Below are 138,443 nucleotides of genomic sequence, written 5' to 3' on the forward strand. Positions count from 1 at the left end.
TTCTACTCTTTTTTCTTTAGCATTTTTCTTACCCAAGTCGGTACATGTGGTTTATCTTTAAGGAACACCAGGGCTCCTTAAGGTCCAACCATTTTTAAATAAGACACACAATATTCACGTTTTCAGAGGCAAATGATAAAGACTAAATAGACAAAGGATACAGTCTTGGTGGTACCCCAGGTACAGTTACTGAATGTGTGATAATGATGTTTCACACATTACGTATACTGTATATGCAATTATAAACAGATTAAAATGAAATGGCATGTTTATGATGTTCATAAATAAATAAACATATATTCATTATCATTATTGACAAATTGTTGTGGTATAAGAGGAATAAAATCACTTTGGGATGTGCTGTTAAGGGTATAATAACTTAGAAAGTCTAGATAACTTGTGGCATCTTATACACACAAGACACACACCTGAAGCACAAACTTCTGGTCGATGTAGCGCTTGGCCGTGCTCGCCTGAAAGTCCGGGTTTTCTAAGAAACGCAGGAAAAACTCGTATACCAGCTGTGAGAAAATAAAGTGTGGTAAAAACAAACAATAAGTCACAAATACGGTCAGGAAGTGACATCATCAGCTTCTATGTAAATGCTTAATTTTTAATGCATGACAATTTAAAAATTCAAATCAAAAGAACAAACACTAAGTTTTATTTCCTCCTACATACAGAAAACCACTGCATCTTATCAAACTGCTGCTGGTGCTTCTAAGGCAATGCCTTGTTATGCAGAAATATAACTTTTGTGCAAGATGTATGACGTAAACAAAGTCCTTCCTCGCTGATGTAACATGGAGATTTGTTTACAGTGCTGCTGTACCTGAATGTGTGGCCACGAGGCCTCCAACGTGGGCTCGTCTTCTTCAGGGTCGAAATCAGGGTTATCACTCGGAGGCAGAGTTCTGAATATATTGATGCTGATCTGGGAAGAAGCCAGTTAAGCTTTGTTATTGACATTAATTCTCATTAATGTCAAGGAAATATTTCACAACTCAAGCTGTGAAGTAGTTAATACTGGAGAAACCATTTGAATCATACAGGTGTTTTGTACTCTTTGAATACTACAATGTTAGTAACGTATTAGCAATTTCTATACCTAAAAATACATCACCTTAGGACCATATCAGTTCTGAGTTGTGTTTATTAAATTATCGGGGTTTTTTTTAAACGAATTATTGGAAAACACTGATGAAAGAATGTGTGTGTGTGTGTGTGTGTGTGTGCACGTGTGTGTGTGTGCACGTGTGTGTGTACGCGTGTGTGTGTGTCTGGTGACTAACTGAAAGTTTAGACTTCAGAGTTTCTTCATTCATAAAGCCCTAATGTCATTACGGCCATGATGACCGACACTATGAATGAATCGAATCAGTATTAGAATCAAAGTCTGTTACTCATTTGGTTTTTCATGCTAAAGGAAGAAGGTTATCACCATGACAACTGTGGCATATTTTTAGCACCTGGAAATTATGTTCGGGCTACACCTGAGAGATCCATACATGCAACAGAGAACAAAAGCTGACACAAAACACAAAAACACAGCTCTGCCTACTGTATGTGTGTGTGTGTGTGCGTGTGTGTGAGAAAGGGTAGAATAAGACAAGACAGACAAATGCAGCAATAGAAAAAAAAAATCATACAGACTGGAATAGAAACTTTGGAAAATGAGGAGCCTGAGAGAGAGAGAGAGAGAGAGAGAGAGAGAGAGCGAGAGAGAGAGAGAGCGAGAGTAGGAGAGCAAGAGAGAGCGAGAGAGAGAGAGAGAGAGAGAAAGCAACAGGCAGATATCCAACTTAAAAGCAATGGTTTCCAATTCACTTTGCATAAACACGCATCTGCTTTTCCCATGACTTTGGTGGATATACATGTCAGATATCTTATTTTGGAATGAATGAATGAATGAATGAATGAATGAATAAATTAATTAATTTTGTGATTAACTTGAGATTAATTGGAATGGAGTTCACATACGCTTTACCCATCATTACTTTTACATTTTGTCCTTTAAAAGTACTAAATCTCAAATGTCTCTCCTTCTCTCATCCAGCCAATGTCTCCATGCTTCAGTTCCATGCAATCACTCGAATCGGAAAAATTTAGCATCCAGTCAAGTATCGAGTAGATACAAGCTCCATCTAATTTGAAACCATATGCTGATGCACGTTTCACTAATTTGCTAATATTACCTGTCTATATTCATGTTAGTCTGAGTTTTCTGCTAACAGCCGCTTAGACTAGCATTAAATCCAACAGCTAAAATAAAATGGCCAGACATGAAGTATAATTCTATCTATTAGTAAATACTTGAGTATACTGGACACAGGGGCGACTTTCTTATGGTGATTTAAGTGCACAAACTCATGGACTGGCATCTGAGCTATGCTAGCCAGACTGGACAGCTATACATGTTGGGAATTGACCTTCTGATATATGCTGAGCTGTAATAATTCCAAGGACAATGAAAATGCTTAGGAGTCACCACTCATCTCTCTGACGGAGGCTGACGGAGAGGTTTAACCTCCTGTAGAGCTCAGTACAGTACTTCACTCACCCGGGCCTACTCTTTAGATCATACACCTACTACTGTAGCACTGAGCTGTCTGTCGCAAGCGAGTCGAGGAAGAAGGTGCAAACCGTGTCTGTCAGTCTTTTGTTTTTCTTATTATTCCATTAATATGTGATTTGGACTGACTGCATTTTATGAAATGTCTCCATAAGGATTCTTTGCTCTTTTAACCTTAAACTCACCATTAGCTAAAAGGAGGAAAAAAAAGACTTCTAACTTCTCACAAATGGTGATAGAGGAAGGCTATCCATCCACCCACTAAGCACAGCCAGTAAAGCCAGCATTACTGAAATAAACCTAACGTTTCCGGACACGGCTAAGTTGGTGTTAATTGTCTTTGTTGTTAACATAATGAATAATCTTGCAAAATAGACCTATAGCTGTTGTTTACCTAAAGGCTGATACCTTCTGTTACTGAATGTGGCCAAGTGGTGTAACATAATTACCAGTAAAGCATTAGACTGAACTCTAAAACTAATCTTTCAATACAGTTCCGATATTTTACTTTGACAAGTTTAAGCCATGATTTTTTGTACGAAAGCCATGATGTACGAATTTGGCATAAAAAAAAAAAAAAACAAAACAATAAAAGCCTACAAACTATGAAATAGGAAATGTACAGTACATCTAAACACCTGAACTACTTTGAAAAATGCATGGAATATCAAGCAAGTCTATAAATACAGTCTATAATAAGGTGTGACTGATTAACTGCCATGGCAACAAAGGAGAAAAAAAAAACAGTACAGGAAACACAGGCTATATAAAAATGGTCATAGACGTAGTATGAAAACCGCACAGGATGTGAAAGTCAAGTAGTACTGAATGAAGGCTGATGGACTTGTGTGAACACGTCCTAAGACAAATGACACCCAGCTGACAGTTTTTCTGCATCAGTTCACAGCTTCCTGTTGTGAAACTCAGTGTATTTAAACCGAATAATTTTAAGTTTGGGCAACTGCTAGAATTCTGTTTAAAGTGAACTTAGTCGATTATAACGTTTACTCTTCAATAGTTTATCGCAACAACGTGAACGCACACATGGAAAAACATTTGTAGAAGACTATCCATTTGTGTCCCACACTATTAACTTTGTTAATGACTGATTTCCATCTCACTGTATAGCGTTAAACTTAGTACTATAAACTATAGTGTTAAATCCTGAAAACCATAACATAAGGGCAATATTTAATGGATTGTGTTGGAAGAATCTTGATTTTCACTTGTCGAAACTTGTTGCAATGTGTGTGTGCTTGTGTGTGTGTGTGTGTGTGTGTGTGTGTGGTGTTGGAAAAGTTCCAAGTAGTGGCAGCAGAACCAGGATTACATTACATGATCAGCTTGGATTCACAATTACAAGGATGTTTTTGCTCATCCCTGCCTTTTCTTCCATTTTATAAACAAACTAACAAACCAGCAATAGCAAGGAAACAACTGAAAACTACAACGTGAAAGCTAACAAGCGTGTGTGAACGTTTACAACTGAAAAATAACCAGCGTGCTGAAATAAACATGCAAGTGAACACTAATACAGTGGGCATAGAAAGCTATGATCCAGATGTGGATAAATGATTCAAAATGAAATGGATTGAAGCAAAACATTCAATGTGGCTCTAGATTTTAAATGAACCAGCTTGGCCTGAGGAGCAGATTCTTTGTTGTGGATCCAATCGCAAGTATTTATGTTAATTATTTAGCTAAAGGCAGCTCATCAGACCACAGACCAGCTGAAAGACTAGATAAGCTACTGTAGGTCAGAAAGACAGAAATTTTTCAAAGATCTATTGTTTACATTCTCTGGTGATGGCATAACTTAAATAAAGAACAAAATTTTCTTTAGCATATTAAACAAAGCTCAACCACCAAAACTTTCCAAGTAGATTGTTTTGTTTTTTCAATTTATTTGTTTTATTATTTGCCAAATGTTCAATATAACGCCCAAGTTTGTCAAATGTATATTAGACAATACGCCTCAATTAAACTGAGCTTTGAAAGTGACAGTAAATCTAAAGTCAAAAGGTTTACATAAGTTGCACACAGACACTTGTGTAATAGCTGTTGTATTTCCCAAGTCACTCCAGCTAAATCAACAGCCATAATCCTGTAATAACAGGCTGTTATGCAAATCCACTGCGACACAGAATTCAAATAATGCATGATTAATACATACCAAGACAAATGTTTGCAAATTAGGTGTGTTACACAGACATGAGCGCGTCTTAATATTGGAGCATAACATTAACCAAACAGACTTCATATTACGCTCAATAAACATGTGCACTCCACAATACACACTGGTTTTCCAGGCTCTTTACAAACCATGCTCTATAATGCCACAGATGAAAGAAAACCTCACATCTAAAAGCTCAGCATGTCTCTGATGCTGCAGTATGAATATGACTGCAAGCACTTCTCTCTGATCTCAGAGTGAAAAAAAAAAAAACGAACAACAGCAACTTCAATTTCGAATAAAGATGAGCTTTACGGTCCAAATCTATTATCTGTACTTTTTCTTTGGAATAGTCATAGTTTTTGAAGTCATTTATTGTACACTCATAATGCAGTTATTTAGAGAAAATATATTCTCAGTCCTATGAAAATCGATACTAAATTTGATATATACGAAAACCCCCCCAGAAAAACCCCTACACATAAGATAAAACTTTCCCAGTCTCCATAAAGCTACGTTCACACATGTATATCGGTTTTATTGCTGCAACTGCAATAAAATTGTTCCCACTGCTGGTTGCCATAGTAATAAAGTTTATTAGCGGGTTGCGCAGCTAGCATCGATGTTCTTGTTGCTAAAATAAACACTCTAAAGGGAGATGTGCTTTTTGGTATATAAAATTCTGAAGTGTATATGTGCATCAGATCATACGAGATGAAGGAGAAGCAGTGTGAGCTCTTTAACTGTCTTCATGCTTCATGCTCCTTTCTGGATGAGAGTGAATTTTAGTCATGGTGCGCTTCTAACTTGCATACTACTACAGTGCAACTTTTAAACATTAATACTGAAGCATGTGGCTTTCCCAAACAGAAAACGTTTCTGTTTGGCCGTCTTTTCAATTTAACACATAGGTGATTATTATAAGTTAAACTATCGGCAATAACTTAAATGCAAAGTAAACCCTTTTACGTAAATGTACACGAATTTCAGAATTTCTCATTGCTTTATTCATGTGCTTGAGGTGTCCCTGACTCCACATGTTTGTGTAAATCCACGTTAGATCCAACAGCGAATCCATCAGTGTTTTATCTAAATGCATGCTTAGATATGACAAATAAGACAGAAAAACCTTGTGTGCAAATGAGTTGTACATGGTCAATATCATACATTAAGTTTTTCCAAATTCTAAACCTTTCTGTTTACTTCAACATAAAAAAAGTGTCTTAATGTGGTCTTAGAGTTTTGTACTCCTCTGTATTATGTATACGTAACTAACATACAGTATATCACATCAGAATGAAGATATTTAATTAAATTGGTAAATAACAATACAATCTGAAAATAAAAGATCAAAAATATATAAAGATAATTAGTTAAAAAAATTAAAATGGCTAAACTAAGTCATATATTTATTAGATATTAATTCTGTCAGTGCATAACACTATTATTTACTATGACTTTAAACATTTTTTAAATCCAGCTATCTATTTTATCTATATTTTATTATAATTTTTCAATTCCTTTTTTACTATATTACCTTTGATTCTACATGTATATACCTTTTTTCTATATTTATAACTACTTTTTTTTTGTTTGTTTTTTTTTACTTCTACTACTTTACCTTTTCACACGAATTTCACACAAACTGCCTTCATGAAAAAAGTTGTGGAAAAAAAATGAATAATAGTCATAATAAAAACTTATTACTATACCACACATACTCAGTTGTTGTGTTCAGAAATTAGCTGATATTGTATGTGGATGTGGTCTCATTTGTGAAAACTACCGTATTGTCTGAGATACACAAGGCAATAGTTTTCTTAGAGAAAAAAAATCACTGCACATACAGCAATTTTAATCATAGTATGAGCAATAAGATCTACAAAAAAAAAAAAAAGAAAAAAGATGTGTGCTGACCATGTTAATGATGTCAGGGTAGGCGGAGTCCACCAGTATGCCCCTGCTGGTAGAAACATATTCTACCAGTTCGTTGAGAGTGGCCCTCTTCACCTCTTTACTTTTCAGATCAGTGACCGAGTCAAAGAAGTCAAAGAGCACACAGCACTGCTGAAGCTTCTGCACAAACAGCTCCTGCTGCTCTGTTGAAGGAGTATCTGAAATATGGAAACAATTCAATTAAATTTGGTAAACTTACGTCTCAAATGGAAAAAAAAAATGCTTTTTTCATGACATCTGACATCATCTATCACTACAGAAAACACTGGACATTACATTGTTTATCGATTATTTGTTTGTTATGCTGCTTGTGAACTATATGCAGTAAGTAGTACTTATTTTCTCTACCATTCAGCGTTATAATTAGCCCCGCCCCAAATGTGGATGTCTGTTATGCTTGAAATCACGTGTAAAAACATGTGAAATCAGAATTCAAGTGTAAAAAAAGTTTTAGAATCTTAATGATCAGCTCCTTAATGGAGGAACGAAATAGCACAAGAACACACTGACAAACAAAAAAAGAGAGAGAAAATATCATCAGAGAAAAAAAGAGAAAACATCATCTACTGTGCTCTCCGGATCACCATCCATGGTCACCATTAAAGAAAAGAAAAGAAAAAAAAAGTGCAATTATTCACAAAAACAAAATTAATCTCCCAAGGTTTTATTCTGTAGTACAATTTTTTATTACCAAAAAAACTCGAATTTAAGTGATCAGCACTCTTAGAATAAATACCTGTTGAAGTGTCTCTTGAACAAAATATCAGCTCCGAGTCATTTCCTCTAACGAAAAGTTCTAAACAAGGTTGGAGACACTTGCAGGAGAATTTTATCCAACCCTCCATGCAAAACATTTCAAGCACAAAACATGTTTTTGAGTTCACAGCCATTTCTGTGTTTATTATAGAGTAATATTTGTAAATAAAATTGAAGCATATATCAATTACCTCTTAATCTCCCAGCATAAGCAAGTCAAGTCAAGAAGTCAAGAAGCTTGTATTGTCATTTCAACTATATATAGCTGATGCAGTACACAGTGAAATTAGACAACATTTCTCTAGTATCACGATGCTACATAGAACAAACACAGAGCTAAGGACTTAAGTAAGTAGCCCTAGAGACATATAGTACATCTGTGCAACCTGGTGCAAACAGTGTAGGACAAAAAGACAGTGCAAACAAACAATACAAGACAATACACAAAAGCAGCGCAGACCAGAGTACATACTGTATATTCTATAGTACATGTGCATAAATACTGGTATGAACACTTGATATAGTAGCAGAAGCTATATGAGATACAGTAATGAGTTGTGCAAAACAGAACTCGATTGAAATGTGACTTCAGCTATCAAGAATAACTGATGCTAAGAACCATTGACCCCCCAGATGTCAAAAGAATGGACGAATATCATCACACAGACAAATATCCGTCAATTTATCCATTTTGTGTCCTGTTTATCCTACACAGGGTCACAGGAAGCAAAATAAATTGCAGGACACAATCACATACTTCCATTCACACACCACAGACAGACCGTTTGAAGATGCCGATCAACCTTCAACACATGTCTTTGTACTGCAGGAAGAAACAAGCAGCCAGAGGAGACTCAAAAGCAAAATGGAGAACATGCAAAAATGGTTTATATAAGTGAAAAGTAGCCGAGTAAACATTTCAGATACAAGTGTACAATATTAAGAAACAGTCTATAGTCTAAGAACATTTACGGCATTTGGCAGATGGTCTTATCCAGAACAAATGTCCAAGAGTCTTTATCAGTAAATACATACTGATTCGGTTCATTAAGTCATAGATTAAAAGTACCATCAGTCTAGAAACTATTTTGTAGAGGCAATATAGTAAGAAAACACAATTTCTACATTTCCTGTTTTTAATGAAAGGTATTAAGTGGAGGAGCTGTGTGTTGTGTTCAAGCTTAACATATTTTAATAATGCTTGCGCAATATAATGACTTGGTAGGTATAATACCAGAACAGGGATCTCTGCTGCTAAATATTTGTTCCTGTATTAGGCAAAATAAAGAGTCACAGTCATGGTTTGTTATGACTAAGGACCAGAACCTTTACATTTTAAAAGGTGGGTCACCAACAACGATCATCCGTCTAGAAGCCAGTCCACTTCCTCAGAGCAAGGAACTTCGGTACAGACAAAAATGGAGTGGTAAGGAAAGCTGGGGATAACTACTTAGTCAGATCAACCCTAGGGATCTATGGGGTGACAGATGTCACAGCCAGATCGCCCTAACATCCAAGCTGCAGGTTATAAAAATACGAGTCTGTCTGCAGAAACGCAACAAAATGCATTCGGTACTCTGAAAAAGTAAAGAGAGTATTTTCAAATTTCAAAGTATTTTACGAGTACAGTAGATTTACAAACTGTTGATCTAAAAATTGACGCACCTCTCATTTAAAAAGTTTTAGAAAAAAACTTAAGGACCCGAGAGCAATGGCTCGATCGGCCTCATGGTTAATCTGGCCTTGGTTTCAGAGTGATGTTTAACTGGGTCAGACTGATTGGGTTTAAGCCTGTGGACACTTTTCCATCACACTGATCAATATCATTATTCATAATCTGCTTCACTGCAGACAATAATCCAGCTTCAATCTATTTTTTTTAAAGCCAATTAACCCTCAAAATGGTGGTCAAGTCTCTTTTATAAGAAAATAATGCTTCAAAAACAACTAACAAGCAGAACAACAAAAATATGATTTAACTGCATTATTTTGTATTATAAACGATATATTTTTATTCTCTTGTAATGTATTTTAGTTTAATTAAAGGTTAAATTTCTCTATTTTTTTATAGAATAGTCAGTAATTTCATGCTCTGTTTTAAGCTATCTTTACATAAGGTGCCATTATTTATGGAGCTGACAGTCACATGTACCTTATTTGCCGTCAGTCAACATCTTAACCACATTTAATGAACATTACTTTTCTGATCCTGCCTCTTTAGATACAACATGCTAGCTGCAGCATTGTGGTGACCTCAAGCACTGTGCGATGTAGCATGAGCTTAATGAGTTCAACAAAATCAACAATATAAGTCTGTACACTGTGTGACCTGTTACACACACACCATCAATGAGAAACAGAGCCACAGGGATTAAAAAAAAGTGTTGGGTGTTAATTAATAATGAAACCCTGGCCTGACTTCAGACACACACACACAGACACACATACACACACAGACACTACACAAACCATCATATTCTGCTACACACAAAATACTGACACATATCTGATGTCAAACACACAATTATTTTAAAATAAATTGCAAAGAAAGAGTGAAAAATGAGTGGGCTTTGTGTCTGTCATTCACAGTGAAGGAGGCGGGGCCTCTTTGTGTCAGTTTCTCTGGCAGAGGCGTGGCCTCTGTGTCTGTGTTCCACTGAAGAAGGCATGGCCTCTGTGCCTGTGTTCCACTGAAGAAGGCGTGGCCTCTGTGTCTGTGTTCCACTGAAGAAGGCGTGGCCTCTGTGTCTGTGTTCCACTGAAGAAGGCGTGGCCTCTGTGCCTGTGTTCCACTGAAGAAGGCGTGGCCTCTGTGCCTGTGTTCCACTGAAGAAGGCGTGGCCTCTGTGTCTGTGTTCCACTGAAGAAGGCGTGGCCTCTGTGTCTGTGTTCCACTGAAGAAGGCGTGGCCTCTGTGTCTGTGTTCCACTGAAGAAGGCGTGGCCTCTGTGTCTGTGTTCCACTGAAGAAGGCGTGGCCTCTGTGTCTGTGTTCCACTGAAGAAGGCGTGGCCTCTGTGTCTGTGTTCCACTGAAGAAGGCGTGGCCTCTGTGTCTGTGTTCCACTGAAGAAGGCGTGGCCTCTGTGTCTGTGTTCCACTGAAGAAGGCGTGGCCTCTGTGTCTGTGTTCCACTGAAGAAGGCGTGGCCTCTGTGTCTGTGTTCCACTGAAGAAGGCGTGGCCTCTGTGTCTGTGTTCCACTGAAGAAGGCGTGGCCTCTGTGTCTGTGTTCCACTGAAGAAGGCGTGGCCTCTGTGTCTGTGTTCCACTGAAGAAGGCGTGGCCTCTGTGTCTGTGTTCCACTGAAGAAGGCGTGGCCTCTGTGTCTGTGTTCCACTGGGAGGTGTGGCCTCCGTTTGTTCCACTGAAGAAGGCGTGGCCTCTGTATGTTCCACTGAAGGAGTGTCAGTGAAGGAGGTGTGGCCTCCGTTTGTTCCACTGAAGAAGGCGTGGCCTCTGTATGTTCCACTGAAGGAGTGTCAGTGAAGGAGGTGTGGCCTCCGTTTGTTCCAGCCTATGAACGACTTATAAAGAGAATTTCTATAATTCCTGAAAAGGCTTTGGATACTCGATACTTTGGCTTTAAGAAATTTTAAAACATAAACTCTGCAGCTACATGGATAATGATGCATGCTATTGAAAAGAGTCCAAAGAAATGTTCAGCTATTGTCTCACATTTACTAGCGATGCTTGTTGCATCTGCACTGAGATCATTCTAGAATCTGCTAGAAAGTCAAATACTTTCAGAGGCACGGGTCATTTTTAATGACACGACAAACTACAGACATTACAGACGTTATTACTCACCACTAACCACATTTATACCAAAACTATTAGATTTTTAATCACAGGATTCTATGAATGTTTTTCCAGGAACTTTCACATAAGAGTCTATAAACAAAAGTGTGTATAGTGAGACGTGCGAATACGGAGAAAGGTTTATGCTTGGAAGTGCGTATAATTGGAAGTGTACATCAACGCAAACTCAAATACGCAGAATTGCATGGACATGGAAGTTTGCATATACAGACTTGTGTATACAAAAATTGCACATATACACTTAAATGTGCATAAACAGTGGAGTGTGTATACAAAGATTCATTGAAAAAATTCATACCTGCTTCTCTCCCAGTCACCTTTATTTAGACTGTTTGAAGCCCAACGAAAATCACCTAACCTCCTAATAAATTTGATTTCTTAATATATTTGACTTCTTAGTGCCTGAGCTGTTTGCACATGATGCGGTAGATGGAGTTCATCTGTATAACGTCACAGCAAGAAGTAAACACTTGTCTAAATTAAGGGCCCTTTGACATGAAAGCCAACTCGGTTTCTTTGATCATATCAAATGCACTCAATGATTCTCTCTCTCTCTTGCACGAGTGCGTGCACACACACACGCACACATACACACACACGGGGATCATCATTAGCACTTCAAATTTGTGGATGCCATGGTGACAGGGTGCACGTTGCGTTCTGTGAGACATGATGTCGGTATCTGTGTCACGTCTTTGAAGTAAACACACACCTTTCCACTATGCGAGGAAGCACACCTCTGAAAAACGACTCGAGTCAAGACCCAAGGTGTCATTAAAGAAAGAGAGAGAGAAAGATATTTCTCTAAAGTAGTGTTTACTGAACTTAAGCACTAAATCTGCCATCACCGAACAGTAGAATTATACTACAATAAGCAACCTCAGTCATTCATGTGCACTCTCAAACTACTTTAACACAGCGTTTGGATTTTAATTCATGAGAACATTTGGTATTTAAATGCATTTAAAAATCACTGAGCATATAGATTTATAGATTTATACAACAGACAAACTACTCCACTTACAAGAGCTGCACTCTTAAGTTGCCTCCCAAATCGCAGCAGTTTTCTTAATGAAACAAATCATATACACACCATCCAATTTATTAGGAACAGCTGAACACTTGCTCCAGTCAGGAAACCATGCAGAAGCATTGCAATGAAAAAAAAAATAATCATGTAGAGTATCTGATTTGCTGGTTTAAACACACACACACACACAACACAGAAGTTGGTGCGAAAAACAAAGAACACTGAGTGACAATTCTGTAGGTGGAACTGCCTTATTAATAAGGGGCTGGTAGAAAGACCAGGTAAATGCCCTCCGAAACGTTTTCGAGACGGATATAAATCCAATCGTTCAAACCACTTCAGGAGGTGGCCTAGGATGCATTTCAGATGAAATTGGACAGGTGTAAATGAATGTGGTTGTTCAAGCCACATACGTCAGCACTATTCACCTCCCAAACGGAAGTTATCTTTCACCCAGGTGTCTCGCTGGGTCTTAAAATGCACTGCTGCCTCCAGCGAAAATGCAGCAAACAGTAAATGCTGTTTTTTGTAGCATAACCGTCATAAGTTTTTTTGTCTTCTTTTTGATTGCATTCTGAAAACCGCATACACCAAAGCGTGTTCCATTTCAATTACCCCGGAAATGAGGTCAAATATATTTGCATTTTGGGCGGGAGTAGAAAGATTGGATTGATATCCGATTCGCCAAGACACATTTATGTGGCCTAATGTAAATGGAACAGTTTTAACAAATCAGATAGCTATCGGATCAGAGAAAACACATGAAGTGACCAGATGTAAAAAGGCCCTAAGACAGATCAGATTGGTTTGCGCTGCCAGGAAGGAAACGCTAACTAATATAATCTCTCTACAGCTATGAGTTTGCACTAAACATCAAACCTCAAAGAAGACAAGCTACAACAGCAGACGACCCACCGGCTTCCATTCTACAGGGTTTGATGTGGTGTGCGATATGAGATCCTTTTTTGCTTACCACAGTTATAAAGAGTGCTTAATTGAGTCAATATAGACTTCCTGTCAGATTAATGTCTCTGAATTGGTTTTATTTACAGTTTTTACCCAGAGCCATATTCTTGTCAGTGATCTCAAGTCAAGAAGTCAAGAAGCTTTTATTGTCGTTTCAACCATATGTAGCTGACGCAGTACACAGCGAAATGAGCAATTTCTCCAGGATCATGATGCTACAAACACAGAGCTAAGGACTTAAAGTAAGTTAGTCCCAGCTACATAAAGTGCATCTGTGCAACCCGGTGCAAACAGTGTAGGACAAAAAGGCTAAAAGACAACACACAAGACAATACACAAAAGCAGCACCGACCAGAGTACATACTGTATATTCTATAGTACAGAAATACTGGAATGAACACTTGATATAATAGCAGCAGTTATATGAGGTATCGTAATGAAATGAACTGTAGGTAATTTAATCATTAGCCATCAGAGATTTGTGATTATTCATCTCCAAGGCTTCATAAATCACTACACAGTACAAAGGGTAAAAAAAAAATTAACATAGACAGATGTGCTATTATGAGTTATTGTGAATTTAAAATAAAAAAAATAAGTAACATTGGGAAATTGTAGTGTTCGTAATAAAAAAAAAAAAAAATGTACTTAAGGCCATGAGTTTATTCAAAGTCTTTAAAGAGCCTTAGCTCCTCTAACGAAAACATTGGGGAAAGAAATGTTTGGATAGATTTATGTTCTGATCTGGTCTCCATCCGGACCATCGTGTTCGTCCTACTCTCTAAAATTTATGTATTATTTACTTGGGATTCTCTTTAGTAGAGCAAAATGCATTTTGTTGGATGTGCCACATTATTTACAGCTCATAATACACATAAGAAAAATAACTATAGAAATATTTGCATACTTGAAGTTTCTATTAGGACAGATGTGGTGAATATTTCAAGCGGGAGTCTCGAGTGCGAGTGTTTTTAAATCATGAATTTCTCTGCAGTAGTATTAAGGTCCAAGGACTTCATACTGGGAACATAAACTGTGATTTTTTGTTTTATTAACTTTAAGACTAAGGAAAAAAGATGAAGCAATGACTGTCAATTGGAGCTATAACATAAGTAATAACTGAAAATATCTTGATGTTGACTAAATATAATCTAGAAATATACTTATAATGGTCAAAGTCCTGTTGTATAAAACATGGCAGGATTCACAGAATTAGGAAAATGATCCATTTTGAGTCGTAACGGCCACATCGCACCATCACACGTCCCGTATTATTGTCCTAGAACAGAACAACTGGTTGTGTATTAGGCTTAACTTCAGCATATCCATTTTAGCTCTGAATAAGTTGGAACCAGATGGTAGAGATATCTTATTTAATGATTGACTCAAAAGCTACAGACCCAACCAAAGTCCACTATGCTTCCATGTTTTTGAAAAGTCACTCTCAGACATCATGTAACTTAGCTGTAGGATAAAATACATAAAAGGGATAAAAAGCAGGACATAAATAATAAGAGAACTCGGCTTAATAAGGTCACTTGGGAACATGTTCGATATAAAACTTTTATCGAGGCTTTGATACTGTCACATTGTACAAAATTACTACACTAGGGTTAAAGATTTTTTAAAATAACAACACTGTAGGACCTTTTAGTTTAAGGTACGAAGACGGTAACTTTATTCAAAACAACCGGAAAGAAGATTCAGATTCTTAAACGCTGCAGTCTGATTGGCTCTCGAGTGCCTGGATAAAAAAAAAAAAAGGATCATTTAACAATAACGGCACTTGGCAGACGCCCTTATCCAGAGCGACTTACATTTATCTCATTTATACAGCTGAGCGATTGAGGGTTAAAGGCCTTGCTCAAGGGCCCAACAGTGGCAGCTTGGTGGACCTGGGATTCAAACTCACACCCTTCTGATCAGTAGTCCAACTCCAACCATTTCCCTTGTTAGTCCATCATGTTATCCATCTCCAACAAAGATATTCTGTGTAGCAGTTGTGTACGTTAAATGATATGTTTGCTGATGGGTTACGGCAGTCGGTCACGAGGTTGGTCATGATCTTAAAGTGTGAGACTATGCACCCGAAGACATTCTGGCGTCACACAAGTAATTCTAGCTTGCTGGTTGGCTTTGGTTTTGTGGGTGGACATTCATTTTTCTCCTGACTAGACAAGGATTTACGTCACAGGGAATGTCATTCAAACAATGATGCTCCATTCCAGAAATTCCAGATCTTCATAGATGCCATTTATGTCTGGCTGATGCGCGGTTATTTTCATATCTGATAAACTCTGGTGACCTTTTTTTTAAAATGCAGAATGTTTTTAATGTCTCGTTTTAGTGTTTGTCGTGTTCTCGATGATCTCGACTGTAACTAACAGAACCCTGATACTGGTTCATCAGCTGACTAGACACATGCTTATCCAAATCTTTCACTGCAAATGCTTTTTGTTTCTGTAATTCCCTCTTCAAAAAGAAGTAAAAATGTCACATGAAGAGTGCGAGATGATCATACCCAGTCATAAAAAGCTGTGAACGTACACTGCCTAAAGCACTGGCTGTTCTAAAACACTTAATATTCATATTTCTACTTGCTTCCTCACAGCTTTCTTATGTTGATTCAAAATCTTCATGAAAACAGGTGGATGGAAACAACACCTCTGTTTCAGGAGGCGCATACACAGTCTGTGCTGAATTTATGACTAACTACATTACTACTGCGTACTTAATGACTAATAACGGTACAATAGAGCCATGGGGAAGGCCATTGTGATCACATCCCTTTCCAGCTTTCTCTCACACTTCACACGGTATAACTAACAGACATATTTAAGATAATGGAGATGTTAGATTCGGATTCTACCTACTGTTAATTTTTTTCTACTAAGTTTACATTTAGAAACAGTCTCATTTTCAACCTGAAAAACACTAGGCCTAATGCAGTTCATCTGAAATCCATGTTGGAATGATTGCGGTTGCCGGATGTAAGTAATGTCAGTAAGACCTAGTTCAATTCTGTGCACGTCATCAGAAGGTTATGGGTTATGAGTTCAAATCAGTGTTGCATCATTGCTGATACTGGTATCAGTATATCAGGTATAACGCTAATACTGTGATCATATAACTAGTCATAAAAGATTCGTGTGATATCGTGTTATAATGTGTGATTTATGTCGTCAAAGAACTGACAGCATCCGTTCAACAAATGTTAAAGGTCCGTCATAATATTTTAAACAATACTACTTGCGTCTTTGGATGACCAACGAATTAAAAAAATGTCACTATCGGACAGATAAATGCTGTTGTTCCATTTAATTACTTCCTGTCTAGATGTTACACAGAAGTGAGACAGCATTCTTACTGCCCCACTCATCTCCATAAGCGTTATTATTGCCCCTACTCATCAGAAATGTGAACTGAAACAAGCACTGACTTAGGCCCACTGGGGCATCAACTATGCTGCCCCGTGCTCAAGAAGGGAGCAGAGAACAGAGCAGTTCACAACAAAATGAGCCGTTTCTCCAGGATCACGATGCTACATAGAACAAACACAGAGCTAAGGACTTAAAGAAAGTTGGTCCCAGCTATATAAAGTGCATCTGTGCAACCCGGTGCAAACAGTGTAGGACAAAAAGACTACAAGACAACAATTATGCTGCCCCGTGCTCAAGAAGGTAGCAGAGAACAGAGCAGTTATTATAGGGTTGCCAGATTGGGCTATTTTCAACAAATATCATTTTATAACAAATAACTAGTGTTCTTTCCATTTTGTAGTATGAACTGTGTGAGACATGTTTTCACACTGAAAGTTCCAACAAGAAGAAGTGAACTTCAAGTACCTGGATGATGCATTTATTCAAATGAAAAAAAAAAAGAAACGTATAACGTTGGACACATCATGCACTCAACACAGCTTTTCTTAGTAAAAGAGAGGAGGGTCAACAGACAGATTTTTATTCTTCACCCAAATGGCCAAGACACCCCAGTGAAGACAAGATGCCTTACAAAAATCTTTTAAATTAGCCCACGTTGTGCAATTTATTTATTAACATTTAAAAAAAAATAATAAAATCACCATATTCTGCTAAAGCTGTTACTGTCGCATTGTTCATGTTTGGTGTCATTTGTGATGTGAGATAATGCTTTTTTTTCTTCTTTCAGCTGCTCCTTGCTCCTGGACGACACAGCGGATCATGTGGTCCGCATATTCGATTTGGCACGTTTTTTTACGCTGGATGCCATTCCTGATGAAACCCTCCCAATTTTATCTGGGCTTGGGCCCAGCGCTGAGAGTTAGCTCTTCGGTGGCTGGGTTAGCTCCCTTCCCAGGAATCAAACCCGGGCCACGGCAATGACAGCACGAGATCCTACCGCTGGACCACCAGGAGGACCATGAAACTAACCTTCTTAAATTCACAGACTAGATGGCAGAGTACTTAGTGCATAGTGTAAGTACATGATGTATATTACATAATTTGGGACAGCCCTTAAGTCTAAGATTTCTGCAAACCAAGCTGAAGTACATACAGTGTACCTGTGATGTAAGAACCACTTATATTATAATATATACTGCAAAAATGTATTTATCAGAGGGGGATTACGAAGTGGTTAATGTCCATAGATCAGCCTTGTTTCTCTTGCAAAGACCAAGGGAAAAAAATTAAACGTGTCTCCAGGCAGTTTTCTGTGCTGGAATAGTTTGGGCTGGTTTCAGGTCAGCCTCGAGTTACAGATTACAGTGAAAAGAAGCTGTTGCTGTTTCTTCAACTCATACAGAATCTCATCTGAGACATGTCCAGTATTATTATCAGCTAATACCAAAAAGCATAGTCATACTGTACTAGTTCATCCCTAAGAGTAAAGGAAAAAGTCATATTAAGAGTGAGAGACATATTACTGATTAGAATTACCATGTGATCCGTGACAACAGAGCTGTAGACATCCACTAACGTCCCATCAGAAAAGAACAGAAATACAGAACCAGATGAAAAATGAGCAAATTAGCAGCAGGATCACTAAACATGCCCAAAAATAATTCTATATAAACCTATTTCGTGTGTTTCATGGTCATTTCCTTTAAGCCTGGATTGCTAAGTTCTGTACTTTGGCTGGATTCTTCTTATTAACATTGGGTTAATAATTTCATATAACCGTAACGTGCTATAGTGATAAACTCTACAACTAGGGTTTGTATTGCTGATAGATGGAATATCTAAATGATATCAGAAACAAAGCCTTCAACTAAAGTTTAACCCTTAGGATTCTGTCCTATTACATTTGAACCTTTATTGCTAGATTTCTAACTGAACTTCAAAAGTAGCCATATGCTGCTCTTGTTGGTGCTGTTTGCCCTGAATATCCTATGATCTGTCAGTTAAATACACGCACTGATATTTTTAACAACATAAAAAAAATCTGATTCATATTCTAATCATTTTAGCCTTGGTTGTTATCACAGGTCATTCTTTTCACTGCAGATAAACATTAAATCTTTTTTCTTGACTCATGTAATAATGAACTCTGAACTCAGTCTCACTGAATAACTTAAGCAACAGCTTGTGTAAGAAAAAAAAGATATTTTTTATATTCCCCAGCAATGAAAGAAAATTTTGTTCTCACATTAAATTACACGCTATTACTCACAGAGGTGGACAACTGATGCATTCATTAGCTATCCCACCAGGCAAGCACAAAGTGTCCTAGTTCTGTGTATTGTATAGTGATCTTAGATAAATCTATTATATAAATTATTATTATTATTATTATTATTATTATAATACCATCCCCACCATTATGTTCTACCATCAGCCTCAAAGTGTTTCAACCTTTGTGCGTAGGGCAGCAAGAAGTGGGATTTGGAACAAGTACTAAGCTCTGTATGTACAGTATTGAGGTGTGTAGCACTAGTGTGAGGTGTACTGCATTTAAATACACCCACACACACACACACACACACACACAGACATACACACAAACACATATATACACAGATACAAACATACACACATACACACACAATAAAAAGTCAAAAGGAAGTAGAGTTTATTTCTTTGCTTGTTCTTTGAACAGACTTGGCAACTAAAAAAAAAAATGCCTGAAATCTGATAATGCTCATGTATGCAGTAGTGAGTGATAAAGGAACAGATGAGTATTCGTCACTTATCGAAAATCTGCAACAAGTGACAGATCAAACAGAGACTTTTTGTCAGCTTTCTGCAAAATACCCAGCGCATGCTGTGCACACATGCACCAAATCCAGACAAAGGACTTTTCATTTTCAATTTAATATTCTTTTATGAATGTTTTAAATGCATTCTTAATCTTTTAACATTTACTTCCACACACATTTAGAGAAGGTATATAATTTATACATAATTGATCTACTGGAATTCTACTACATGAGTCATGGTCAATTACTGTTTTTTTCTCTTTAGGACATTAATGCCAGAAGGTGCGAGTCACATGAGACCTCAGTAACAGTAAGGATACTAACAAAAAGTGGGTTCAGTATGAGGCACATGATGGTTCAGTGGGTAAGGCCTCAGGTTACTGATCAGAAGGTCGGGGGTTCAAGCCCACAAGCTGCTGAGACATCAACATTGGGTCCTTGAGCAAGGCCCTTAACCTCAACTGCTTCAGGGGCTCTCCATTATGGCCGACCCTGCCCTCTGACCCCAGGCTCATAATAACCTGGGATATGCGAAAACTTAAAGCATTTCACTGCATGTCTGTGTATGTGACAAATAAGATTTGAATTGTGAATTTTTTTTATCAGAGACGTTGCATTGATCATATTAGGATCATGCAAATTTTGAAAAATTGGCCAAATTTAAATAATTCTGGCACAGCAGGTAGTATTCCCATAATATATTCAGGGTCCACACTTTGTTTCTCTGTGTATCTCCTGTGACATCTCTAAATTACTCCCTAGTTGTGAATGTGTGTGTATTGTGTCCTGTAACGGATTGCTTTCCCGTTCACAGTATATCCCCACCTACGATCCTCTGCATGGAAGAGATGAATAAAAAAAACATCTGAACCTATATTTAAGAGTATAATGGAAATATAAATAATGTATCTGGTCATGATAATAAATATATTGCCTTGCATATTTTAAAATGAAAGAAATATATTAACAAAATACATTGTTTATAGTTCAATATGTTCTTAAATGTCGGTCTTGTATATGTCAGAGTGCAAAATATAAATTTATTTATTTATTTATCTATTTATTTATTTATTTGCAGTATTTATTTTTCAAAATGGCGGCGTGCGCTGCCATAGAAACAAACTATGAACTGAAGTTAACGCGATACAAAGCTTAAAAAGTTATGATTGGTCCGATCCCGCCTCATGAGCAAACGCGGCGAATTTATTGGTTGATTTGATGACCAATCATCCGCCGAGTATTCCTATAACTAGTTATTGGTGTAAGTAAGTAAACACACAGGCCTTCAGGCTACTATATGACTTTAGATATAAAATATTTCTTGAAGTCTTTTAAAATAACAGAATTCTCACTTTCATGTTTAGATCTTTTTTGGGGGTTTTTTAATTGACCCTGAATGAATAAATATTATACGATCGATATAAAAAAAACTGGTTATTTATTGTGAGATTTAGGCTAGTAGTAGTAGCAACAGTGGAAGCAAGTAAACAGTATAAACATGAGGTTTAACGCCCAACTCGGATGATCCTCTTACCGTGAACGTTAGCTCTGAGCTGCGGTAAAGCTGACAGCTCCCCGGAGGAGCTGTGGCTCCGAAAGCGTGACGAGCTGGGCGATTTCCTCTGCTTCTGCGCCTTCTTCACGGATCTCCGTGTAAACCCGTCCACTTTTTCGGTAGCAGAAACCGCCGACATTTTCTTTCAGGTCTTTTGTAGCTAATGCTATATAGCGCTAACCTAAAAATATGATGTAACCTAGCAACAACTGAGCTTTATTCCGACAGCCGTACATCGGAAATACCGTTGACAAGTTTTCACGGTGTCAACTGTCGTGAAAAGTTTTCCTACGACACGACAACACTTCATAAAGTAATCCACAAGTTTCCGAGCCGTTTAGTGTCCCGTGAACAAACAGTAAAAGTCGTTCGTATAATAAAAACACCCAGCTGTCGTGATGCCGGGTTTAGTCATAATTCCCCACACATCATTTTACACGCAGTTGGTCTAAATATTACAGATTGTTCCGCAGCCAGCACACGGATCACGTCAGAATCTATTAAAAAGCAGGCGGTACAGTCGATTCTATCGCATATCAGAGCCATGTAGTGCTGTTTAACCGAGAACTGACCTTTAAGCTGAATGTACAGGACGAAAACTGTACATTTTAACTGACCGCTACAGTCATTTTAGCCTACCGATAGAGTACTACGCTGCTTGTATATGATTGACAGTTCGTTCATCCAATTACATGCAAGGGTCAGAATACCATCGACCAATCAGAGTCTTAGTTGGTCGTGTTCCATTTCCCAAATGTTGGATGTAGAGTGAGACTCAAATCCTCTTACCTTATATGGAAGTATAGGGCACTTTTGTAGGGCTTAAGCAATGATTTGGGATACAACCACAAACAGATTCTTAGTTAGTTGCGTTTCATTCCCCAAATGTTGGATGTAGAGTGAGACTCAAAACCTCTTACCTTACATGGAAGTATAGGGCACTTTTGTAGGGCGCAGGCAATGATTTGGAATACAACCACAACCGTCTTTCTGTGAGACCTTTTTGGAGCTCCACTGAGATGAGGCTGAGATGAGGCTGTGAGGACCCTGAGACGTCTAGAGATGTTCCAGCTCCAGTTAGACTCTGCTATACTAAAGAGGAGATAACAACCAACTCCATGTGGTCTTTGAGGACAATATTCTCCTCATTAATAAGCATTTATCAGACTGTATATTTATAATCACACCCTCCAGTGTCACCCACTTGAGGATGAGGTTCCCCTTTGAGTCTGGTTCCTCTCAAGGTTTTTCCTCTTCCATTTAAGGGAGTTTTTCCTTCCCACAGTCACCTGAGTCACCTCAGACTTGCTCATTGGGGATAAATACAAACACATTTAAATATATCTAATATTAATCTTGAATTTTTTGTATTCTATTAATCTTTATATTATTCTTTACAATAACATTTTGTTCTGTGTTTATGTTCTGTAAGGCTGCTTTGAGACAACGTCAATTGTCAAAAAAATAAATTTGTATTGAACTGAATTGAATTGAGACGGTGCATCATATTTTGTATGTTTTTTTTAACTGTTATACACTTTTTAATTTAGTGTGACTGAACTTGTCAACATCACGTGCTGTGCATTGGGGATCAGTGATTAAAAGAGTACAGTTAAGTCAATAAATGATCCATAAAACAAATGTGGTTCATTCATACACAAATATGTATACACTTCTGCACATCACACGCCGGTCTGCACATCTAAAACAAAGAGCCACTATAGTTCACTGCCCGTAACTGAGGATACAATGCTTTGCTCACTGACCTGCATTTTTTCCCCATAAAGCCCTGAGGATAACAGACACTGACGTCCATCGTTCGGGACTGGTTTAACTTGTATTCCCTCTCTGAACAATTAATAAACACAGAACTACATTATACAGTGTAACTACAAGCTATAAACTGAAGTAATGAAAACGTTGTCTAGGCTGCATGTTTACTGTATGTATGCTTTAGCCGAACTTATACCAATTTGTAATTGTTTTATGGTAGACAAACTGCTGAAGCAATTACAGTCACATATGATAAGTTTACACTACACTGTTAAACATTTATTGCAAAATGTAATCATTTCTGGAGGCAGATTAAACTATATTCTTGTATTAAAATCTTGTAATAGCTTTATAACAGCTATTGGTTGCTATTTTACAAAAGTTTATAACAGCTATACAAGTAAATAATAATGATAAAACATAATCCATTGACACATGCATGATACACCTGAGCAGAAGATTTGGCTTTGCTGAGAATAGAACACACAACCTCATCCATAACCCGAAGTCTTAATCGTTTTGCCACAACAAATGATGTGCACCGGCTCCTGATTTTACTAGCAAATGAAGTTAAACTCAAGGTGAACACAAGAAGAATTATTACCGTTCTCACCAAGCAAAATGTTAGATATCCCAATATGCATTGTTTTTTTCTAATACCAAACCTGTTTATAGTACTATCTTGTAAAAAAATAATCATTTTTGTTATTCTGTAATCTGTGAAATGTATTGCTCATGAAGTCTCAGCATGTTGTGTATGCGGTTGTAGCACAATAATATCAGACTTACCATATGTTATTACTTTTTATTTACATTTATACTGGGCTTGTGTGGTATTAAAACTGCAATCACAATCACATCGTGGCTGTAGAAGACACTTATGCTCTGCTAAGGGATTATAACCTGTATGTTGTTATTGGTTTCAAGGTCAACAGGTACCCAAGAGCCAGAACATATGTCTGTCGCCCCCTGGTGGCATAAACCCAAAGTAGCACTCTCACAATCTTGCATTAGAAAGCTTTTACTTTAAATAAATAAATAAATAAATAAATAAATAAAGGTTGAGGAATATCTCCTATTAATTGACATCCTAATAGTCAGACTCCCTCACAGACTATCCAGGACACAGTGGTAAATAATAGCATACCTTCTCTGACCACACAATATCAACAGCAAGACTAGGAAGACTTTGCTGATTTACAGTCCAAAGTTCCCTGGTTACTGTATGGATAGAGATTTACATGTTCTTGTAATGATTGTTTGGGATTTGGTGAGTCTGTAGGTGTGAATACGTGGTGTTCTAAGGAGGACTAGTGTCAGACATATACAAACCAGTTTAGGAGAAATTCTTATACTGTATGTCTATCATAACTTACTACATTCTGTTTTCTACCAAAAAAAAACTTTTCACTACATCAAATATGTGTAACATATGTGACGAAACAGAAAGCTGAACCATACAGTGTGTACCCGCCTCACAGTCAATGTTCCTGTCATCCACTACGATCCTGTGCAGGATAAAATAATTACTGCACATGACCGACTAACTTTTGAGCAGCAGCAAAAAAGAAACAGACGCTTAATGAACACTGACACTACAAGAGATTCACTAGGACCACCCGTTTCAATAGGACTGACAGGCACAGGAGACACGTCTCGCTCATCGGAAACTCCTTTGATAATATACTGTTATGACCTCCAGTCTTTTGTTTTATTTCTGTGCTCCCCTTTGGTGTTTCTTGTACCTGTCATGTTTCAGAAAGGCGGTTCCGGAGTTAATAGGATTGGTTGTCATCTCTACCTGTTCCAGATAAAAGGACTACCTGGATCCCTGATTAGGCTGCTTTTGCTTTAGCTGCTTTGCTTTTTGCTCTTTGCTCTGAATTGTGGTTGCTGTGTTTGTATTGCATTGTGTATATGTATGTTATATTCTCTGTATGTTTGACCCATTTCAGTAATTTGTGATTGCCTCGTCATAGAAAGTTTGTGTTCCTAGTGTGTTGAGCCTGTGAGTTTTGTTTTGTCTTGGTTTATGTTTATTATTTCAACCGATTGATTTGTTTGTGCTTGACCCATGCCTGATATACGACTACGATTACGGACTCTTTTTTTTTTGACTTGTTAGCCAGCCGATCCTATTATACACCTTTGTCCAAAACATGGTGACAAGGTATGTAGGGGGAGCGATGCCAGTTATTTTGGAAACCTTTATTATATTGTTTTTGTGAGAGGGAGTTAGGTAAGAAGAAATGTATTTTATTTTATTTAATTTTTCGGTTTAGTAAGAGAGGTGTTTGTTAAAGATTGTTCTGTTTATTTTCGCCTTGTCCTCCCCTGAAGCCTAAAATCCTTGTCAACCCTTGAATAAATGATTGTGAATTATAACATCTCTGTATAAAGACATTCATTTACCCATTCTGTTGCAACTGACCCCTAGACGGTCGTAACAATACCAAAATAAACACCAGAAATAAAAGAGCTTGTGTGGAACAGACACACACAACGATCCATTTTATTACCATTTCCAAACAACTAGTTCCATGCTGTTCTGAAACAGTGAGATCAGTGAATCATGGAGACATGTATAAAGTTTTGGGGAGTTTTTTCGTTGCATTGCTGCAATTCAAGAAAGCTTCAAGTGGAAATATTTCACTGTCATGAAATATGAGTCTCAGTGGAAGAGTTCAGGCTTTTACCAAACAGAGGGCCTGCATTTAATCACCAGCTCAAACCAACACAGTATTCAACAGTTAGAAGAAGAAAAAAAAGACAAACTAAATTAAAAAAAATATATACACAATACAAAAAATGTCATGAACATAACTAATAACACACATCTCCACACACTTGCATTCAACACTCGATTGATGACAACTTTGCAAACAGATTTGACGAATGGTAAAGTTAAATGCACAATCTTTTATATAGATATAGAATTCTCAAATATAATATTTGTCCATCTGCATAAAAATAAAAAAAACATTTCCTCTAAAATCTGCCTTGATAAAAAGACAAAAGACGGAGGGTAAAATTCACACGTTATAACAGTGTGCTGGATAATTCTTTAAAAGAGTCTTTAAAAAAAAAGTGTAGTTTTTCAAGCCTTGGTCAGCTTTTCCCCAAAAAAAACAAACATACATGAAAATCAGTCCTGTGGTGTTTTCTGAAAATACGCAGAAATCTTTTTCATAGAAGCTGGAGAGGAAATTCTTTTCGTCTGTGGGGAGGACGCCTTCTTTGCAGATTGTGGAGAGCTCAGTCCCTAAGCAGGAAAAAGAGATACGACACGAGTTATACTCCAATTAATCTGATCAATAACAAAGGATATACAGATTGAGGGCCGGGAACATTGCTATTGGATGGAGTGAAGCAGACAGACAGAAGTACAGGCAAGACTGTATTCTCTGATATGATTTTCAGATGTGGAAAAATAAAAAAAACTTTCACATGTCCTTAAATAACCCATATACAGTGGCTTGATCTGAAAATTGAATGAAATGTGAACTTGACTTTGAACACAGTAACATGCAAAGCCATATTGCTTTTACACACTTTTCACTGCAGAAAGTCTTTCCAGCTCAAATCAGATATGCAAATAAATCAGCCTGGAGCTGTCTGAACACAACCAAAGCCAGAAAATTAGGGAAATTAGGGAAAACACAAAATATATGCAGAAAAGACTATCATATATTCAATCAGCAACCTCTATGGCATTTAAGGTCAGTGAGAAAGTGAAGCTGACACTGTGATGTTAAATGGTTATTATACATTATAAAACAAATTTATTGTGACTTACAGAGATGGACTGTGTTCTCGAGTCTTGTTTCTTTGCTGCATTAGGGCTTTTAGATAACGCAGCTCTGCTGTGAGATTGTTTTAGTTTTCGACTCATTGCAGAAAGCCAGTCAGGCTTCAGAGGTGAGCTGTTCTCCTTATCAGCCTGTGTAGATGAGCTGATCCTCTCTTCCTTCTGATCTGTTCCTTCTGCTGCTGATGAGCAGAAAGTGCTCGTAGACTCCCGAGTCCTCTTACAGACCGGATAGAGTTCGGACACTCCGTCGCTCTCATCTTCCCCCGCTGCTGTCTCGCTCGTGTCCAGGCGGCGTTTGGCACGTCTCTCAGAGCCGAGTGTGTTAATGACAGGAATGGAGAGCGGAGTTTTGGTCTGGGGTGGGCAGGGTGCATCAACCGGAGAGGAGGTGACAGATGGTGGAGGGAAGTCGGCACCACTGGGGGCACACGAGGCAGGCTGAGGGGACAACAGAGAATCATCGCTGCCTGACCTGCTGCACCGAACAGGGGTTACAACATCAGGTGGAAGGATGGAGCCTGGCGGAGACAAAAGGGAGGAGAATTCAAAAGGGATAGCATCCTGAATCCAGTAATAACAATGCATATTAGATTTGAGCAAAAAAATTCTGTCTGCTCGTTACTAAACACTGAACACTGAGACCAACAAAACAAGACAAGAGAATCCTAGCAGGCAGACACACAAAAACAATCAATCAGTTGTGGCAGTAAGTTACTTTGGACTGGTCAGTTTCAAATATGGGCGAGAGAGAGACCACCTAGAAAAAGGTTACTCAAATCGCATTTAACAAAATATTTTTTTAGTGTGTGTTTGGTATCAATTTAATTCGCATTTCAACACTAACAATGTGGTGGAATCCAAATTAACCGATAACATTTACAGTATACGGTTTTATAGGTTTCGACGTGTGCTTCGAAGATAACTTTCTCTCATTTAATACTATGGTTCAAAAAGGTGCATGGGGTATTAGAAGTGTATGAGAGTTAAAGCTAAAGAGGAAAAGAAAAAAAAAAAAAAGACCTTTCATCATCTGGTCTCATCTGATCCCTTTCTGATTTCTTCCATCTTATGCTAGACCACACAGGTCCATCCATGCTGTCAAAAGTTTCACTCATTATTCTTGTACTACATGCTCTGTAATAAATTTTATAATTACACTATGTCTAAAATACTCTGTGGTTCTTTTGGTAAAAAAGTTTGGGGCATTAACAGTGCATGATTGGTTGATTTGTAGGCTTACTGGAGACAGTTTAATATTGGAAAGTAAAAAAAAAAAATTATTAATTAATATATAAGCCTCGAACAGTGAATAATTTGCAGCCAATAATAATAATAATAATAATAATAATAATAATAATATTAATAATAACTAGCAATTTTACGTCGCAAATTTTCAAAATTGCACCAAATTTATATTAACAGCTTATTTTTAAAGATTTTTTTTTAGAAGTCAGAGTCTTCAAGGATACAGACGAAAGGTGAAACACAGGAAGAAACTGCATGGCAGACTAACCAGGGTAACATTATGCCTCATTGTGCTTCCCGCTATTAACAAAATAAAGGGTGGGACACAAAAAAATAAAAAAAAAGGGTAAATGAGTTGTAATTATTATTACTAGATTGTCGGGATGGTGTCTGGATTACGCGTCGTGCCCAGCCTACAAGGTTTAAATCTCCGGCTGATGATTCTCCATCTACGCTGCGGCTGAGCCTCCAGATCCGCACAGTGTTATCATCAGAACAGGTCGCAATCTGCATAGGGATGAAAATGTCAAACAGTTTACTAAGACCTTATAAACATCACTACGATAACAATAAATTAGATTAGAATAGTAATAATAGAGGAATAAGACAGGGAGGCCACGTGCTTATATAGACACTAAAAAAAACATAAGATGGAGACTTTCTTCCTATTCTAGTAAAAAGATATTACATATAGCAATGAACAAGAACATCCAGGTATAAACCTTTTAGTGTGTAAAAGTGGCAGCATTAGTGCTAAGTGGGCGGGGCATCCAGGGGTGTTTCTTATTGTGATGTCAAAACACCTACACAACTGTAAATCATTCTAGATTCATACTGTATATTGCTTGGATTTTGCCATTTTCATAAAAGACTTTAAAGGAATAAAGACTGCTTTTTTGGATTATTATAGCTTAGATAACTGTTATCTGCATCTGTGTACTCAAATCTTAAAATGTAGTGCTCCAATACACAACATGTGACGGTTGGTCATGGACTGTGTTCATTCTAGTATTACTGCCAGCAAGATTGTCTGAACATACAGTATTTACATACAGTATTTACACTGGTCGGTCGGCGCTGTTTCTGTTTACTGTCTTTTGTGTATTGTCTTTTTTGTAATTTGTGTATTATCTTGCAACTTTTTGTCTGCACTGTCTTGTCTTGCACTGTTTGCACCAGGTTGCACAGTTGCACTTTATGTGGCTAGGACTGCTTACTTAAGTCCTAGTCCTGTCTTTGTTTTATGTAGCACCTTGATCCTGGAGAAACGTTGTCTCATTTCACTGTGTACTGCAACAGCTATATATGGTTGAAATGACAATAAAAGCTTCTTGACTTGGTTGGTTTGTACTGGTCACTGACTCCTAGTCTGAGTTTTGCAAAGGCTAGTCACTGTTTTCCCCACAAAGGTCTTGAGAAAAAGCACACACACACACACAGACACACACACACACACACACACACACACACACACAGACAGACACAGACAGACACAGACAGACACAGACAGACACAGACACACAGACACACACAGACACACACAGACACACACAGACACACACAGACACACACAGACACACACAGACACACACCCCTATGTAAGAAAGCATACATTTGAAACCACAATTAAATTAGAGACCAAGATAAAGCAGCACACTTTATATAATAATTAGAAACACCAGGGAATGCTAATAGCTAATAGTAATAAAAATTCCCCAGCTCTACTATTTATAAGATCTTCCAAAAAATTGCTCACCTTTGTAAAATCAGATTGGCTCCAGGTGACTGATGTCACTTCCTGGCTGTGACCCTGAAGCATTACAGGAGCCCGAGACGGCTCAGAGATCTACGGAGAGAAGATTCGGATCACTTAAAAAAGCATTTAGAGAGCCACAAATCTAAAAATCACATGGAAACAAAGCTCAAGCTCGTCACCTTCCAGATATGAGCGTTGCCATCACTCGATCCACTGGCCAGGAACTGATCATCTGGACTCACGGAGGACTTCACGTAGAACGAAGAGTTACGGTGGCCACTGAACACAGCCACTGAAAGAACAGACAGAAGACTGTTCAAATATTTGTATACATTTTTATATTAAGATTTTATATGCAAACGCTCCTCATAATGCGTTGTCGCTTCTACCGTAACACAAAGGGACTCGTATGGCAGAAACGCCACAAACAGATTTTAAAACTGTGTGGAGTCGCCCAAGATATAAGTTTTACACGAGGAGACGTTTATTTAGTATTTTATAAGGAGCCTCGCGTTACCTCTTTGTGACAGTCAGTCCTAAAACTTACGCTTTCTGACACAGTACTGTCTTCATGAGAGAGGTAAAGGAAGACAGGCTGGTGATGGAACAGCTGTTAAAAAGCAAGCTATCATGGGAACTAACTAGTTTTGTAAACGTTTCACAACAGATAAAATGTTTATGTTACAAAAAAACAAATTGTTAATGTTCCATAATTAAAGGAACAGATTTTCCTATAACACACCCCTTATATCTTACATATCAAACCATAGCACTCTTGGCACTCCTTACCTGGGGTAGTTTTTAATCCACTGACATCCAGCATGTAAATGTTGTCATCTGTGCAGTTGCAGAAGAGTCTGGAGCTCGTCGAGTCTAACGTCAAGCCTGAATATCCTGGATATAAAGTGAACTGATTAAGCATTAAATGAAAACAAGCCAGGACAATTAAAAAAAAAAAGTAGATTATTGAATACACGTGAGAAACATTGTCGGAAATTAGACTGATTTTGTTGCAATATTGATAGAAAAGGCTATCTTTAATCTTTAATATTAAACTGTGGTATAAATTGTAAACATTTTCTTGGGTCCATCATACAGAAATAAGCCTTTCAATATTTATCCAGATAAAAGACCAAAAAGATCTTGATCTTATAGTCAAGCAAGTATATGTATATATTGAGTCTTGTGTGCTCTCCACTCATTAATCTGTAGTCAGAGTATCTGCTGAGCAAGCATGCGTGCGTTTATGTACCTAGTTTGCGTGTGGAGGATCCTGGGTACTGATAGATCTGGAGTGGTGTGGGGTTGTGCTGAAACGCCGTGTAACTCTTTCTCAAATCCCACATCTTAATTGTCCTGTAGAGAGACAAGGCATATGCTAATCATCTATCATACCATTACAGGATTTGGTTTCTTAAACCAGAGGAAGCGTCCCTAATTCAGCACATACCCATCTACGGCTCCTGAAGAGATGAGCGTGTTCTCGTCACGGAAAACAACCGCCGTCACTCCCCTCTGAGAGTCCTGCGCAGCAAGAGAGATGCGGGAATATTAAAGCATTATTTTGTTAATTAAGTTATTATTTGGTCTCTACTAAAAGTACATGCATTAAACACAGAATTTGGAGGTAAATTTACAAGATCTTTGTGTTTTAGGAAAAAAAAAGGATTTTACTGCTCTTGGTCCATAATTTAGCCAAATGAATGATTTCAATGCTCTTTAACTAAACTGAGAATAAATAAGTTTAATAACACTATTTTAACTGCTATAAAAGCACCATGTTGCTACAACTAATAACAGACATAAAATAGATTTGGTAGATCACATGACTAAATAAAGTCTGTCTCGGTGTGCTTTACGAAAAGCTTGACTCACCACAGAAGGAGCCATTCCTCTAGACACTGCTCGTTTTTTCTTTGTTTGAGGTGTGTTTCTGTCCATCTTCATATGAGCTCCGCTTATCTGCTTCATCTGCCGGTAAAAGCCATCTATGTAAAAAAAAAAAAAAAAGAAAAGAAAAAAGGCGGGGCATGGGGTAGGGCAGTCAAATGGGTCAGATACAGACAGGAAGAGGCAGATAGTGACAGATAAAAACAGTGAAGGACAGACAGAGATAGAGGGACAGACATGCAGATTTATAAGCTCATTAGCAGTCTTTATCCAAACATTCCCGATCTTACCTTTCTTACTACACCTCATGTCCCACAGCATGATGTTCCCATCCCTGCCTCCAGTGCAGAAAACAGCTGAGGGAACAAAATGTGGCTTTAAAATAAAACAATACCGACACTATGAAAGCTTTAATATTTCAGAAAAAAGCTTAGAGATAAAATTGTTTTTTTTTTATTTAATTTTATACCTTTCTCTTGTTTGGGAAAGGCCACACACTTCAGGCTGCACTGATGTCCTTTAAAACTTCCCAGCATCTCCCCAGAGATCACGTCCCACAACCGGGCTGTCTGATCCCCTGATGCAGTCACCTTCACACAAAAATATCACTTACTCTCACTGTGAATCAATTTAAAGTACCTAAAAGATCATATTGAGCGGCTAAAGAACTCACTAAGCTGTTTGCTCCAGGGACCCAGGCAATATCAAACACAGCGTTATCATGTGCCAGCCATTCTGTGGATGAGAAACAGCATCGCTTACGACTTGACTATGATGAAATTCACTCTGCATTTCGACACCATTTCCATTTTACTTTTTTTCTGCTTTTTTAATATTGTGTTCTTATTTGCTCAGAAGTGAGATTTGAGAACTGCAACATTTACAGGTGTGAACTAGAAGGAGAAGAATGAGCAGGAATTCCAATTTGAGCCATTTAAGCCCGGGGTCCAGGCTTTAATCAAATGCTTCATAACACAACATCCTACCCTTAATCAATACCCCAATAAGTGTGTGAAGAACGCTACATGAAACATGACCCATGGAGTCCCGGAGAATATGTTGAGAGTTTTAAAGATTGAGACCTTGAAGATTTAAAATAAACAAAATAAATAAATAAATAAATAAACAGATTATAATAAAATGTGCCACAACTGAACTGTACAGAATCCTGACTCGGATGAAGATTTACTCACCTTTCAGTACAGTGCTGCGTCTCTCGGTGTTATAAAGGCTCACAATCCCTTCCTCATTCGCTACAGCTAGCGTGCTGCCCTGTCCAGGAGCTACACACAGACACACATCAAATTTCAGACTATAACAGAAATCTTTGCACAAATAATGAAAAGGGCAGCAGTGAAGGAAAGTGTTTGGGAATGGTTGCAAATAGAAACATTTTTATTATTGGTTTGAACGATAAAAAAATCGTAAACATTTACTGCATTTAGTACCAAATACACCTTTATTATCATGCCTTTTTAAACAACAGCAGTCTAAAGCCTAGACACGGGAAAAAAACTTACTGAAGTGTCAAATAAAAAATAAAAAAAAAGAGATATTGTGATCAGTTATCACATTATTATGCTTTACAAAGCTGCATCAGATGTTATTAAACATATTTATTAAACACGTTACAGAAAATTTAATTACGTTACAGATGTACCTACTGGTGCTGGTACAGTTTACAGCCCATGTTCTGTGTATTTATTGTCCTGCATTAGTCTTACACTATTGTGTATTTGCACCTGTACCATCGTCCTGCAGAAATGACATCTCAATAAAAACTAGCTTGACTTGCACAAGATATTTTCCAAATCAGTCAATCGTCTGGTAGCGAACCATATGTTTGTTGCCTCCAAAGTATTTAAAAAAAAACATTACTTGTATGTACCAATTCACTAATAACAGATGAGTTTCACACTAATCTTGCATGTGCTTATATAATAATCTGGCAGAGGTTCACCTGTAGAGAACGTGCATCCAAAAGGAGGAACAGCAACGCCTGAGTCTCCATAAGATACGTGTTCTTCATGACGAGCACACTGAAAACACTCCAGCAGAGAGGACAATGGATAATCCCCATGCTTACCTACAACAGAAAGGAACACAAGGAGTTATTTCTCACAATAGGAAATGTTAAATAAATAGGGGCTTTGAAGCACTGAGGGGTCTCAGAAAGATTTAGCAGTCCACTGACATGCAGAATAAACCTGTTTGAACTATGTCTACTTTAGCAAATTAGGATTGTAGGCCAATGAATCACTTGAAGTGAATGAATCATTTCCCAATTTGCCATGGTTTTGCAGTGAGAGCTTTTCATTCATGCAAGTTCACCAAGATGATGCAGAAAAAAAAAAAGTGAGTGAGTGAGTGAAGTGACATACGTCTAAGTATGGTGACCCATACTCAGAATTCGTTCTCTGCATTTAACCCATCCAAAGTGCGCACACACACAGCAGTGAACACACACACACCGTGAACACACACCCGGAGAAGTGGGCAGCCATTTATCCTGCGGCGCTCCCCTTTAACTAATGCACCAGGTAATATTGTGAATTTTGAAAAATTAATACATTTCATTTATTTTCATTTTAAAACGCACGAAATGTATTCATTTTTCAAAATTCACAATATTACCTGGCACATTAGTTAAAGATTTTGGTGTTGCTTTATAGCAAAATATCACCAAGTTATGGAACAGGAAGCATCAATATCCTCTGTAATATTAATCAGATGGTGAATAATGAATTCTTTTCTGTCAGGAATAAAACACTGATTGTGTGCAGGGAAGTGTGGAATACATAATGATGGTGCACAGATCTAATTTTTCTGTATATTATTCTCAGTACTGATCCCCTCCTGGCACACAAGGGAACCCTTTACTGCTCTTGTTGCCAAGTTGTGCAAAAGAAATTCAATGCCAAAAATCAGGATTTGGACAGAAAACAGTGTGTTCCAAACAAACTGTTTGGAATTCTCATATCCTATCCTTCAGATTAAGAAATGATCCCTCCATGGGCGTTATCTCTGAACAACACAAGAAAAGCACAAGACAAATATCTTCAAATGACATTATATTTATATTTACAATTTAGTTTATATAATAATGTTACTCATAAGAATTTCTTGAATACTAAATAAATATTAGCGACTAACAGATCATAATGATAGATACATATACATATACACATTATGTATATATATATATATATATATATATATATATATATATATATATATACACACACACACACACACACACACACACTAATATATATATATATATATATATATATATATATATATATATATATATATATATATATATATATATATATAAATAAATAACCTGTCGCCGGTTACAGTTTTGATAATGCACTATAAAAGTTTAGGATAATCCCAGAACAAAACCAGAGTGTTGAGCGTTAGGTCCCTACCCATGATGTCCCACCATAACTTCTAGCCCTACATAGTGCACTAATATAGACAGGAGGTTCAGGATTCGTTCCCAAACTACCAGCATTGTGAAGAAAAAACATTAACACTATTAAAAACATTAAATCTGCTCACCGTAACTTCTCCTTACACCCACAGCTCGGTCCACAACAACACGGAACAGCATTCTGAACACCTAATCGGCTTGCTGCAGTGTCCTTAAACACTATAAAACTAAAGCACTGAAGTTCCCGCGAAACTGATGATCAACAGTGAGGAGACAAAAATCCCGCTAATATCACGTTACGCCTTCCCATTGGTGCAGAGCGCAAGACGCGCCTTTTGTTTAACGTCATATCCGGCGAAATGGCGGTTAAAGCAGAGTGAAGCTCAAGAATCGTTTGATTTCTCACCCGCAATGCGACATGTTCTCTATACCTTCCTGTGATTGGCTAGCGTTGTCCTCGTTTCTGTGATCTTATTGGCTTTCGAGCTCGTCCTCCACTCAGAGCTCTGCTTCTTTCGGACGCCATGTTATTTCGGAATAGCGGTGTGAATATTACGCTTAGCTGTAGTCTTTGTTTCAAATTAAATTGCTAACTGAAATTCTCCATCAAGGAGAAATAGTCTGTGTGAAGAAAATGTCACTTTCAACGGCGCGCTCCTTCTTATCGGAAGCCGGTTATGGGGAACAGGAGTTAGATGCTAATTCGGCTCTTATGGAGCTGGACAAAGGTCTGTCATTTTAATGATAACATAATTAGCATGCTAACAAAGTTATCCTATTTAACTAGGCGAAATAATAACTTTTGACGAATGCATTCGATGTAAGTCGCAGATACGTCTTGAAATATGAAAATAAATGCGTTGTATTGTATTATTCACTCATTGACGGTGCATTTCATGTCATTTGTTATAACCTGTAGATGTTTCGTATGGGCTAATATAAGTAGGCTAATATGAGTTAGCACTTAAGATGTGCTAAAAGAGCAGCCTTTTTCTTTTCTTTCTATGAAATGGGAGAAGAGGCAGTAGACATGAATTTGGAACAATTTGTGGAGGAGGTCTGGACCTGGATGACTAAATTGTTTACTGCAGTGCTTAATAGCAGAAAACCTTTTTTAGGTTATATGCCTAGGAGCTGTGATGGTGCCTTATTGAGAGCTGGACTTGTTTATTTGTTTGTTTGTTTGTTTGTTTTTAACAATTTCACTGCTGGAAATAATGTAGCGGGTCCATCTGTAGTGCCCAGTTCTCTATAACAGAGAGGTGATTCTGCTACCGCGTAATAATTTTGCTGTTCTGTCTCCAAATCAAGGCCTGAGATCATGCAAACTTGGTGAACAGTGTGAAGCTGTGGTCCTCTTTCCCAAACTCTTTCAGAAGTATCCGTTCCCCATACTCATCAACTCTGCCTTCCTGAAACTTGCTGATATTTTCAGACTTGGGTACGTACTCCTCCGGACACGACATGACATTTTACAAACGGTTGTTATACAGCATTGACGGATGTGTGGACAGTTTTGCTGGATGCTTAACTCTTTTTGGCTTGAAGAGAAATGTACTTTATTTGAAACTTTCCGCAGAAACAACTTCCTCCGGCTGTGTGTGTTGAAGGTGACCCAGCAGAGCGAGAAACACCTAGAGAAGATCCTGAATGTCGACGAGTTCGTTAAAAGAGTCTTTTCTGTTATCCACAGTAACGATCCAATAGCCAGAGCCATCACACTCAGGTACACACAGCATTCACATGGCAATGTGGCTGATTGTAAGATGAATGCAAACAAGGCTGTACTTGATGAAAGTGTTTATTATGTTGGCTTTGTAGAAGCTTTTCCTATTTAAGCTTAGACAAAAATGTATAAATAGTAACTCCTCCTAGGGCTTTCGAGCCACATGCACCAAATTCGGATATGTTGTAGACCCTGTTCTGAAGTTTGTTGCTATTACTTTTCTAAGCGATCCGAGTACTGGTACAAAATATGCAAAATCAAAAACTTTTTACAACATGGACGTGTGACATATCAAAACACTCAGCACAATGAGGGGAACTGCCTCACGTGTTTTCTGGTCACGTCACGTGATGTCACGTGAAAATAAAAAATTTGCACAACATGGACATGTGACATATCAAAACATTCAGCCCAATGTGGGGAACTTCAAGAGTATTCGGATGATGTCACATACTCGTCTCCACTTGCCTCCAAATGTTTTGGCACCCTAGCTTTCTGTCTACTTGCTTCCAAAAGTAACACTGACCCTTATATCCACCCGCCTCCAAAAAGCACCGGCCTTTGTTAATACTTGCATCGTCAAAGCCAACATCAAAGTTTGTTGAACAAATCTAGTTCATATTTGCCACAGAATGCTGGGCAGCCTGGCGTCTATCATCCCCGAAAGGAAAAACGCCCATCACAGCATTCGCCAGAGCCTTGACTCACACGACAACGTAGAAGTGGAGGCCGCAATCTTTGCAGCCGCCAGTTTCTCGTCCCATTCAAAGTAAGAGCCATAATCTACACACGCTTGTGTTAAAAGACGGGCATGCTAAAAAATATTTATCTACATTTGCCATTTTCTTTTTTTAAATTAAATATTATACTGTCATTAATTGTTGTAATTATTATTACAGACAATGAACAAGCCATAATATGTGACGAGATTTTTGTGTGGTGATTTGCCTCAATGGCAATTATGATTTGATTACAGGCTCTTATTTTGTTATTTCAGAGATTTTGCAGCAGGGATATGCAATAAGATCAGTGAGATGATTCAAGGTAACACTTATTCACTCTGTATATCTAGCACGGTATTTAAAAAATTTTGAAAAGCTTGTGTGTCATTAAACTGAACCATTTTGTGAATTTATTTTAAAACTATCCAAAACCTCAGTGTTTTATCTCAGAGCTCTTATTTACATCCATCTTGTGTGTGTGTGTGTGTTTTGGTCAGGCCTGGCCACTCCAGTGGAACTGAAGCTAAAGCTGATACCCATGCTCCAGTACATGCACCACGATGCAGCGTTGGCTTCCCGGAGCAGGGAGCTGCTGCAAGAGCTTGTATCTTCGTACCCCTCTACACCCATGGTGATCGTTACACTGCACACCTTCACGCAGCTTTCCCTCTGTGCTCTCATCCACATTCCCAAACAGGTGTGTTTAATCTACCTCTCTTACTTCACTCCAGACTAATACACAACTCTACATTGCTGAATTGGGAAACTGTTTTAGCTGAATTACAGACATGGTCTATAATGCCTGGTGCATTAATTCATCGTTGCTAAATTCTTAAATCTCATTGGGCAGAAGCTTTTGTGTTAATTTTCTTAACACGACAGAGGCAAACAAACCTTAGTAATATGCTATTTCTAATCTGCTGTTGTATCTATAGTAACATCTATAGTTTTATTCCTTATTAATTGTATTTATTTTTTTCACAGATTGATTTGCTTCTGCAGTATCTAAAAGAAGACCCAAGAAAAGCTGTGAAAAAACTCGCCATCCAGGACCTGAAACTCCTTGCTAAGAAAGCTCCTCACATGTGGAGCAGAAAGAACACACAGGTGAGATCATTCACACTTTCACTGAAGTGAGAATCGTAAAAGCTGAATTCTATTCGTTTTTACCTACACGTGCAGGTACGGCCAGATTGCCTTGTGGTGGTTTAAAATTAATTGGTTAACTTTTTGGAATGCTATTTTCTGCATAGTTCATTATTTTGCTGTGTGTGTGTGTGTAGACGTTGTGTGAGAGTGCCCTCAGTACCCCTTATGATGGTCTCAAACTCGGCATGGCCTCTGTCCTCTCTACACTCTCTGGAACCATTGCCATCAAGCAGTACTTCAGCACTACCTCAGGTTACACACACACACACACACACACACACACAAACACAAAACTTAGGCAGATGGTTACCACAAAGCTGATGGTCACTTTTTTTTTTTATTATTTTAAGACCATACAGTACATACAGGTCTGATTCTGACCTAAACTACAAACTTAAGTGCTTGTGCTTTGTTTACTATACTTAAGTAACCTTTTGGATAATGTATACTTTACTTTAGTATCATAGAAATATGAATACTCATAATGCTATTTATTTACATTTCCCAGAACCAAAATTTTACTCCTTAAATTTTTATTTAGACCTTCAAAGTGCTCATGTCAAAATCTCGAAGGTTTCATCTTCTGTCATCCAATCAGTGACTGTATGTTAAACAACGATAAAATTAGCGCAGATTTATATTTTAAAAAGTATCGCGACTGTCTTGTGCTGCAAAAAAGTAGCGTTGATCCTCGAGGATGAACATCTCTGGCCCTACCTCAGTAAGACTGTTTCATTATGCTGACATAAGCGATCATCGATAACTCCTATATAATGAGGTGCTCCCTTCACCTTCCCTTCACCATGAACTAATTTGAAAATCATATAGTGGTAGCATGACCAGGTTACATTTTTTTATGTCTGTTTTTTCTTAAAAGTGTATTAGGTAAGATTTAATTTTTTTTTTTAATGATTTTGTGTGAATAATTCTGCCCATGTCAATAAGGCTCCACCTCTAGGATATGTGATGGTATGTAAAATATCTATAAAATGACTTGTTCCGGGTTATTTATTTGTCCACCCTGATTACATGCTATTTAGAGCAACTTTTCAACTTTCCCTTTTTGTTAATTTTTTTTTTTTTTTTTATAACATCGATTATCTCCATTAACGTTTCTGGTCGGCTTCTTTTAGAATATGTTGAACACCCCTACAGTTGTGTCCATCAATGTAAGCACCTTTTCTTCAAAATTAACTGGATAATTCTGTTCTTTATTTTCAGGTGAATCCCCACAATCTCCTCACCTGACTGACATTGTCAAGCTGGCGCAGGATTGCTGTTACCATAGCAACCTGGCTGTAGCAGCCCACGGCATAACTGTGCTAGCTAACATTGCCATCTCTTGCCCTGAGAAAGGTAGCGCCCTAATACACAAAGCCCATGTTTATCACTGTAGCTGTCAAACTATACAGTTTATATAGGTTTTGTGGAACTCAGTCAGACGTACTGTACAGTTAGTATAGAAATTAAAATGACGCATGGAATAAGAATTCAGGTATGTGACAGACACAAATCGCTCAGATTAAATTGAAAGCTTTTTAGGTTGTTAAATGTGCAGTTACCCTGTGAAGTTCTGTGATTTCAAGAGGCTTTTGTATAACTTCTATATATTCAGATTTGAAGCTAACCCAGCTAATGTCTGGTACTTCTCTTGATTCATGTACTTAAATCTGCACATTGTAGTCTCATCCACTTTTTCTCTTTGTGTAGATGTTGTGCAGTTGGAGCAGGACACGGTGATGGGCATGGAGTCTTTACTGTTGCTGTGCAGTCAGGATGACCGTGCGTCTGCTCAGACCACGCTGAAAGTGAGTACAGCACTGCATCACGGTGTACACTGTGTGTCTTTAGTATTGCTAGAAAGTTTTTGTCTGTGGGCAAGTACCTTCTTTTCCTTAAATTTCATTTAAAATGTTTTATATAGCTCTCTTTATCCATCACAGATTTATATGTTGGTTTTTCTCTCTAAATACCAGGAAATGTCAGGCTTGTATTTTATGTGTACCCTCATTCATCACCCTCAGTTTAAAGTTACATTGAAATTGATGTTTAAAATTAAAGAGAAATTTCTCTTTCTCTCTCCTGTACTCTCTTATTATCTCTCTCGCTCTCTCTCTTGCTCTCTCTCTCTCTCCCTCCGTCATATTTTCTTATACGCTCTCTCTTGCCCACTCACACAAGACGGTGCTTGTGTGTCTGGTGAGGATGTTGAGGGCACGTCCTCTCCTCAGTCAGATGTGTGTTGAGTTCCTCTTGGCCCAGCTGCATCACTCCTGTGACTCGGCATGCATTGCTATCTGCCATGCTCTGGCCGCCATTGTTACTCAGCTGCCTGTGCTGGGGGAGAGCATGCTGGGAAATCTACTGGAGTTGTACAGCAGTGCCAGTCACAGAAGCTCTGACAAACAACAGGAACTTTTGGTTGGTCTTTACTCTGAAATAAATAAATTGCTCACAAAAAGTAATGTAATTAACTGTATTAAGCTGAGGAATATATGTTATACATTAAAAATAATTTTATGGGGGCTTCTGCTTTCTCGGTTTCTCAGGTGTGTTTGGCCACAGTGGTGTTTGTGGCAAGTCAGTCGTCTTTGAGCGCTGAGGTGGAAGCTGTGATTCGTCCACAGTTGGAAGCCTCAGCTAATGGCTGGACTGTCTACCGCATTGCACGTCAGGCCTCACGTATGGTGAGCAGCTCACTAAATTCTGATTGATTTTTTTTTAACACTGAGGCTTCAGTTCAGTAATTAATGCTTGGTTAAACGACTGGTAAAAAGACGATTGAAGTATGATGGACCACCTGTGCATGGTGACTGTTAGAACATTTGAGAACCACTCTGATGAACTACAGACTTACTCTGATATAACCCCTGTTTGCTCACAAAATGTTTTAATAAAAATTATTAGCAGACAGTATATTAAATTGACCAATTTTTTTGAAATCTTGGAAAAATCTCTAAAAAAACTGAAAAAATGAGCCGTTATGTCACTTTGTCAATAGAAATAAAACTGAAGGACGGTATTGGCCAAGTCTTTACTTTACACTGTTCACAAACTTTGAGGCACCTGATTATCTGCAATAAATGTACGTAATGTATAATAAAAAGGAATAAGTAGTAAGATCATTCTTTGACCCATGTTACAGGGCTGCCATGAATTCTCCGGCGAGCTGTACCAAAGTCTACGCACACGTGTTGCCTCTGAGCACTTCTACTTCTGGCTAAACGCACTGATGGAGTTCTCACAGGCCGAACACTGCCTGACCGGGCTGACCGACGGAGACTACAGCGGAGCCATCAGTGCCATCACCGATGCGCTCCAGTCATACCAAAAAGGCTTCACTTCTCTTACAGTCAGTGTAGATCAGTTCACACACATCTCAGAGTATCACCTTGAGGCCAAGCCCTCAATCCCTAGTGGATTAGAGAGTTATTGATGACTGGTATGCACCCATGTAATTCAGACCAATAGGCTGATAAAGTTTATAAACTTTTCATTAAAGATTATTCAGAGATTCGTTTTGAGTGGTCTCATGTTCTGCATTTCATTTGGAGACTTGCTGTTTCATTGCACAGCGTATGAATAGTAAAAACGCACTTGACCCTGTGTGTAAATGTGTATCCAGGCTGCAAGCACCCCCCTGAGTCCTCTGACGTTCCAGTGTGAGTTTGTGAAGCTGCGTATTGACACGCTTCAGGCTCTGGCCCAACTTATCTGCACCTGTAACAGCCTAAAGACGAGTCCTCCACCTGCCATCGCTGCCAGCATGGCTCTGTCCTCCGGGAGTGAACTGCAGCGCTGCGGACGCATTTCACAGCAGGTGCTGCACACACACAATTTCCACTCCTGATTTGTCTGATTTTTAGTTGCATACACCAGTCATATTTTTAACTTTTAAATTCATTAGATATGTCCTTTGCTTTTACACAGATGAAGCTCTCCATGGATGAATTCCGGAGTCTTGCCAGTCGCTACGCTGATTTGTACCAGTCCTCTTTCGATGCTGATTCAGCTACACTCAGAAATGTTGAGCTGTATCCTTTAGGCCAAAGACAGACTCTAAACCTTGCACAATTCCACTAGACTACAAACTGCTGTAGAAACGACAATATTTTATTGACCTCGTTTATTGTTCACTGACACCCAAATAAGGTTGGGTTCCCTTCTGGGTCCGGTTCCTTTCTTTCTTGTATCATCTCGGAGTTTTTCCTTCCAACGTCAACTATTAAGGAGAAATGTTAGAAGAAAAAATTTAAAGTTTAAAATGAAGTATTAATTATCACTGTTTCTTTACTTCTGTTACATTGGGACCAGTGTGTCTGCTAGTTTAAAATCCTTGCACTAGTTACGACAGATATAAGAGAACACGGCATGAACAAAGCTTCAGCAGTTTTCTTTTGAGTGTCACTACCGAACATCATGGCATTTAAAACAAACTGAGCAAGGTCTAACACAGCAATGCTTCCCTTAACCCATTTGTTAGGCAACAGCAAAGCTGCTTGCTTATTTCTTATGTGATCGAGGCTTTAATACTCGACCCTCACACTGCCAGGTAAGCGTGAACACGCACGCACTGATCTCTTTATTCCCATGTACCACGGGCTCGTAGGAATTTCTGTGACGCTACACCCCATCCAATATGAACATTTCTTAACTATTTAAAAGCTTTTAATAACTGAATGCTTTAGTATAAAATTACACGACACTGATAGAATGTATAATTGATGTGTTATTGGCATGAATTCAGTTGATGCGGTTAAGTCATCGTCTCTTTTCATCTGACTAAATTGGGACTAGTTTTCTAACCAGGAAAAACTAATTATTGCACTCAATTCCTGTCTGTAATGGGTAGGTTGATTCATATGAGTTTACAAAGTTTCAGATCTCGTTCCACGTCTGCGTTCTAAAATATTACACGTTTTATTTGGATTTTGAATAATGTTTTGTAATATTTTATTTCATTCTAAATAGTTTTAATGCTTGATATTTAATCTAACATGTTTAGGATTAAACAAATATCTTTATTACTTCTCACTGGGAAAGTATCATATATAATGAGACCAAATTGTCTTAATATTTCTGTTTCTTTCTGTTGGTTAGTAAAACTTGGAATGTATATACTGTTGTTTGTTTGGGTTTTTTTTTCTCTCCACATAATTCTACTGGATTATTTGTCCAAGTTTGCAGGACTTTGTCCCACCGAGTTCAGTTCAGGCAGAGAGCAAGTATGAGCGCCTGATGCAGTCTGTGTTCAGTCTTGTTCTGGAGGAAGTAGAGTCATTGAGCAGGAAGCATCCTCCTGTTTCTTATTTGGTAAAGTACAAAAGCAGCTGCTGGAGCGAATAACATAGAAACCTACTGTACATTTTCAGCTTTTTAATAATAATAATAATAATAGAATGATTGTTTAAAATGCTCAATTTTGATAGACTTTCTCCTGTTTCTCTTCAGCACACTGGCTGTCTGTGTGATGCTGTCATCGCTCTGCTCAAAGTCCCGCTGTCCTTCCAGAGATACTTCTTCCAAAAACTGCAGTCAACCAGTATCAAAGTGAGTCATTGCTCTGTTTATCCGTTAACACATGATAAACGAACACTTTCTTATTATCCACGATCCGTAATAATGCACCATGATCCAGATAGTTAGTTTCATATTGTTACTATAGCAGTAGCTACATTTATACAGCTTGGACCGTTGTTTATATAAGTTTAATATTGATTAATTAGCATTTTTATTATATATAAGATATGTGTTTTCTTCCTACCCAGTCTTTTAATTTCATTGCAATAATGCCAATTCCTGCATGTTTGCTGCAACACATTAGCCTGTAAGCAGATAAATTGGCAAATCTAGTCTATTAATATAAAGAGATCACGAGTGAGAAGGAAAACACATTTATTTTATTTCTTATAGGACAGTTACATTTACATTTACGGCATTTAGCAGACACCCTTATCCAGAGTGACTTACAACTGAGCAACTGAGAGTTAAGGGCCTTGCTCAGGGGCCCAGCAGTGGTAGCTCGGTGGACCTGGGGTCGAACCCATGACCTTCCGATCAGTAGGCCAACACCTTAACCACTGAGCTACCACATCCCCAGTTAATATGTAAGGCATAACAGAATGAACAAAACAAAAAGAAAATAAGGAAAAATCCCTGTTTAAAAGTTTGCTTACCTTAATATTGTGTATCTTCTTTAGTATCAATGATGGTATGCAGTCTTTTGTAATAATTGTGCATGAGGTCCTTAATTCTTTACGGTAGTATAGCTGTCCATTTTTCATGGCAAAATGGCAAGATCTCCCCAGAGGAGCTCAATGATACTGAGGTCAGGAGACCGATGTCCATTCCAGAACCTTCAGCTTTTTCTGCTGTAGCCATTGAAGGGTCAACCTTGCCTTGTGCTTTGAAACATTTAAGACTATTTCCTGCTGTAGAATGCAAATTGTCTACCAGTATTTTCTGATAACATGCTGCATTCATCCTGCCATCAGTTTTTACTAACCTCCCTGTGCCACTGGTGCTCACACAGCCCCAAAACATAAGAGATCCATCACCACGTTTTACAGTGGGGATGGTGTACGTTTTTCACCGTAGGCCTTGTCGACTCCTCTCCAAACATGGTTTATGGTTGTGACTATAAAGTTCAGTTTTGGTCTTATCACTCCACATGTCTCCAGAAGCTGTGAGGCTTGTCTAGGTGCTGTCTGGCATACCTAACGTGGGACTTTTTGTGGCATAGGCACAGTAATGGCTTTCTCCTGGCAATTCGACCATCAAGTACCTCCTTAGTGTGCTCCTTGAAACACCACCACTTTTTTCCAGAGCAGTCTGTATTTCTCTCTTAGGGCCTTTTTACATCTGGTCACTTCATGTGTTTTCTCTGATCCGATAGCTATCTGATTTGTTAAAACTGTTCCATTTACATTAGGCCACATAAATGCGTCTTGGCGAATCGGATATCAATCCGATCTTTCTACTCCCGCCCAAAATGCAAATATATTTTACCTCATTTCCGGGGTAATTGAAATGGAACACGCTTTGGTGTATGCGGTTTTCAGAATGCAATCAAAAAGAAGACGGAAAAACATTGTTACGATGGTTATGCTACAAAAAACTGCATTTACTGTTTGCTGCATTTTCGCTGGCGGCAGCAGTGCATTTTAAGGCCCAACGAGACACCTGGGTGAAGGATCACTTGCGCGTGACGTACTTCCGTTTGGGAGGAGTATAGCGCTGACGTATGTGGCTTGAACAACCACATTCATTTACACCTGTCCAGTTTCATCTGAAATGCGTCCCAGACCACTTCCTGAAGTGGTTTGAACGACCGGATTTATATCCGTCTCAAAAACGTTTCGGAGGGCATTTAGACCTGGTCTTTTTACGATCGGATAGCTATCTGATCACAGAAAACGGATGAAGTGACCAGGTGTAAAAAGCCCCTTAGTTGTTTGTGGGTTCTTCTTTGCATCCAGAACAGTTATTCTGGCAGTAGTCGGTGAAATCTTTCTTGATCTACCTGACCGTGGCTTAGTATCAACAGAACCTCTTATTTTCCACCTCTTTATCAGAGTTTGACTGGCATTTTCAAGTGTTAAGATCTTTTTACATCCTTTTCCTGCTTTATAAAGTTTAACTACATTATCCAGCCAAGTCAGCTCATCACCTCATGAGCTGAGAAACTCACTAACTATTTATACACAGAAACTTTCCTTTAATAGCCATTTAAACCTCTGTGTGTCAACCTGTGTGTTTATAATGTGGCCAAACATTCAAGGATATGTAAAATTTTGATCAGGGTTGTTTAAGTCATTTCAGTTATCATTAGGTTTTAAAAAGGAGTCTGTGTGATTGATAATGACTTCATAATGATTAATAATAACATGTGACTACTATCCTTAAATAAATGGCAATGTTTAACAATTTCTTTCAGGGTATGCAAACTTTTGAGCACAACTGTGTGTGTGTGTGTGTGTATATATAAAACATTTGACAGACGCCCTTATTCAGAGCGAAGTACAAAAGTGCTTTGAAATTTCTCCATCAATAAATATATCAACATTATAAGCTTATAAGAGTATTAAATATTTAAATTTTTGTTTTTTTTTAAATGTTTTAGCAGAGAGCATTGGACTGATCTACTGAATATTGCTAAATAAAAATTGTGGTGATTTGAGTATGTGAATATCAATGGCTTTTAGAACAAAAGAACGTTTCAAATGTTCAGTATTGCACTGTTGAATTGTTTGGAAATGCTCCTGAGCTGTTTCAGTGTACGTTGTGGTGGATAAATGATATTTATAAGAATTGTGTACAGCACCATCAGTTTGTTCTTGCTTGTTTGTTTGAATATAATATTATATAAGTACTCAGAACTTACACTCTTTCAACTAACATTTGTAACTCTGAGGTCGGAAAACGAATCTGACCTCTGACTAAGACAAGGCCGAGGAGAATCGTAGTTGTAAACTATTTCAGCGTCATGGATGTTCACAACATGAACAGCTCACAATCCAGTAGCTTTAAATGAGTTATACTGTATATACATGTATTTCCTGTTTGCTCCCACAGTTGGCTCTGTCTCCATCTCCTCGCACGCCCAATGAGCCAATCCCGGTGCAGAACACACAGCAGCTCACGTTAAAGGTTGAGGGAGTGATTCAGCACGGCTCCACGCCTGGCCTCTTCCGCAAAATCCACTCAGTCTGTCTGAACGCCAGCTCCACACTGCAGTCCAAACCTACTCCTGACTTCAAGGTGGGTTAAAGTCAATAATATATATGTGTGTATGTATGTGTATATATGTATATATGTGTGTGTGTGTGTGTGTGTGTGTGTGTATGTATGTATATATATGTATGTGTATATATATATATATATATATATATATATATATATATATATATATATATATATAATATACATATATATTTGCTTAGCTGCTTTCAGTCAGTTTGTACTTTTCTAAAAAGGGATAAAATGTTTTTTTAATAGTAAAAACATATCACAATATTTAGAATTTCTGTGAAAAATTATGATTATTTTTTATTTTTTTATTTTTATTTTTTTATGAAAGAATTCATGATGGTATTGCTATTGCATAGTTATATGGCCCAGTCCTAATACTGTCATAATTGTTCAATTAGATTCCTCTCGAGTCCAAGACCAATGAGATCGAGCAGCGGGTGGAGCCTCATAATGACTACTTCAGCACTCAGTTCCTGCTGAACTTTTCTGTGCCGGGGAACCACAGCGTGACGGTGGAGGCATGTGTGGTGGATGAGAGTGGGGTACAGTGGAAAACCGGGCCCAAGAGTACAGTGAGCATTAAATCAATGGAGGATCCGTTCTCACAACAGCTTCGCCATCAGCAGGCTGTAGCTCAGGGGGCTCAGCGCAACGTCACCGCCCGTTTTCAATAGCGTTTCAGATTCTACATGTAGTTGTGTGGACTGTACAGCTTTATACAGGAAGGAATAAACCAAAAAAGGGGAAGATCATCGAAGACGACGACATCACTCTGAAGTTGATAAGCTGTTTTAACTAGCGCATTAATATAAGAGTGTGATTTGTCTTGCAGACAGAGCTACTGTCAGAGCTGCTGTTCAACAAATACTAGGAGCAAAAATGTTAACGTTCAACTGTATCATTTGTACACGACCGACTTTTACACTTCCAGCTGCCAAGGAGGCGAAATGCATTTTTATAGAAAACTTTCTACCCATACAGATCAACCCCATCATCCTCTGTCAAAAATATGTTCGCCCTTTTATGGTGAAAAGGAAGAAGTAAGCAGTTCTCTTTCAGATGAGAACAGAGCTCAGTTACAGCCCTACAAAAGAAGCCCTGTTTCTTTTCAGAGGAACTGAAAGTAGAGAATTTCGGAGAATGAGTCAGAAATGTACTAAAATCATAAAAATTGTATGTTTGTTTCTTTTTATGGTGTTTGAAATCATTTGTATAAAATGAAGAAAATCTCATTTGAAATGTTGCTTCTTTGGTAAAGTCGTGTCAAATTTATACAAGAAATTAACTTATAACTTAAAATAATGAAGACGTTGAAGCAACATAGATTAAACACTCTGCCTTGAGATGTCTAACCCTTCAAGCTAAATCTGTAGCGCATGTAATGATTTCCTGATGTTTTTGCATCGCTACACGCCAAAGCATAATAGACACGAGGCTAATCAGGTTTGCTTATAATCAATTATGCAGTCAGAATCAATTTTCTCACGGGTATGAAAAAAGACCTCTGCTGCGTATTTGAAATATTATACCTGTCATAATGCAGTTCATTTAGTAAGCTGAGGGCTGAGGATGCGATCTGTACAATATGTTCTGTAGTATGTGTAGCAGCTGTGCTCATGCAGACTGCTACATGTACAGTGTATTTTCCTGCCAGCTGTTAGGTCACTGTGCTGCGTGTGTAGACGGCTAACGATCAGGTAATCATGCTTCTGGCATCTAGAAATCACTGTTCAACTTGTGAGAATGTAGGACATTGCTGTGTAGCCCCAGTTCATGCCTATTCCTTTAAAACACCTCAGCTGCCACTTTTTGTGTCTATTTCAAGCATAGCAACTGTTCTACAGTCTGCTCCATAAACATAAGGCTCAATACTGATGAGCACTGTGATGAAACTGCAGCGAGACTCGACTTGGATTCGGGCATCATACAATATGCGGCACAATGTGGATTTGGACAAAGCCACAGTCTGACTGTGACATCTCCAAAACACACACACTCCAGAATGTACACACATGACTGCTTTTAAGATGTTACAAGTCGCTAGTCATTCGAGGAAAAAAATCTTTGTTATTGTTATTTTAATGTATTTATCTGTTTATTTTGCTGTTTTATTTTAAAAGTGTTTATGGTACCGATATGCAAATTATTCCATGACTCTTTTTTCACCTATTATTTGCCAAACTACCTGTCACTTAAAAATGCCTGAATCTTTAATAAGCTGGTTTATGCAGTTTATTAGGTCAATGGGTGATTCTTTAATTAAATCACAGAGAAGCCATCATCACAGAGGCATCATCTGTTTGATCAGAATAAGCTAATTAAACAGATTTCAATAAGCCTGATGCCACACACACCCCCAACCCCCTCCCTGACAGCTTTTTATGCTAACGTGTTTACATTTAGAAAGTTTATCACCCAATGTTAACATTCTTTCAGGAGGCATGGCCTGGTGGACCCAGTAAAGGGGGTGTGACTTGTCTGTCCATCACTTTCAGTGACATTTCTTTCGAAGACTGATGTGATATTTAAAGCACACTGTGACATTTTCTATTTAAAATGTCCGAACAGGTGTTGGTGAATCAGAGCCACGGCATTTCAGTTTCACTTCATTTCAGTATTTTCTCTAAACCTACTGTGTTTATTACTTGAATATATAACCTTCCACAAATGTACACTAGAATACAGTAGATGGTTTTTTGCACAAATGCACATGTTCACTATCCATTGGTTAGTAATTCTACAACGTGACTTCTTATGACTAGTGTCTCCTTTTCCTCCTCTACTCTCCTCATGTATTATGCTATAATTAGGAGGCCAGGCACTGAAAGTGAGTAGACACCCTATTAGAATTGCTTCTTTTTTTTTTTAATTAAACTTTGATAACAATGGCATCCCATAGACAGCATCACATTTTTTTATTTTTTGTGTAATTTGCTATAGGAGTGATAGAGGAAAATCTTAGCTATAGTGTATATATGTGAATCAGAATCAGGTTTATTGGCTGTTTGTTGACACACATGAATTTGATTCCAGCTGTTTGTCTCTCAAAAGTACAGACATCAATAACACTATACTATACAGGACAAGACGACAAAAACTGTACAAGAAGATACAGACGATGTGATACGATATAGGCAGTACGAGTATTAAATATGAATACAGAATATGAACGATCAGTTATGTACATAAAGTGTGGGAAGTGCAAATAACAATATTGTACAATATTATGCTTTTTGTACAATATGCAGCAGCAGTAGTGTGTGTAATGTATACATATGATGTGATGACTGACAGCTGTGATAATGGAGTACTTATAGATATGAAGCAGGGAATATAATTATGGTGAGTTAATCAGGGTGATTGTCTGGGGAAAGAAACTGTTCTTGTGTCTTGTTTATATATATATATATATATATATATATATATATATATATATATATATATATATATGATATCAATAAGGCAACTTTTCACAGAATTTTACGACATAGCCACAGTTTTTGTCCACTTCTCCTGTGCATTTTTTTTCTTTCCTCCATCAAATTTGTATATCATCTTAGGAGCAGTCTGAATCAAGACGTTCCTTATACGTGTATCATTTTTTGGGGAAAATACCAGCTTTAAGGACAGCTTTGATCCCATGCACTATATATTATTATTGTTGTTGTTGTTGTTGTTTTCCTGCTGACTGATACATCAGTCAGTCATTTCTCAAATCCTTTCTGTGAATATTCGGATCTGTTAAAGCAACAAAATCACAAAATGTAAAAGCAATCAAGTCTGGACATCTCTATTTCTGATGTTTTCCTTAGTCGGCCTTGTGGAGGCGCTAGATTGATACGCGTTGCTTTGGCAACACGCATAATGCAAAAAGAAAACGAAGAAGAAAGCGGAGGAAGAAGCGCACGAAGAAGAAAAAGAAGACCGTTGCGTTTTTCGCTCGTCGCGCCTCCATCTGCAAAACTCTTCTTTTCCGTTCATTAACATCTTAATTATGAATTATTTAACCTGATTATTTACGAGAAACGTTAAGCCTTTTCCCCCCCTGGGAGCACATATAACGGAATTGTACCTTTTTATTATTATTATTATTATTATTATTATTATTATTATTATTTTCTTCGCTTGACCTCGTAGTTTTTTGGAGGGGATTTGACATCATCATCATCACCTGGAGGCCAGACCAGGAGATTCACTTTGGATGCATCACCCGATTAATCGATTCCTGGGTTGATTCGGTTCGATCGAATAACAGAATCAGATGCAGCGAGAACGGGCTCGCGCACACCGGCATGGTTGACATGGCAACGACTTATTCAGCGGCCCGGATTGTTTCGATGCATAAAAATCTAATCTAGAATAATCATCGTTAATCTCCATGTGACTTCGCACCAGTGTGTAGTTCAGCCCAGCTATCTTCAGCTGGCTTCTTTCTCTTTTCATCGTTCTTCATTTGCACCCGCTGTGAGTACTAAATGATCTTAAAGATCAAGAACTCTATGCATACAGCTAGCTATGCTATGCTATGCTATGCTAACAGATCCTATCTGGTTAAAACATAGTGAGCTTGAATTGTTTTGAAATGATTTCTTCTTCTTTGCATCAGTATTATTATTGTTGTTTTTTTTCTTCTTTCTTTGCCGTGACCTTTAATTTTTTTATTGTGATTACGGTACAAATAAGTCCCCTGTGATGATCCAGCTCTAATTAGCTTCGTTCATGTTGGATTTGACATCATTTTTTATCTTCATTCCAAACAACGTTCACTGTATTAGTCGGCTGACGGCTTGCTTTAGCATTAGTGACCTTGTAGAAGTCTCTTTAGAGCTGCTGTGTGATGGTGAAAGTCTTACAAAACTGAACACAAATGAAGCTTCGTCGTTTAGTTAAAAAACCAAGCAGCAGATTTTCTTGCTTCATGTGTTAAGGTAGCTTTAGTTACTCTGCCCGTTGAAATATTAATGGCCTTGAACTAATTATGTGTTTTACACAACCTATTAAATATGTTTTACCCGCACTAAGCCAAAGAAATGTCATTGTTATGTTTGTGTTTTTATGCTAACACGTTAGCCAGTAGCTGTCTGGAACTTGCTCAACAAAGCTGCATGTTTTCTTTGAGAATATTAACTTTTAAAATAGGTTCTGTTTCAGTGCCTTAAACCAAAATAGTTTGTGTAAGAGAGAGAGAGAGAGAGAGAGAGAGAGAGAATCATTGTTTTGTTGTCCACAGCTAAAACTATAACACAACAATATTTTTATACAGTTAGAGTCTGTGCTGCATGTGTGTTTGTGAGCCTGGAATAGTTTAGTGGGTTGAGACTTTTAAGTTCTTGAGGCTGTGTCTATTCTCAGGCCTGGGGTGATTATTTGGGTATTTAAACATTTAAGGTCAGGGACTGTTTAAAATCTGACTTTCTCAAACTGTGTTTTGAACTGAGAGTATTTGTAGTGGCTTTGGTATTTCTGTTTAGGGTGTGGGGTGTATTTGTGGTCAGGTGTTTAGATATAAGGGGTAGCCCATGTATGAGTTTAGATGCAGGGGCCATTTGTTGCCAGGGTTTTAGATGAAGGGGTTATTGGTATGCAGTGCTTTTAGATGCAGGGCATTTGAGTGTAGTTGTTTGTGGTTGGAGACACTTGGTTGTGAAGATTGTGGGTGTTTGTGATTGTGGTTGGGGGTTGTTGGTTGTGTATTGTGTGAGTATGTGTGGTTGGGGGTTGTTGGTTGTGTAGTGTGTGAGTATGTGTGGTTGGGGGTTGTGTAGTGTGTGAGTATGTGTGGTTGGGGGTTGTGTAGTGTGTGAGTATGTGTGGTTGGGGGTTGTGTAGTGTGTGAGTATGTGTGGTTGGGGGTTGTGTAGTGTGTGAGTATGTGTGGTTGGGGGTTGTGTAGTGTGTGAGTATATGTGGTTGGGGGTTGTGTAGTGTGTGAGTATGTGTGGTTGGGGGTTGTGTAGTGTGTGAGTATGTGTGGTTGGGGGTTGTGTAGTGTGTGAGTATGTGTGGTTGGGGGTTGTGTAGTTTTGTGAGTATGTGTGGTATGTGTGATATGTGGTTGTGGTATGTGTGATATGTGGTTGGGGGTTGTGTAGTGTGTGTGGTTGGGGGTTGTGTGGTGTGTGAGTATGTGTGGTTGGGGGTTGTTGGTTGTGTAGTGTGTGAGTATGTGTGGTTGGGGGTTGTGTAGTGTGTGAGTATGTGTGGTTGGGGGTTGTTGGTTGTGTAGTGTGTGAGTATGTGTGGTTGGGGGTTGTGTAGTGTGTGAGTATGTGTGGTTGGGGGTTGTGTAGTGTGTGAGTATATGTGGTTGGGGGTTGTGTAGTGTGTGAGTTTGTGTGGTTGGGGGTTGTGTAGTGTGTGAGTATGTGTGGTTGGGGGTTGTGTAGTGTGTGAGTATGTGTGGTTGGGGGTTGTGTAGTTTTGTGAGTATGTGTGGTATGTGTGATATGTGGTTGTGGTATGTGTGATATGTGGTTGGGGGTTGTGTAGTGTGTGTGGTTGGGGGTTGTGTAGTGTGTGTGGTTGGGGGTTGTGTGGTGTGTGAGTATGTGTGGTTGGGGGTTGTGTAGTGTGTGAGTATGTGTGGTTGGGGGTTGTGTATTGTGTGAGTATGTGTGGTGTGTGAGTATGTGTGGTTGGGGGTTGTGTAGTGTGTGAGTATGTGTGGTTGGGGGTTGTGTAGTGTGTGAGTATGTGTGGTTGGGGGATGTTGGTTGTGGGAGTGTTCAGAGTTTGTAAAAGTAACAAAGAAAAAAAAACAGTTAAGTTACTGTTGGTGGTGAGCAGGAGAATAAGGACTTGTACTTCTGCATTTCTGTATATGTGTCATGATGTAAAAAGGGAGTTTTTGCGTAAGCATACATAGAGGATTGTATTGTGTGAATCTGGTACTGTGCTGTTGCATATTCTAACTGATTGAGCAGGTCATTGTATTCAGCAGAGCTGAGATAAACCGTGGGTCTTATATTTTCATCCCAGTGACTCTGACTCTACCAAGCTGCAGTATTTAACACTTTTTTTTTTTAAAAGAAATTTGTTCAGGGATTAATTTCACTTTGTAGTAAGTAAACACAAATTCTCAAACCTCAATAAAAGTACTCTATAACTATACTTCTTCTACACTGAAATAACATACTTTCTTTTTTTGTTTTTCTTTTTTCTGGTTTTCCCATAATGCACATATTAATCTTAAGTGCAATTATGTTGGCAGGTATCGGTGCAAATGTCCTGTGCAAGCAGACACAGTTGTATAAATCACTCCTTAGATAATGCGGCTGAGATCGACTCTTAGAGGTTGATGCATGGAGATTGATGCTTAAAGGCTTGAGGCTTGGAGGATACGTTTTTGGAGATTTTGACTTGACAGATAAGGCTTGGAGGATGCTGCTTTGTGGATGTGTTGGAGGACAAGTCTTTGAGGTCAATAGTGTAACCCAATAGTGTAGGGTTTATAGTGGTTATTTTTACATGAATAAAAGTTTTACATCAATTAAACTCCAAGCATACATTTCTACTAATCTTGTTATATGTGCCTTGGGACGTATCTGGAACTCGACTGGACAGACAAACACAGTGATGTTCAATTCTGTGTAAACTGCCACACCAGAATCTCCTATAGCTTTTACAAATTGGTGGAGCTCTGCCATAACACACACATACACCATACACATGATACCATTCAGTCGCTCATGCTCTGTGGATGGAGTGGGTGTTTCTGCAAGACACCACTCCTGTCATTATAGTATCAGAAAAAAATGATTAGGTGAATGAATGATTAAAAGTTTTAAAGATAATGAACTGCAGTACCTCTTCCACCAAAATAGGGAAACTCTAGCCATGCCAGTAAAATGCCCCTTAACATAACAAAGCTACCTAAGGTCCATTTTTTTAATATATGATGTATTTAAATAGTAGAACTACAAAATTTAGGCATCCTAATATTGTGTACAACAAACTCACTGTATTTGAGCTTTTTTGGATCACACTATATAGTTATAGTTATATCAGCTCCAGCGAACCCTCACAAACTTGGTCCTCCTTCTTTAGGTCACAACTGCACATTTTTCCAGTAATGGCTAAGTGATTCAACAAAGCAGAGCATGTTAGTGACTCGCAGGTTAATAATTAAGTCGCCGTGTCTAAGGCCGTAACTGATTTAAGCACAGGGTTGTGGGTTTGTCTGTGATTGTCTTTGTTAAACACTGAGGACACACATAGAGGAAGAGTCCTGTAGGTGAGCTGTTTGGTTCAGATGAACTCATCACAGTAGTTATCTTGGGGCCTTTTATATCCTTAGTTTTGCAATATATGAAAGTCATTTTGCTGTATATTTGTTATATTTCTGTGTTTTGATCATTTCCGTGACACTTTATGGTATTTTGTCTTGTCTACATTTTTGACTTCACTTCGATTTGCCTTTTTTTAAGACTAAACTCAAAACCGACATTTAGCTATAGGCAGTATAATGTTGTATTCCTAACACACAATACCGTAATTTACTTCTTAGATAAATATATTTAGCAGAAGTCATTTTAGAAGATTTTTAGACCTCGGTGCTGTTTTTGAATAAGTTTCCTTATTCACAACTTCAAAATTCTGTTTTTCTTCCAGAAGACAGCTTGACAAATATTCTAAAAAAATAATCTATGCACCGATTATTAAAACGTCTCATTGTGATATTAAACTGCAGCACAAGACTAGGATGTTATCGTGTTGTGAAACACATAATAAGTGCCTCATTGTTTACACCTTTTTTCCAGCGAGTAGTTAGCTGTACCTACCCTTGTCTTACACCAGGCATTAACTAGACTGTGTGTAAATTTAGGGCACGATAAGCCCCTACGCTCTCTCTGCACTGTTCAAACGTCATTGAATTTATCATACTGTAAGTCTGTAGTTGCTTGTAGATGGAGTTCACATTAGGAACTAAAATTAGTTGTTTATAGCTAAGGCGTGTTTTACGATGGCTCTGTAGAGTAAGGTCCAAAAGTCTGAGTCCACATCCGAGAACCTTGATTTCCTTAACAACTGGGTGAAGCGATAGAGAGTAACTGACCCTGCCCAATGTTGATTATTTTCCAAAAATACCACATCCTGAAGTGTTTTTATTCCAATTACAGTATACTATATAATTTTTTTTATTAGTTTCCATATGTTGTTATCTACTGACGCTTGTTTTAAGCAGTAGTTCCCTGATTTAGCCTTTTTTGTTCTTTTATTTTTTTTTATTTATTTATTTTTATAATAGCAACTTGTCATACTGCTAGAAAATCTAGAAAGGAATTTAAAAAAAAATGAGAGACTCCTTCCATAAATGTTAAATAACATCAGCTCCTAGCACATCTTTAATTGTTTCTGTGTATTTAGTCCCTGTGTAAATGTCTATGTGAGTTCCGTGTCAGTTTAAAACCTGTGATTTGACTTGCAGCCATCGCAGCTATCCGAGCTGCTTTTATAGAAAATTAACCAACACTTTTTAACCAATAAGGATCAAGATTGGTGTAGAAGTTATTACATCAGTAGCTCTGTGTAACCCTGTAGTACTGGTGGTATTTTGTACAGGACCTTTACTTTATTATTATTGTTGTTGTTGTCCTCATACCTTACAATCTTATACTTTTTTAGGGGGGCTTAAAATTAGAGAATAAATGTTTTAATTAGATTTTTTTTTTAAAAGCATATTAGTCAAAAGGGAACATGAAGACTAGTGTTCTCCTTTACACGCTCAACAATAGTCTAAAAGGCCCATTATAGTCATACTAATAACAATATATTAAAACCCGTTTGCATTTTTATCTTGTTATGCATGTACAGTACTATTTATTGCACACATTGTGTTGTACTTTGGTAATACACTTATTATACACATATATGCATACATCTTATCTTATTATACAGTGATTGTGTAAACATTAATGATAAGATCTAATACTGAATTTTACTTTATGGCTCCATGTTAAGCTGTAGAATTGCAACAGTAAAATCACATCTGTCTAGAATTAGTGACCCTAGACAGCTGTCTGTATACTGGGCCGAACATAGAAATCCTTCCCGCAACATACAGCCTAGCCAGTAGGAATGTAACTGAAGATAAATGCATTATTCATGAACAGATGATGCGTACTAAACAGATTCGAATACAAATAGGAATAGGAGGCCGAATGCTTGCTTGCTTGTTTGTTTGTTTGTTTGTTTGTTTAAGAATGCTTGCCAGAAATCTGGTCAAGACTAAAAGTATGCATTGGGACTGGGTACAAAAAAAAGAGCCACACATACAGATAGTTTAAAGGACAAAGGCTGTCTTCATTTATGTAAAGACCAATAATGTAATTTGCAGAATTAATGCAGGTCAGCACTGAGTTGAGATTTTGAAAATGAATCAGTTCCTTTGATACTTTTGCAGACAAAAATAATAGCAGTGTAAGCGGGATTAAAAAGTCCTGCACACAATTCTGGAGAAACTGAAATGCTCTCTACCCTCTTCCTCATGCATGTTGACCACAGTTGACTAGTGTCACTGTGTTTGACAGAGGGAGTGAGGATGCCATTCCTGCCACCCCAAGGCCAGGTCTGCTGTCCCGGACTCCTGGCCCCAGCTAACTGTAGCACTGCAGGACTCAAAATTGCGATCTTTGTATAGCGCTAAACATATAATAAATAACCTTTTTTGGTTTAGGCTGTCCTCACTTCAGATTTTTGGATTTGAATACATTTATATATATTTGGAGCACTAAACAGATACAGTTACAGTACAGATCTTGTGTCACACTGTGTCACACTACCTATACAGCCTCTTTGCCAATTATATCGCAGGGGAAGTAACAATTATTATTGCAGTGTATTATATAGTTATTTGCTCGTACCTAATGTATATGCACATCTTTTCCTTACCTGTGCTTTATTCTTTAGGTTGCGCAGTGTGCTTGTAGCAGAATGGCCCCGCTGGTTGAAAAGCTGCGCAGATTTGCATGGATTCTCATCAAAGCTCTGCTGCGCTTCACCTTCATGTTCATCAATAACTGCGTGGCGATTCCATCGTATTGCTTGTATTTGATCGTCTTGCAGCCACTGAGGATGGTGCACAGCTCTGCTTTCTGGCACATCGAGGGCGTCATGTTCAGGTGGCTACTGGCCATGGTGGCATCATGGGGCTGGTGTGCAGGATACACAGGTAATCAAATGTGATGCTTTGCTTTTGCACTGCACACTACAGTCACTTTTTATATTTAGAATGTGTTAAATATTGAATCTGTAAATATGCATTGTCTATTATAATAATAAAAATTATAATAATAATAATAAAAATAATACGTGTTAGATGTTTTTATAATACTAGAACAACTAAAAGGATGCAATCTATAGCATGTGCATACAATGTATTCTCAGTAGATAATATACAGTAGATAGTTCTCAGAAAACCTCATTACACTGTTGTTGTAGTTTGAATGGGTTTCTCTTCAGTCTGTTCAGTAACTGAGGGGACATTATAGTCCTCTTCTAAATATGTTTACAAGCATAGTCAAACTTTACAGTTGGGAAATTCATCCGATAAAGAACTCTAGCCGCTAGCTTAGAGACAGAAATAAAATATTGGCATGAAATTGTTAGAATGAAACTTGCTATAACTGTCATGTCATGACCACTTGGGGTTGGGTCACGGTGAACTGGGGGCAAAGTTCAGGTTTCATCTGTGACGAATAACAAAGAAAGACTATTTGATTAATGATTTGCTTATCCATGATCTGCTGTTCATGGATTATGATGTTTTACTTTTTACATTTCACTGCACTGAGACAGAATGGCTGTATCATAAATCCCAGAGCTAGATGTCTACAACGATTTTGTACTAGAATATATAGAACAGATAGTGGTGTTATTATTGTGTTCGTACGTTGTTCGACTCAGTTCCTGTGAGCGTGTGTTAGTTTACAAATGGAACTGTCAAATTACTGTGTAATAAATCCTCCATATTCGCTTCATTATCTGTAACATAGGACTGGCGTAATGTGTGTTAAACATCATTGTGTCTTATATCAGGCTTCAGCTCCCTGACAGCTTATAACAGCTCCCTAAGTTATTAGTCTATTAGGTAACTGCTATATAGTGTGAAGTTTATTATGTTTTGTTTTCTAGTAACGTCCTTTTAATAGGTTCAGGGTATACCTTGTCAAACCTCATGCTGTTTTACTAGTCCTTGATTTTTATCACATGTTCAAATCATTGAAGATTTTTGTTAAAAGTCTTATCTTCACAAAGTTTGCCCTAAATTTGCTCAAGCGTGATATGATTTTTCTGGTTTGCATCATCAACATCCTATTCTGCTAATTCAATCCAAATCTTTATATAGTGGCTTAAAAACATTGGAATTAAGCTGTTTGTGTAAAGCCTTATTTATACATTTTGCATGAAATATTATCATTTGCAAAATTACATACCCACCTCCATCTGTCAGTGGGAAAACTCACATCCAACACACACACCATCAGCACTGGAGCTCCTCAGGGCTGCATTCTCTCCCCACTACTTTTCTCTCTCTACACAAATGATTGCACCACTGAGAACCCCTCTGTCCAGCTCCTGAAATTTGCAGATGACACTTTAGTCATCAGTCTCATCCAGGATAGAGACGAGTCTGCATACAGACAAGAGGTGGCTGTCTGGTGCTGTTGCAACAGCCTGGAGCTGAACATGCTCAAAACTGTGGAGATGATAGTAGACTTCAGGAGAAACCTCCTGCCCTCACCCCACTCACCATCACGGACTGCAATGTGGCAGCAGTCGAGTCATTCAAGTTCTGGGAACCACCATCTCCCAGGACCTGAAGTGGGACATTCAAATTGACTCCATTGTGAAAAAAGGCTTAGCAGAGGTTGTACTTCCTTCATCAACTGAAAGTTCAACCTGCCACAGGCAAAGATGACAGTTTTTCTGTGCTCTTCTATAACTGATTGTTTTGGGTTAGCCAACAAATCAAGAAGACTGCAACAAACTGTTAGGACAGCAGAAAGGATCATTGGTGTACACCTGCCCAACCTTCAGAACTTGTACAACTCTAGAGTGAAGAAACGGGCAGGTAACATCATGACAGACCCCTCTCACCCCGGCCACAACCTGTTTGCACTTCTCCCTTCAGGAAGACACTATAGATCTCTGTGCACTAGAACATCTAGGCACAACAACAGTCCCGCCATGCCATATCCGGCTTAAACTGCTAAAATAGGGATTATTACTTGTGATCTGTAATTCATTCTGTAATTTATTCTCCATCACTAATCCCTGCCTCTTTCTCAAGTACTATGTAAATCCTTACAATTTAAATATTTAAAATATACATTCTCATGCCAGATATGTATGTATGTACCAAGAGCACCTTAAAAACCACAACAAATTCTTTGTGTGTCTGCGCACACTTGGCGAATAAAGCTGATTCTGATTCTGATCACTTCCTGCTTTCTGGTAGAATCAAACATCCAAACATTGTTTCGCTTATTTATTAATTGATTAATTTTTTAAAAAAAAGATTATTGTAAATACAGTGTTGTTTCAGTGATGCAGTGATTAAGTACCAACTGCTTTTTCATTAAAACGTTTTCTTTTGGGTGATATGAAATTAGCTTTTGTTGTGATGGACTTTTCTTTTGGGTGAATTGAGATGGACTTTTCTTTTAGCTGTATTGGGTTGAGGTTGGAATTTCTCTTAGAGAAATAGGCTTTAGGTAATATACACTTCACTTTTGTGGTAAAGTGACTTGAATTAGAGACTTTCTATTTTGGGTGTATGGACCAGATTTTGACGTTTTTGTTGATTAATTAGTAGGCACTATAACAACAGCTTTTGTTACACTGTACTGGTTTTTGTCTGTTTTTGCTTTATTTGTTTTTTTTTTCCTGCTTGTGTAATTCCCACTATTTCTATTATCATTTTTTCAGATGTTCTGAAGTTTCTCACTTATTTGCACTTTGTTGAGATATTTTGTGTCGGCTTTGTGTTCAAGGTCCTTTGTTTACACCCGCAAGCAACTCCTTGCGTTATGTAAGCCTGCATTACTGCCCGGAGTACCCTGCTATTCCAAGCAGAGTTGAGGAGACAGTACCGGGTGCAGAGCTCAGATCAAATTAAGGGCAAAGAGGAGGAAAATCAAGCAATAAGTCCCTTGGATTCTCATGGGTTTCATTAGGTCACTGAAGAATATGGATGAGCTTGGTGCACTGATGTATACCAAGATTCTCTATCTGACAGTACTGTATTCTGTGCTTTATGAAGACATGTCTGAGACAGTAGAGCTAACAGTAAAGCTTCAGGTAGGAACCACAGATCACTGGCTTCAAGATAGGACAACAACTTTCTGAGTAAATCCTGGACAGGGCTAACAAGCTGAAGTTGTTTTTCAATATATTAAGCTCAGGACCAGCAGCAGTTCCTTCCCCCAAAAACCATCTACCTCTACACAGCCCCTTCATGTGAGAACCTACCAGTCCAACCAGCGGTGCCTTCACAGAACAAACCACCACCCTCTCTGACTGTCAGGAGACAGTTTCTGTCTGTAAAAAGCAGCACACTGCCCTAAATAACTCCCTTCAGTTTGACCTTACATCCTATGTAATGGAGGTGCTGCAGAGACTGGCGTAGCCATTCTTGGAAAATGGGTGAACACAGCACTGGACTCTCTTCACTTTACCTACCAACTATGGCTGGGAGTGGACAATGTCATAACCTACCCACTTCAGCAAGCACTTTCAGTCCTTCATTTGGCTGGAGTTATTCGTTTCTCGTCTTGTAAGGTATAAAATGCAGTCGATGCAAGTGAACAGGCCCCAGTTTGTTAGTCTGGGAAGCAGCATGTCTGAACAGGTGGTGAGTAGCACTTTTTTGAACTCTGAACCTCTAATTCAACACCGAGACATGACAATTGCAGATGTTCTCTGATGATACTGCAGTGGTACGGTTTACTAAGGATGGACAGGAGACATAGTTCAGGATGGTGGTAGCTAGATTTATGGAATGACATGAGAACAAACGTTGGTCCAAGACCAAGGAGTTGGTGGTGGACTATAGGAGGAAAATGATTGTATCCCAATTTTTATCAAGTAAGAGTATGTTATGGTGGTCAATGATTATAAATACATTGGTTCATCTACCTCAACAACAAACTGGATTGGAGGACCAACAGAGAGGCAGAAGGCTGTGGTACAAGGAGTAATTCTTGCTCACTGCTAACCGACTTAACTCTCCAACCTTGGTGGTGGGTCTTTGTAATGTTGACACTGAGACAATGGACTTTTTTTTTTTGTCATGCTATCTTTGCATACTACTGCGCTACATATTGCACAACAAATTTTTACAGTCATATACACATTGTTGCACACGCACTTCCACTTTATTTATCACTTTACATAGGATGACTGAACATTTATACAATCACACTACCACAAGTCTAACATTCAGTTTTAAGCCCACCAATTTTGTAGAGTTAATATGTATAGAAATCTTAGTTTGTAAATAACTAATATTATTTTTTATTCTATCTTATTTGAGGTATATTGTGAGTTTAATGTGCACTTTATTGTGAATTAAGTCTTAGTCCTCCTTGTTGCTATAGTGTTATTTCCCATAGGACACTAGTAAAGTATTCTCTAGCTGCCTATCTGTTTATTTTGAGTGATAAGAGGTTGACCTTGTTTTCTGGGAAAGTCAGTGGACATTTATTTTAGTAAAAATAGACTTTTCTTGGTTAGGAAGGATGAAGGTTTTTTTTAAGGTTAGATGAATTAATTGTCTTAACTAATTTGTTATCTACGGTTTTCAGTATTGCTTTTTGGTTGATCAACCATTAATTGATAGCTTGCAGTTTAGAATAGAAAGGTACAAGTCTGTAGTATGTATGCCTCTTTCTAAGCCTTCAGACATGTAAATTTTGGGAAATGATTGGAACTGAGTGTTTATTGTACAACTAAAATGCCTATTGAAAAAAGATGAGCAGAAAATGGAATTCTATTTTGCTTTCTCTGTTGGTAATGTTCAGAGAGCCTGCTTGTGCATTATGAATGCCAGGACCATAATCTAGAAAAAAAAAAACCTTACAGATGTGCAAATAATTTTTTTATAAAGACTATATGAATACCTGAAGAGATCAGAGTTCTTTGTGGGTGGGTTTTTATCATATCTCCTGAGGCTGTGATTGCACTTTTCATGATTAGATATGTTGACAAATTGCTGCATATAGGTTAAGATTAGGTATTTATCAATAATTAGATATACAGTATAACTCTTCTTTTTAAAATGAGATGATATAGTTTTTATTGGGGTTTATTGTGAATTGGATACTCATTAATTGGTTGCCAGGTAGAGTCAGGTAGAGTTTGATTTGCAGCATAAAGCCCTTTTTCTCTGATTTGTTATTTCGGGAAAATAAAAAAATAATTTCATTTTGTTTATTATATTGCAATTATATTATATTATATTTTGTTTATTATACGAGGCAAGTCATATTTTGCTAACATAACTCAATCAGGGATAAGTGTGAATTCCAAAACCATCAGATTTAAAAAGCAGCACTTGAAGTGCACTGCATTTAGCTTTTATAATTAAAAAAAAAAAAATCAGTATTAGTCTCAGTAAGCAACCATTCAAATAATGTTCAAATAAAAACTGCAACAAGCATTTGAAGCATTTATCAATAATGAAAAATAATGCATAACATAAACTCATGACAAGCTTTTGTGATATGAACATTTTATCACAGTCAAACCTGTCTAGATTTGTCCTGGAAATATTCCGCTTTGGTCTTCGGTATTCAGAGATATGAGTGTATGAGGCTTGCTGAAAGTCACATGCTGGAAATGAGCTGATGATTTTGAGAGCTTCTGTTCAGTTTGCCAAGCCTTTAGGGAAGGGCACACTCCTGTTAACACACTGCACCACATGCTAAGTGCTTTGACAGCTCTCTGGAGTCATTGAGGGTGAAGCAGAATGGATAAATATAGAATATGTATATATACATATGAATGTCTTGAAGCATATTAATATTGTATATGTGCATGCATTCCTACATACACACATGACAAACGAAGAAAAACAACAAACTCTGACTTAACCTTGGCATTGATTATCTAAGTCTCTGCAACTGTAGTGGAGGGATGAACAGCGTTCTTCACGAAAACATTGCCCCTATAACATTGTTACTGCTTTGACGGTGGTGGCAGGGAGCACTGTCAAACACATCACTTCAGACTCTTACTCCAGTGTTTACTTGGCTTGAGATCTGATTAATCTTTTTCTCTTTATCAAACTATTGTCAGCTCTCATGTACTGTAGAGGTGACTGGGCTCATTGGGAAGAGACCCAGTGTATTGATTTTCAGTGACCCTGCCATGAAATTGGCAATTGGTCCCAAACTATGCTAGCCATGATTCACTCTAACATTTGTGTCGTTAGATCCTTTAATTTGTCACTTTATATATATATACACTTATTTATTTATTTCCCTGTAAGCATTAAACTCACCTCACAAACACAATTTGGTAATATTTGCAAGGTAAAAAAAAAACCCAAATAAACAATAATGACATTTATTTTAATTGATTCTTATTCTGCTGCATATTCTAACACACTGGGCTGCAGTCTAAGTGTTTTGACAGCCCTTTGAGGTCAACATGGGAGAGAAAAGATGGCTGGTGGCCAGTACACGCTGATTTGTTTTTAGGTTGCCCTTTTGTACAGGGACTCTGATGACTAAAACCTTCGAACTGACCGGCTGTGTTGGAAGAAAAAGGATCAAGTGACTTTGTCTTGTGTTTCAGAGATGAAAACATGTGAGACATTAGAAAGTCTTAACTACTACTAAAGAAATCACTGTAATCCCATTATAACTGCACTCACCACTGTGGTTTCTGTCTGGAAACATCATTATCTTGATCTAAAACCTGTTTGCTATCTTCAGTCTAAAGTCCAGAGTTGGAATTTACATTTACATTACATTATTTAGCAGACACTCTTATCCAGAGTGACTTACATTTTTTTTTTAATTTCAGTTTATACACCTGAGCAATTGAGGGTTAAGGGCCAAGTGGCAACTTGGTGGACCTGGTATTCGAACCAATGACCTTCTGATCAGTAGTCGAGCACCTTAACCACTGAGCTACCACATCCCGCAATTTAGTTTGGAATTTAGTTTGACTCTACCAAAAGCTGGTATTTACAGAAATGTACAAAAAGACATATGGGACAAGGCTGTCAGACAGCTCTATTGGCCTCCTTTTTATACATTTGGAACACTGTGATATTATTTCCCTCTGTCACAGCTTCAAATCTGTTAGTCTTCCAGCAGCAACACAGGAGAGAAAAAGCTTGAGAGAGAAAATCACAAAACGCTGGCATATGTCAAGGGACGTCACACAGGTTATCCTAATTAGCCCAGATAGCCAGGGATAGCACAGATCCCTGTTTCTATCCCTTTGAATGTTATTAATGGCTGAATAATAAATATGACCATTAATATTAGTAATTACAGTAGTAAGTATAATAACAATCCCAAGATAAGTTGAAAAAATACATATAATATGCCTAACACCATGCAAAACCAAGGGTATGATGATCTTTCCATATGACTGTATACCTTTTAAGTACTTTTTGGCCATAGAGTACACACATTTGCTAAACATGCATTACAATAAGCAGTACTGAAACATAGCATTGGAACAGTGAAACAATGAGCCCCAACATGACCATTTATTGACAAACTAAGACCTTTTTTTAAGACAAAAACGTTGTAGCATCCCGACTCAAACGAATGGCTCTGAAATTACACCACCATTTAAGCTCCATACAAATCAATAATTATCAGATTTCAAATGTCAAGACCCGTCTCCTGGAGAATCGGTCACAGAGACATGACATGGATGATACACCACATTATGTCCTGCACAGCAGTCACAAGGAATCACACTGCATCTAAATCTACAGTACATCTAATCAAAATCATGCTAAACATTTATAATTGAATTTGTATCATCTTTAATCTTTAGCTTTGTTTTTTAATGAGCGTATTATATATATATATATATATATATATATATATATATATATATATATAAATTGTATTAAGGCACAGTTCTGATTGATCTGGAAAAATAATCCCATTGTCTTCCTATAGGTTATATATTTCTACGCCTCTGAACCTTTATTCTCCTTACAGATAAAATCTGTCTCTCACACTAGAGCTATAGTGCTGTATGTACATGACCTACTTGATTGTTTATTTCATTTGGATGCATTTCAGAATAATGTTTCAGAATTACAGATTAATGCAGTGCTTTTTGAGTCCGGCTGGTTTATAAATGTATTTATAACTTACTGATGTAAACTTCCAGAGTTTAATTAAGCTGTTGGTAATATAAACCTTGCTTACACAGTTAAGTGGACCAGGAGATTAGTTTGGTGCCAGTTTTATTTGTAATTATTCTTATATTTTTTTTAGAATTCCTCTGGCTTCTTACATCGTTTGGTTATTAAAAAAGAAAGAAAGAAAAGATTTGTGTGTGTAAAAGTGTTGAAACGGAAACTTGGATTTGAATGCATGGAGGTCTGGAGTGAGAAGATCTCCTTCAAATGGTTTAAAAAGAATGCTACTGTCAGCATGGTTTCAAAGAATTTATACTTAAATCTTTTTGGTTGTATAGATCAACACTCATGGCAAGTGACAAAATAAGAAATGATTGGAGTTTTGTGTGTGTTGATTGCTGCTCCACCGCTTCCAGAGTCTAGCTGGTTTTAACAGCTACACTGATTAGTGTTGTATTGTTGCACAGTTAGTGCCTTTGCGCCTAAAGTGGGTTTTACGGCCTACTCTCACGATGCCAGCACAGCCTCAGCCAGAGGTTAATTAACCTCAAGACTACTTTTTACCGCACTAGGCTTAAACGTGTAAGAAACGTTTCTGCAACATTAATTCTCTTTACCTTAAATCTTGATACGAACCTTCCAGCGTTTTAATTTTTGCTGCCTCATGTTCGTCGTTCTTATTAATACATATGGTCACAACAATTTAACGTTCTTTTTTTTTAAAAAAATTTATTTTTATGATTATAGTATGTTGACTATCAAAAATATGAACGCTAAGTAACTGGGGTGTACAATGCAGCTTATCGTATCATTTGATATGCATTAAATAAAATGCATCTTAAATTAAAGTAAGTTGTTTGATAGAATATCAAACCCCACTTGTATTATGTGAGGTGTAATAATCAGTTACCCACACATTTTTATGATCTGATATGTAGGGAGTTCCCAAATAAAAGTACCATACGCTTTAAATAGCACAAACATGTACAAGATTAATTTGCTATGTAAGTATAAGAAAACGAGATAGAAACAGATGTGTTTGAATACACTCACAGCTAACTCTTCTCTTACAGAATTCTTGGGAAGTTCACATTTAGTTGCAAGATTCAGAAAGAAATCTAAGTCTACAGTGAGCTGCATGAGTCTGAGAGCCAGCGCTTCAGCCATGACTCTTGAAAGAATTTTAATTTTTTTTGTTTTATTATATGCTGCTACAAGTCCAAATAGATCTCACCAACACTGTTGTTTATTGTAATACGATTATTGTAAATTTAAATAAACATTATAATAGAAAGCTTAGCTTTTTTATATTCAGGCTATTGCATCGTTGTATCATATTGTATTATATTGAATCTTATCGTATTTAAATTGTTTTATATTGAGTTAGAATTGTTTGTATAGTAACAGCCATTTAAGTAACTAATCAAGAAAAGAAGTTTGAGACAGGCTTTAACAATACAGTGTTGCCTAAACCAGGCACTCCGAGCCACTCCAGACTGTATAAATCAAAGCTGGTGGATACGTTATAATCCACTTAGCCACTTCCCATAGTGAACATGGCAGCCTGATGCACGCCAGTGTAGTTCCATGCTGTCTGACAGGCGAGCATCGAGCTCCAACGTCTGTACAAGTCGACAGGAGTCCGCCGTGGATCATATTTCACCATGCTCGTAAATGCTTGAGTCACGAGGGAATGTCACAGTTTTTTACTATAGCATAAAGAAATCGTGCCGAAACCTGTTGGATTATAGCGTGTCTTGCAGTACTGTTTGCGACATATAAGTGATATACGGGAATTTACAGATAAAAGATAAAAGAAAACATTTAATAGCCTTACATGTCAATATGAAGTCTTACATGAATCAATGCAATTATGCTGCAGCTTTAGAACCTCAGCCTGTTTTATTGATGGATTTAATAATATTCTGCATTGTGAAGAGAGTACTACGGTTCTATTTTCAGAACCGTAGTACTCAGTTTATCTCTATGTGGAATTCTTTTATGCTGCATATTTGAATCCAGAGTATTCATTTGTCTGATGTCTCTCTTCCTCTCATTCGTCAGTGACGGAGTGGGGCGACGACGTGAGGCCTATAACTGAAGATGAAGCCATGGTCATCGTCAACCATCAGGCCACCGGGGACGTCTGCACTTTAATGATGTGCTTACAGAATAAAGGAACGGTACGTTTGTTTATAACATTCAGCTGTTTTCCAAAATATAGGGCATCGTTTTTTATTTATTTTATTACTCTATTTAATCCACACCTGAATATAAACAATGCTGAATAAGCCTCATGCTCTGAGCTTCTGCTAAAGGAAAATGGAAACGAGAAACACTTTCTGTTTCTGAATTAGAACCACTGATTTTCACCTTGTTACTCTCAGAGTCAGGAAGACTAGAACATCACCCCAGGAGAAGGAAACTTTTTTTTTTTTTTTTTTTTTATGTAACAGAAGCCGAGCCAAGCACGTAAGCTTAATGTTGGAAGAGTAATTTTTAGCATTGTTGAAGTAGGTGTTTGCAGTATTTATTATGTTCTCTGGTCATCCATCTGAGATTTTTGTTAGCCTGATATCTTACCAACCAGTGGGTGGATGTTTATAGGATTAGTATGGAATTCTCATTGTAAGAAGCAGATGAACTGTTCAGATTTTAGATTTGGTCCAAACAGAGCTGAAATATGCTCTTCTTCAATACCTTTCTCCCTTTTTGAAGAACATTCTAAGGGTATTTCAGGTACCAGTCTTCTTGATGGTGGAGGCATCTCTGTCAGTGTTGGCCTCACATAAAATCTCTTTAGGCGTCATATTTTCTCGAATGTACCTGACTTTGGAATACCTGGATGTTTCTGGAGCAGTATCGTCTCAAATCAAACACAAACATCAAGACCTCACATGTTTCTTAAAGCCACTCATTTAAACATGGAGTGGACAATCTATTGCCATTTTGCCAAATCATCCAATTATTAGCAGTGCACTATACGTATGTCACTGTGTGTCTCACTAAAAATATTACTAAAGTAAGCAGGATGAGATTTCCAATCAAGTGTAAGGATAGTGACTATAGTTTGGATCCACACATCTTACATGTACAAACATCAAAATTATATTGCAAAATTGATTATCTTTTCCTCTTGCTAATAGAACAATAAAATTCCATCCTTTTTTTTCTAGACTACTTAAGATATCATTCCCTCCTTATCCTAGATAGTCCATGAAGGATATCGAATATACAGTAAGAGAAATGTGAAACCCCCCCTTTTTTTGTTTCAGCACAGGAACTGCTGCCACTGACTATTCGTTTCATTCTCTGGCTTTAGTATATTTACTCAGCCGTGTTACGAGTTTGTGTGTATTCTGTCGGTGCAGTATGTTTGTTTTTCTGGTGCCTGTGATCATTTTAGTAAAACATAGTCTAGTTGCTTATCATCTCACCAAGTGCTAGAAGGAAGACAGCATGTACCAAAAGTGTTCTACCACGAATGGATTTATTCCATCATCTGTCAAATATAAACTCATCCCATGCTATTCAAGGATCATGGTGTTCGACACAGTGAGTCGAACAAGTATTGAGGAATCTTTACTTCACACTTTGCTTTAGTTTTTATTGTAATCTCACCATCTACTTCATTCAAACACTAACACGTGTACGCTCCAAATACATGTCATTAATTGTTGTAGTTCCTTAAATTCTAAATGTCCGATTACAAAGTGTGGCTCACAGCAGAAGCACAGAGCACAATGTGATAATATATTGTGATTAGTCAGTCCAGTAAAAGGAACTATAAACCTGTTGGAGTGGTGGAAAGATAGCCAACTGCCTCTTATATAATCACACATGATTATATAAATACTAATGAAGTGGTTAAGGATTCTTTGCTCATTTCCCCTATTAGGTGGAAGTTAAACTGAGCAGCAATACAAATATAAATGTTATGAAGCTTCTCTGGACAATCACTATTGTTAACTAGTAGCACTGCATTATTAGTTGTATTTTTTATGTTAACACAAGTTTCAACACAAAAACATGACCGACCAAAGACATGAAAGACTGCTTAAAAATGGCAAATAATGGCACAGCTCCATTCAGCAAACACACCCAGCAGCACCAGAGTCATCTCCGTTCAAGTCAGGGTGGCTTAGATCCAGCTAGGGCAAATGAAGATCTACTGACCTTAATCACTCTGCCATCAAATACAGGTCCTGAGCCAAGTCTTAGGTTGTTAAGTTTTAGTAGGACAGAGGTTAGATAATGCAAATTATTTCCTGGTGATTTTGCTATGGTACATAGTTTATCAGTGTATTATGACACTGTAGAGTTTTAGCCAGCTAGCTAGAGAACAGTACAGACGTTCCGGAAGTTGTATACCATAAATGGCATCATCCACCATTTTCTTTTGCGTCTGGTTGCTCTAAAGTGTATTCTCCTTCTCTGGAAGTTCTCTGTCTAGTATATCAAGTATCTGCACAACGAAAAATTGTTCTTCACATTATAAAGTCTCGGGTTTTTGACCGATGGAATAAAACAAACTGTCATGGTACAATTCAGTTTATAGTGAAATTCTAAAGGATTAGTGGAGACATCTCATTACATAACAAGCACAATAGTTTAATGTTGAGTACAAGAAAATATAAAGTATTAATTATATTGATGTGAAGATTTTTCTAATTATCAGTTTTAGGTGCAAAATCATAACAATCGATATCCATTAGGGCCATGTCTGATAAGCTTGCAGGTCGTGTTACGCTTCTACTGAAATTTCTCTAACTGGCCAAAAACACAGTCGCATTCAGTCAACGCTCCTTATACTACCTAAAGATACTTACAGACCATGACAACATGCATAAATAACGGTTTAGGACTAGCCCGATCTTTACGCTCTGCCACCACAATTAAACTAATTATCTCAATTAGACAGAAAGGAATGCTTACTGAACTGACGTGTGTGAAAATGCTGTAATTTATTTGGCAACAAAAACACTCCACTGTCTATCCGAGCACTGACCAGGACTAATCCCTTTGGAAAAGCAACTAAACACTGTGCTCTGTCTATTTCACTGTTCAATTCCACATTAATAAAAACGGTTGAATTTATTTTTTTATTATGTAAAGGTTTGTGCAGCAAAACCAAATGGATGCCAAATCTGTCCTTATTACCTTTTATATTAAAGATAATTATTTTAAGTATTAAGTTACTTATATTTGGTGGAAGATAATTAATTATTATTAATTACTTCTTCATGAATAAGGTTTCGTTTAAAAAGTGGCCAGCTCAGAGATGTTACCATAGCAACACTATAACCACAGCATACCCAGTTAAAAGTGACCTGCTATTAGAATTGCGGTTGACTTCCATTTGCTATATATCATTATATATCTGGGCAATTTTTGGACATTTTCTTTATGTATCGGCTGATGACAATTCTATATGCTTAAAAATGAATCACACATAGCGAAGACCAGTGTTTTAAAAACAGGGTTTTACCTGTACAGTAAGCACCAGATACAGAAACGAGCAATAAATCATTGTATCTGCTTATAATTTAATCATATTAAACATTAAAGTTCTTTATTACACCTCATGTACACCATGGAGTAGATTTATTGTCTATAAGAACACTGATCTGGCTGTAATTTTGCTTGCAAAGGAAGCCACAGGTTTATATTAATGTGCTTGTTGTAATACGTTTCTGTAGTTACGGCTTATTCACAAGGACACAATAAATAATGTAGAATCATGTCTTTATTTAACAATGATTAACAACTGCTTGTTGACATGAAGTCTTCTGAGTCTTCAGTGTCAGCTTTTTCAGTCAAAAGTGTAACTGTTGCTTTAAGACTTCTGCCACATTCAGTCGTTTCTCAGTAACTAATTGTGTGTGGTTGTTAATTTGGTTTATGAAGTAGCGTGTTTTCACACAACATTAAATGTAACTATAAATAGATTTAAAAAAGTTTGATGTGGTGTTTTGTACTAAATTGTTGTCGTTGGCCAAATGCTGTGGTATAATAGCAATAAAACATTTCGGCTCCACTTCATTCCAGGCCACATCACAGCTCTGCTCTGTTGACTATTTTTCTGTAACAGAACTATCCATTGTGACATATCTTAGTGACCAACTGAAATGTCACTCAGGCCTCAAATGACATAAAGACCACACTGTTTGGTTACTAACAGTGTTTAAGTGCTGAGCTAATGTGTAATGAGGTCAACTGTGTGTGTTCGGTGCACTTTGAGAGAGATTTAAAGGTTATCAGTTACAGTCCATTAACCATGTGCAGGTGTGAGGGACTTGATCCAGGTTGCTTATATGAGGCACGTCAGTCCTTCCATTTACATATCTACAAGGAAGTCCAAGGAAAGTGCACGTAAAACCTCTGCAGGCAAAACCGGTTTGAAAAACAAATCTCTGTGGCGATTTTGTGGTACAGTGATGTGAGCTAAACACACGTCACGCTATGGGAGTTTCTTTGTCTCCTGTAGGTGCAGAATGTAGAGCGTGAAATAGTTTGTACAAATGATTGATTAAACTATACTAGTTTGTGATGGCAGGTGGATTTTTAAAAGCATGTTCTGTTCTTCCTGTGTTTTTATATGTGGGGGGAAAATGAAGCTCAGACACACAGATGGAAGTCATCAAAGGGTCTTCAGCCCTGGCTGAACTATCACACACAAACCCAGAGGTCATTTCTGCAGGCCTGCTGTTTGCATTGTTGTAACTGAAATGGGAGGACATTTTTTTCTAGTGAGATTATAGATAAACATTGTTTAGGTATAAGTGGTTCAGGATTCTGAGGATCTGTAAAAGCTACAGTACATATAAATAATTTTTACTTTCTCTTGATATCAATGTTGATTTAAATTTTTTTTTAATTGAAGCACTTAAACACGACTTTGTATTACAAAAATGTAGCTTTGTATTCACACAAAAATCTTACGAATATAAAGTATAAATTCATCTCTAGTGACTTTGTGTGTAAACATTTTTAACAAAATCATTTCCATATTATATTTGTTAGAGGATCACCTTTAATTCCCTCCCGGTTACTGACCCAATGTCTTTTGCTGGCATCAGCCCAATACTAATCCGGTGTGACTAGTGTCATCTCCATTTTATAGTCTAATTATGGGTGATATAATTATGATAAATGACTCTTTTATGATAAAAGAGTACTCTTTTTCTGTTAAGGTTATTTATACAAAATAGTTGTTCCTTTATATCCAGTGTATATGCATGAAGCAAAGTAGATGAACCATGATCTGTGTAAAACTCGCTCACTTGTATTCTAGCAGTAGAAACTGGTTTGATTTAGCTTCCAACACACGGTTAGGACAAACCCCAAATGGCTTCTTGTTCACTACAGCTGTTTACTATGTAATGTCTAATATGTTGGTGCTGTGGAACCTACATACAGACATAGTGCCCAGTAGATCACTATCTACTATCTAATCTATCACACTATCTAATCGGTGTGTTCTGATTTGTTTTTACCTTATTATGTTGGCTTTGTAGAAGCCAACATTCTGTTTTCCTATTTAAGCTTAGACAAAAATGTATAAAATTTAATGCGGCCTAGACCTTTCGAGCCACATGCACCAGATTTGGCTATGTTGTAGATGCTGGTCTGAAGTTTGTTGCTATTACTTTTCTAAGCGATCTGAGTACCGGTACTTCCGCTACCGGGTCTCAAAATGGCCTTTTTTCCCATAGACTCCCATTATAAATTTGGAGGTTTATAACCAAGCAAGCTTTCGAACTATCTACACCAAACTCAGCCAGCTCCTTTAGGGTGATACTCTGAACAAAGGTTTAAATTGTTGTACCGACTGGCCTTCCGGTTGTGCCGCAGCCCCGCCCCCAAAATATGCAAAATCAAAAATCTTTTTACAACATGGACATGTGACATATCAAAACACTCAGAACAATAAGGGGAACTTCCTCTCGTGTATTCTGATGACGTCACGTGACGTCACATGATGTCATATGAAAATCAAAAATTAGCAAAACATGGATAAGTGACATATCAAAACAATCAGCCCAATGTGGGGAACTTCCTCAGGAGTATTTGGATGATGTCACATGCTTGTCTCTGCTTACCGCCAAATGTTTTGGCAACCTAGCTTTCTGTCCACTTGCCTCCAAAAGCAACACTAACCCTTATGTCCACTTGCCTCCAAAAAGCACCATCCGTCAAAGCCAACATCAAAGTTTGTCGCGACGAACTTTACAAATCTAGTTACAATTTCTTTCTTTCTTTCTTTCTTTCTTTCTTTCTTTCTTTCTTTCTTTCTTTCTTTCTTTCTTTCTTTCTTTCTTTCTTTCTTTCTTTCCTTTCTTTCCTTTCTTACTTTCCTGCACTAGCTAGTTTTCCTGAAAGTGGAAAAAATTCTTACTTAGTTCTTTTCTTTTCTTTCTCTTTTTTTTTTAAATACAAAATGCTTCCCATGTTTTATATTTGTTACTGTTTTTCAAGGTGGTGCGGAAGATGATGTGGTTAATGGACCATGTGTTTAAATACACCAACTTTGGCCTGGTGTCTCTGATTCATGGAGATTTCTTCATCAGACAGGTGAGCCAACAGTCTGAATCTGAATCAGACTACTTACAGAGAAATATAAGAATCATAAATGGAGTTAGTCAAGCTCTAATGTACACTGTATCACACACAGGGCAAAACACATAGGAACAAACAGCTCATTTACCTGAAGAGTCACCTAGACAAGTATTACTACAGTCGAGACAGGAAGTGGATAGTTCTGTTTCCTGAGGGGGGCTTCTTGAGAAAAAGGCGAGAGACAAGTCAGTCATTTGCCAAGAAGAATGACTTACCCCACTTAACACACGTGACACTGCCACGCCTCGGTGCCACTCAGGTAATCCTGAAGACACTTGGACCACAGCAGGAGAATGGCATGCTGGGAAACGACACCGGCTTGTCAGCACGGAAAGGTAAGAACATATGAGGTTAGGGATGCCCTGATTCCACCATGTATTTATACATTGAAGCAACACCAACTAATGTGTCAATTTCACTGAGTTAGAAAACATCATGTCAAAACAATTGGCACTTATTTATCTTAAAGCGAGACAGCACAAGCACATTAGATTACATTTTGGCCAGGTCTACATTTAAGCCAGGTCTACATATTAATCACTTGTATGTTTTATATATATATATATATATATGTATATATATATATATATATATATATATATATATACACACACACACACACACACACACACACACACACATATACATACAGATTATGCTACCATCAGGACAGAGACTGCTCTTCTCTTCTACATCTGATGTTAGATTAGATACACTGCATTTTGGTCATTTTGAATGCCTGCTGGAGTTATTCTTTATTCAGGGTTGATCTCTGAATATATAAAGCATGAATCTCAGAATGTAATCTTCTTTTATCCTCCTAACTGTAAAATCAGCTATAACCGAGGTTAATGCACTTTTCTTATGTGGGTGGGATAAAGGGGAAACTTTTGTTTAAATAGATTTATGCACATCTATATAAAAGCTGAAGCACTGCATAAAAGGCTAAGAATAAATGCAACTTCATTTTCACTTTGAGGTCTACAGTTATTTGTTAAAAACGCAAGCAAATATGTGGCCTAAAAGTGAGGATTATCACCGTATTACATATATAAACAGTTCATTTTCAGACAGGCCATAAAGGCAGTGCTTTGTAGCACTCAAATGCAGTTGTGCGTACAGAGCACAGTGTAGGTTCTAGAATACTATAGTGTGTACCCTGTTTAGTGAGAAGATGGAGTAAATTTAATGAGTGAGTGAGTAAAATTGCAAATTTCCCTGATGTGGAACGAATAAAGGGATTATCTTATCTTATGTAAGTAAGTAAATGAATAAATATCAAGCAAATAAATAAACTAATGAAGAAATTAATGACTGAATGAATGTTTGTGTGTTTGTGTGTGTGTAGATAGTAAATCTAGAGGCCTGCAGTGGGTAGTGGATATGACAATAGCATACCCTGAAGCCAAACCCATGGATATCCAGACGTGGATTTTTGGCTACAGAGGTCCCACTGTCACACACGTGCACTACAGGTAAATTACATTTACAGCATTTAGCAGATGCCCTTATCCAGAGCGTCTTACATTTTATCTCATTTTTATACAACTGAGCAATTGAGGGTTAGGGGTCTTGCTCAGGGGCCCAGCAGTGGCAGCCTGGTGGACCTAGAAATCGAACTCACAACCTTCTGATCGGAAGCCCAACACCTTAACCACTAGGCTACCACATCCCATGACTCCTAAACATGCAACTTATTAGTGAAATAATTGATATACAACAATGAAATGAGTGTGTAAATTAGTATATTGGTGAAGGATCTTTTCGTTAAGCATTGCTGTGTTTTCGGTCAGTCTCCTGATTTAATTACTGGTTTGATCTGAACACGCGTTCATGCTCATGCTGTCACATTACACAGTGTGTCCATGTTATAGTTGTGTTTCAACACACTGCTACCAGTTACCAGTGGTGAGAAAATGAACTCTGTGGCTTGATGCTGGTGCTGGTGCTGGTGCTGGTGCTGGTGCTGGTGCGTGTGCGTGTGCGCGTGTGTGTGCGCGTGTGTGTGTGCGTGTGCGTGCGTGTGTGTGTGTGTGTGTTTTGATCTTTGCTCACTGAAGTGTTATATTGCCTACATTCAGAAAAAAATTCTTTTTTTCTGCCTTTGTCTGAACTCAGAGCTCTGTGCTTTTTCCCCTGCACAAAAACTCATATCACATATCATATCACAATTAGCATTTAATTACAAATATCATGATGACACTAATTAAGCAGAGCTAGTTTACAGATCTGCAATCTAAATCATACACCTTTTAATATCAAAGCTTGTTTTCTCCAAAGAGGAGTATATCCTGCTCAGTGCTTATATTTTAGATGAATAATATTAATTAAAACTCCTTCAACAACCACAGGCCAGTTAGCAAGCATCAAATCGAACCTGTTTTAGTTCTTGTCTCACAGTCAAGCTTTCGATACTGAGTGCTCAGTGTGTTTTAGGAGTTTGCTATTTTGCGGTTACGTCCAAAAGCACAGTGGAGAAGATCCAGTGTACTCATGAAATTCCACAGTGTTGTATTAAGTGTTAGTGTCTAAGTGATGTACCCTAGAGCATACAAAACTCCCATAATGGACTTTGCATTACAATTGAATGCACTTTGAATTGAAAGAGATGTCGGTGTAGTACTGTAGCGCTCTACTGTCTTCGCTCATTGGTAGTCGCTGCACTAGGTCACTCCATATTTGAATAAAGTGAAATTGTCACACCGCTGGACACGCTCAAGTCTAGACACCAACGGTCACTGCCAGCTCTCACTGAAAATGAGGAGCCTCCGGTTGCTGCGACTGGCTGCTGCGAGCATTTAGCATTTTAAAGAAAAAAATTCAATCATGGCTCGTATGTTATGATACTCATGACCTTCAGTAACATACAAGCCATGATTGAAATGTTTTCTTAAAGGTTTTTTCTGCAAGGTTTATCTATTTTAACATTTTTATATGTAGTTGGCAGGAAAAATTAATTTTGAGCCTGTGTGTGTGTGTGTGTGTGTGTGTATAACAACTCGGAGAGGCTTAGTGGACGTGATACCACATTCTTATTTTCATATCTGTGTCGCTGGATAAACACTACATGGGATTGAGTGCTAATTCTCTGGTTCTGTGTTCTATCTCCTCTCCTTGTCATCATCAGTGTTGTCTTCTCTCATCCTCTCTCCCCTTTTCTCACTGCGTTCTTGCTGACGCTGCATGCCGCTCTCAGGAGAGCTGCTGTGATTTACTGAGGTTTTTTTAACTCGCCCGGTCATCATCTTTGACGAAGGCACAGGGAATCAGGTTAGAAACGGAGCAGTACATGAAAATCAGAACACAGCAAAATAAAGCAAGAGTGAAACATCCCTGATTGTGATGAGATGAGCGTTTAATATGTATAATAAGGAATAAAATATTGGAAACCATTCAGTCATGTGGTTTGTTAGGTATATTTGATGTTGTGGAATGACCATGATACTAGTTCCTTTATAAAGAGCTTCTCTTTTAAATAGCTATTGAAATTAAGACCAAAGATGTAGAAAATATTTGAAAATTAGCATTAATCGTACCGTCATAGACAGCGCAAACAACTTCGAAATATTCATATACTGTAGTCATTATTTTGTACTAAATACATTTCCACTGTAAATCATTTTATTCAGCAGAGTTAACAGCTGAGTTGGAGTTCTAGTGCATGGAGAATAGCAGGATTTCTATACAAGCTAAACATAGAAATGATGAGCCATAAACTTTTTTAATGCTCATTGATGAGCAGGCTGAACTTCCTGCAGCAATCATGCTGTGTCTCACTCACACTTACACACACAAACAATATTGCTCTCTCACAGACACTTATCGTACTTGTTCTCAGCTGAATGCTGCTTTGTCCCCAGCGACCTCATTTTACCCCAGGCCTTTAAGACCTGGCTTTACAGAGGCGCTCTCTTCTCTCTCTCTCTCCATCACCTCTTTGTAGTCTTTCTTTTGCTTTTAAGCCTGGATCTGGATAATAACACTAACACTGTCAATAACAATGAACCCCCCCCCCCCCCCAGCTCCACCCATCTCTCACATTCTTTCTATCCACCTCTTCTTCTTCTTCTTCCTCATTGGTGTCTCTGTCTCTTCTTTTAGCTGTTTATATTAATCATCGGCTGCTACCCTCCCTTGATCTTAGTCTTAGTTTGCTTAAGCAGCTTAATGTGCCTATTCTGTATATATCATGTATTGGGAAAGTAAGCATACATTTCGGAGATTTGATTCGTTTTGTCGGGTTCATTATATGTTTCTTCGTTATCACATGGATCTAAAGAGTCTAATCTTAAGATAATAGAAGAGATAGAATGAGATCAAAAGTTTGACGCTTGGTTTCTGAATGCAATAGCATAAATATTGAGGCACCTAAATATGCTTTTGCAGGTGTCGTCAACCTCATTATTATTTCCACTGGGCACTACATGTTATACACTGCTTAGGCTTTAACACTAGCCTGTTTTTTCTCATTTTGAGCAGATAGGTTAGTACAATTAATGAAATTTTGAATGCTGTTTTTCTGACTGATATTTAAAAAAAAAAAAAAAAGTAGTTTGGAATTTCTTCATGTGAACCCTGGTATAGTTTACTTCTGTTATGGAAGCTGTACATACTCATGGCTGTTTTATTTAAATAGCATGATTGGTTCAGTGTGTCAAGTTATGTCTTGTTTCTACTTTTGTGTTACAAGAGAAAAGATTATTATGGTTGTTGGGATATAAACCAGATGTTCATAGTGCTGGAACACAGTAATTATCTCTCATTGTGATGCACAGTGCAAGTGCTTCGTTAAGAAAAGTTATGTCTCCTGCTGACCTGCAGGTTTGCAGTACAAACACATGGCATGCATTCAAAAAATGCTGTTTTTTGTGCCTTGAGTGTTGGAACAACAGGAAAATAATTTTAAATAAGGTAAATGAATGAAATTCATGCTTAGCACTTAGAAATGAAACTAACTCGCTTTCACTAAAAGGTCTGTTGTTTGCTTCATTATACTTGATCAGTACAAGCCTACTTTCTTTTGAGTGCCTTTGAAACTGACCAAAAATTATCTTATTCATTTATCGATTACCTCAAAGAAAGCTCTTAAATAGTTTTTAAAGAGTAGATACCTGGATTTTTTTAAACCCAATGACTGTATTTTGCTATAAGAAGCTTCTTATGCATCCGTGTTTAGACGTTGCATGACGGAAATCTTTTTTTAAAGATTTGGAGAACCAGAGACCTATGATGTATATGGTTTATGTAATTTACATTTCTGTTGGTCTTGCTTTATATTTGGGATTGCTGACATTACAGATATGTTCACATTTATTACCTTTATAAAGATAGTAATAAAGACACATTTTTCTTTAGCCAGAAAAGATTGAGGATGAAACCTTTTATGTAGCAAGGCACAGTTATAAATGATCATATAATACAATCTGTTAGAAAGAATGTCCCACCTCTGAGAAATTACCAAATTATATCGATATATTTAAGAAAGGCTCCTATATAGCAGCAGGTGGCTGTCAAGCTGCTATTAAAGTGAATTAAGAGGAAGAGGGGGACATCTAATAAGCCATATGTTTTGCTTTAGTTTGCTTTATATATGTTTTTCAGTGTATGGGTGAATTTATCTCCTGTGACCAGTTTCACCAAGTCATGAAGGGATTCTTGTAACTGTTTACACCCTGCTCAAACTGTGACACCAACACACCTGACTTGTTTTTATAACCTGGCAGGAACTGGAAAAAGCATTGGTAGGTGATAGCTACCGGCCTTATAACCTGAGCCGTAAATGAGTAACGGTGTCTGAGCGGTGCACAATGAGCTCTGTGCGCTCAATGACATGATCATTCTCACAGAATGATGGGAACAATACTTTTAATTATTGCAGTTTTTTTATTGGACACTGTGACATTAACTGGACTGATTATTTTTGTTCAGCATGAGCATATAAACCACAGGGTTTACATGATGGATAATGCTGATATCTTACCTCTCTCATGCAATTATGAAATTACCTTCAAGACATCTTCACATGATCATGTAATCCTGTTGTAGTATATTATTATATGGCACTTAAATTAAAGCACATTCAAATTTGGTCTTGAGTGATGCAACAGAAAATCCACGGCCATCCATAGTCAGGAGCCAAGGCAACAAAATCGACTGTGGCTTTCTGGGTAGGTGAGATGGGAAAACTCCTCTACGATCACAGTGACCCCAGCCAACCATGAGTATTCATGAACTCATGTATGCAGAAGAGGGTAGATAACACTCCTCAGACAGTGTCTCCACTGCACAGTGTATGTGCAGCAGTTTGAGAAGGAAATTTGGTGCAGAGGATTGTCTCGTAGTTTTTAATCCCTGTCAATCTGATGATTAGTCCAGTGAGACGCCAGACAGTGAATCATGGAGAGCAATATACAGTGAAATTGATTTTCCAGAATATTTGTGAGATAAATAAACCCAGTTCCTCTCTTGTGCTGTGTTTATAAGGGGATTTGAATATCTCAAACATCTGATCTGCAGACTGCTGCATGGCAGAACCAGGGTTAAACCAACTACAATCTGGAACTGACAAGCTTTTATGATCTGATTTTATTGTGTATGAATGATAGTCTCTATTTTGTCTATATATATTTTGGAGTGTTTTCTTTGCACAGGATTTGAGAGATCCAGTCAAGAGTAAAGCTAAGCAGTTAAGGTTTTTAGTCAAAGCCAATGAGTGGAGGATTTGAACCCCAAACCTTTTCGTCACCGCTGCTTCTGTGTTGCTGATTTCTGTGGTGTTGTTTTACAGGTCGGGTTTGTGGGGTTCAGGTGAACAGATGAGTGAACTTGGGTGTCCACATCTCTGCGCTTGGGTGACTAGAACAGGGCTGTATGAATGATTTAATGAGAAATGGCCATCAGCCAGGGTGTGTGATTGGACTCCTTGCTTATTCACTGTTTTCTCAATGATTTATTCATTTAATCACAACAGATTATTTCCTGAGAGCTTGTCCGTTGCTCAATCTTGTTTGTCTGTTGCTGCCCATCCATTCTGTCTCTCTGTCTGTTTGTGTAACTAGCCCTATTGGTCTACACATCTGACTGTATGTCTCTCTATATATATCTGTCTCTATATCTGTCTCTCTGTTTACCTGTCTCTCTGTTCCTATCTTCCTCTGTCTGCCTACCTGAGCCCCCATAAAATGTTAGATAAGAAATATATAGACACACCCACAGGGGTGTAACATCTATGCATTTTTTCGTCCCTGTTTATTTGTCCCTGTCTCTCTTTTTCAGTCTAACTGCCACTCTCAGTGTCAGAGTATCTGGCTCTCTGTCTTTCTGTCTGTCTCTTGTCCGGCTGTCCCTGTCTCTGTACACATCTGGCTGCATGTCTTTATGTATTTCTGCTCCTGTCTGTCCATGCATCTGGCTATATGTTTTTGTATCTGTCTGTCTCTGTGTATCTATATGTATCTCTAGCTTCCTGTCTCTTTGTTTACTTCTAACGATATATGTTTGTTGTTATATCTGTGTGCTCTTTTTCCTTAGAGTTTTCTATGGATTAATAATTAAATGTAACGATGTGAGCGCCGCTATATTAGCAGACAGGCTTTTCTTTATCTGGTCTAACTCTAGCTTCAATATCAGTGCAGAATGTAAAGAGGACAGAACAGGATGTATCTAAGCTCAGGAACTGGTTCAATTGTGGAAGAAGTGCAGAAACAGCTGAACAGATGGCAGCTGAAGTCAGCAAAGCCAGTAAAAGTGAATAAAGAACACAAGCACAAGTGACCAATTGGGGAATGTGTAACTGTGTAAGAGATGTGTGTGAGCCCACAGCGTGTCAGGGTGACACACACATCTCTTACACTGTAAGCTGACAGAGACAGCTTCAAACAGTACTATTGTATGAAGTCTATAAGCTCAGTAAGGATACAGCCAGCCTGCATCAGGCTCCAGTGTGACATCCTAGGATAATTTTAGGATGTGATGATGTGATGGTTATGTAGCAAAGGGGAGTAAATGTCGCCATGGCGATACCATCGTGAATAACACCGCTAAGGACTTATAGCACATAGCTCACAAGCTGACATCGATGACTGCAAGAAATCACAACGAGCTAGTTGTTCAATAAATCAGGACAGATAGTCACTGAACTTTCATAGCATGTCTAAAATATATCCAACAACAAAGCCTGAACCAAACCAGATTTAAACAAGGTCAGGTTACATGCTCCTGCTGTTGAAGATTTTATGTGACATTCACATGCTGTTTTTGCTCCACTGTCACTAAAAGCTGCTTATATGCTGCAAAAATATTGTTTGCCAATACTTATAATAATAATATAGTAAATAATATTGTAATAATACAGTATACAGTAAAAATACTACACTCAATAGTAATAATAATAATACAGAATTATTGTAATGATCACATATGTGTTCATTCCAGAGGTGCGTAGAGATACCCTGACTACCTTGTGTCTTATTTTAGATAGTAGCTTACTTGGTAGGCAGCATTGAAGGGCAGAAGGCCTCTCATTCAAAGAACACCCAATTTTGTGTGTGTTTTTGTGCCTGTGTGTGTGCGCGCTTGTGCATGTGCCTGTGTTTCCTCAGTGTGACACCAGATGCATTTATAAATCATGTTGAAAGGATACAGAATGATCGATGTGATCAGATTGTGAATAGGAGTCTTGGAATAAGTATAGAGTCTACAGTATCCAGGTGAGATTTTTCTCATTTCCAGGAGCTTAGTCAAAAAGCTCAAGAGCATGAATCCGGCAGATCCCAAGGGTGAGATGAGCCACAGAAGCAAGTGTGTCAGGATTTGTAACTGCACAAAACACAGCTCACTACGTGCCTCTCCAGTGGCAATGTTTTTTGCAGTAATTTCAGTAAATGGTGTTAAGAGATGACATCGGCATTACAGTTACTTAATATTAAACAGCCCCAGATGTCCAATGAACATCTCTTAAGTTTGTTTAATTACATTTTTATTGTCAACTAAGTGCTAGAAGGAGAAACAGGATTAATCAGACAGAATCAGGCCTTCATGCCGTAATTTGCAGTGGTGGCTCAAGCAGAGCCCTTAACCCTCTCTGCTCCAGGAGCACTTTTATCATGGCTGACCCTGTGCCCTGACCCCAACTTCCAAAGGCAACAAACAAGTAAAGGCTTCTATTCTATTCTATTTTATTCTATTCTCTACTGCTAACTTGTAGTACTGCCTAGCCTCAACTTGTCATATACGAGAGGGTCAAATTTATCAATATAATTGTACGGATCATGGTGTAATTCTATTTAGTTAAATAAATGAATTCTTTACTACACCACTGGCAGTGGCTCTGGGATTTTATGAAAAACAATATGTTACAGCACAGATAGAAAGTGATTAACAGCTGTAATGGCTACATTATAGTGTGAATGTCTGTGTGCATGCAGAGAGTGTGTAAGGTCTTTCTGTTTAAACAGAGCATTTCTTCAGAGTCCTCATTAGATGTGCTGAATGCTGGAGGTGTGTGGGTGACTGTACAGAGGTCGGTGTATTTGTTGAAGGAACTGACATCCACATTGTTGACTGAGTGAGGTTAACATAAATAGGTTAAGATAAAGGAGAAGTCAGAATGTCTCTTTTCTCTTGTATGACCGTGCTAAGGCTTTTAAGACTTTAAGCTGTGTGTGAGACTGCTGCGCGCCTCAACATGATAGATATTCAAATATTTATCAGTGCACACTGTAGCTGACCCTGGGGTTTTCCTTTATGTACAGTCAATTTTAGAATTAATGTTATCATTCATTAATGAAATGAACAAAAACCTTTAATAAACCATGCAGTGATCAATACTTAAACATACACTATTTGGCCAAAAGTAAGTGGACCCCTGAAAATCACACTAATATGAAGTTGTTCCCCAAACTGATGTCCCAGATTTACAGTTTCCCTTCACTGGAACTGTCCACAAAGCAAGCTTGATGAAGACATGGTTTGCCAAGGACAAAGTGGAAGAACTTGGTGTCTGATACAGAGCCCTGGCCTCAACCCCACTGAACAACTTTAGGATGAAATGGAACACTGACTGCACCCCCGAGCTCCTCACCCAACATCAGTGCCTGATGTCACTAATGCTCTTGTAGCTAACTGAACAAATCCTCACAGCCACACTCCAAAATCTAGTGGAAAACCTTCCCAGAAGAGTGGAGGTAACTATCAGTTCAAAAGAAGGGACTAAAGTTGGAACGGGATGTTCAGCATGTACATTGGTGTGATAGTTAGGTGTTGACAATATAGAGTATAGACCTTTTGTATCGTTTTATTTAATCCACTGTATTATGTTATGTCTGTTTGTGTCTAACAAGGTTGAAGATCTATTATGTTTACAGTCATATGTAGGTCCTCTTTATTTCAGACCAGAGGTTTTGAGACGATGTGAATTACCAATTGCAAATTGAAGCGCTACACAAATAAATTGAATTGAATTTAATTGAATTCAATATGGTTCAAATCCAGAGATTGAGATTGCCACTCCAAAACATTGATTTTTGTGTCCTTTTTGTTTCTTTTTTAATGGATGGTGCATCTGCAAGGAAACCTTAATCTCTTCACAGAGACAGAAGGTTTAGGTGAAGATTTTGTACTACACTGAAATTCATGATTGTACACTGTAGTCTTCACTACACCTTCAACCACCATTCGCATCACAACAAAACACCCCCGTATTTAAAAGGCATTGTTGGCCCATTTAAGTGCTAATGGTGTATGCGATTAATTCTATCATGATATTTATGAATTTACCAGATACACCAAATGCCTTTTGCTATTAAAAGTGCTAGTTTAGTTTTGCTAGGCTAATGCTACTTCTGCCTCTGTATTCTGGGCACAAGTGTGAAACTGTGAACTGCATTAGAGCTGTTTTTAGCCCAGCAGGAGACAAAGTGTCACACACACACACACAATTTGAGAATGAAATGCCTCCTTCAGATAACTCTGAAGTGTCACTTTCTGATATATACACTTTCCGTATATGACTTTAGATAAAACCCCTGAGTCCTCAATCAGAGTTGGAGTTGGACAGATTTCTGCTAGCTAATAACTATTTTTCATATGTTTAATAGATACCAACAAAAAACTGGCTGCTTGTTAAACAAGTTTATGATATTTCATTTGTACTGTAAAAAACTGAATGTTAAACCCTCTCCTGTTCCAGTAGTTTATCAGCTCAAGGAGTCGACATCACTGTAGTCTTTGGGAGCACAGATTGCTCAAGACATTGTGATCTGACACAATTTCCTTTTTAAGACTAAACACCCCAACAGTGTTTAAAGAGAGGGAAACCTGACAAGTTGCAACACTACGTTGCCACATTGGCCTACTATGTTTGTACACTTTAGTGTCTACAAGCTTTAGAAAGGGTTAAAGCAGCTTTTGGGTAGAAATGGCGGAGAGAAAACATGATGTCAATGTAACAGCCTCTTCTGGAGAAAGTCTGATGGTCTAGGGCCACTTTTTTTACCGCTCAGTTGAGCCGATTACCATTCTATCATCCCTGTTGTCACATGATCCACCACCAGGCAAGCTGTGCTGTACTTAAATACCATGCAGAATTAAATACCATGCAGAATTAAATACAATGCAGAATGGTTACCATTCTAACCTCTGTATTAAGTGTGCTGAGCTGCTGCAGATGGGTTTAGCTACAAATAGGGCAAATCATCAATTGATCAATTATAGTTACAGAGAAGTCCCTTGCTTGATTTAATAGTCTTGCAATTTTGATCATTCAAGCTTTCTTTCTTTTCTCTTTTTTTTTTTTCTCTACTTCTTGCTGCACCATCATTCAGGTTATTTAATGTCTCAGATTCCTTTTAACTTATTTATCTACAGAAGTCTTTTTAGCTGCCTACCTCTCTGTAGTTCAAGTAAAATCCTTGTCCTTGTCACCAAATGGGCACTTGTCATAGGAAGTAATGGAGCTGTACGCCCCACTTATTGCCCTTCTGAATAATTTATAATTGAATATGTTGGTGGGTTTAACGAAGACTTTCATCTTTAATTGCACATGTGCATTATTAGCATCTGGAAATACATATATACTTATTATTTTTCCAACAATATGTGGTAAGAAAAGGACCAGCAACCATTCCTAGAACAATTCCGAATCAATTGGATAAAAGTGAAATAAAACCCTGGCTAATCTGAGCTATCAGGCAGTACAAAGCAAGCATCGAGTCGGCTCATTCCATCATCTCCTTTTATCGATTCAGAGTTATGTGAAATAATCTGATTAAATTTGAGTGCGAAATGTGCAGTGTGCTTCCAAATCGAGTTATCTGGTTAAAGTCTGCCTCTGAACAACATCAGAATAGTACGGTCACTTCAGGACATGGGAGGCAGGGCAGTGAGATTCACACTGCACATCCTTCACCAACGTTTTCAGTGTTCAGTTACGCTGTGTTCACATGAATTGGGTGATCAATACAAATGAAATTTTTGTATTTTTGAATACATTTTTAAAAAAAATCACCAGCAGTAAATTGCAAACAGAAAATATTTTTTAAAAATAATTTAAACTCATGATTGTGTGTGTATAGCAATGCTTCTGTTTCCCAACACACTGTGTATGATTATTCTTCAGGCTGTGAAAGCAGCTGTGATTTCAACACGACACGACACGAATAGCGTCGTCAGTGAGCAGTAAACATCCATTAGAGAACTCGCTCAGCTGATTAGAGTCATGGCTGCTTTACCAAACACAAATTTTGGCTTTCATGATTACGAGAACAAGAATATGGTCTGAGATCTTATTTAATATACAGAATGGACTGAAAGTCCAAGTACATCAGTGAAAATGCTTTTATTTGGCATTTGTCATGAATATAATAGAACTTTTCGTATTACATGTATAGAATTTTAGAAATATATACATGACTTTTGGTATTTCTCAGTATTTGCTGTTATGGACTCCATGAAGTTACTATAAAACCCAATCAATTTTAATTGTATAGCACTTTTAACAATGGACATTGTCTCAAAGCAGCTTTACAGAACATATGTTTATGTAAAAACAAAATTATTTGTCCCTTGGATCAAATCCACAATCTGAACACACACTTCACTAGATAATTCAATAGATACTGCTTAAGGAAAATCTGAACTTTTCTACAAAGAAGTTAACTTGGGATAATCAATATCCCAATTTGCTTTTTCTCAATTCTTTAAAGCTTTGTTTTTTTTTCCATTTATCAATGAAATAAGAAACCCCAGTCCATCAGTCAGTGGTGTCAGACCTTTGGACCAGACTATGGGTACATGACTTAAGCCTTCCCAGAGATGTGCAGGTCAGCAGCTAGATGACCTTTTGTGTTGCATGTTTTTGTTAATAGAGAAACTTATATTTATACCCCAGAAAAAAGACTTGTTTGAAGAAAAAGAAACATATTTGTTTGGATTTAATTAATGTTTTTAAGGAGATTTGATCATTTTGATATATATTTGACAGAAAATAATATTCAAAAAATATTATTATGAAAAGTTCTGATAGGGCCTTCTGATGATTTTAATTTTTAATCACTGATGCACTTTCTTTGGTTTGAACTCCCACATCGTATAAACATGTTAAAAACTAATGGAATAATACAGTTGCTGTATGTGTGATCTTAACATTAATATTAATTTAATTAATATTAATTCATTTTATTGATCTTTTGTTGCTCTCAAATATAAGACCATTTTTAGAACCATTCTTTTCAGTCCCTCTCTGTTTTGTCCACATAGGTTGTGTGTTGTTTTCATTTGTGTTTGCTGTGTGTGTATTGTTTTTCAATCTGCCGGTAAATAATTGATGGTGCCGTTGGATTTAGTCGCCTCTTAGCCGTTTGTGTTTCCTTCTCAGCGTTTCTTGTGGTGCCACGGCTGCATTTCGTCAAGCTGTTCACACACACAAGCACTCCATCAGCGGAAATAGTAAGCTGCACATCTGCTCGGTGCTTTTTTAAAACACTTGTGCGGAGAACAGCGCTTTTTCAGAAGCTTGCTAATCACACATGGTTTGGCTGGACTCCTCGATTGTGAACACTGTTCGTGATTCATCTTCTTTGCCTGCAGTGGCTCTTTTATGTCTAAAATATATTGTTGGAAAGATATTAGATGGTCGATAAATGATAGAAAGATAATAGATGACGGCTTGGAATAGATAATGTACTGCATGTTTTAGTTATCCAGGCCACATAACACCAGAGCATCAATATGCCATTGAGTATGCTGAGCTATTGTTAGTTTACTAGTCGTGTGTAAATAAACGGTGTGTAGGTTTGTAATTCTGAAAATTATTTGCTCACCTGAAACTGTCAAATAAATCTAAATTTCAACTTTATTCAATCCACATGTTAGTCTATTACAGTTTGTGGTGCAATTACAAATTCAACTTTAGATATATTGTTCCTGTGATGTATGAATCACCAAAGTCTTCAACTTTAACTAAAAGGTCTCAGGGCTGTAATGGTTTGAGAGGGAGGGCCTGATAAACACTTTAGATAAGAGTGCCCTAGATAGATGACGGACTTGGCTCTACAGAACTGAGGGTGTGGGGCTAGGTGGAAGGCCCTTGAAATGTAGGAGGTATGGCCTGTTGGATGGTCGTTGAGATGTGCTTGGTCCCAGGACCTGAAAAAGAATGGCTAGGTGATTGGCACCTCAGAGCTGATGGGATGGATCCAGCTGGATGGCCCCAGGCTCTACGGGGATGTGTGGCCAGGTGTATGGAACCAGGAACAGAGGGGATGTAGCCAGGTGGATGTGTCTATGAATAATGGGTGGGGTCAGGACCATATGCAAGACATGGCTGTGTGGACAGTTCTGGACATGAATGCAGGTGACATGCAAGGCACTAGAGAGCCTTGTGGAAACCTTTAGGTTCAGGATGTCTCTAAGCAGATGAATGGTAGACCCAGGTGGTTTGCTTCAAGAACTGAGGAGTTGTGATCAGGTAGAAAGTTTCTTCAGAGCTGAGGGAACGGAGCCAGGTGGACTGCACCAGAGACATGATGGGCTGAAGAACATGAGTAATAAACTGCTAAAATGGTCTTGTTAAATTGTAATATGTAAACCTATCAAGTAAAAAAGTTGAAAGCTTCATGTTTACTTACAACTGTGTACTTAAATTGTACTTGTGTTTGATGGTGTGTTTTCATGTCATCTTGTTATTCCTGTCCACAATATTCAACAGAACAAATATAGAACCACAAACAGCTACTTTACCAGCATGTGTTTGTGTGTGTGTGTCAGGATCTTCCCAGTAAGAGAGGTGCCAATAGAGATGGAGGCTCTAACAGACTGGCTCTATCAAAGGTTTGTGGAGAAGGAAAAACTTCTTGCTCACTTCTATCAGACAGGTGAGGCATTATTCCAGCTCTACAGACTTCCTCTGGTCATGCCTTTTTGACCGTTTAATATTCTTTTCACTGGCACTAATAATTAATAATCTGTCCGTCTTTACACTCATGTGCTCATTCTATCCGTTTGGATGTTTGTCTAGTATCTGTCCCTCTGTTTGATATATCTGTGTTTCTCTTTGATGGTCCATCTATCGACTGTGTCTATTTTCACTCTTTGGCCAAAAGTATATAGTCACCTGACATCACACCCATGTGCTTCTTGAACATTCCACTCCAGATTTAGTCCCCATTTGCTGTTATAATAACATCCTCCCCTAAAGGGTTTACACTAGATTTTGGAGCATTGTGCTCATTCATCCACAAGAACATTATGGATGTGATGGTCAGAAAACATGTGGCTGTACGCTGTGGTGTATCTGTGTACTATATAGGTTTTATGTTTGTCTAGTAGTCTATCTGTCAGATATTCCTGATTATATCCAGCTACAAACTACACTTCCCCTTTGTGCGTGTCTGCCTGTTTGTCTGTAATTCTATAAGACTGTGACTGATGTGACTGATTTTATCTGTCCATCTTTCTGATATTTCTGTCTCTGTTTATCTTTATATCTGCCTGTCTGTTATTTATGTCTACCTGTTTCAATACAATCTTTCTATAACTCTAACTGTTAGATCTGTTACCTTTCTGTCTATTTTTTTGTCTGACTTTCTTTATACACGACCGTCTGATTTATTTTTTTTGTCTGTCGGTCTATGTACCTAATTTAGACCTTTTTATAGCAGATCATTAAAGTCATTCTGTCTTTATGTATGACTATTGAACCCTCTGCTTATATACCTGCCTATTTTTATACCCGTCTGTCTGTATTACTGTATATTGATCTTTCTGTGTCTGTATACCTGACTAACTAACTAATGTTATACCTGATATTTTTGTTTATCAGCCTCAACCCCAGGCATGTGAAGAATAACCCCATGTGTTGTGTGTTTTGCAGGAGTGTTCCCTCCATCAAACGGTCAGAGTCAGGCTGTTTCTCGGGCGATGACACTGGACTTTGCATGGCTGTGCGCTGTCCAGTCGTTTGCCTTCATCTCAGGCTACATGTGGTACAGCGTCCTTCAATACGTCTACTGCTGGTTCTGCTCATTGCTGTGGTGAATAGAGAGAGGGAGAAAGGGATGAGGGAAAGAGAGACAATGATAGAGGAAAAAAAGGAACAGCCATCGAAGCCGATCTTGGATTTGTTGAAATGCCACAGATGCTGGCTTAACTCAGTGGCAAGATGATCATGAAGGAAAAATGTATTTGATCCTAGATCCCAAACCTGCACCCCATTTGGGCAGACACACACACACACAAACAAACACAGGTATGCAGACACACACTCATGCACACATGCAGTTCTGCAATATGAACATACATTCAAAGAAATAGGTGAACAGTGACATCATGTTTACACATGTACATGTCCATATAAATATATATATATATAAAATTCTATATCTCAATGTTTACTCATGCACATGCTGACACGTTTTAATTTTAATTCCAATCATAAATTAGGCTCAGGAATAAGCCAATTTCATTCACCTGCCATCAGTAAACACTGTCTTGCTTACGTCTATGTCGTGAGGAGAACGTCCTGCAAACATACCGAAATGGATTGTGCTTTGGACTTCCTGACGTCATTTCTGTCCTCCCCTTTCCTGCTTTTCCTTCGTTGTCCTGTGTGCTCTGTTTTTGTCTCTGTGTCTAGACAGTATTGCAATTTGCTCACGTTTACATTGGATGCTTCTCCAGATGATCTCCAATTCACCTTCTGTCTCAGTAGGGGACCGCTCCATATCTCACACATTTCATAACACTGAACTGCTTTCAAGTAGAGATAAAAAAAAAAAAAAACTCCTCTTTGTCACCCTAGTTGAATTCATGTTGGTGTTTTACAGATATAATTAAGCCATATGTTTTGTGTGTGAGGACTGAAACTGGAAAGGACTCACTGTTGACTGAATGAAGTGTGAAATTAGGCTCGAGGTGTCATTACTGTAAATTTAGAACAGCGTAACCTGCCGAAGTGTGCCGGTCAACTTTTTTTTGTTGTTGTTTTTGTTTGTTTGTTTGTTTGATTTTTTTTTTAAGATTAACATATGTTTGCTATTTGTACTCTCAGTGCTAACTGCAAATTACTGTTCATTTTAATTTCTTTTTTCTTTGTTTTCTTTTATAAAAATTATTATTAACGTGAACATTTGGTATTATAAACGCTGAGATAGAATCCATAACGTGACCACATCATTTCCGTTGTTTTCAGTTTCAAAATATCCTAATTGTTAAGATGGAAGGATAAAAAACAAAACAAAATACAACGGTACCCCTCTGTGCTGGTGTTTCTAGAAATCTCTCTTTCTGTGGTTTAAAGAAACAAAAACTGGTGTGCGAGCCTGTTTAGACTGACCGGCTGCAGTTTACTTCATATTAATGCAACATGTTTGGTTTTATCACATCAATGATGATGATTGGTGATGATGATGATGGTGATTATTTTTTTTTTTTTATTATTATTATTGCTTTCTATTACAACAGAGCTGTTTGGCTCTTATTCATAATAACCTTCTGCTTTCTGTGTCCTGTGAGGAAATCTGACTCTGTCTTTCAGTTCTGGCCTGAACTCTATTGTAAACACTGTTCCCCTTTACACCAAATGCAGTCAAATAGGCAAGACTAGTTTGGCGTCTGAAGCTGAAGTTTGCTTGTTTAGTTTCAAGTCAGGATCATTTATCATTTGCACAGGATGTCAAGGCATATGTTTAAAGTAAGGCTCAGAAATGTGTGTGTTTGGGTGTGTTTGTGTGTGTCTGTGTGTGAGAGAGAGAGAATGTGTATGTGTGTGTTTGAGGTGTGTGTGTGTGTGAACCCTTCTCATGGTGAAATTCTCTACTATATATAGTTCTGACAGCAGGCTTTCTGCAGTGCATGTGAATTGCAGGAGACATGCTAACAGCTGGTATCTGATTACAAAATAAATTGATTACTTTTCAGCCTCTTTCACTGCAGAATACAGTTATCAAAAAAATTACTCAACCTGTGACAGACACTGTGTGAGGAAATGACACTTAGCTGGCAAGTATTTTGACATCATTTGACAGAATGAAGCAATTGTTAAATGTTTCTTACACACCAAAAAATAGTGAGATTAGAATGTGAATAAAAGTATTTCTGTTTTATCAGGACTTAAAAAAGCAGATCTCAAAACGCATTACATATCATAGCTGTAGCTGGAATGTGCCATATGCTAAAGAAATGATATTTACATGTGGAATTCCTGCTGTGCTAGAAATCAGGATATAAACAAGTCACGAAACAGATGTCATAGCTGGGACGACTTTTGACTGGCGTGCCGCAGTGTCACATCATCAATCTACATGCAGTGCTCCATGCACTAACGGCAGCATTTACTTTCTCTGGAGGACTGTCAGACATGGAAGTCTCGTTTTGTTTCCTTGTTATAAAACAGGAAGTCAGATAAGCATCAAGCTCATCACAGTGATGGACAATACTAACATTCTTCAAAGGAGTGTTTATAAGCAGAATAGCAATGAAATGTTGTGAGAAACCTGCATTGAAACAGGCATCCTAAACCAACTGATGATTAGTGAATGGTCTGAAGAGTAGGGTTTTTGCAGGGACTTTCTGACAGTTAGTTGAAAAACAAGGAAGAAGACAGTAAAAACGAAGAAAAGCCAGCTGTTTTGCATCTCACTGATGCACTCATTAAGGGCTTGGATTATCCAAGATTTGGAATTTTCTGCTCTTCCACATCATGTAGGTTTGAGGATTGAGGAATTTTTTTGTTAAAAGTAATTCATCTGGTGATGTACTTAAAATTATTTCAATATTGTTTTACTTGCTGTTGCTGTTGTTATCGGGTTATGTTTATGTATGATGATGAAACTGATATGATGATAAACGGCAACTTGTAAGATGTTTTTGTCAGCTGCATTTGCGACACTAACTATAACGTCTCGCGCCAGCGCACAAAAAAGAAGCAAACTTCAGACACCAAACATTTCTTGCTTTATTTTCTACAAGGGGATCATTGTATGCAATTTATTTATGTTCCATTAATGCCCTTTTGTTGACTTTTTTCCTTTGTCCTATGTGGTCTTGCCAAGTTGCATTAGTTGTATGCACAGATGGAGGTTTTGGATCATTTTAAAATATAATTTCTTTGTTTTGTTTGTTTTTTCTCCCCCGTTTTTATATATACAGCATCACCTGCCATTTTCACTGTTTTGAAAATGAAAATTTGTTAAGACTGCAGGAATACCTTTTAATGAAGTTCTGCTCCTCAGGATTTAACCAAGTGAAAGTGGCATGAGGATATTAAAAAAATAACAGTATTGGAACAGGGCCTGTGACTAGATATAGAGTAGATGGATCAGCCAGGGTTAAATTTGACCCATGAACTATCAGCATGTAGTAATAATGAGAAGAAGCTTCTGTGTTGTCTAAATAAAACTGTCCTTCGTCTAGCAATAAGGTGCAAAAGTAGGAAGCAGTTCAGCTTACAAACCACTAGACTAATTAACAGACCAGAGCTTGCCTAAATGTGCCACTTGTGGGAGTGTGTTTGTGTTTCTGCCTAGCTTGCTGAAGTCTGAAATGATTATATGATGAGTGTATGATGCAGCTTCACATGGGAAAAAAGAAAAGAGAAAAAAAGACGCGGAATACATTCACAGCCGTTCGGACTGATGAACATGCAAGGACTTCCATCCAAAAGAAAAGGAAAGGGAACTCAACCCTCTTCATGTCATAACTGTCTTTTTTTTTTTAACTTTTGTTTTTGTTTTTAGGAATTTTAACAAATTATGCTAGACTGGTCTTTAGTTTTCATTTTGTACTCCTGTTGCCCTTCTCTTTCCAGCTGCCCAGCCATTTTACAACACAGTTTAATTGTGCTGGAATAAAAATGATAAATATCAATGAAACACAATGTGTGTGTGAAGCTGTTGCTCTGTTTAATAGGTTTACTGTATTCATTTCTACATCTATGATTTCGGTGCAATTTATTCTATTTAACTTCATTCTAGTTTATGTTACTAAAATCTTGCAAACACACTTTATGAGGTGTTCTTAAATATTATAATCAATTTCTCAGACAAAAATCATCTGGCTTATACCTTTTACCTTGAAGTACAGTTGATGAAAAGCATTTATCGCTGACTGAAATGCAAAGCGGTTTGCTTCTGTTTGTATGGTATATTAAGTCCTACAGGTAATAAATCATGGCCCATGGAGAAATGCCTCCAAGATACAGTCCCCATTGGCATACCTGTGCAAGGTTATCGTCGTTACGCCCAAATGATTACATTTGCTTCTTAAATCCTTTTGTGTTTACTTTGAAAATAATCGGTTTGTATTTATTTACTTGTTTGTTTATTTATATACCCATTTATTCTCCATACTGATGTTTTTAAATATGTAAATTTACGTGTAAAATCCGTGAACGCCTAATGACATTACGTAGTGATCATTTTGTTTTTTAAAGAATATTAAGGAAGCATTTATTTAGTTGAAAAAAAATCATCTGCTTTTCATTTCTATGAAGTTTTTCATGGGTTTCATGTATGATGAGTTTGTTTCTAATTTCACTTCCACATTCACATCCGTTTAGAAAGATGAATGAATCAAGACAATGGTGATAATGAGTTTAAAGAAGAAGAAGAAGAAGAAGAAGAAAACAGAAGTAGATCATTTTTCCCCAAGCAGACCATCAGATTATGATATATTGTTGTCGCTTTCAGACAAAATCAGTTATACAGATTGTCTTATATGTAATGAGTTACAGAAACATCTACAAGTCTCAGTTGAAATCCTGATTTCTACATTTTTCAATTCTGTTCTGAATCACTTTGTTCTCTTGATTCACACTGAATCGGTTATCATGGTTTAAAGTAAATTTAATTCTCTTTCAGGCGATCAGTGTTTATTAGTAGTCTCTGTTTCTTTAAAAGTTGTGACACGCCCATTTCTGTCCCGCGTGCTCTCGCGGTTAAATCTGGTTGGTAAGTAACTGGCGCTAGGCGACCGGCAGCGTTTGTTTCTCTACTTTCAACCAATGGAATCGTCGACAGCTGCTCTCTAAAGACCAATCACGTTTCATGGTTTGAGCGGCCGTTTAAAAAAAGGTTATTTCGGCTTCACTCTAAAACCGCTGATTATTGGTTGTATTTGTGCACTACGTAGGGCACTTGAGCTGTACTTTAACACACTATCTAGTTGACCTATAAAGGACGTAAGAAGGCGTTTGAGATCCAGCCTAGTATATTGCCGTCAATATAAAAGGTACATAGAGTTTTGAACGTCCAAACGTTTCAGGATTGTTTTGTTGCCGTAATGCCGTCCCGCACTGAGGATTACGAGGTTCTCAGCACCATCGGCTCCGGCTCGTACGGAAAGTGCCAGAAAATTAGGAGGAAATCAGACGGAAAGGTAACTAGATGTAGTGACGCTTCACCTTGTGTTTGTAACCGTTTACCTGCACGACAGCGACAGTGTTAGCTAAAGCTAGTTAGCGTGTTAGCTAATGATAGTTAGCGTGTTAGTTAGCGTGTTTGCTATTGCTAGTAATATGATGCCCAGGAATGTAACGCTTTACGAAGCAAATAAGATACTCGTGTATTTACACACTTATTCAGAGCGACTCTTTTTTTATATACAACTGAGCAATTGAGGGTTAGGGGCCTTGCTCAGGGGCCCATTAGTGGCAGCCTGATGGACATGGGAATCGAACTCACAACCTTCCGATCAGTAATCCAGCACCTTACCACTAGGCTCCCTGTATTTGTACCAAACACAAAAACATTAATCGGTTTATTGTTATTTTGAATTATACAGAGTCCATAATACAAGTCCCAGTGCCTTTGTTACTAAAAGAACTATAAAGTTTAGCGCGTTAATATGAACCTGTGATTTGCCTTGCAGCCGGAACTACTGTTGGACCTGCTGTCATGAAAAATTAACCCACCTAGCAGAAATCAGGTTTAAAAAAATGTAACAGCACTGTGTTCTTTATAAACTACATTGACAGTTTTACACTGATGTGGTGGCCTAGTGGTTAAGGTGTTGGATTATTAATCAGAAGGTCATGAGGTCGAATCCCAGGTACACCAAGCCACCACTGCTGGGCCCCTGATCAAGGCCCTTAACACTCAATTGCTCAAATGTATAAAATGAAATAAATTGTAAGCCACTCTAGATAGGTTTGTCTGCTAAATGACAGAAATATAAACATGTCCAATTTGAGATTTTTTTTTTTTCATGTGGTTCATAAAAAAAAGTACTTTAAAGAAATGTATTGTTTTAAACAAAATGTCAAACACTGCACAGATTGATTAGGTTTATTGATAAATGGAACGGTTTTAGAGAAAGTTTCTAAATCATCTGTGTTTCCTGGATGTGGATAAAAATGGATGGTGGATTGATGGAGAGAGGAAAAAAACACAATCAATCTGTCTTGATCTGTAATGTGGCATGTTAGATCCTGGTGTGGAAGGAGCTGGATTACGGCACCATGGCAGAGGTGGAGAAGCAGATGTTGGTGTCAGAAGTGAACTTGCTGCGAGAGCTCAGACATCCTAACATAGTCAGATACTATGACCGCATTATTGACCGCACAAACACCACACTGTATATTGTGATGGAGTTCTGTGAGGGCGGGGACCTTGCCACTCTCATCACCAAGTGCATTAAAGAGAGGTAACTGCATTTGCATTTCCTGCTATCATGGCATATTAGGATTTGCTTATATGAACTACTGAAATATTCAGCATGCATTTAGTTCGGACTCTTAAATCCATTTGGGAGGAAGTGGCAGCACATGTAGGAGTCCTGTGTCTAAGCTTGCATGGTGAGCTCTGTTAGAGTGTAATATCAGCTGCTTTCTAATGCGTTTTATTTTAGACAAATTCCAAAGAGCACTCTCTCACTCACTCATTTTCTACCGCTTATCCGAATCATGTAATACTCATAAAATAATTGTGTTGTGTTAACAGTTTTTATGTATGATAGTACTTTAGTTAATGAATTAATATTTGTTTTTGCTGTGATGAGAGAAATGAAGCTCTTTGAGACATGCTGCCATTATTGTCATCATCAACTTTTAGGGTTGACATCAGGCAGAATCACCCTGCTCTGTCTCTAATTATTTGCTATAACAGAATTCTCAGATGTTTTAATAACATTGTTGTTTATTTTTGTATGGTGTGTGTGCTCACACGTGTATGTTTGCGTGTCCCCCTGTCTGACAGGAGATATTTGGAGGAGGAGTTTATCCTGTGTGTCCTGACTCAGGTGTCTCTGGCACTGAAAGAGTGTCATGGCCGAAAAAACGACGGAGGCAGCACAGTCCTTCATCGTGATCTGAAGCCTGCTAACATTTTCCTTGATGCCAAGCAGAATGTAAAACTTGGAGATTTTGGCCTGGCACGGATACTTAGACACGAGACAAGCTTTGCTAAAACCTTTGTGGGAACTCCGTATTACATGTCACCTGTAAGTAATACACTCCAGAATCATTCATTCTCTCTTAATCTTTAATTTTGAAATGATTTTGGGAAATGCAACCAAGAACATTTGAGACCGGGTCCTCAATGTCCTCCATTTTAGTGACTTCATGCTAGGTTTTGCCCACAGGAACAAATGAATCACATGTCCTACAACGAAAAGTCAGACATCTGGTCTTTAGGATGTTTGCTTTATGAACTCTGTGCTTTATCGTGAGTACTCAAACTTCCTTTCCCCATCAAGCGTTTTGGTGTGACAGCTTCTTATGTGGTTGTACATTTTAATCCCTCTTGGAATTTGCAGGCCCCCATTCACAGCCTATAACCAAGAGGAACTGGCTGAGAAGATCACAGAGGGGAAATTTAGGAGGATTCCATACCGATATTCAGATGAGCTGAACACACTACTGAGCAGGATGCTGCATCTCAAGGTCTGTTTACATGTTAAATTAAAAGAAATACAATAAATACAAATGTCCTGATTTTCTGCATCAGTCCAGATCTGCTGCAGACTGAACAGAAATAACAGTGGAGACTTCTTACTTAAAACATTTAACTAAATATTTACTTCCAAAGCATAAGTTACAAATTTTTCTGTTAACCTTTTTTTTTTTTTTTTTTTTTTTTTAAAATCCTCCTTATTCTTAATCTATGTAGTCCAGCATACAAGTTAGAATATGCACATTAGTATAAACCTATAAGTTTACTTCTTGCTGCTTACACCAGTTTCTCATTTGGCCTTGTTATGTTGTCAGGATTACCTGCGTCCGTCAGTGGAGTCGATCCTCCAGAGCTCATTAATCTCCACGCATGTGGCTCGGGAGCAGAAGAAGGCTCAGGCGAAGCAGCAGCGGGGGTCATGTGACTTGGAGCAGCCTAAACTGGTGGAACTGAAGCTGAAAGAGCAGGCACTACGCCAGCGCGAACAGGACCTCAAGGAGCGAGAAGAGAGACTGGAGCGTAAGATCATTATTCTTAAGTATACTTCATTATACAGTAGTTTGTTCCAGTCCTCTAATTTAACTGGTCAAGTAGTGTTCCTGGAGTGCTGATATTTAGTTTAAAAGCCTTGGACATTTCACTGTTTAATTACTATGCTGGACTGAAACTGTTGCTACGCTTACTACAGGTGGTCAGTTAGTTTGTGTGTTGGCATGGCAACAAGCAATGCGTTGTTGTTGTTGATGGAGCAAAAACAAATACAAATATCTTACTCGCTATACTGCAAAATAACACTTAGTTGCCTTTTTTTTTAATTAGAACTGTTGTGTAAAAGCAGTATCATGCTCACATGCTGTTTTACTGAAAAGGCACAAAGCTACAGTATAACACAGGTTCAGTACCAACAGTGCACTCCCTAGAATGGCTTAATAGCAAGCTGTTTCTATTTAGCTCTAAAGCTGTGATATATTTATCACTGTCATAAACAAAACCAAATGTCCGCTGCAATGAGTAATATTTAAATATCCAGCAGCAGTCCCCAACACACACACACTCTTTAGTATTTTTTGCAAAGCACTTATTACCAAATTTTCTGCACCTGCACAGTTAGTATTTGGCAAAGAATAACCAAAAATGAGTGTCCTCCTGTAATGTCCAACAACTTTGAGATACTCGTAGAAGATCTTTCTATATGCAGAATGTTTCAAGCTCATCTACGGTATACTGATGGGGTCCTTTTCAGTTTAGACGGAGAACCGAAGCACATTCCACTGTGAGGAGAAGTGATAACCGCATGGCTGATGCTGAGCAGAGCAGAATGTCTGGGTCATTCAGTAAACTGTGACCTGACACATCACCCAGATCCAACATTGTTACTGCACTTTAATTTTTCATGATTTCTCCTTTCCCTACAGAGAAGGAGCAGAAACTGTGCATCAGAGAAAGAATAGCAAATGAGAAGCTGGCCAGGTAAACCTTTTAAAGAGTTAATTATGTTTTGTGATAATATTAAATCAAAATAAGATTCCTCACAATTTGTCTTTTAAAAATGTATAAAATATATAACCTATTTAAAAAAAAAAAAATCACCAGATGCCCTGTTGTTAATTGACTTGTTTTTAGTACATTTACTCAAGAGTAAAAAGTACTTGCACTGTACTAATAATTCAAGTGTTCATCTGCTGCTGTAAGTTTATTAGCTATTAGTGTTGCATTTTAGATGTCCTGGCTAAATCTGTATGTATTCATTTTTAAATAATTTTTGCTCCAAAATGAATGATTCCAGTGTAAATGAAATGTCTTGTCTCCACAGAGCAGAGAGTCTGATGAAGAGCTATAATATGATGAGGCAGCAGAGGGCGCACTCTCCACTGTTTACAGAAGACAGAGGTATGGCTGTGAAAAGGAAGCCACTGCACCCTCTGAACTTAGAGAACAGCTGACCATGGCTTGTGTATATGAATTTTATGTTTTGAATGTTACTTGTTGGTTTTGTGTTTATTTTTTTTATGATTTTTAATAAATAAACCTGTGTGCAAACAACCCACAAACTGACCTCTGCAAATGCAGCGATTTCAAAAGATTTCTCAGGCTAATAAATGAGCACACTTAAGAAATCATTATTATGGATCAGTGTCCTTCAGCCAAGTTAGAAAAGAAATACTTTTATCAGAAAAACATTCCTTATAAGAAAACATTTAAAACATTTTGTGGTGTTTTGTTGTAAGAAAATAATCAGTTTCTTGGCTGATTTATTGTATTTGTAATTTTTAAGTTAATAATACAAAGAACACTGTCATATTTTGGAGTGAAACCGCTAAAGCCATCTATTCTGAAGACTTTCTTTACTGTGTTGGAAAACTTTTAAAATTGCAGTTTTTTGTACCAAGTGTTAACTCGAGATTTCTTACAAAAAAAAAGTAAACACCTTTGCACAGAAAACTTCATATCAATGAGTCAAACACAAACCAATTATGCTCCTGTATTGACAAATGTAGATGGATAAATTAGCTTTGCTTAGTTTTATTTTCTTAGACCATCGACTGAGATCTGTCCATCACAAAAATAGCAACATGTTCTTAGTTTAGTTTTGTAGGTTAACCTTAGAGGTATGGTTTTGATGATTAATGTTTTGTCACTAAATGGAGTTGTGCTTTTTCTCTTCCTATCCTTTCCAATGCTCAAACCAAAGGGGCCTATCCCTCAAAGAAAAGCACTATATCCAATGTCTAAGTTTTAGTTAATGAAGATATCACTGAAAAGCCCAAGAGAAAAGATATCTGATCTTCTGTCTAAAAATGTCTTTAGAATGACTTAAAAAAATTTGTTAAAATTGTTTATAGTTTTTAAGGAGGGGAAATGTATTGTGTTCATGTATCCTCCCTGGTTACTGACGATTTTTCCCTTTGCGTCATCATGTCTGCAAGGCCACATTCCATTTTCAGTTCTTATCGAACACATACACACACTTCCATAAAGTTCCCATCTTTCTAGCATGTTACAAAGTTAACAGCTGGAACAAGGGCCTCTTCTTGTTCATTCTTCCTAGTTTCTCACACAGAATTTACTGTAAAAACACACAATTATATAGAAACACTCATGAGATTTGACTCTGGGTGTTGATCCTATAATAACTGCTCTTATAGAAGACTAAGCAACATGACTAGTCAGTTTATTCAAATGTACATTAATAGATTTTTGATTTTATAAATAGATTTTTTTTAAATATTGTGTAAATAAAAATTGTGTGTGGTATCATGCAAGCACACTATTTTTCATTTTTCCTTCTATTTAATGGTTGAGAGGTTTTCAGATTGCAGGTTAATACAGAAATTATAGTTCAGGAACACAGTTAACGGGCCACATTAAGTGGATTTGTTTCAGCTTTAAAAGAGTGGTAAAACATGTTTTTTCGAAGGCTTGATTGTGTTTGTGGGTTGCACTGTAACATGTTCATGCTTCGTTTTTTTAAAAATTGCATAATTTTTCATATATTTTACCTTTATTCTACACTGCTCTGTCCCTCCTTGTAAAACGGTCTGATGAATTCCGGGTTCTATGAAGCCAGTCCCTCAAAAATAGCAATGGGCTTAGATTGGTTAGCTGGCCCCGTGTGTTGTGATTCGCTAACTGCCTAGTGCACGTTTTTCGGAAATAAATTTTAACCATTGATCCCTAACACCCCCCCCCCCCCCCCCCCCCCCTTTAATATTCACGGAGGAGGGGTTTATGTAAATATCGGGGTTAGTGACGTCAGCAACCCTGGAGGAATGTCGTGTAGTCCCTTCCGGCCGTTTGCTGTAGTCCTTAGAAATGGATTTCTTTAAAATCAAATATCTCCCTTTGCTTAAAACTTTGAATGTTGTAACTTTGCAGATGTTGTTTATGCTCAAACAGGAACATTACACACTAGCTAAAGTTAGAAAAGTGAAATCGTGTTTTACCACATCTTTAATAAATAAACCCTCTAAGCTTTGAGTCTATGTAAAATATCCGGTTATATATTAGAGGTACTAGCTTTACCTCTTGTGTATATAGGCTCTCAGTGTGTTATGCCATTTCACTTCTGACTGATGAAGATCATGTTTGTGTCTTAACTTGCAGACAAAAGAGAGAACACATCACCTGGAAAGAAGAAAGTCCATTTTGCAGGCGACAACAAAGAGAACACGTGGCCTGAGCAGAGGGTCGGCATCCGACCTCAGGAGCACGTACTCATTACAAAACTACACGCCGTTAACATAGGAGACGTTGAGAGAAATTATCCACTGAAGTGCAGGCCCATGCTGGGTCTTCGCTAACATTCACTGTCTATAACCCAGTCCTGATTTCAGCAGTGTATCAGCCCTGAGGAATGACATCACAAACTCTCCACAAAGCATCAGAAGCATCTACTAAACTCTTGACTGAAAGCCTTGTAGAAAGATTGATTGTTTTCCTTGTAGAACACAAAATCAACTGTAGCTGGACAACTTGACTTTGTTTTAAGTGGCTTTTCATGTAGCTTAATATAAAGAGTTTCAAGAAATGTTCTGTTTATTGTGTTTCAGAAAGTGCAAGTTTGATTAATGGTCTAACACTGGGTAAATTTATTTAATGTTATGTCTGAGAGAGTGTGAGTATAGATTGTGGTGTGAAAATTGCTTGTACGTGTTGATTAAAAGAAAAGGTAAAACTTTCTTGTCTGATTATTTCACAATGGATTTTGAAAAATAATTCTCAAATTAAGAGAAAATGAGCTTACTGAAATGTACGGAAGCCTTACTTGAGTTGACCCACAGTTGAGGACAAAACTTAACATACACTTAAACTTCAGTGTTGTTTTTTTTTTTTTTTTTTACTAAATCCCACATATTTATACACGTTACGATTCACATGATTTTTCAAGTCTTTTATTGCATCTACTTTGTTCACATTCAAAGTCTAGTTTAAACTAAATATTAGCAACATGGACTATTACAAAATGTAGACACCTGACAAATTTCACCAGTATTATAATGCAGTTTTTATTTATGTATAGTCTTTAAGAATGGATTTTGTTTTACAGAACAAAGTAGTTTTACAGAAATCTAAATGTAAGGCAGGTCTCTCACTGCCACAAGGGTCATTTACCCAAATTCACTGTGACGAAGCCAAACTGGAGCCAGAAGACAAAATATTTAGGTACAGTATGCACTTAAAATTCTATGTTCTAAAGTTGTTTAAAAAGATATGCAGAGTGTAAACAATGCTTCTGGTAAGACTGGCTACAGTAGAAGATTTAAAAAGGAGAACCAGAAGATAACACAGAAATAAAGGCGTCCTTGGATATGAAGTATCTAACCACTCCACCATCTTTTATTGCTTCACATGATGTAACTGAATGCCATCCAGTTTAGCTGCATGTGGTCCTGGTACAAGTCTGGTCAGAATCCAGTAGAAGTGCGAATAATATCCTTTATACATTCTTCAACTTTATTAAGCTGGTGTCTCCTCTGGCGTTACTGAAACATACACTCATAAATACATCCACTTTATTAGAAACACCTGTACAGTCAGGCTTTATTACAGTTATTGTACAGTTTAATTAGACAATCATCCAGCAGCAACACAATGTATAAAATCATGCAGATACAGGTCAAGAGCTTCAGATCATATCAAACGTCAGAATAGATAAAAGATGGGAATTGATGCTTGTTTGTAGCTTAAATGTTGGTTTGAGTTTTTGAGAAATTGATGATCTCCGGGAATTTTCACACACAACAGTCTCCAGGATTTATACAGAATGGGGCGAAAAACAAAAAACCATCCTATGGGTGGAGTCTGCATGGATGAATGGCATATCTGTGGAATGGTCAGTTGTCCACATACTTTGGCTGTATTGTGTATATTTCAGCTTTAAATCACCAAATCAAAATTCCAGTGGGTTACATTCACCAAGTTGAAGTCTACCAGTCTGACTAGCTTGGCCTATGTTTCTGTAAATTGAAACTGTTCAGACTAGTCTGGATTCTTCTACAGGGAAGAATGCATGAAGTAACATTTATAGCATTTGGCAGACATGCATACATTTATCTCATTTTTAACACAACAGAGCGCCTGAGAGCTAATGACCTCGCTCGAGTACACAAGCAGCCACAACTTGGCAGTACCAGCATGAACTCATTACCTTCTTTGTCACAAAGCCATTGTCTTCTCTAGTGAGCTATCGCTTTGGAGCAAAGCTTAGAGGTTCAAGGACACATATAATGAAAACATACTTTTTAGCTAGAAAAGTTAGATATCTTTTTAAAACTTGGAACATTTTATATCCAAATATTTAGTTATACCTCGTGAGCTGGTGCAGTGACTTTTGCTTAATTGATCTCTCTCTCTCTGATTTTGCTTAAGGTCTCTCTCTCTCTCTCACAAATACACAGTCTCTCTCTCTCTCTCTCTCTCTCTCTCTCTCACACACACGCACACACAGCTACTGAATTCCAGTACGTCACCCGCTGCTGGGCAACAGTTAAACGGGGTAAGTTACGAAACGTGTGAACAATAACCGTATAATCCACACCACAACAATTGTCACGACTCGAGAATGTTCTTTAGGTCTAAATCTCTCTTGATCTCTCGGCTCTTCTTTCGCCTGAAAACATGCAACAAGTCGCCCAATTTTTCGTGAATAATTGGAATAAATTATAGAAAATAAACGTGTGCATTGTGTTTCAAATGGGGAAATATTAAATGAATGAATGAATGAATGAATGAACTGCGTGCTAATAGCCATTAGCTAATAGTCGGTTATTCGATGTGTTTTTTATTTTTATTTTATTTAAAGCATTAACATGTCTCCTTAATCTGTGCACACGCTCTTTGTTTTGCTATATCCTTTGTGCCACTTGCAAAAAATCAGCCGCGTGTAAAAGCGAGTGAGAGCTAAGCGGCGTGGGTTTCATTATGACTGAAGAGTTTAGGGGTTGTTTATAAATGCCAATGCAGGCAGAACGACGGACATAGATTCAATTAATGAACTCATTAAACGAGTTTTCCAACACCATAGTTACTATAACATATATTAATATGAACTACTACTAATCGTGTATATACGTAGTTTGCACATCCATATTAAAATTGTAGTGTTTTGCAACGTAAGAAATTTAACCAAGATAAATCATGTCAGAGATTTATGATCAAATCTAAGTCAGAAAACCAGTGCAATGATTTTAAAAGAGCAATGTTTTTGAATGGCCTAGTCAGAGCACAGATAATTTGTATTGCAAAATCAAAATCTGCTAAATTGGTAGACTCTGAGTGGTGTGATCCCCTCAATCAACCTTTACATATCCTTCCATGTTTCTATCCTTAACCCCTATGGGAACCTGAGTGGGAATGTAAAATTAATATTAATGTCGTTTAACTCTAAATGTCCCCTTGTACCAGGGGAAATAAAGGGTGGTATGGTATTTATTTTTAATTAAATACTTTTTTTTCTAAACACAGAGCTGCACTTCAGCCCACAAACAATATACCCATTGTTTTTCAAGTATGGTCCATGACACATAACATCTTTTCTATTTTAACTCTAAAATCACAAATTCTTTAACTAAATAAAATAGATATTTTTATTCTCTAGTTCTTTAGTGAAAAAGAACATAAGAATTAAATAAGAGACGTTTTACATTAAAAATATAGGTGCAATAGCTTAATTGAATTATTATAATAATAATAATAATAATAATAATAATAATAATAATTCTATAATGTACTATAATAATTATTATTTATATTCCTATAATAATAATAATAATTTTATTCCTATAATGTACTATAACATAATAATAATAATAATGTTCATAAAATCATAAAATTAGACGCAGCCAAAAGGAGAACACAACTGAACTGCAGTTTTATGTGGATGTAAAAAAATGTATGCAATACAGCTGCAGGAAGTAATGTACGCTTTGTAATTTATACTCGGTCCCTAACCGCTGGCTGATGACGTATAGCGTTGTAGGCGTGGTCACGGAAATCTGCCTTGTTCCGTGTGGAAACTTTGCCGGTCCGGGTGCAAAGTTTGAACTCCGTCTGCAAAAGATCTCTTTTCTTCTGTCACGATCAAGACAAGAAGCGTCGCGAGTGAGATTCCGGACTTAAAGAATGTCCAGAGAAGCTCAGGAATAGGTGTAAACCGGGCGCGTGCGCGTGTGAGCCGGTTAGCATTGTTGTGTTTGTTAGCTGTGTGTTTGTTTTTACTCTCCGCCGTACGGTGAAACCATGGCTTGTGAACCGAACCGCGCCCGTTTGCTGTGCATGCTTTTATTAACGTTCAGTTTCTTCGTGGTCGAGGTGGTGGTGAGTCGGCTCACGGCGTCGCTCGCGATGCTCTCGGACTCTTTCCACATGTTGTCGGACGTGATGGCGCTGATTGTAGCGCTGGTGGCGGTGCGTTTTGCCGAGCGCACACAGTCCACCAACAAGAACACGTTCGGCTGGATCCGTGCTGAGGTGATGGGCGCCCTCGTCAACGCCGTGTTCCTGACCGCGCTCTGCTTCACTATTGTGCTCGAGGCCATCGAGCGCTTCACCGAGCCGCACGAGATCGAGAACCCGCTCGTGGTGATCGCCGTCGGGGCCGCGGGGCTCGTGGTTAACCTGCTGGGTCTGTGTCTCTTTCACGGGCACGCGCACGCTCACAGTCACGGCAAGTCGAAGCACAACAGGACGAACATGAGCAAGAGCGAGATGTCCACTGAATGTGGATCCACCGGAGAGGAGACCAACAACCTGGTCGGCGGTCACGGTAGCCCGAACGGCGTGAACTCAGACAGCAGAGGACCAGCTGGTGAGAGGAGGCTTTTTTCTTTACTGTTCTCTCCTCCTTTTTATTTATGTGCTTCTGAAGGGGTTCATGCTTAAACAGGATCATTTAGATGACACAAACCAACCCGAGTACAAGGCTGTATTGAAATAGAGCTCATCACCTTTATCACCAATAGTTTATCATCACCTTTAAATACCTGCTCAGGTGAATTCGGAGCAGGAAATGTTGGGGGTCGCTGATATTTAAATATAATCGAGCTAAAGACTTCTGCTATCTATTTAGTGACTAGCCGTCATTTGTACTTGATGTTCTCAGATGCTTTGCAGCCTGGATCTCATTAAACTGTGTAAAAAAAAAAAAAAAAAAAAAAATTCACCTTCCCCTCAATTCAGAATTATTTGAGATAGTTGTTTAAAAATAATCTAGTTATTCAATATGTCCTTTAATAATAATATTTTTATTCCATTAATGTACTTTAATAATAATAATAATAATAATAATAATATTTTTAGAATGTAATAGTAATATTTTCCTAATGTATAATAATAATAATAATAATAATAATAACTTTTATTCTTATAAGGTACTATAATAATAATAATAATAATAATAATAATAATAATAATAATAATTTTATTCCTATAATGTACTACAATATTAATAATATTTTTATTCCTCAACTTTCCACAAACACAGAAGTTCCAAGCTGACATTGTTTATTCTTAGGTTTTCTTGTTTTTCAGTTAAGGTTTGAATTAAGCCAAACTAATTTAAGCGATCTGTCAAACAGGCTAATAATTATTAGGACTCGATGATAAGTGCAACTTAACTAAAAGTAAGTTGTGATTTCCACCACTGTAAAACATACAAATACCCACCCCACCCCAAAATCTCTGGTTGTGCTTTACACCAGACTCCATTTTGAGAACCACCACTTTAAGCCGTGTTGGGAAAAAGCCTGCGAAACCTTCGCTTCCACACAATATAATAAAAAATGTGATATTTGTCACTTTGAATCTGTTACAATATGATATGTTTTAGTTTATTAGCCTCTGATCAACATGTGACCAAATCTAGTCAGGCCTACTGTTAACTGATGACGTTAAAATGACTGATTTGAAGTGTCAGATTTAAGGGCTAATTTTCACATCTGTTTAAAAACCTACTTTACCATTTACAATTGATTAGAAACCAACTGGTGTATAAAACGTAATCAGTTTACGATTGTTGCCATTGTTTATTACAGTCGTGAATATTTTAAATGTATGCATCAATCCAAAATCATACCATCGTTGCAGCCCAGTAAAGACAGGATTTTGTCAGGAATATAGAGTTTCTTCCAAATGTTCACAAACACACAACATAGTAACACTATCATAGATGCTAATTAACTACATAGTACAAAAGGATTTACACACATTGTTTTTAGCTGCTTTCTGAGTTGCGTATCTCTTTTGAAGGAAGTTTTATTAGCATTTCCAGTGTGACTCCTATTCGGTTGATTACAGTTTCTGTTAAATGAGTTGTTTAAAAATAGTGTTCTCAATGATAATTCTCATCAGATCTCATTTTATTAAATATAGATAGCTTCAAGATAGCTTTATAGGTGGCCATAAAGATAGCTTTTTTTATCATGGTGACCGAAGGATGATTCCAAAATATCACAAGTTCAGCATTTTTGCACTGAAAACTAAGCAATTACAAACACAATTGTCTGCGATTTGGTTCACTTCTGTGACCTTGTTGGTGAAAATGGTGTTTTCTGTATTAAAGGGTGCTCTGAAGATTCACATTTTTACTCCATCTCAGTCTAAGTACCCTTATGCCCCTTTTCCACCAAAAAGAACCGGGTGCTGGTTCAGAGCTAGCACTGGTGCTGGTTCAAAGTTGGTTTTGCGGCGAACCTTCTAAGAACCGGTTTGCCTTTCCACCGGCTAGAGAGTATCACAGAGCTGAGTCTGACGTCACCGTATATGTGTCACGTTACACAGCAACGTTAGCGCAGCAGCAGCAAATACAAACACATCAACAATGGCGGATGTTGCTTTACTGTTAATGCTCATGGCTTTGTGAACTTACATTAACACCCAAACGCGGCGAATCCAATGTGTACGTGCAGCTCCGTGTAATCTGTATAAACGGAGGTTGTAATCGAGAAAGTACATAACGTTATTTTATCATTAACACAGAAAAAAGTTAACCTTAGCATGTAGCTACCTACTATCATGTGTGCTGATAATCGATCATGTTGCGGTAAAGTAAAAGTGTATTAAACATTAGTATACTTAAGGTACATTATACAAAGGCTAACAGTAGCCCCGCCCACAGCCCCAGACAGAAGCGGTTCTTAAGTCTAGACCAGCAACGTTTTGGTGCTACTTAAGAAAAAGAGTTAAGGCTGTTGAAAAAGAAAGAACTGGTTCTAAATTAGGCTCTGGCTCCGAACCAGCACTCAAACTGCCTCGGTGGAAAAGGGGCCTTTGAGCATAATCTTAAGCACATGACACAGTTCAAGAAAGTCAGTGTTAATTGCGTAACTTTGAATGAACTGAATATGATATGTGTTGGTTTTGGAATCGTGTTGAAGTTCCCAAACTGCTGCGAGGCTGAAGTGTTCTTGCGTCAAACACTCGTGTGTAAAAATCACACAGCACTAGGACACTGAGTCATGCTGCGACACATTTACACCATAACAGAGAGAGTACAAGAAGAATCATCATCACACCAACCAATTCCATTAACCCTTTCAGGGATCATGTCTGTTAAAAACAACCATCACATGATCTATTCCAGTTTATAAAAGAGAAGATCTACTGAATACTCAGTCAGAGACGAGCTTCAAGTCTCCACCCACTGACTGTCACGTGGGAGATTTCTGAGATGAGACCAGACAAAAGACAAAGAATAAGGACCTTGAATTTTTTTCCCCAACATGATATTTTTACATTCAATAAGATCAAACGATGACATGAAATTATAATCGTCATAATATACTACAATGGGAGTCCTTTGTCTTTATCGTGCTGCATGGTTCTAATGATTATTGCCACATCGTTGTTTATGCAGCAGGTTTAACATGTAAACACGTCCAAGTCAAAGTGTGAACATTAACTGTAGGTCTTGACCTGTGCTGGTGCTAAACGATTGGCTGATTGGATGACTCCTAGACACAGTGTCTGGTAAAATATTCATACGTTTACAAAGGACAACACATTTGTCAAGTAAATATTCTATATATATATATATATATAATATATATATATATATACTTTTTCATTTTAGTTTAGTTCATTTTAGTGCCAGGCCTGTAGGTCTCGTTGTAAACACTGCTTACGTAGTGTTCATGGGTGATTTTATTGATTGTTTGGTGTGTTTCAGCATGAGCTCTGAAACCTAAACTCTTAATCTTAACTCATGTTCTTGGAAAAGTGCTTTCTTGTGTTATGCAGTAATAAATTGGGTTAGGAGTAGCGTTTCAAGTTCATCTCTCGTGACACCAAGCATGCCTGCACAACTGATAACTGTTATCGCAGCTTTTCAATCGCTTAAGTACACTCCGTGTTCAGGCGTCACTGTATTAACAACACAAGATATGATCAGAACTATGTGCTGAGATGTCATTTATAGAAATAGGTCTCAAATCGCTCATCCCAGGAATATTATTTACTTCTGGTTGGCTGATACTAAGAGGGTTGGACAAATCACTAAGCCCAGGTGAAAGGTCAAATAGATTATGTATTCGGGTTGATCATATATCGTTAGCGAACATCAGCTGTAATGAGCTGTGGATTAATAACTAATAACTTGAGAGGAAAAATGTCCTCTGCACTCTGAAAATAAGCCCTGCCCCTTCGTCCCAGTTCAAATTAATATCTTTTTTCTTCTTATATTTATAATTATGGCAATCTTGAAAAATTGCAGCAGCACTGGTGGCACATCCCACCTCAGTTTAGGGGTAGCTGTGGAAGTAACAAAAAGAAAATGATATATTTGAAACCACCAGTTCAAGCCCTGCAAAAGCACGAAACACAGTACCTTCAAAAAGTTCTTTACAAAAACTATATACCAAAAAAATTGTAACCGATCATGCTAACAACAGTAAAGGAGTACCAAAACAAGAGTCAATGACTTCAGAAAAGAAATGACACTAACTCAGTCCTTCCCCCAGTCCTTTTCTAACCACATAACAGGAGAAAAACTGGAATAAACAAAAATGGCACCAACCTCCCTACAGCCTCTAAAGAAAAATAATAATAATTTATGTACACGTTGGATTCGCCACGTTTGGGTGTTAATGTAGGTTCACAAAACCATGAGCATTAACAGTAAAGCAACATCCGCCATTGTTGTTGTGTTTGTGTTTGCTGCTGCTGCGCTAACGTTGCTGGGACACGTGACACGTATACAGTGACGTCAGACTCGGCTCTGTGATGGCTCTCTAGCCGGTGGAAAGGCAAACTGGTTCTTAAAAGGTTCGCCAGTGGAACCAACTTTGAACCAGCACCAGTGCTAGCTCTGAACCAGCACTCGGTTCTTTTTGGTGGAAAAGGGGTACAAGACCCAAAGAGCACAAACATTCATCTAAAAAAGTGATTGGCTTGCAGTTAATTTGAATGGTCATTAATCTCAATTGTGGTATGTAACCTCTTATAAAACATCTTTTGTATAAAAGATACTTTTAGAATATACAATTCCTTGTTTTGTTGTCTGCACCTTAACTAAAACAAATGAGTTGGCGGTTATCGTATAACCCTCTACGACCACACTATAGTTTCAACTTTGGATAAGAGACTCGTTCGGTTAGACTACACAAAAGACTGTGAATACACAATGAGCAAAATATACTCGAGCGCAACACAAAACCGTTCTATGCTGTAATTCTAATGCTCTCACGACATAGTCATTGTGTATGTAAGCACTTCAGTGAGCACGAACTGATATCAAATTAAAAAGGAAACATCAAAGGAACAGAGCACAAAATGTTGTCTAAAATGTACTGTTTTTGTCTGTGGTGCAAACACAATGTTTTTAGCACGTTTTACCTGAGACATGCTCTACAAAATTTACCATAACAGAAATTCAAGCACTTAAGCAGTCTGTATTAATGCACATAATTAGGTCAGAACACCATCGACATATAGTTTAAGGGTTGTTAAAAACTGGGCAAGCACATTGGAATTTTCTGTTGCCTGGTGCGCTAGTTAATGAATTTATGAGCTGTATGGACACACACACACTCACACTCACTCACTCACACTCGCTCGCTCACTCACTCGCTCACTCACTCTCTCTCTCACTCACTCTCACTCACTCACTCACTCACTCACTCACTCACTCACTCACACACACACACACACTCACACCGCTACATGCATTCCAGTCTTAACCCGGTCACATGGGAGAAAATGATGTTTTGTAAGAACTGACGTTGTGTTGCAGTGCAATGACAGGCTGCTTATCTGCACATATCATATCAGTCAATTAATAAATAATTAACATTAGTTTTTGGTAACAGATCTCACATTCCTTAGTACACAAAGAAACACATGAGCTTAACAGTTAAACTATCATGTCAGACTATTTTCTATAAGATTTTATATAAATTACTCCAATACTATGTCACAATGTTTTATTTTGGATGATGTGCTTTTTTTTGCATATGATTTTTTTTTCCTGCAATGGCTGAAGCAGTTCAAACTATAACTAAAGTAACTTCATATAACCAAAATTAAGTAATGAATTTGTTCTTTTTTGTGAATCCATTTAGTTACAAACTTTTTTTAAATCCGCTTCTCGATGTTCGTTCCTATACAGCATTCATCATGTTTTTGGTTAACTTTTAAACCATTTGTTACATGATTTCTCAAGAAACCTTTTATACCACAATAAAAGCTTGATTAGTTACATACACTATATGGCTATTATGCTGTTTCTTCCAGGGGCTAGTTTTAAGATTTCATACTTTGTAGGTAACAAAGCACTTACCTCACTGTTGTCTTTTTGCTGTTTGCCTGCAAGTTTGTTCACTTAATCTTTGGGATTTCTTGGCTTGCATTTACACTGATGGTCTGTTGACAGTCCATTAAGAGATTTCTAATTAAAACCGTTTTTCTTTCATCATGTTCCATTTAAATGCTGGGATTAGGGCTGGGTGATATGGCTGAAAACTGTATCACGATATCAGTGTTTCACAGGGTTTCCCGCAGAAAATTTGTTAGTTAAGGTGGTAGGGTTGCCCGGGGACAGGGCTTCTTTGTGAGATAGACCACAGACTCTGTACTATGTTTAACAATTATTAAAAACAGGCACGTGCAACCTAGCTAGCAGGTGAAGAACTCAAATAACAAAATCACCTGCTAACCTACTTTAAATTTGCAAGAACTATAGACTAATACAATAACAGGCTTAAATAAACCCAAAACATAAGTCCACTTACAGTTCTCAGGGACACGCGTTTTATCAACTGGCTAGTTATCCTCCAGACAATGACGGACCACGTCTTTCTCTCATTTCTCATTTTCAAGTTTAGTGCTAGGAAGTTCACCAGCTGTTCACCTTCTGGTAAATAAAGTGTTGTAAAATATGTGCAGTGTTTTGTAAACATAAATAAAACTGAGGTAGACTGAGATAGAGCTGTAATATAAAACACAAACCTGATACAGTACAGTAACATTGTTTGAAATATAAAACCTGCAGAAATATGAAAAAGTAGCTGACTTTTCCTCTTTTATTTACAATTTACTCGCTCGCTGCGGCGCTCATTTTCTGCTTATCAGTTGCCGGTTACTCAAGCACGAGACAACGATATGGCGCAACCAAACGTGATACTGTTACATGTTTGGCTGTTAGCGTGTCACTCCCTACGTTGCTAGGTTACCAGAGAGTGAGTGCCTTTGTTAATGCAACCAAACTTGCTTCGCAACCTCGGTTTTCTTCCGACGAAGAATAAAAAACATTGAACACTTTTTTTTTTTTATTGATATCGATCACGTGTCTATTGTGATACATATCGTTATCGTTTTATTGCCCAGCCCTAGCTGGGATCCAGTTGGTGCTTAAAACCCCCCACATGCTTTAATTTATTTAATTTTTGTTAAAAATCCTTTAAAATGAAAAATTCCTATTATTTAAATAGCTGTATAGTTTTTGACTAGGTGATGTTGGCATAAATGCTTGTTTGGCAGTTAGAATAATTTGGCAGTTAGAATAATTTATGCTGAAAAATGTATATATTTTTGTTTCTCGTTTTTATTTGCTATTTTATTAAGTATTCATTACTTGATTATGTATGAAAAATTTAGTTATGTATAACGTTTTTCTTGTGTTTTCTTTGTATTGTGTGTGTTTGTGGCAGAGCTCTCAGCTGTGCAGCTGAACGGCGAGCTGGAGCACGAGCCTAACCTTGACCTTGAGCACGAGCATGACCTTGAGCTTGAGCACGATTCATCCTCGTCTTCCCAGCTGAACATGCGTGGTGTTTTCCTTCATGTTATGGGTGACGCGCTTGGCTCTGTCATTGTCGTGGTCAACGCCATCATCTTCACCTTTGTGTGGCGTCCATGTGAGCCAGACCTTCCCTGCAACAACACGTGCATTGCCAACACGCACTGCAGTGACCAATATCACCCTAACCACACACTGGGCTTTGGTGATGCAGAACACAACAACACAAACACCATGTCCAACATAGCGGGGCCCTGTTGGGTGCTGTACCTGGATCCGACTCTGTGCCTCATCATGGTCTGCATTGTACTGTACACGACGTACCCGCTCCTGAAGGAGTCTGCCCTCATCCTGCTGCAGACTGTTCCCAAGCAGATCGACGTGAGCCTCCTAAGCGCTCGCCTGCGGCAGATCGATGGTGTTCTGGCTGTGCACGAGCTCCACATCTGGCAGCTTGCCGGAAGTCGCATCATTGCCACAGCACACATCAAATGTCGAGACCCAGCTTCCTATATGAGCGTGGCAAAGCGCTTGAAGGCCTTCTTTCATGATGAAGGCATCCACGCCACCACCATCCAGCCTGAGTTTGTCATGGTGAGCTCTGAGTCACACGCCTCGCTCTGTGAGCTCTCCTGTCGCACACAGTGTGCTGCTAAGCTCTGCTGTCAAAATGGCAAACCCCCTGACAACAAAAACACAAATACGGATAGTGGGAGCGAAGCGGATCCCCCCATTTCCAGTACTCTGGAGGTCATTAGTGAGTCTCTGGAAAGTGAACCTAAAGTTTCAGTTGCTCCAAGTGACCTCACCAGAGAGGTGGAGTCCTCTTTATAAGGCAGAATAAGTACAAAGAATTCATTAATAAAGACACCAGAAACCATAAATCTATCCAAAACTACCTGCACACTTAATGAATTAGAAAACCAGAGCCATTTGAGACAAAGAGGGATGCACCGAACTGATATTGAGCTATGATATGATCTCAGTATCGAAACACTGGATCGCATTGGACACGTCATCTGCCCCCTTGCTGTATTTCATGCCATCAGCATTGACCAATCTTTCATGTAGACAATAAAACAGAATTCATATTTCTACAAACTGTCCCTCAGCCGGCTTTGAACGAAGCCGACTGAGGTACAGTTAGCTCGCTATGAGGACGCGTTTCACTCGTCGGGTGAGAGTGAAACCAAAAGCAAGGGTCATTCATTCTATCCTAACTTGCCATTACATCAAAGGTAAATGAAAGGGAATAATGGCAAAAGGGGTGTTTACCTGTGCCCGTGCGCACACACACACACACACACACACACACACACAACCTTCTGTGATTGTTAAAGTGTAAACAAGGCAGTTACATGGAGAAAATGGACGGTTCAAATTAAACTTGTGGATTCATGCCTTTGAGTGGTAAAAGGTGTGATAACACTGGTGCTAGGAGTAAGGAGCATCGGAAAAGGCTTCATTGTACAATTTATTCAGTGGATCCAGAAACTAAAATGGTATTGGCGCATCTATTGAGACCGTGATGAGGCAAGAGTGCTTCAACCATGAAGTGAATCCACTGGAAAAATATTCACAAGAGAAATTGCTTGATTGCTGTTCTGACAAATGAAACAAATCTCCTCTGTGGTCCAGACACATTCTACATGATCCTCACACACACACACACACACACACACACACACACACACACACAAGCTCTGAAGCGTGAGCTATCACTGCCTGATGGCTGACCTCTGATCAGACCTGCTGCTGCATGTGTGCGTTGTGAGTGCCATGTTTGTGAAGCGTTGTCTAAGTCTAAGCATGTTTGTGCGCGTCTATGCAAAAAGCTTTTGGCGTTTGAGAATCTGCTGTGTCGTCATTATCTTGTGGATCTACTGCAACACACGCATGCAAATCCAGCTGCAAGTTGCTCAAGTTAAAGGACTTTTCTTTCTTTTTTTTTTCTAATGAATAGATATTCTTTTCCCATTCTGGATACATCCATGATCAATTTTTCATAAACAAATAATAATTTATGTGCTTAATTTATTAGAAATGATTTTGTTTTCCTTTCCAGAGACTTTTATAATATTTAGATTTGTTAATGCATTTATAAAAAATAAGGTGTGAAACTCTTTTCAAAAAAAAAAACTATGCTGTAAAGTAAAATATTTTTACTAGTATTTTCAACTGTGCTGTGCTGAGACTCGTTATATTTCTGAGTACCGTTTCAGCAATCCTTTAATGCTGCAATGCATTTTTGCAATCGTTTCATTTCCTTATTTTTGGGAAATGCTGATGCTTCATGGGTTGGGGTGTTCTTATCACATGAGCATGACTCGCGTGCTGAAGCATTAAACGCCATTGTGAACAATTCTGGAAGGTTCAGTACAATGCCGAGGGATGTTTGGCTTGGGTTTCTTATACATTTGTACCTACAATTCTTGCATGACCACACATCACTAGCTTAGTTAGTACAGACAGTACTGTTTTAAGGAGCCCTCATTGACTTCCACTTGATTGAATCCCCTTGTCTGCATCACTGGAGTAGATATTACCCAATCTGATCACTTTTTGTGTAATCTGATTCTGTTGATGATTTAAACAAGAGCAAAAAAATGCTTAATATTTATAAACCGAACAGGTTTATTAATTTGGCCCGTCCATCTGTACATGACGGCCAATTAGCATGTTAGCAAGTTAACAAGTGGATGTGAGAAATCAACAAGGACTTTGCTAAAGCTGCTTCAGCAACAAACTTAACAAAATAACCCACAGTTTCTCTGCTTTTCTTGACTGAAAAAAATTAGTTTTAAGCTTTCAAAGTGCTAGTCCTTTCCTGGACCTGTCTGTGCTCCAGATTAGGCTGACTGTGCTTCTCCTGTAAACTTATATAAGTTACTATCCTTTTTAAACTGCCATCAGGCTCTAAGGCTGACGATAATCCTTTCACATTGGCTTCATTTTAAATAAAGTGGCTCTAAAGCTCATGTCTTGGCTGAAATGGGGTCTAGGTCGACTTATTAAACGTGTCCATTTCTGTAGAAAATTCAATCTGTTTCTGATAACAGGACAGGGTAGACTGCTGGTTGTGATGACTGCAGACAAAGCCATTATTAACTCCTAGCCAAGGTTCATGCATTGGAGCTCATTCAAATTATAATCTCTAAAATGATAAGTGGACATCATTTCAAACAAATTTGACGAGGATGCACAACTGATTCAAATTATGATTATGAACACTCACCTACAGAATGATAGCTTTGATAATATGGCAAGGTGTTGTGTTATAAGGAGTTACTGTTAACACTCTGAAATGGTATATTTATCTATGACAGCATGCCACAGTGTAAATGATTTCTCTGGTGCCACAACAAGTTGCCAAAAAGTACATTTTTTTCATTTATTAATGTGTCCCACATAGTGCTAAATCATACTGACTGTTACAAAGTGCTGACACTGGAGACTCCTTGCATACATGTTATGGAAGGTATAACCATATTAACAAGTACACGTTTTGTGGTGTATGTAAATACTACAACCTCTACAGAAATTAGAATTTGTTAAAAATTAGTGAATTGATATAAACCTATTATTTGATTTAGTTGGGGGGGAAATTATAAAATATAATTCTGATATTCTGACTCTGTAGGATAATTGCTAATCAAAAAGAGCAAACATACTAGAATTAAACAATTTAAACGGAGATGTAGTTTAGTCCATCAGCAGGACTGTACGGATCAGACTGTGTCATTTACTTGATCATATAATATGTGACTCGTGTATGAAACACTGGCATGGGTGTAAATGTTGAGACTTGTGTCTGTGTTTGTGTGTTGTTCTTGTTATGCACACTCCTCACAACACACTCGTCCCCTTGTGCAATTAGCACAGAGTGATGACAATGGCACATTGAGAACTAGAAGGAATGCTGTATAGGATTTCTCTTATTCCTGTAATGCTGAGCTCTTTATACAGAGCACTAAAGCATCTCCACCATTTTGTTAATCAACGCAAATAGAAAGATACGTATTTTCAAGCTTGATGCTTAGCCACAATAATTCATGTCTCATTTCACTTATTTCCATCTCATCAGTTTAAGTATGCAAACCAGATTTTGTCCTCGTTCTGTAACGTGTGTGCTGGTCTTAAACAGTACAAAGTCACTTGTTGATTTTCTGCCACATGGTATAAATGAATAAAACATTTTGGCCAGAAATTAAACGTACACATTTGTTCAGTTATATTTCTAGTTTAGCATAAAATAAACAAACAGTGCAGCCATTCTCTTATTTCTATTTTAATCGGTTTGCATATCAAACTGATTTGTTTATACGTTTTCTGACATGAGTCAATTTTCACCTGATCAATTCATCTATCTTGTACCTGGATTGTACTGGGATGAGAATTTAATCACATGAATCTGAAATCCGATAGCTGTGTTAATATTCAGCTGAGCTCGTTACGTTTGAATGCCCAGCTTTCAGTGTTGGTCACTATGATTTTGCTTTAGACTTTATTTTCCAGACTGTTTTTAATCTTGCTTAATGTTACCAGGTAATTTCTGCATTCATGAAGCATGTGCTGTACCTTTTGTATCTCAGACTATCAGAAGTAGAATCTGAAGCGATCATTGCATTGTTCATTTTTGTGTTAAACATATCTATGTGCAAATACTGATGATCATAACTCATGAAACAAAAAAAAATTAAATGGGGGTCTGTTATCATTTATGGTTCAAAATGATGTCAAGGAGTTAAACAGCAGTAGTGCCCATCATGAAGCCAGAATAATTTCTTTCGCAGCACATAGTTTATCACTCTGTATTACTCTGTATATGAGGTATGACAAAAAAGTTGTACTGCTGTTCATTAATTTGGATGTATTCTTTTTTTTTTTTATGCCATTTGATTTGAGTTTGTGATGTATTGACATGAATGTGAGCCATTTAAAACATGCAGTATGCATAATGCTAAACTGGAAGATACATTAGCCTCATGACACTAGTACAAAACAAAAAGCAGCAAACTTTATTTTTGGGCCAAATTACTTTTTTTTTTTTGATGAAATGTGGTTTCCAAAATGCTTAGCTTGCCCATACATTGCTATTCATTTTAGTATTTAACTAATAATCCATTGATTAATCTACTTTTATATATTCCTGATGAGACCATGTGCAAAATGCCCCTGTGTTTGTATTTAATAGTTACTCTGATTTTTTTTTTAACCCGATGCACACACATTCTCTTTCTATATATTGTAGCTGTAAGGATTTTAGACTAGAACACACCAGCTGAAATGTTTTTGATATATTCATGTTGGATATGTTATTGTGAATTAAACATGGCTGTTCAGTATTTTGGTATTCAGTGTGTTTTTTCCTGATAAAAGTGTATTTACAGTTTGTATAAAGATCATTGATATTTTTAAGTTTTAAAGTTTTTGAGCACTTTATACGTGAACTTTTAAACGTGAAAAAATACACTATATTAAATTTTGCATATTTCTTTTTGTTTTTCATTCTTATTATATCAGATGAAGTTATAGGACTTCAGTAGCGCCTTGCTACAGACAATTGCATGGCAGCAGTGCATAATGCATAACACAGCAGCTACAGGTAGCATCAAATCTAATGGAAATGGGCCTCTCAATGACACTGTCACACACTTTACAGTAACATTGAATGTGTATTTATCCTTCATATTAATATTATTCCTGAAACGTCTGGTGTTCTTTGTGGTAAATTTATAATATAAAAATTTCAAACAATGCCTGTTTGATGGATGGAGAAATTATGCTGTATTTTAAAAGTTAACGTGGAAAACGTGTATGTACAAAAGTACATGAGAAATGATAAGACCTCACAATCAATGAACAAACATCCACACCCTCTAACTTGGATATTTCTAAAGGATATGTCAAAGGGAATAGCGATTAGATTGGAGATCTTTAAAATGTATCATTTAAAAACTGATAAATTGCCCATTAATCACTGACTAATATCATTATCATCTTTTTTTGCTGCTTACATCAGGAATATCCCATGCAGAAAAGAACTTCCTTTAACAACATTGAGCCACATTGAGTTTTGTTGTATATTTTGGTATTGCATTATAAGAAAAAAATTTTGTTGACATATTTTCCAAATAAATAATGATTGCCACTTATTAGCATTCTCATCATCCCATAATTTTTAATTGATACAAAAATTTGAATGTATTAAATACACCAAATAATTTGTTATGGTTCTTTACTGGGATATTTATCATTGTGTTTCATAAATAGTATTTCCTTCAAAACTGACCAAGCCTTTTCCTTAACTATGCAAGATTTACAAGCTAGAAATGTCCAAAAAAAAATAAATAAAAACCCAGTGTTTTTTGAGTTCACTCAGTAAAGAGGAGAAATATAATACATGATTTAGATCTCCCAAACTACAGGAAGCATGTCAGGTGCCTATTAATTGTAATTAAAACTGGGAATGTTAAAAACAAATTTGGGTAACTGAACCGACCTTTTACTGATATTTTATTTTGATCATGGTGAAAGAAATTATGGTTTCACCAGAAAGTGATTAGAGATGTAAAACCACTGATTAGGTCATTTTTACAATAGCAGGAAAAATCATCAGAAAGTTTTCAGCATAGAGTAGAGCATGATTTATAGTTGAAACTTGATCATTACAAATTTGCAAGTGTATCCCAAGAATCTTTTCAGCAGCATTGTTTTGACCCGCATGAAAGAAATCCTGTCAGCAAATCGGCTCCCACTTTAAACTGACACACACTTCCAAGTTGCACTGTGCAGGTTAAAAGCACTAGGGTGCTGTTACATATATGGAATTAACTAACAGGAAATAAAAGAATTCAAAGCCAGCAAAGCAAAGCGTGACTTATGACTATTATATGTAGTTATGTGCTACAACATGAGTCTACTACAATAAATGTCATTTCCGGCTACAATTTTAATGACTCAGATGCTGAGCAATTATGAAAATAAAAACAAAAAAACAGGTTTGACTGCATGTCAAACACTAGTTTTTGTTAAAATACGGTTTATAAATTATGTACTTATAGAACAAGGGCTTGAAATATCACAGCTAATTGTCAAAAACAGATCAGATTTGCCTTATATTTTGTTAAGTTTTGCCACCTAAAGGTTCTTATTATAGCTAACCGGGATTATTATAAGTTTCCAGTGTTACACTATTATTAGATATTAATATATATATATATATATGTGTGTGTGTGTGTGTGTAGCAGTCATTCTATAGAATTTATATTTATACATTTATTTTTAATTTGAATCAATTTTAATTAATTATTTATTTAATAATTTATTTATAAATAAAACACAACACACATGACCTTTAGCTACAGTATGGATTACAGATAAAGTAGCTAGCGTTAATCTTTTTTTCAGATGTTTAACATAACGGTCACTTAAAACAACACTCTATGAACGTATGAAAATGAATGAATGTATGAATGAACAAGTGAAAAAAGTAAGTTTATGACTTCTCTGAATTTGATCTGGAGAGGGATAAACTGACATAGTTCCCTTGTGGCCTTTTCCTTTTCCAAGCTCACTCACATGATATTGTGAGATGAGAAAGGCACTAGTCAGTGTTGAAGGTCAGTGTCAGGTTTCAGGCCCCACCATAGTACAGAAACTGCACTTGTGAAAGTCACAAATGACCTGTTCTTAGCTTCGGACCAAGACTGTATGTCCCTATTAGTCCTACTTGACCTTAGTGCTGCATTCGACACTATAGATCACAACATTCTCCTAGACCGTCTACAAAATTACACAGGTATTCATGGACAAGCTTTAAGTTGGTTTAGATCCTACCTGTCTGATCGATACCATTTTGTAGAATTAGATGGTGAACCCTCCAGTTTACTACCAGTTAATTATAGGGTCCCTCAAGGATCAGTTCTAGAACCTCTGCTCTTCTCGATATACATGCTTCCATTAGGGAACATCATTAGAAGACATGGGATTAGTTTCCATTGTTATGCTAATGACACACAGTTATATATCTCATCAAAATCAGATGAAATAGCTAAGCTATCCAAATTAACTCAGTGCCTTAGAGAGATAAAAGACTGGATGAGCTGTAACTTTCTGTTATTAAACTCTGATAAGACAGAAATACTAATTATAGGTCCAAAAACCAGTACACAGAAACTCTCACAATTTAACTTCCAATTAGAGGGATGTACTGTTGCTAGTAGCTCGACAGTGAAAGACCTGGGTGTTATATTAGACAGCAACTTGTCCTTTGAAAATCATGTCGCCCAAACCACAAAAACAGCCTTCTTTCACCTTAGAAATATTGCCAAGCTGAGAAACATTCTGTCTCTACCTGATGCTGAGAAACTAGTTCACGCTTTCATGACCTCTAGACTGGACTATTGTAATGCATTACTAGGTGGTTGTCCTGCATCTTTAATAAATAGGCTGCAGTTAGTCCAAAATGCAGCTGCCAGAGTTCTCACTAGGACAAGAAAGTATGACCATATAACCCCAATTTTATCATCTCTACCCTGGCTACCTGTTAAGTTTAGAATTGATTACAAACTGCTGCTACTTACGTACAAGGCTCTTAATGGTTTAGCTCCCATGTATCTAACTAGTCTTCTAACACGTTACAATCCTTCACGCTCTCTGAGATCACAAAACTCAGGACTTCTGGTAGTTCCCAGAATATCTAAGTCTACTAAAGGTGGTAGAGCGTTTTCTTATTTAGCTCCCAAACTCTGGAATAGTCTTCCTGATAGTGTTCGGGGCTCAGACACACTTTCCCAGTTTAAATGTAGATTAAAAACTCATCTCTTTAGTCAGGCGTACACATAACACATCCCGTTATATTATATTGTGCACTATTACACTAGACCTGCACATTTTTATGAACAGCAGATATGTTAATCCCTCTGCAATGCTCTTCTCTTTTTCAACCCATGCCGAGACACCCAGACATTGTACCAGCTCCGATCGTCTTCTGTGCGATGAAGTTTTTGGTTTCGGCTTAGATGAGGCCGACTCTGTGAGAATCCTGAAGGAAACATCTACAGATCTACCAGCTACAGTTGGACTCCGTAATACTAAGAGGAGATCTGAACTCCATGTGATCCCTACACCAATACAACATTTGTCTGATTGTATATTGGAATCACACCATCTAGTGTCACCCATATGAGGATGGGTTCCCCTTTGAGTCTGGTTCCTCTCAAGGTTTCTTCCTTTACTAATCTAAGGGAGTTTTTCCTTGCCACTGCTGCCTGAGTCACCTCAGACTTGCTCACTGGGGATAAGCACATATACAAACACACGTACACACACACTGTGAACTAATATATATTTTGAATTTTGAACTTTTATTATATTAATTCTCTATATTACTCCTTATGCTTATCTTCTGTTCTATGTTTACGTTCTGTAAAGCTGCTTTGAGACAATGTCCATTGTAAAAAGCGCTATACAAATAAACTTGAATTGAATTGAATTGAATTGAATGAACCACCACATGACTCTATGCACAAACATGAGATATAGACAGACATACAGATAGATAGATATATATATAGATAGATAGATAGATAGATAGATACATACATACATACATACATACATTGCATAGTACAGGTACACAGCAACGAAATGCAGTTTGGCATCTACCAGAAGTGCAATTGTAGCAATAGATGTAAACATATGTACAGTGCTTAAATATAAAGGCTATAGCAGTACAGAGATGTGTTGACATTGTTGAAAAGTACAAGTAAATAGTTCTAAGGCTATGGCATTGAAAAAAAATGGGCAGACACTGTTGTAAAGGATTAAGAAGTTGAAGTTTATAAGGTTATGTCATTAAAAAAGTGTGCAAGCTGAATAAACAAGTCCACTAAATATATATATATATATATATATATATATATATATATATATATATATATATATATATAGTACAGTAAGGTATATATAAATTGCACAGTAAGGTATATATAGATACACATAAATAAAATAGTGCAGATGTATGTAAGGCACAATATGTGTAGAGAATTAGTTGTCAATTTTTATTCCTAGTATTGTTTTTATTCCATTATAAACTTCTGGACATTATAGGTCTCAATACTTTCCATTTTCAGCTGCTTGGGACTTCTGTTGTGTTTTTATGTACGTATTGTCTTTTATTACTGTCAGTTTTTTTTTTCTTTGCTTAAATAATTAATCATTGAATGATTTTAACGAGTATTCCTCAGTATAATATTCAAATAGGAAAAAGAACAACAGATCATATAAATGTGTTTAAAACAGCTTTACAATGTATAGAGGAAAAGCAGCCTGAACAAGGTGTAGTATCTATTGATTCACAATCAGCTTTGTAAAGCTTACCTAGTGGAGCATCCTCAATGAGGCAAGATATTCTGTATGAAATATTAGAGAAACTATGCATCATAATGCATAAAGAAAGATTCTGCAATTTTTTCCCACACAGGCTGCTCAGGTACTTGTTCAATCTCTTGTCATTTCAAGACTGGAATACTGCAACGCACTGCTGGCAGGTCCACCTATGAGTGCAATGTGTCCTCTGCAAATGATCCAAATTGCAGCTGCATGGCTTGTTTTCAACCTGCCTTCTCTTGTTTTCAACCTGCCCAAGTTCTCACATACCACCAAGCTGCCGCAATCCTTCCACTGGCTTCCAGTAGCCCCAACACCAGATTTAAAACACTGATGCTTGCCTACAAAGCCAAAAATGGACCAGCTCCCTCTTACCTCAAAGCCCTCATCACTCCTCGCACTGCACCTCGCACCCTCAGATCTACCAGCACTGCTTGACTGGTCCCACCATCTCTCAGGGTAAGAAGTAAGTACTGTATACAACAAGACTCTCTTCTGTTCTGGCACCAAAGTGGTGGAATGAAATTCTCCTAGGGGTCCAGACAGCTGAGTCACTGACAATCTACACACGATGGTTGAAGGTCTACTTATTCATAAAACATTCAACTAGCACTTTCTTCCCTGTTTGTCATATTCATACCCTCAAGAGAGCAACCCGGAGTAACCTCGAGCGAAAGTGGAGAAAAACTAAATTAGAGGTTTTTATAACTGCATACAAGGACAGAATGCCCAGGTGAAGACAGGCTCTAAAAGCTGCTAGTGCTGAGCACCTGAGCAATTTCATAGAAAATAACCAAAACAATCCTAGGTTCTTATTTAGCACAGTGGCTAGATTAACAAAAAAAAACAGAGATCCGAACACACTATTCCAACACAGTTCAGTAGTGAGGAGTTTATGAGATTCTTCACTGATAAAATTGAAGGAATCAGGAACACAATAGTTGATGTTCAACATATGAGAGCATCTCGTGACCCAGTCTCACATAAAGCTCTACACTCACAACTAGAGTGCTTTATAAGTACAGGACAGGAAGAGTTAGATAAACCTATTACTACAGCTAAATCAACAACATGTGTTCGATTACATTCCAACTAAATTACTGAAAGAAGTGTTACATAAAGCTGGTGAGCCTCTTCTTACTAGAAGGAATGGGATTAATTTCCACTGTTATGCTGACAATACACAGTTATATATCTCATCAAAACCAGATGAAATTGCTAGATTGTCCAAATGAACTGAGTGTGTTAAAGAGATAAAAGATTGGATGAGCTGTAATTTTCTGTTGTTAAACACTGATAAGACAGAAATACTACTTATCAGTCCAAAATCCAGTACACAAAAAAAGAAGCTCTCACACTTCAACTTCCATTTAGAGGAATGTACTGTTACTAGCAGCTCGACAGTGAAAGACCTGGGTGTTATATTAGACAGCAACTTGTCTTTTGAAAATCATATCGCCCATATTACAAAAACAGCCTTCTGTTTAGACTCCTGGTAGTTCCCAGAATATCTAAGTCTACTAAAGGCGGTAGAGCGGTTTCTTATTTAGCTCCCAAGCTTTGGAATAGTCTTCCTGATAGTGTCCGGGGCTCAGGCACACTTTCCCAGTTTAAATGTAGATAAAAAACTCATCTCTTTAGTCAGGCATACACATAATACATCCCATAATATTGTGCTCTAATACATCTGACCAAATGCACATTATCAGCTAGAGCTTGCTAATATTATGAACAGCAGCTATGTTAATCCCTCTCCACTGCTTCTTTCTTTCTACCCATTCCGAGACATCCAGAAATTGTACCGCTCCGATTGTCTTCTGTGCAATGAAGATTTTGGACCTCCACTGAGATGAGGCCGACTCTGAGAATCCTGTGGAATCTGGAGATCTACCAGCTCCAGTTGGACTCTGCAATACTAAAGAGATGTGAACTCCATGTGATCTTTTGCATCAATACAACATTTGTTTGACTGTATATTTACAATCACACCCTCCAGTGTCACCCATATGAGGATGAGGTTCCCCTTTGAGTCTGGTTCCTCTGAAGGTTTCTTCCTTTACCATCTAAGGGAGTTTTTCCTTGCCACAGTCACCTGAGTCACCTCAGACTTGCTCATTGGGGATAAATACAAACACATTGTGAACTAATACATCTAATATTAATCTTGAATTTTGTATTCTTTTAATCTTTATATTATTCTTTATATTAAACTTTTGTTCTATGTTTATGTTCTGTAAAGCTGCTTTGAGACAATGTCAATTGTAAAAAGTGCTATACAAATAAATTTGAATGGAATTGAATTTAAAAAACTTCAATTTGAGTCTGGCTCCTCTCAAGGTTTTTGCTCTTCAATTTAAGGGAGTTTTTCCTTGCCACAGTCACCTGAGTCACCTCAGACTTGCTCATTGGGGATAAATACAAACACATTTTAATTTATCTAATGTTAATCTTGAATTTTCGTATTATATTAATCTTTATATTATTCTTTATAATAACCTTTTGCTCTGTGTTTATGTTCTGTAAAGCTGCTTTAAGACAATGTCAAATACATTTGAATTGAATCGAGAAAAAAAAACAATTCGGTTGAACAATTCTAGAATCTTCAGGAATTCGATATAACGGTAGAATGATGTTCAGAGACTACCAGAAATCTCGTACCGGTGAAACCATGGCTTGTGAACCGAACCGCGCCCGTTTGCTGTTCATGCTGTTATTAACGTTCAGTTTCTTCGTGGTCGAGGTGGTGGTCAGTCGGCTCACGGCGTCGCTCGCGATGCTCTCGGACTCTTTCCACATGTTGTCGGACGTGATGGCGCTGATTGTAGCGCTGGTGGCGGTGCGTTTTGCCGAGCGCACACAGTCCACCAACAAGAACACGTTCGGCTGGATCCGTGCAGAGGTGATGGGCGCCCTCGTAAACGCCGTGTTCCTGACCGCGCTCTGCTTCACTATTGTGCTCGAGGCCATCGAGCGCTTCACCGAGCCGCACGAGATCGAGAACCCGCTCGTGGTGATCGCCGTCGGGGCCGCGGGGCTCGTGGTTAACCTGCTGGGTCTGTGTCTCTTTCACGGGCACGCGCACGAACACAGTCACGGCAAGTCGAAGCACAACAGGACGAACATGAGCAAGAGCGAGATGTCCACTGAATGTGGATCCACCGGAGAGGAGACCAACAACCTGGTCGGCGGTCACGGCAGGCCGAACGGCGTGAACTCAGACAGCAGAGGACCAGCTGGTGAGTAGAGGCTTTTTTCTTTACTGTTCTCTCCTCCTTTTTATTTACGTGCTTGTGCTTATGTGCATCTGTTCATCAGTGTTGCCAGATTGGACTAAAGATTTCCAGCCCAACTACAGCTTAAATCCCGCCCATTTAAAAAATACCATACTGTTATTAAAACTGTTATAGAATAAAACACACAATTTTTTTTCTTATTAAACAATGTCCTGATCATCAGAGAAGTGCGCGGTTGCCACATTCCTCCACTGCGTTTCTAATGTACCAATGGGGCACGAGAAAAGATGAGCTGGCCAGTCCTTTACTCCAGGCCTATTTATAGTGGACATAACAGATTTCGGGCAGAAGAGCTGCAGTTTGCTCAGGATTTCCATTGAAGCAGGTAAACGCAATTGGTACTGCTTTACAAGTTCTTTTAGAAAATCCATACAACACGAAGAAATTCTCTCCTTCATGTCTGAGGCTAGCCTTCTTTCCTCCAGTTTGTCCATAAATGTGGTATCCAGGTCCGCATCCAGAGGGGATAGGAATATGCCAGACTGTGTGAGGTCAAGTTCACGGAGCTGCTTGTGATTACACAAGACGCTCGGTTTGAGAATGCATCTCACAGTTGTCATGTACAGCCTTTCCAAGTCTCTAAACACACCGAGAGACTTTCCTGTTTCTAATTGAAAGCATTTATTTACAGCTTTGATTTCCATCAGAACAGGCTGAAGAAAGTACATGTAAAGGAGATTAGTTTTGTCATTGTACATTTCCTTTAAAAGCTGAGCAGTATAGCAGTGTTCTGTACTTGAAGCCATGTTAAAGTGCAGTGTGAGGGCATCTTTTTGATCCACAATGCGGTTAATGCAGTCAGCCATCACAAGCCAATGGGTACAGCTTGGACTTATTAATTTCAAGGGGCAGCCCCCGTTATAGTCTCGTATATGTTCTTGTACTCATACTGCCGCTTTGCTGAATGTGCGAACCAGGTGTAGGTTTCTCTAACCATGTATTCTATGTTGCTTGGAAGAAGCTGTATTGCTTTATTTGTAACAATATCAAGTGAATGGCAAACACAGCGAATAAGCTGCAGGTTTGGCTGTATTTGTTTAAGTAGGGTGAAAACCGAGTGGTTTTTTCCAACCATTACGCTGGCACCATCTGTGGCAATGCCCATCATGTTTTTAATCTGGAGACCGTTCTTTGATAGAAAAGTGACAACAGTGTCTGATATGGCTTTAGCATCAGCATCTGTCAGCTCCACAAGTCCAAGATATGTTTTTTTGAGTGGTATTTCACACAAATGCAAAGAAGTTTGTTCACGGATATGTCAGTGCTTTCATCGAGACAGGGAATATGGAGACTCCCCAATATCCTCCACAAGTTCTTCTCTGAAGTGTGGCGCGAGGACAGATTTGATAATGGCTGTACTCTTTGTCCGGTGCATTTGGAATGTTCCCATCTCATCTTTCAAAATGTCTGACAAATCGTCCACCGCATTTATTGAACTGTGAAAAGCAATGTAGGCAGCGATTCTAATTTCACGCCACTTTTGGTCATCTTTGATCGGACACTGCCCTGCTGCTCCTGCTGACACAGTAAAAGTTTTTATACTTGGTGCACAGCGCGATTTGTGTTTTTTTGTATTAGCATGCTCTTTCAAATCATTTAACTGTGCTCTGATTTCTGATTGACAGTATTTACAAAATGCCTTTGTATCATCGCCTACCACAGGTGTAATCCATGTTTTTAAAGACGGGTCGCTCTCTCATTCCTTTCTGTAGGACTTTTTATATTTACCCCACTTTGGCGTGATGATGATGATGATGAAGGATGATGATCACTGATGATGATAATGCAGTTTTGACAATATAACGAATTAGCCTACAACAACCCGCCAATCAAGCTTGAAGTCTGATTGGACAGGATTCCCCTGAACCTTATTGGCTAACTTGAAAAATACCTAATTTAAACGTCATCCTACATTATATAATTTATTTTATAGTTAGTTTTCATTAAAAAATAATAAAGAATACTGTTTATAGTCAAAAATAAAAACCTGCCTGTTGCATCAAAAACCAGCCCAAATTTTAAAGACCCGCCCAATGCATTTTCTTCCGTTCGGACGTGACCAAAAGGAGCCCAATTGGGCAGGAACCCGCCCAATCTGGCAACACTGCTGTTCATGCTTAAACAGGATCATTTAGATGACACAAAACAACCCAAGTACAAGGCTGTATTGAAATAGAGCTCAGTTCAAACCAGATGTTTTTCTTTCTTTCTTTCTTTCTTTCTTTCTTTCTTTCTTTCTTTCTTTCTTTCTTAGTATTTTACAGGTAATCAAACCAGGCCAGAGGTATCTATTCAGTTGACTAGCCGTCTTTTGTATTTGATGTTCTTGATTTTTATTTGCTAGTGATTATGTATGAAAAATGTAGTTATGTGTAACGTTTTTCTTGTGTTTTCTTTGTATTGTGTGTGTTTATGTGGCAGAGCTCTCAGCTGTTCAGCTGAACGGCGAGCTGGAGCGCGAGCCTGACCTTGACCTTGAGCACAAGTATGACCTTGACCTTGAGCACGGTTTGTCGACGTCTTCCCAGCTGAACATGCATGGTGTTTTCCTTCATGTTATGGGTGACGCGCTTGGCTCTGTCATTGTCGTGGTCAGCGCCATCATCTACACCATTGTGTGGCATCCATGCGAGCCGGACCTTCCCTGCAACAACACGTGCATTGCCAACACACACTGCAGTGACCAATATCACCCTAACCACACACTGGGCTTTGGTGATGCAGAACACAACAACACAAACACCATGTCCAACATAGCGGGGCCCTGCTGGGTGCTGTACCTGGATCCGACTCTGTGCCTCATCATGGTCTACATTGTACTGTACACGACATACCCGCTCCTGAAGGAGTCCGCCCTCATCCTGCTGCAGACTGTTCCCAAGCAGATCGACGTGAGCCTCCTACGCGCTCGCCTGCGGCAGATCGATGGTGTTCTGGCTGTGCATGAGCTCCACATCTGGCAGCTTGCCGGAAGTCGCATCATTGCCACAGCACACATCAAATGCCAAAACCATGCCTCCTACATGAGCGTGGCAAATCGCGTGAAGGCCTTCTTTCATGATGAAGGCATCCACGCCACCACCATCCAGCCTGAGTATGTCATGGTGAGCTCTGAGTCACACGACTCGTTCTGTGAGCTCTCCTGCAGCACACAGTGTGCTGCTAAGGTCTGCTGTCAAAATGGCAAACCCCCTAACAACAAAAACACAAATACGGATAGTGGGAGCGAAGCGGAACCCCCCATTTCCACCACTCTGGAGGTCATCAGTGAGTCTCTGGAAAGCTGCTCCAAGTGACCTCCAAGTGACCTCACCAGAGAGGAAGAATAGAGGAGGAATTTTATAAGGAAGAATAAGTACAAAGAATTCATTAATAAAGACCTCAGAAACCATAAATATATCCAAAACTACCTGCACACTTAATGAATTACAAAACCAGAGCCATTTGAGACAAAGAGGGATTCACCGATGTGATATTGAGCTGATATGATATCAGTATCGAAACACTGGATCGCATTGGACACGTCATCTGACCTCTTGCTGTATTTTATGCCGTCAGCATTGGCCAATCTTTCAAAAATGCTTTATTGTAAACAATAAAACAGAATTTATATTTGTACACACCTCTTGAAAGAAGCTGGCTGATGGACAGCTAGAATGCTGTGAAGACACGTTTCACTCGGAGGCCACATACTGTAAGTGAAACCAAAAGCAAGGGTCTTCAGCTTACCGTTACAAGAATGATAAATGAAAGTAAATAATGGCAAAAGGGTTGTTTACTTCCACACACACCTTTCTGTAATTGTTAAATTGAAAACATGAGTTACATGGAGAAAATGGCTGGTTAATATGGAACTTCTGGATTTGTGCTTTTGAGTGACAAAAGGTATGACAACACTGGTGCTAGTAGAAGGAGCATGGGAAAAGGCTTCATTTTATAATTTATTCATTTGTTCTTATTCAGTAACCATTTCATCCTGGATCCAGAACCTAAAGTGGTATTGGTGCATCCATAGAGACAGACCTGAGACAATAGTTATGTGTCTTGCTTCAACCATGAAGTGAATCAACTGGAAAAAGATTCACAAGAGAAATTTCCTGATCACTGTTCTGACAAATGGAACAAATCTGCTCTGTGTATTTTGTGTCATGGTCGTGCAATGAAAAAATGTGGTTATAATGGCAGTCAATGGGGCCAAAAAGTTCAAATCTAATGCTACACAAGAACTTGCATGAAAGCCAATGTTGTTTGTAATCTTTGATATATCCAAGACTGTGATATAAGGTAAAAAAAAAAATACAGCTCACTTTTTATATTAAAAATAAGTCATTTTGTTTGTATTTTTGTAAAAAGTTACAATTCTGGATTTTTTTCAAATGTTTAGTAGTTTTGATCAGAACTGAGTTGATTAACAGATTTATAAAAAAAATAGAAATAAAATATAAAATATTAATCTGATATATTTTTATATGGGGGGGCACGGTGGCTTAGTGGTTAGCACGTTCGCCTCACACCTCCAGGGTCGGGGTTTGATTCCCGCCTCCTCCTTGTGTGTGTGGAGTTTGCATGTTCTCCCCGTGCCTTGGGGGTTTCCTCCGGGTACTCCGGTTTCCTCCCCCGGTCCAAAGACATGCATGGTAGGTTGATTGGTATCTCTGGAAAATTGTCCATAGTGTGTGATTGTGTGAGTGAATGAGAGTGTGTGTGTGCCCTGCGATGGGTTGGCACTCCGTCCAGGGTGTATCCTGCCTTGATGCCGATGACGCCTGAGATAGGCACAGGCTCCACGTGACCCGAGGTAGTTCGGATAAGCGGTAAAAGATGAATGAATGAATTTTTATATAGGTTTAATTTCGATGACATTTTTGTACACTAACACCATGAAAAGGAAGTGAATTAAAGACCTGGTGAAAATTCTGAAAGCATCTCTCCAAAGTATATGTCAAATAAAGGTTTGTCACAAAAAAAAAAAAACATTCAATTTGCTGAAACAGCATTGTGGATGACCCCACCCACCCCTCACACACACACTCTTCCCCCTTTTGCTGTCTGGAAAAAGGTACCGAAGCATTCGGGCCCTGACAACCAGACTCTAACAGTTTCTTTCTACAAGACATCAGACTCCACAACAACTGAACTGATCTGTACTGAGTCCACACACATACATACACACACACTCAACTGTGTGGACTGCACTGATCTGCACCAAATACATGTCTACATGTCTACAGCACCACCATATGAAACTGTTTACATGCTGTTTTGCAAAGTTTTGCTACCTTTGTAAATCCAGTCAATTGCTGTTTTACACAAATCATTACCTCACCTCAAATAACTGCTGCTATTATATCAAGTGTTATTCCTTGATTTTTGCACGTCCTGTAGAATATACAGTATTTACACTGGTCGGTGCTGCTTTGTGTATTTATCTTTTGTCCCGCACTGTTTGCACTAGGTTGCACAAATGCACATTATGTAGCTAGGAATAACTTGCTTTAAGTCCTTAGCTCTGTTTTGTTAAGGACTTTATTTCATTATGTACTGCGTCAGCTATATATGGTTGAAATGACAATAAAAGCTTCTTGACTTCTCTACTTGACTTGACTTCACAATTAGGTCAACTAATTGTACGTGTCCATTTCTGTAGAAAATTCAATCTGTTTCTGATAATCCTGATAAACAAGACAGGGTAGCCTGCTGGTTGTGATGACTGCAGACAAAGCCATTATTAACTCATAGCCAAGCTTTATACATTGGAGCTCATTCAAATTATAATCTCTAAAATGATAACTGGACATCATTTCAAACAAATTTGAAGAGGATGCACAACTGATTCAAATTAGGATTATGAACACTCACCTACAGAATGATAGCTTTGATAACATGGCAAGGTGTTGTGTTATAAGGAGTTACTGTTACTGTTAGCATGCCACAGTGTAAATGATTCCTCTTGTGCCACAACAAATTGCCAACAAGTACAATTTTTTTTTCATTTATTAATGTGTCCCACATAGTGCTAAATCATACTGACTGTTACAAAGTGCTGACACTGGAGACTCCTTCCATAAATGTTATGGAAGGTATAACCATATTAACAAGTACACAATTCTATTAGCGTAATTCTTTTTTCAATTAGTGAATTCATGTGTGAAACATGTCTAGGCTGCAGATATAATTCTGATGCTCATGACTCATGAAACAACCAAATGTAAATGTTGTGTTATCATTTACTGTTCAAAATGATATCAAGGATTTAAACTGTAGCCATTTTGAAGCTGGAATAATTTCTTTCACAGCACATAGTTCATCACTCTGTGATACTCAAATATGAGGTATGGCAAAAAGTTTCACTTGTTTTCTTTAATTTGGATGCATTCTTATATAACGCCATTTGATTTGATTCTGTGATGTATTGACATGAATGTGAGTCAAGTAAGACATGCAGTACCGGAGGCTATACATTTACCTTGTTAGCTACATTAGCCTCATGACACCAGTACAAAACAAAAAGAAGCAAACTTTAAACACCAAACTTTTTTTTTTCTATAAAAGACATATGGTTTAACGGTTTGTAAAATTGTGTACAATTATTTTTTGGCCAAATTGGTGAATTTGACATGTTAGGCTATGAGTGCGTGTTGAATAAGTAAGAGCTGCCTTATACAAGAAGGGCACATGATGTTCTTTTAAATTAGTCCAAAATGAAAAGACCTTTTACACCACTGTTCTTGTAAGCTCATGTCAGATTGGTGCCAAAACATGCTACCCATCCTGCCTGCCTCCTAAGGGCTACTGAAGCCTTACAATAATATTGTGAACATTAAATATCACAGTATGTCATATAAATAGCAGCTACTGTAGAATTCATTTGCTATGATGAAATGTAGTTTCCAAAATGCTTAGCTTGCCCTTACATTGACCATTCTTTTTAGTATTTACCTAATAATCCATTGATTAATCCACTTTTATATATTCCTGAGGAGACAAAATGCCAAAAAAAACATTGAAAAAATGTATCCTTAATATTTTTATTATTTCAGAAACTTCTGATGTTCTGGGTCTTTGTGCTAAATTTCTAATACTCAATTTAACAATGTCTGTTTTATGGTTGGAGAAATTATGCTGTATTTTAACAGTTAACATGAGAATAGTGTACAGTGGATATACACTTATTTTTAAATAAGGTTTACACATCCATATTTAAATCATAGGTTTAGTGAAAAAAACTAGGAATTAAGATAAAATTACATACTTTTTCATGTTAATTGTGACTTAAAATTATTAAGAAAAGCAAATAAATAACGATAAAATCAACTCCAGCATCTAAGTCTGTAGTAAAGAAGCTATCCCTTTCCAAAACTGACTGCCATACTAAAGTTACTTAAGTGTTACTGAAAAACTACTTTAGCCAATCAACTGCCTAGATTTATAGTAACTTTATTCCTAATATAGAAAAATGTAATTATATTTTAAGTTCCGAATGTAAGTGTATTTAGCAACTGGACCCTCAGCAGCTCTGAATATAATTAATTAAGATTTAGGTTTAACAACAAAGTTTTAGTCAAAGTACTGTACATGAGAAATGATAAGACAAGAACAAATATCCACACCCTCTAACATAGATATTTCTAATGGATATGTCAAAGGGACTAGAGAATAGATTCTAGTATAAGTATACATTTTTAAAAATGTATAATTTAAAAACTGATAAATTGCCCATTAATGATTGACTAATCCCATTATCACTGTTTTTTGTGCCTCTTACAGCAGAAATATCCCAATCTAGCCACAGGGGTGGCAAACCAGTGATTTCTGTGCCTGTCTCAAGCCCGGATAATTAGAGAGGGTTGCATCAGGAAGGACATCTGGCGTAAAATGTGCCAAACTTAAACATGCGAATCGTCAGTGTGGATTCCATACCGGATTGGTCGAGGCCCAAGCTAACAACAACCGCCTCCGGCACTGTCAACGTTCTGGGTGCCGCCGGAAATTGGGCTACTGTTGGTCGAGGAAGGAGAGGAGGGAGAAAGGTTCGTAGACAGAGAGAAGAGGAAAGGCAGGAGTATAGGTCTGAGAATAGACACTAGGGAATAGAGATTAGTGACTGCAAAGTGGTGGTAGGAGAGAGTGCCAGACAGCTTCGGATGGTGATAAGTAAGATGTCTCTGGTGGTCAAGAAGAAGAGGAGAGGAAAGATAGAAAAGAAGAACAGGTGATGAAAGTTGAAAAAGGAAGTATCTCATGAGGAATTTAGACAGAAGAAGAGACAGGCTTTGGGTGGTCAGGAAGAGCTTCCAGCTGGCTGGGAAACTACAGCAGAAGTGATGAGAGACAGGCAGGAGAGTGCTAGGTGTGTCACCTGGAAGGAGAAAAGATTAGGAAACATAGTGGTGGAATGAGGAAGTACTCGACAGCCTTCAGAGGAAGATGCTAGCTAAACAGTAGCGGGATGTAGAAAGGACTGAAGAAAGTAGACAGGATTTCAAGGAATTACAGCACAGAGTGAAGAGAGATGTGGCAAAGGCAAAACAGAAAGTATACGATGAGTTGTATGCCAGGTTAGACACAAAGGAAGGTGAGAAGGACTTGTACAGATTAGCGAGACAGAGAGATAGAGATAGCAAGGATGTGGAACAGATAAGGGTGATTAAAGATAGAAATGTAAAGGTGCTAACAGGCAAGGAGAGTGTGCAGAGTGTCACAACCGGGGACGGAAGGAGACAGACCCGTACGCAGGATAGCTTCAAAAGAGGGGGGTTTAATAAACACAGGAAGACATAGACAGAAATGACAATAACTAAAACAATATAAATGACTACATTTAACACGACTTGACAGGACGAGGGGAAACGTAACTAATGATCCGCGCTGCACTGAGCAACGCGGCTAACTTAAATACAATACAGACAATGATGACAATAAGGA

The 138,443-nt window shown here is 37.9% G+C and overlaps 7 protein-coding genes across 9 annotated transcripts in view; 5 read left to right on the top strand and 2 right to left on the bottom strand.

Moving 5' to 3' along the window:
* Positions 1-21,672, bottom strand: part of ppp2r5a (protein phosphatase 2, regulatory subunit B', alpha isoform) — a 30,918-nt gene extending 9,246 nt beyond the window's left edge. Inside the window, exons 1-4 of the mRNA XM_060866326.1 lie at positions 20,982-21,672; positions 6,663-6,859; positions 833-934; positions 429-521 (exon numbers count right to left, since the gene is read on the bottom strand). Of these exons, the coding sequence (XP_060722309.1) occupies positions 429-521; positions 833-934; positions 6,663-6,859; positions 20,982-21,141 (552 nt within the window). The 5' untranslated portion in view covers positions 21,142-21,672. The remainder of the gene's footprint in view (positions 1-428; positions 522-832; positions 935-6,662; positions 6,860-20,981) is intronic.
* A 3,778-nt stretch (positions 21,673-25,450) lies between these two features.
* Positions 25,451-35,168, bottom strand: dtl (denticleless E3 ubiquitin protein ligase homolog (Drosophila)). Its single transcript, XM_060864991.1, has 15 exons — positions 35,045-35,168; positions 33,438-33,563; positions 32,671-32,760; positions 32,151-32,212; positions 31,947-32,067; positions 31,768-31,833; positions 31,463-31,575; positions 31,038-31,111; positions 30,840-30,943; positions 30,377-30,481; positions 29,767-29,879; positions 29,588-29,677; positions 28,203-28,338; positions 26,572-27,104; positions 25,451-26,037 (listed from the first exon to the last, which is right to left on the bottom strand). The coding sequence occupies exons 1-15, from the start codon at positions 35,094-35,096 to the stop codon at positions 25,921-25,923; spliced, it is 1,902 nt and encodes a 633-aa protein (XP_060720974.1). The 5' UTR covers positions 35,097-35,168; the 3' UTR covers positions 25,451-25,920.
* A 277-nt stretch (positions 35,169-35,445) lies between these two features.
* On the top strand, positions 35,446-48,496 carry ints7 (integrator complex subunit 7). Its single transcript, XM_060866327.1, has 20 exons — positions 35,446-35,644; positions 36,228-36,357; positions 36,496-36,642; positions 37,274-37,411; positions 37,640-37,686; positions 37,862-38,061; positions 38,349-38,471; positions 38,648-38,765; positions 39,735-39,869; positions 40,224-40,321; positions 40,695-40,934; positions 41,063-41,200; positions 41,659-41,865; positions 42,139-42,333; positions 42,444-42,547; positions 42,997-43,065; positions 43,694-43,826; positions 43,965-44,063; positions 47,088-47,273; positions 47,663-48,496. Exons 1-20 carry the CDS (start codon positions 35,551-35,553, stop codon positions 47,936-47,938), a joined length of 2,877 nt encoding a protein of 958 aa, XP_060722310.1. The 5' UTR covers positions 35,446-35,550; the 3' UTR covers positions 47,939-48,496.
* A 2,647-nt stretch (positions 48,497-51,143) lies between these two features.
* Positions 51,144-95,593, top strand: lpgat1 (lysophosphatidylglycerol acyltransferase 1). Of its 3 annotated transcripts, none has more exons than XM_060866328.1 (8): positions 51,144-51,728; positions 58,173-58,434; positions 68,668-68,786; positions 75,082-75,177; positions 75,278-75,557; positions 76,571-76,697; positions 90,487-90,593; positions 91,592-95,593. In XM_060866328.1, exons 2-8 carry the CDS (start codon positions 58,197-58,199, stop codon positions 91,753-91,755), a joined length of 1,131 nt encoding a protein of 376 aa, XP_060722311.1. In that variant the 5' UTR covers positions 51,144-51,728; positions 58,173-58,196; the 3' UTR covers positions 91,756-95,593. The 3 variants fall into 3 exon arrangements, with proteins under 3 accessions (XP_060722311.1, XP_060722312.1, XP_060722314.1); XM_060866329.1 differs by lacking the exon at positions 51,144-51,728 and adding an exon at positions 55,411-55,497; XM_060866331.1 differs by lacking the exon at positions 51,144-51,728 and adding an exon at positions 55,465-55,493.
* Positions 95,594-96,925: 1,332 nt separating this feature from the next.
* nek2 (NIMA-related kinase 2) lies at positions 96,926-104,280 on the top strand. The gene is made up of 9 exons (XM_060866332.1): positions 96,926-97,092; positions 98,141-98,358; positions 98,910-99,153; positions 99,295-99,377; positions 99,469-99,595; positions 99,920-100,124; positions 101,021-101,075; positions 101,419-101,495; positions 103,710-104,280. The coding sequence occupies exons 1-9, from the start codon at positions 96,997-96,999 to the stop codon at positions 103,904-103,906; spliced, it is 1,302 nt and encodes a 433-aa protein (XP_060722315.1). The 5' UTR covers positions 96,926-96,996; the 3' UTR covers positions 103,907-104,280.
* Positions 104,281-107,585: 3,305 nt separating this feature from the next.
* Positions 107,586-121,178, top strand: LOC132843182 (proton-coupled zinc antiporter SLC30A1-like). Its single transcript, XM_060866333.1, has 2 exons — positions 107,586-108,411; positions 115,745-121,178. The coding sequence occupies exons 1-2, from the start codon at positions 107,844-107,846 to the stop codon at positions 116,665-116,667; spliced, it is 1,491 nt and encodes a 496-aa protein (XP_060722316.1). The 5' UTR covers positions 107,586-107,843; the 3' UTR covers positions 116,668-121,178.
* Positions 121,179-128,888: 7,710 nt separating this feature from the next.
* Positions 128,889-132,829, top strand: LOC132843183 (proton-coupled zinc antiporter SLC30A1-like). The gene is made up of 2 exons (XM_060866334.1): positions 128,889-129,461; positions 131,940-132,829. Exons 1-2 carry the CDS (start codon positions 128,894-128,896, stop codon positions 132,812-132,814), a joined length of 1,443 nt encoding a protein of 480 aa, XP_060722317.1. The 5' UTR covers positions 128,889-128,893; the 3' UTR covers positions 132,815-132,829.
* Positions 132,830-138,443: the final 5,614 nt, after the last annotated feature.

This window comes from Tachysurus vachellii, chromosome 3, assembly GCF_030014155.1.
Source record: "Tachysurus vachellii isolate PV-2020 chromosome 3, HZAU_Pvac_v1, whole genome shotgun sequence".
In the NCBI taxonomy this organism is placed as follows: domain Eukaryota; kingdom Metazoa; phylum Chordata; class Actinopteri; order Siluriformes; family Bagridae; genus Tachysurus; species Tachysurus vachellii.

What these genes read in the sequence shown, in the direction of transcription:
- dtl (XM_060864991.1), bottom strand. Translation starts at nt 35,096, where the DNA reads ATGCTGTTCCGTGTTGTTGTGGACCGAGCTGTGGGTGTAAGGAGAAGT. An exon ending in GCAACGCTCATATCTGGAAG is followed by an intron (nt 29,678 to 29,766) that starts GTGACGAGCTTG and finishes TTCTCTCCGTAG; the next exon opens with ATCTCTGAGCCGTCTCGGGC. An exon ending in CGAGAACACAGTCCATCTCT is followed by an intron (nt 26,038 to 26,571) that starts GTAAGTCACAAT and finishes TTTCCTGCTTAG; the next exon opens with GGACTGAGCTCTCCACAATC.
- ints7 (XM_060866327.1), top strand. Translation starts at nt 35,551, where the DNA reads ATGTCACTTTCAACGGCGCGCTCCTTCTTATCGGAAGCCGGTTATGGG. An exon ending in ACAAACAACAGGAACTTTTG is followed by an intron (nt 40,935 to 41,062) that starts GTTGGTCTTTAC and finishes TCGGTTTCTCAG; the next exon opens with GTGTGTTTGGCCACAGTGGT. An exon ending in ATCCTCCTGTTTCTTATTTG is followed by an intron (nt 43,827 to 43,964) that starts GTAAAGTACAAA and finishes GTTTCTCTTCAG; the next exon opens with CACACTGGCTGTCTGTGTGA.
- lpgat1 (XM_060866328.1), top strand. Translation starts at nt 58,197, where the DNA reads ATGGCCCCGCTGGTTGAAAAGCTGCGCAGATTTGCATGGATTCTCATC. An exon ending in GCTTACAGAATAAAGGAACG is followed by an intron (nt 68,787 to 75,081) that starts GTACGTTTGTTT and finishes CTGTTTTTCAAG; the next exon opens with GTGGTGCGGAAGATGATGTG. An exon ending in GTCACACACGTGCACTACAG is followed by an intron (nt 76,698 to 90,486) that starts GTAAATTACATT and finishes TGTGTGTGTCAG; the next exon opens with GATCTTCCCAGTAAGAGAGG.
- nek2 (XM_060866332.1), top strand. Translation starts at nt 96,997, where the DNA reads ATGCCGTCCCGCACTGAGGATTACGAGGTTCTCAGCACCATCGGCTCC. An exon ending in GCAGGATGCTGCATCTCAAG is followed by an intron (nt 99,596 to 99,919) that starts GTCTGTTTACAT and finishes TTATGTTGTCAG; the next exon opens with GATTACCTGCGTCCGTCAGT. An exon ending in GCAAATGAGAAGCTGGCCAG is followed by an intron (nt 101,076 to 101,418) that starts GTAAACCTTTTA and finishes TTGTCTCCACAG; the next exon opens with AGCAGAGAGTCTGATGAAGA.
- LOC132843182 (XM_060866333.1), top strand. Translation starts at nt 107,844, where the DNA reads ATGGCTTGTGAACCGAACCGCGCCCGTTTGCTGTGCATGCTTTTATTA. An exon ending in AGACAGCAGAGGACCAGCTG is followed by an intron (nt 108,412 to 115,744) that starts GTGAGAGGAGGC and finishes TGTTTGTGGCAG; the next exon opens with AGCTCTCAGCTGTGCAGCTG.
- LOC132843183 (XM_060866334.1), top strand. Translation starts at nt 128,894, where the DNA reads ATGGCTTGTGAACCGAACCGCGCCCGTTTGCTGTTCATGCTGTTATTA. An exon ending in AGACAGCAGAGGACCAGCTG is followed by an intron (nt 129,462 to 131,939) that starts GTGAGTAGAGGC and finishes TTTATGTGGCAG; the next exon opens with AGCTCTCAGCTGTTCAGCTG.